Source organism: Microcaecilia unicolor, chromosome 11 (assembly GCF_901765095.1).
Source record: "Microcaecilia unicolor chromosome 11, aMicUni1.1, whole genome shotgun sequence".
NCBI classification, from domain to species: Eukaryota; Metazoa; Chordata; class Amphibia; order Gymnophiona; family Siphonopidae; genus Microcaecilia; species Microcaecilia unicolor.
In genome coordinates this window covers 190,000,206-190,112,997 of record NC_044041.1, presented here as the reverse complement: position 1 = coordinate 190,112,997, position 112,792 = coordinate 190,000,206, and the positions used below count along the sequence as shown (strand labels likewise).

Sequence of the window (112,792 nt, the reverse complement as noted above, 5' to 3'; positions counted from 1 at the left end):
TGGTAGACAAGGTGTGAAAACCATTCAACAAGATGTCTTAATTGGTTTATTTATTTACAGATCTATGGCTCACCTCATCACCATGATTACTTTCTCTTCTTTCTGTGTACAATATCTTTCTGTCTTTTGCAAAAATTAAAATGATCAAACATAGGGGCATGTTATCTAAGCCATGGTATGCAATTAGCATGGGCTTTAAGTAGGTGGAGGAGTGGCCTAGTGGTTAGGGTGGTGGACTTTGGTCCTGGGGAACTGAGGAACTGAGTAGGATTCCCACTTCAGGCACAGGCAGCTCCTTCTGTCTCTGGGCAAGTCACTTAACCCTCCATTGCCCCATGTAAGCCGCATTGAGCCTGCCATGAGTGGGAAAGCGCAGGGTACAAATGTAACAAAAATAAAATAGATACTATTGGAGATTCTACATGGAATGTTGCTACTATTGGAGATTCTACTATTCCAATAGCAACATTCCATGTAGAAGGCTGCACAAGCTTCTGTTTCTGTGAGTCTGACGTCCTGCACGTCACTTAACCCTCCATTGCCCTATGTAAGCCGCATTGAGCCTGCCATGAGTGGGAAAGCGCGGGGCGCGGGGTACAAATGTAACAAAAAAAAAAACAAAAAAAACATTCACACTAGCCCGCACACGTGTTAAAAGAGCCTGTGTAGGTGGTAAATGTCCAGGGCTAACTGCTTAGATGGGGTGGGGTAGGAACGGGGCAGGGTATGGGCAGAGATTGAGTGAGGACTGCACATTGCAGATATTTTACACTGTCAAATGAGCAGTTAATGTGGGTTCATCTAGAGCCATCTCAGTAGGTGATGTGAGTTTATCTAGTAGTGCCATTCCAATAGGTGGTGTTAAGTGAATCTGTACTCATAGCACCTGAGAGTACAACGCGCTAGGAAATACATCTGTTCCGAAACTGCAAGGGAAATTCTGGATACACCCACAACAGTTACTGCAGGGCCTCTGTACTTAAGGCGCATTGCATTTGGCTGTTAACACCATTAGGTGCATAAACCTAATGCGCTTTAGTGAACATGCTCCATAGTACATAATACGTATTCGTGAACATGCTCCATAGTACATAATACGTATTCACTAGGCATATATATATACTTATACTGATGAAGAGAGTAGATAGATCAATTATCTCATGATACTCATCTTCACAATCACCTTCATAATATCATATTCAATGGTCTAGTTAGACAGTACCCTTTAATTGGATCATCAGATCCGCGCAGCTACCTCGATAATGGCTAGAATGAGCCAAGCATATTTTGGAGGTAGTGACGTAATCCTTATCGATCCTATTAGTAGGTTATATTTTACAAAACTTTTTCTCTTATCTTTTCATTAATTGTCATAAGACTTATTAACAAAATACTTAGCTTTTTTAAACTTTTATTTTTTTTTGGTTACATTTGTACCCCGCGCTTTCCCACTCATGGCAGGCTCAATGCGGCTTACATGGGGCAATGGAGGGTTAAGTGACTTGCCCAGAGTCACAAGGAGCTGCCTGTGCCTGAAGTGGGAATCGAACTCAGTTCCTCAGGACCAAAGTTTTAATCTTCAGCGTGCATAGTGGAGACTCGGTTAAACCAACATACATCCATGTTTCGCAAAAAGCGCTGTATCAAGGCAGTCTCCTATATTCTAATGGCGGTTCTTAAAAAAAAAAAAAATCTTTTAAGAAGAACCGCCGTTTGAATATTTACCAGGGCTGAGTGCATAAACTTGTACTCAGAATTTCACTAAGAACTTTTTGCTCCCTCTTTACTAAGCCGCACGCTAATGCCGACATAGCCCATTCACTTTGAAAAGGCTGTGTTGGCACTGCCGCGCAGCTCAGTAAACAGGGTGGGGGAGGGGTTAAATTTAGGAGCATAAAGAGTGGGTGGTAACAGGGGTGGATTTAGAGCAGTGACAAAGAAGTTAATAGCTTAGCCCTGATTTTCAGTTCTAGCCTCATAAGTTAAGCTCCTAAATCTAGGTAAACAAAAGATAGGCCTAAACGTATGAGAATAATTTTTAAACTCCTAAATTAAGATGAATTTTCAGGTGAAACGTTATGCTCCTAAGCTTGGATAAAAATAGGGCACAAATTTATGAGGCTAATTTAGGAGCATAAATTTAGAAGCTCAGCGATTTCTGAATATTGAACCATTTGTGGCCTGAAAAGATGCGAGAATCGCAAAACTAAACTCTTCTTGTGGGTTAAATGAGATCACTGGTGCCAGGATGAAATCATCTCATAAAATTCAAATAATTATATTGACTGTGCAGATGAGAAAAAACAGGCCAACTCTTCCAGAACTAAGACAGGCCATCATCTGATCAATTTTAGACAGAAAGGGGGAAATTCTATATAAGGCACGGAACATTAGCTGCTACTTCCATGCTAAATTTTTGGCACAAAAAAAAAAAGCGCAGAAATGGCAGTTCTGTATGAAAACACTTATACGTCCATTTATAGAACAGCGCCTAAGTGATTCCACGGAGATCTGCAAAGAGGGCATGGCCAGGCCAGGGCTGTGCCTTTAAAATGCATGCAGTGTTATAGAATTCAGGGGATCCACACCCAACATGCGCAGTGTCCTCTCTGATGTAAAAAAAAAAAAAAAAAAAAAGAATTAAATCATGAGGAATTTTTGATCGACATTTGGAAGGAGGGTTTTTTTTTTGTCTGTGATTATTATCGACTGTATCTAAGATCATGTAATGACTGCATCATAACAACACTGTGTAAGCCACATTGAGCCTGCAAAAAGGTGGGATAATGTGGGATACAAATGCAATAAATAAATAAATAAATAAATAAAAATTATATGAATCACAAGTGGGCCACCCTAATGTTGGGTTGATGAAGAAGTCCAAATGAAAGCCCCTGTGATATTATGAGCCTTTTTCTCCCCCTCGGACCAAATCGAGATCGAGACTCACACATGAGAAAATTTTGGTGAGCTATCTATTTCTATGTAGTCTAGCATTCTTCTGGCAACAGACACTGCTTTGTCATGTTGCTTCACCACCTTGAGATCCTCAGACACTATCGACCCAAGGTCTCTCTCCTGAACGGTACGTGTCAGTCTCTCACCCTTAACACTTCCAGCTCTTTTATATTTCTACATCCCAAGTGCATCACTTTGCACTTAAATTTTAACTGTCAAACATTAGCCCTGTCTTCTAATGTTTGTAGCTCTCTTCTTCAAACTTGTAGTAATTCAATCCCATTTTGTTTGCTACCGTATCTCCCTACAGATAAACAGACATTCCAGAACCTGAGTCATACAGGCATCAGAAAGGGCATTACTGTATGTACTGAGCACTTTCCCCACAGACACAAAATGTGAGAAAGCCTTTATTGGCTAGGCTCCAGGATGGGAGAAACTCTCCACACACCAATCCCCAAATTCAATCCTAACACCGTTAAAGCACTAACAATTTAAACAAAAGAAATGTGCTGCATAACTTGCTACAAAACTTGCAAGTCTAATAATGTGCAGCTGGAAAGATCATTTGTGGGATAATCAGCGGAATCAGCTGGGGACCGACCAAATTGGAATTAAGTTGAGGCATGCTTTTGTTTATTTGTTTCCCCAGCATAGTAGTTGCACAAACATAATACTCGCTGAATGATGGCATTGAAACGATAGAGGTTTGGGACTTCTCTCTGTTCCTCCTTGAACTACTCTTAAAAGAAAATAATGAATCATGCTTTAGAAAAAGAGAGTGTTGAGAGCAGAAGAGAGAGGTAAAGCCATGATGTTTGTGCCTAGAGCAGCGGTTCTCAACCCAGTCCTCAGGACATAACTAGCCAGTTGAGTTTTCAGGATAACCATAGTGAATATGTATTAGATACATTTGCATACATTGGAATGTAAATTTATCTCATGCATATTCATTGTTGAATAGCCTGTTTGTGGGGTTGTCAGAACTTGTTTTGCTTTGACTACTGCTGCCACCCTAAGCGACTGCCTAGTGGTAGAGTTTATCCTGGACAGGAAGCAAAGCTTAATTTAATCTAATTTCCCTATAGCCTACAGGGCCAAAACCATTCAAAACTAACCATAACAATATTATATTAGACTAGGTGCTATATCCAAAGCTAAAGAGGCAAGTGGGATGATTTAGTTAATATCGCCGTGTGTAAATTGTGGTGAAAGTGTTTGGAGGAGGAGTCAAGATGGTGGCACAAGCTGGGCATTCTGAGATCAGTCATTAGATTGTAAGCTCTTTTGAGCAGGGACTGTCCTTTTTGTTAAAGTGTACAGCGCTGCGTAACCCTAGTAGTGCTCTAGAAATGTTAAGTAGTAGTAGTAGTAGAGTTGATCCCGAGTTAAGCATCATGGAACTAAGTGCTAAAATATAGATACATAGTCATGTCCCAAGGGTGATGTACATATTTTGATTAGCTGGCAGAGTCTGCTCACTCAGAGTAGTGCATCCAAATTAGTGTTGGTTAACGTCAGTAATTGCTAATGTTTCGTTAACTAGTTTGATCTTTATTGGGGGGGGGGGGTCTGGAGGTCCAGCAGACCTCCAACTCTTTATGGGGGGGTTAGGGAGCCGTGTGTGTGTGTGTGGGTCTGGAAGTGCACCAGACATCCTGCTCCGTGACTGGGGGTGGGTAGGGGGTTCTGGTGGTTTGTTTCAAAAATGCATGGGATAAACAAAGGAATCCTGTTCAGAAGGAATGGATCCTCAGAAGCTTAGCTGAGATTGGGTGGCAGAGAGCCGGTGGTGGGAGGCGGGGCTAGTGGTTGGGAGGAGGGGCTAGTGCTGGGCAGACTTCTACAGTCTGTGCCCTGAAAATGGCAGAAACAAATCAAGGTCATGTATACACATAAAGTAGCACATATGACTTTATCTTGTTGGGCAGACTGGATGGACCGTGCAGGTCTTTTTCTGCCGTCATCTACTATGTTACTATGTCTAAAGTTCTTCCGCTGCTCACACATTTATTTGAAGAGGAGATTTTTGTGATCATTTGCAGAGACATAATAATGGCTGATTATTTGGTTTCCTTTTGCCAGCAGGGGGAGAAAACACAGAGCAGTCAACTGGATTCTTCCTCTTGAGAACATCTGCTCCAGTTATACCCCACAAAGTGCAAAAACAACAACACAGTCACAGAAGGAGCATTTTCTTTCATAGAAAGATGAGAACTCTCCTCCGCTGCAAAGGAAAAAAACAAAAACTATGGCCTGATGGTCAGTTAGCGGCACTCAGCAATTTTTAAGGCGCTGATTGCTGCAGGTTGAATTTGACCTAGATATAGATTTAATTAAATGGCACTAAAAAATCGGTGTTCAATGTTATAGATTAGGCTCCTCCTGAGGATACACAAGTGCAATAGCTCTATTTGCAGCTTATTTTTACTTTTAACTTATGTTATCTACAGCTTAGTCCATTCAGAGGTTATCACCTACAGATCCTTTCCTTATGTCATTAACATGTCTGCCAGACACAGAGGCAGGGACCCTTCCTACCATAACAATATAACTTACTAGTAAAAAAGGCCCGTTTCTGAGAAATGAAACGGGCGCTAGCAAGGTTTTCCTCGGAGTGTGTATGTTTGAAAGAATGTGTGTGAGATTGACTGTGTGAGAGAGAGGGAATGTGCGAGAGTGTGTGTGTGTGTGTGACAGAGAGAGTGTGACTGGGTGTGAGTGTGTCTGTGACAGTGATAGTGTATGTATGAGAATCAGAGTGTGTTCCAGGGGCCCATCACTCCCTCCTCCCTCCCAGTTCCAGGGTCTCCCTCCCCCCTCCCTGTGCACCCCAGCTGACCTTGTTAATCACCCAGGGCAAGACTGTTGGAGGAGTTAATTGCTTTACTCCAGCTGACCTTGTTAATCACCCAGGGCAACCACTCCAGGTGCCTGAGTAAACAACTGTGGCAGAAGTTAATTGCTTTACTTGCAACTCTCTTTTCCTTTGTGTACTTGCTAAACCGGATATCTATGCCACCTCAAGTTTCCGGCTGGAGGCTTCAATTAGAATGTTGGAGGTGTCTTTTATATATAGAGATATTTTGCTTGTACCTCAGGGTTCAAGGCGGATCAAAATAAAAGAAGCTAGTCATGTCCAGGAATCTACATAAGAATGACTCTTACCTAAGTATTAGACTGAGTGACAAATTTCTTTGAAACAAATTTAAGTTTTTATAGTTTTTCAGAATTGTATATAGCTTGTGGTAGGGAGCAGTAGGGGTTATAACTTCTTTTTCAAAACGAGCTGCTCAAAATGCAAAGTTTCAAGCAATCTAAATCTTTTTTTTTTTTTTGTACTTAAAAAAAAAAGGAAAAGTAAGGTTAATGATCTCATAGTTCTGATTTTCCTAATAAAAATAAAATGATCTAGTGAATAAAATAGTGCTAATCCATGTAGAATTTGATAAGTAAACCAATAAAATTTAAATTGTACTCTTGCAAAGACCAGTAACCAGTGACTCTTAATAGAAGTACCTATCTAAGAAGGTGTGAGAAGAAATTAAGAAGTTCATTTTTGGCTTCATTAAATTACAGATCAATTATTGCTCACCTAATGCCCAGTAGCAGACTAGTCTTGATTTATTACCTTAAAGTGGTGAGTTAGCAGTTTCTGCTGTAAGTACCTGCCCTAGTCTCATCTGACTATGTACTTAATGAAGTGACTGTATTGCTTAATGAAGTGTACACTTAGGAAAGAGTAATAAATTATACTGCTCTCAGCCCTCCTCTGCATCCAAAAGTAAATGGATATACAGTGGGGGAAATAAGTATTTGATCCCTTGCTGATTTTGTAAGTTTGCCCACTGACAAAGACATGAGCAGCCCATAATTGAAGGGTAGGTTATTGGTAACAGTGAGAGATAGCACATCACAAATTAAATCCGGAAAATCACATTGTGGAAAGTATATGAATTTATTTGCATTCTGCAGAGGGAAATAAGTATTTAATCCCTCTGGCAAACAAGACCTAATACTTGGTGGCAAAACCCTTGTTGGCAAGCCCAGCGGTCAGACGTCTTCTGTAGTTGATGATGAGGTTTGCACACATGTCAGGAGGAATTTTGGTCCACTCCTCTTTGCAGATCATCTCTAAATCATTAAGAGTTCTGGGCTGTCGCTTGGCAACTCGCAGCTTCAGCTCCCTCCATAAGTTTTCAATGGGATTAAGGTCTGGTGACTGGCTAGGCCACTCCATGACCCTAATGTGCTTCTTCCTGAGCCACTCCTTTGTTGCCTTGGCTGTATGTTTTGGGTCATTGTCGTGCTGGAAGACCCAGCCACGACCCATTTTTAAGGCCCTGGTGGAGGGAAGGAGGTTGTCACTCAGAATTGTACGGTACATGGCCCCATCCATTCTCCCATTGATGCGGTGAAGTAGTCCTGTGCCCTTAGCAGAGAAACACCCCCAAAACATAACATTTCCACCTCCATGCTTGACAGTGGGGACGGTGTTCTTTGGGTCATAGGCAGCATTTCTCTTCCTCCAAACACGGCGAGTTGAGTTCATGCCAAAGAGTTCAATTTTTGTCTCATCTGACCACAGCACCTTCTCCCAATCACTCTCGGCATCATCCAGGTGTTCACTGGCAAACTTCAGACGGGCCGTCACATGTGCCTTCCGGAGCAGGGGGACCTTGCGGGCACTGCAGGATTGCAATCCGTTATGTCGTAATGTGTTACCAATGGTTTTCGTGGTGACAGTGGTCCCAGCTGCCTTGAGATCATTGACAAGTTCCCCCCTTGTAGTTGTAGGCTGATTTCTAACCTTCCTCATGATCAAGGATACCCCACGAGGTGAGATTTTGCGTGGAGCCCCAGATCTTTGTCGATTGACAGTCATTTTGTACTTCTTCCATTTTCTTACTATGGCACCAACAGTTGTCTCCTTCTCGCCCAGCGTCTTACTGATGGTTTTGTAGCCCATTCCAGCCTTGTGCAGGTGTATGATCTTGTCCCTGACATCCTTAGACAGCTCCTTGCTCTTGGCCATTTTGTAGAGGTTAGAGTCTGACTGATTCACTGAGTCTGTGGACAGGTGTCTTTCATACAGGTGACCATTGCCGACAGCTGTCTGTCATGCAGGTAACGAGTTGATTTGGAGCATCTACCTGGTCTGTAGGGGCCAGATCTCTTACTGGTTGGTGGGGGATCAAATACTTATTTCCCTCTGCAGAATGCAAATAAATTCATATACTTTCCACAATGTGATTTTCCGGATTTAATTTGTGATGTGCTATCTCTCACTGTTACCAATAACCTACCCTTCAATTATGGGCTGCTCATGTCTTTGTCAGTGGGCAAACTTACAAAATCAGCAAGGGATCAAATACTTATTTCCCCCACTGTATCTGCAACACTTTTTCCTCTCATTCAGTAGGTTATGGACTTCTGGCAGACAGGTGGCCTGCAGGCAGACTTGCATCAATAAGCTTAGATTCCATAGTTAGACAACTTCTTTCCATAGTGTATAGGATCTGGAGATATCTTGTTTATGTAAAACATGGCAAACTTTTTTTTTTTTCTCCAAACGAGGCCTTTGCCCATCAACCACTCCCTGAATATCTCAAAGCAGGTGGACTATGAGCTCCAGGAAGGTTATGTGAAGATGCCTTGAGTACACCAGTGAAGGAAATGAGTGCCTCCCCCCCTCCCACATCTCTGGTAAGAACCAGATGGCACTGGGGGCTGACAAAATCCCAAGCCTTGCACGAGGCTGAAGGGATCTGCCCACTAGACCAGTGACTGCCGGTGTTGGTTCCACCACTACTTGAGGCCTCATGACAGTGGTCTCCTGAGCAGTTGCAGCAGGAGGGAGACTGTGGCCGCAGCTGACAGTAACCTAACACTTGGAGGATGGTTTCTGGTCAATGGGGATCAAGGGAGGATATCCAGTTGTTCAGCACCAATCATTTGAAGGCAGAAAAAGTCCACGAACCACTACTAACCAGGTAGTCTTGAGAAAACCACCACTTATTCCTGGGCGCTACGAGATATGGATCTACTCTCTACTTCTAACACAGAATAGACACAGTTGGAGATAGGATGCTGGACTCATGGACCTTTATCTGACCCAGTATAAGTGGTGTGCTGGTAAATGTTTAACAAAGGGCTCTTTCTTATTTAAAAAAAAAAAAAAAAAAGGAGCCACCTGAGAAGTGGTATTTTGTTTATAACCATCTTAAAAATTTATCTTAAGATCCTACATAAAAAAGGTTGCAATTTGCAAATAATAGTCAAAGTATGAAAGTAATGCTGTCCTCAGAGAATACCTGCTACAGGGTAAGTAACTTCTCTTTCTCAGAGGACAAACAGGGCATTAATTTTCACAAGTGGGGAATCCCTAGCATCCAGGCTCACCAAAAACAACAAACATTGGTCAATTGGGTAGACACCTGTAAAGAGCTGGTACGATTGTATATGGTAGCGCTATTTTTTCAGCTCTAAAAAAACTGATACAAAGTATTATAATATTTTACCTCTCAGCTGACTTGAACTACTGAGAAATTAAGAATATAAATTATATATTTTTTGATTATGGATCAGGGGCGTAGCCAGACAATAGATTTTGGGTGGGCCTAGACAAGAAGTGGGTGGGCCCCACCACCACCACCAAAAAAATATGTCAGCTGGCAGGAAAATGCTTCTTTCCACTTTGGGAGTCTGAAGCAGGCATGCAGTGAAAACTGAGCATGCACAGGGGGAATTCTTCAGCTGGCAGAGCTTGGGATCCCCACCCGCTACCATTAAATGTGTGCTACTGTTGGATGGGCCTGAGCCCTAAGTGGGTGGGCCTGAGCCCTAGCCCACCCAGGCCCACCTGTGGCTACGCCACTGTTATGGATATAGAGGCTTTCTGCCCAATTGCTAAAGACTCAGATGAAAAGAAAAAAAAAAAAGGATATGTACCTAGAAACCACACATAAAACAGTGTGATGGTGATTAATGAATCTTTGGGTCTACTTTTGAAAATCTGAAGCGATAACATTCAGTAATAATCAATTGAACTGTGTGTTTTCCACGATTGTATATGGGACATGAGTATTGAGGCCTGGGACATCTTTCACCCAAAAGAGTCCAGGGTCCTAGCCTCTCTGCCCGGGGCGCCGAGGTATAGACTCTAGAACTCCTGGCTCTTTTGAGAGCAGACTCCACCACCATGGAATTATTAGGCCTATCAAAACCAGGAGTACTGTGGATCTGGTATTGGGTGTCAATCTTCTTGGGCAAGACAGAGACCAACAGATGGGACTCCCAGTTCCTATTGAGGGCTTCCATGAGTACGTCGTGGAGAGGGTCAGTCACAGCCTCCCTAGGAGACGACGTGTAGTGCAAGACCTCAAGCACGAGCTCGTCCTCCACTTCCAAATGAAATGGAATTGCCTCAGTCATTTCCTTTACAAAAGAAGGAAACAAAAAGCTCTCCGGAAGAGACTTTCTCCTTTCAAGTGGAGGGGAGAGTTCAGAGGGGATGCCGTAAGACTCATCCTCTGAAAAGTAATGTGGATCCTCCTCTGACTCCCAGTAGCATTTCTCATCGGTGTCAGTCAAAAAGTCCTCGTGGCAGGGCTGAGACCAAGCCATGCCTCTGTCATGTCCCCAAGAGCGGCGTCAAGGAGAAGGATCCTATCTCAACTCCAGCAAAGCTTCCTCTACAAACGTCAAAGGGGTACCAGCTTGGATGGCAGTCAACACTGGGGATGCATGAGGGCCAGGCAAGGCCACAGCAGGCTGGACAGGAGATGCCAAGCACCCCCAACACCGATGCATATCGCTGCAAGATGCCATCAAGCATCTCAGAGAGCAAGGCCTGGATACGCTTATCGAGGGTTGGTTCCAGGAAAGACTGAGGCATCAGCTCCATGACAGGCTGCAGAATTGATGGGACCGAGACAGATGCATCTGGACGCTGAAGAGAGGAAGAAGTTGGGTAAGGAAGAGCAGCTTTCACCACCTCCTGAATGTTGAACAACCAGCTTGCAAAACTCCTGAAAAGTTAACAACCTATTCTCATGAGCCGGTGCAAGTCAGCTCCAGCACACCACTGCCCAATATGGTATATCTTATGTTCCTAATTAACTCAAGTCCCAATTATGTATTAAGCCGTGATATAGTTTGCAGTCACCACATAGTAAAAACTAAAATTAATGCATGGGAACTGCAAAACCTTGGCAGTAACTTGCATTTTTAGGAAGGCTACCACAGATTAACTGCATGACAGAGACCTACATCTCAGTTGTAATCAGCTGAATTGTGTCGACTGCACTACATTATCTGCTGTTAAGAGGTTAATGTGCAGTAATGATCTCTGCATTCATCACCAGGTGTAATCCCCATTCCTTCAATGCTCCAAATAGCGTTTTCTGATTAGATGCTTTAAGACGACAATTAGTGAACAATAACAGTTAATGCACTGTATTATTTGTTAACATGGTGTCACGCTGCTCCAATGCAGCTTAGAAATTAGGGACCTTAATACATTTCTTTATTAGCTTTTGGACTGTATCACTCCCTTTCCAGAATGGTGGATTAACATGGAACCAGCATTATTATAAGCATAACGGTTTCAGTTAAATTATTCACCACCATTGTCCGTTTGTACTGCTGTTGCTTTTCCTCAGAACATGACTAGCCTTGCAATTCTTATTTTATTCGCAACAAAATGCGAAGAGCAAAATAGCTTTCGATCAACCAGAGAGACTGAAGTCACTGAAATAAAAGATTTTATAATCACGAAGGCCATTAATCATGTGACTCTTGATTTTAGGTACTCAACCCTGGCAGTTGTGCTGTGGAAACCATGGTGATACAATAACTAGTTGCATAACAGTACTTACATTGTTGTGTTTACATCTTTGTTGAAAATCTTGGTATTGACTTTTTTCCCCCCTCTTAGCAGACTGCAATTTGTTGCAAGATTGCAGTTGTAAATAAAGAACTCGCAGGGTTTTTTCATGCTGAGGCAGTTTATTTCAAACTCAATTTCCTTTTTTTCAGTTAGCCAAACAGTCCCTAGTTTTCTGTGGGTGAAGAACTCACTTACTGGAATAAAAACAGAATGGAGTAGAAGCCTTGTGGTTAGCTTAGTGAGACTCGGATCAGGGAATCTAAGGTTCAAATCCTATTCCTGGTTATCTTGGTGAATCACTTCACCCTCCCTTTCCTCAGACAGAAATATTAATGTATTTTATTTAGTACATGCCCCATTGTTATCCATTGGACTTTATTTATTCATAGCACACGTTAATCACATTAACCCTTGCGATACGAAAACTTACCTAAGTTAATGCATTTAGCTTGCAAATCCTCAAGCAGAGACTTTCCAATACCTGGATTTGTAACTCACTTTAAGCTCAGATTTGGAAATCCAAGTTGTCCTTGCTAACACTATTGCATTAAGAATCCACTGGTTCTATTAAAGCAATTGAGGAAAAATAAAGTGTGTGAATGAACACTGCTAAACATTCTTTGCTTTAGATGGCAAATACCACCTGGTTTCATGGGCTATCAATTCAAATCAGATATTGCCTTTGTTGACCTACTGTGTCACGTGTAATGTACCCAGTTTATCCCTCATCCCATCACATTAACAATGTACATTTAACAAACCAATAAACACTGAAGAAACAATCACCATCTGCTTCCTATCTTGCCCAGCAAGACTCTTCAGGAGAGGCCCGCAGATCTCAAGGCTCTTTTAGAAACATGTTACACAAGTAATTCCCAAGTCTGATCGTTACAGGGCTAATTTTATAAAACTTTTCCCACGAGTAAAGCCTAAGGGCAAAATTTGGGCAGAGCAGAGATGGAGTTTCAATATACACGCATGTTTTATCAAATACGCAAGTACAAATGTAGAGTACATGCAGTAAACTTACGTCTTTTTGGAGCACGTATATATTTTGTGTGTCGACCATTATTGCATTATTGGGGCTAGATTTGGGTGCCTATGTTGCGTTTATAAAATAGATTTAAAATAAGTGCCTCCTTGGATTTCTCACATGGAAGGACATTTTATATATGACATTCAAGTCCAATTGTAGAAGCTTTGCTGAAAATGACTAAAATTCTCATCCTAAACATAAGGTTTTTGAATGAGAAAAATGTCTATTTTTTTTGTTTTGAAAATATTTTATTTCCAGATGTTTTTGTGCTTGGTACATATTTCTTTAGGTAACAAAAAAAAAAAAAGGTCCTACAGAAAAACGCACAAAAAGAAGCCATAGAGATGGCTGTGGCACCATTCCTAGTAAACTGGCCACAAACATCAGAGCAGAGGGGCAGCCTAGTGGTCAGTGCAGTGGACATCAAATAGAGGGACCCAGGTACAAATCCCACCTTAACATCGTATTGCGAGTCCTCAAGGAACACCTAAAAACCTACTGTATCTAACTGGACTCCACTACAAAAGCCCTCAGGTCTGCAGCTGTCTCCTATCTATAGGTACAATTGGTATTTTGTGGATTTTGGAAGGCTCACAATTTCCACAGGTGTACTAGTTTAGAGTGGGACAGGGATCTGGGTCCCTTTCTATACAGTCCACTGCACTGACCAACAGCCTACTCCTGGGACCAGCTTGCTGCTCTAGTAGGAATGGATAAAATATCTGAAGCGGTCACACAGTCTGGAATGTACGGTCATTTCTTTGAAGGGTGGGAGGGGGTGTCATGCCTTAATCTCTCCAGTGGTCAGCAGGTCAGGGCACTTTTTGTGACTTAATTGTGATTAAACAGGTTCAGATAAAAACATCCCAATTTTTGCTCCAGACATTTTTATCTTGTTCCATTATTCCAGGAAAACATCCAAATTCTGGGCCCACCCAAAACAACATGACCCTTGCGATTTAGACGAAATGCAGAGAAAACTGTCTCAAATCTGAGTTTTGAAAATCACAACTTGGACGTTTTCCTGTGAAAAACGCTCATCTGGTGCTTTGATGCTTTATTTTCAAAAGAGAAAAAACATCTTAAAAGCGGCACATAGACATCCTATTATAAAATCAAGTCCTACATGGGCAATGCATAACTGCCACAGAATTCAGGAGCCTTAGCTTAAAATCTACCCTCTTGCACTTTGCTTGAGGCAGGCTGAGAAAGTAACTACAGATCGGAAGACTTGTATACTAATTTCCTTCAGTTTCTAGACTCATCTCATAACCACCATCAGGGAATGTGAAACTCCTCCTAAAACGTAAGCCTGCAAAGCTTCTGCTTTTTGTGCATATGGATTCTGCCTAGCAGAATTTGCGCCAATACCAATTCAGCCTCCTAAACCCAAATTCCAGGGTTTCTGCATACAGATCTTGTGACCTGTTGCATATGGCATCACCAAGGATGGTGTAAATGCTGTAGATCCACAACATTCCAGTCAGCTTGAGAAAGGAAACACACACTTCATTCTGAGATCCATATTCAAGAACCTGAAGAATATTCAGCTGTACCGGATAAAGATGCTCCTGAATGTGTTAGCTTCAGGACACCTATTTGGCTGACCTGACTTATCTGGATAAAGTTACCAGATCAGCATTGCCACCTAAAAGTTTAACCATGTTCCCAATATCACCAATAATTTTTAGTATCTACATAAACTTGCTAGGAGTGGTTCTTAAGAGATCTCAGTGTAGATTTTTATATTTATGCTGATATGTTTGGTTCATAAGTACATAAGTAATGCCACACTGGGAAAAGACCAAGGGTCCATCGAGCCCTGCATCCTGTCCACGACAGCGGCCAATCCAGGTCAAGGGCACCTGGCAAGCTTCTCAAACGTACAAACATTCTATACATGTTATTCCTGGAATTGTGGATTTTTCCCAAGTCCATTTAGTAGTGGTTTATGGACTTATCTGCACTTGCTGGTACAGATGAACAAGTTAATCTTTGTTTTAGAAGGATGAAGGAATAGATGAATATACATTGATTGAAATTAAATATTGATAACGAATTATTCAAGTTCTGTGGCTGGGGAGAAGAGACTGTGTAAAACCAGACATAGAGCCCTTAATTGATGGAATGATGCTTCCATTACACTCTTCAATTCAGAGTCTGGTGTGACCATTGACTTGCTGTTTATATGATTCCAATTTGTAAACTGTTATCCCGTTTAGGTTTGAATTACAAACTTTATCCTGATGATCTACAATTTTTCTTTCCGGTAGAAACTTTAGCAAATTCAGCGCTTGAGCATTTGAACCTTTGTATTATAATCATAACACAATGGATGACAGCAAATTGTTTTCAGTTAGATGTTAGGTATGATGCAGGTATTTAGATCAAAAACAGGAACCTGCCTACAAACGTCCTGTTAATAGGTGTTCTGTACCAATACTTAAGGAGGTTCACTATGTAGGCGTGTTGCTAGATTCTTCATTAACTTTATATTCACACTTGCCATTTTTAAAACTGACTTGGGGAGACTACGGGAATATTTTTTATCCCCTGAAAATTTTATACTAGTGATCCAAAGGGTAATTATGCCACATTTTGGTTATTCTAACTCTTTGTGTCTACGGTTATCACTTTATGTTCCATGTGAATTACAGGTTGGTAAGAATGTCGCAGTGAGACTGGCTACATGATGCCCAAAATATGATGCCTTTCTTATTTGCTCTTCACTCGCTCCCTGTGATATGGAAAATTCAGTGAATTACAGGTTGGTAAGAATGTCGCAGTGAGACTGGCGACATGATGCCCAAAATATGATGCCTGTCTTATTTGCTCTTCACTCGCTCCCTGTGATATGGAAAATTCAGTTCAGAGTTTTTTTTTTTTTAATTGATTCACAAGGTCTTGAATATCGAAACACCATTTATCATAGCAGCCACCCTGAAAACTTATCACACCCTGCAAATTTGCACTTAGCAAGGAACAGCTTACTGGACGTGCCTTCTTTTACGTTTACATGAATTACACACAATTTTTTTTTTCAGGTGGCAGGTTCATAGTTATGACATCCACAATTCAACAGGGGAAAGGGAATGGGACGATATATCGCCTTTCTGTGGTTACATTCAAAGCGGTTTACATATTATATACAGGCACTTATTTTGTACCTGGAGCAATGGAGGGTTAAGTGACTTGCCCAGTCACAAGGAGCTACAGTGGGAATCGAACCCAGTTCACCAGGATCAAAGCCCATTGTACTAACCAGTAGGCTACTCATAGAGAGTTTCAAGTAGAATTGGCCTCATCTAGTAAACAACTAAAGACATAGGGCTCCTTTTACTGCGCTAAATAAGATGCCCATAGGAATATAATGGGTGTCTTATCATTTAGTGCATACTAATTATTAGCATGTGCTAAATCCATTAGCGCACCTTAGTACAAGGAACCCATACTTATTTTAAAAAGCTTTCCCTGAGTAATGACCAGATAATTTTGCTTTAAATTAATATCTGGCTAATTTGCAGGTTATGATAATGATATCCGAGTTACTGCTCTCATTGTCCTGCATTCTTAAATCGTTTTTCGTCTTGGTTACGTGTTCTAATGTATAAATATGTAGATTGAGCCAAATCTAAGTTTTTAAATGAATAAATAAATTGAATTTATTGATGTGACATTAATGGGATTTTGGGTCGGTACTCGTATGGGTGCTGTGATGCAATAGTACACCATAGTGTGTGCTGTTATTTGAATATTTTTGCTGCTGTAATTGTTTATTGCCTATGTCTGAGTTATAAACCACCTTGGGTGAATTTCTTCAGAAAAGTGGTAAATAATTTCAAATAACTAAGCAAGCGAGCTTTGTATTATTTTTGTGCAATTATAATGTTTAGCTCTTTTTTTTTTTTTTTTTTTACGATGGCTGTATTTTATCTCTACAAGCTTTCAGTTTTAGGTGGAATATAAATAAATATGGTATGGTATGGATGTCCTGAGAACACCCTCAGCACTGCCTTTGTCCAGGAAAATATTTATAACGCCCATAACTATAAGCCTGATAAATACAAGTTAAATAACGAATGACCATTTCTGAAACCATTATTAAATTAACTTTATTCATATTTGCAAGGAAATGTGTAATTTATTAACAGTACATAGCTGTCTGTAAAAGTTCAAGTATAAGTTTTTTTTAAAGTAATAAAGTAAAAATAGTAAAAATAAAAAATAAAAAACCCCGTAAAAACCACTGTAAGAAACCCTCCACCCACTTGTACTGCTTTGTACAGAGCTCCAGTTCAAGGCATTTTAATTCGCAGAAAAAAGACATTTCTGCAGGTTAGATAAAGTCACTTTCAAGAGTGTTGTGGCCCACACTGTTAACATATGTTCATGACGTATAGAATTGAGAGAAACAGAAAAATTGGTGACAATTAAAATTCATCTTGTCACTTAAACTTATTTCCAGATGTACCACTTCAGCTTGGCAAGGCTGCTGAAAGGCTGTATCGCCCTTACACCCACACTCTCAGTGCAATTTTGTTCCCTGGAGTGGAAGCACATTATCATATGATAGATTGTAGCATCAGAGAGGGGACTGTTCTATTCCCAGCAGCACTGTACACATAAAGTTGTATAAGCAGAAGAGAGCTGCAGCTTTCGCCTAGTAAGATGACTGGAAACGATGTGTCAGTACTCTGTGTTCATGGACACGAGAGATCCTCTTGTCAAGTCAAGTACATTCTTCCAGCCCGAGTTAATGCAGTACTTCAGAGATCCTCCCTCTCCTCAAAACAGTTCTGGGTTTCAGGATACCCAGATTTAAGGGTTATAAATACACTACAAATAGGTTAATTTGCAATCTGACCAGTATTGATGTTTCAGACCTTCAAAACTGATGCAATTTAATACTTCTCCAATCAAGTGCTAGTCTGCAATTTTATGCTGATTTCCATGTCTGAGGGATGAGCAGGAATCTCAAAAATGGGCTACAGCTGCAATGTTTTTCCCAGCTTCTCCTGGATTACCTGTAGAGACACCAGTTAGGCAATAAAGGAAAAGTTGGCCTCAATGAAACACTAGGCCTTCTTGCAACCAAACCAGCCATGTCGCTATTAAATTATTATAAAAGAAAAAAAATTGCCAGATAAAACTGGATGTGCGACACAATCTAGACAAGTCAGTGCTTTGGTCACTTAAAGATCTATAAAACTCTGCTTTCCTGCTAGGTAGGGTAGACAAGACTGTTCTTTTTGAATTAGGGACACTCCACCACTCCACTTTCTTGCCACACAAAAAAAAAAAAAATATTAAAATTTTTCCTCACTTTTGCATCCTAAAAGTCTATCTTATCCGAGGCACTCGGGTTTAAAATATATCGAGCAAATCAGCTTGGAATGTACACATATAGTGTGTGCCGGCCCAGACAACTATAAGGCACAGATGCCTGTGGAGACCCAAGATGTAGCCTTCTGTGCAGTTTTTACATTGATAGCAGAAGACAGAGGAATTGCTGGCCTCTATAAAAAAAAACAAAAAAAAAAAACACACAGAGCATCCTGAGCAATGATTATAACCAGGCTGGCTGAAGACGAAGGATTTTATTGACCATTTTATTCTGAGGATGTTCAGTTATACTGCTCAACCAAAACTTCCAGACATCTGTCATCCTATATGGGACTGTGGCTTTATCACCGCATATGTAATGGTGTCCTTGTGCCTCACTGGAGCAGTCTGAGAATCACTAGGAATCTGTTTCTGCCATATGCCATTCAACACACTAGGTCATGACTGCTTTTCTTCTTTTGTTTCATTTTTTATTTGTTTTCACCATGCAGCATTGTGTAAACCAATCTGGACGCAGGTCATCAGGCCTTTCCAAGTCATAGAAAGTGCAGCAAGCTGTGTTCAAAACCCTTTTTAATGCTTTTCAGTTTTATACTTTGAAGAGTTGGTGGCATAAAAAAATATCAGCCCTTTACTGATGCTACTACCATGAGGTCAGAAAGAAGTGTTGGACCTTCAGTAAACCCACCTATTTCAAATCTCAGCCTGACTTTCCTTAAGAACTGGAAAATCTTTTAAGTCTCAAAAGAGCAAAATTTCATAAGGTAGACTCCAAATTCATCCTCTGGTCCAAGAAGTTTGATTCCCCCTTTTTAAGGCAGTGGCACGTGTTTTGTTTTCCACCCATCATTCGTTACAGATCAGCTCAGAGTATCCTGTTTCCAATGATGCAATTGTTGAGTCCTTGGAATGGAAGTCTGCTTGGTCCTGGATGTGCTTTTTTTTCCCTGATCCTAGCCCTTCCCTGTGTTCAGCAATTATTTTTCTCTCTCTCAGTCCTCTTCTGCATTTCTGAACATTAGAATAGCATTATAAATCTTCAGTGCGGGACCCAGCTTGATACTCAGGATTTTGACAATATCTGTCTGTGTCAACAAGAGGAAGGCTTCGCCATCTATCTGCTGTGAGTTCAAAGGAAAATGAGGTTACTGAAAGTACAGTAGCACCTGCCTTTCAGGATGAAACACAGCCAGCATTATCTACTATCATCACTGCTCAGGACTCTCCTCTAGAATGCTCTCTCTGTGGCTTAAGAATGCTGAGCCTTATGCTCCTTGAACCTAGACTGTCTTTCCTATTTCACCTTCATGATCCTCTTAGCCAATCAGCACGATAAGTGATATCAACTGCATCAACTTAGAAAATAAAACAATGAGGAAGTCTTTATTAGTAGACTAGTAAAACAGGCCCGTTTCAGGAGCAAATGAAACGGGCGCTAGCAAGGTTTTCCTCCCCAACCCCCCCTTCTCCCTCCCTCCCTCCCTACCTATCAACCCCTTCGTCGCCCCCTTCTCCCTCCCTACCTACCTACGGACCCCTTCGTTGTTCTGACGGCACTGCTCCGCATTCCGCACCTCTTGGACGCACCGAACGCCATTGCTCCACCCTTGACGTCATGACGTTTGACACGAGGGCAGGGCCCCTAGCCTGGGCGATTTCGGTGGCTTCACCACCATGGTCTTACGAACCGTTCTGGAAGGAAGTGACAGTGACGTCACTGTCCTCAGAACGTTGAGGGTGAGTTTTATTATATAGGATTAAAAGCTCCAGGTATTCAACATAAAATGCCCAACGTGGCCATGTTTTGCCAGCACAAGAATGGCTGCGTCAGGGGCAATAGGTCACCAGCTGATAAAAACTTCAAAATAAACCAGGCTGGTGTGGCTATAAGAACATAGAAAGCTAAATTCTGGGAACAAACTCAAAAAAATTAAAAAACCCTGTGCAACCATTCTTGTACTGGCGAAACATGGCCAGGTCTGCCTCACTGTTTTATTTTCCACATTGGATTTGGCGAACCAATTGCCTTGCTGTTTTCTGACTCTAATTGCATCAGGTTATACATTGTGTTAAACCACAATAATGCCTAGATAGGGACCACTGGTGAAATATTCTAATTCTTGTATTACCACGTGGTATTCAAAATATTCTGCTTCAAACAACTGCTGCTGTTGTAAATCACACTTGTTTATTCTTAATTTTATTAAGAGGACCTCAAATCTTCCCGGCTTGGCTGTTCTATTCAGAACTCATTTGCATGATATTTTCTTACATGCGCTCAAGCTGTTTTCTGAAAGTATTTATTATCACCGGTCCTGTATTTGCTATCAAAATCTTTCAGAGGTCAGGATTCTAAATCACTGAAAAAAACTCCCACTCGGGAGAAAAACCGATTCCTGAGTGGGAGTTTTTTTCAGTGATTTAGAATCCTGACCTCTGAAAGATTTTGATAGCAAATACAGGACCAGTGATAATAAATACTTTCAGAAAACAGCTTGAGCGCATGTAAGAAAATATCATGCAAATGAGTTCTGAATAGAACAGCCAAGCCGGGAAGATTTGAGGTCCTCTTAATAAAATTAAGAATAAACAAGTGTGATTTACAACAGCAGCAGTTGTTTGAAGCAGAATATTTTGAATACCACGTGGTAATACAACATTAGTATCAGGTTATATATGTCATCCATCACGACTGTAATGGAAATTACAAGACATCTTACCTGGCTCCCACAGGTTCTTACCTTCTGTTAATTATGCCAAATAGTGTTGCTTACCTCGTCTTTGAAGATGGCTGCTTGTTCTTTGCAGCCGGGTAAACGCTGAACAAAGTTAGCCACCTACAATGTGCAGTAGGAAAAGTGAACCAAAGTCAATATAGAGAGCGACAATAAGGAATGCTAAGGTGTGGTTTTGCTGTCTACACTAGCAAGAATAAAAGAGCACAACACTTATACAGCAGCCAGGTCACAGATACTATGTGTACAGCTACAGTGTCGTCATACGAATCAGAAAACAGATCCAACAACTTGCTCATAAACTGAAGGAAGGGGGGATGGTGCTCAAATACTGCTTAGATATGAGCCAGCAAAGCTGTGCATTATTGGATTTTCCCTATGTGATATCTAGCCCAGGGATCAAGTGGCTGTTTTTCCCTCCCAGTAACTAATGCTTTAGAACTTTAGCAAAATTAAAAGTAGGGTTGGAATCTGGGTCTTCTGGCTCTAGAGATTTAGGTCTCTATATTAACAGGCTGCACTGTGAAGCCTTACTGGTGTTAGCCTAACTTTTCAACAAGATTGCAAAAATGAAAAAAAAAAAAAAAAAACCCCCATAAAAACAATAGTCTTATTTACACAAACTAATGAGACAAGTAGACAGAGCAGAAGACCCTACCTCTTCCACCGTCCACTTTGCCACATTCCTGGCAGTGAAGCCGGAGACTTCGGGCAGCAGTCTACAGTGCTGCTCCCAGCAAAGGTGCACCCTATGAGTTGGATTTGGTGACAGAGAAGACATAAAAACAGACTGATGGAGGGCCTGCTGCAAACTGAACTCTGAATCTGGAAGATAAGAGAGTGAAAGAGAGATCATCATCATTCAGTCACCAAAAAAGAAAAAGCATCATCCCCTCACACCCCTTTATATTCCACAACCAGTGTGAATGGCAATAATAATCTTGAAGAAGAAAAACCTGAGATTGGAAGCTTCAATCAATAGCTGCCCATGAGATCCTTTGTTGTTAGCAATACTGTTTGTAACAACATATCCACAAGTACAGAGTTGGCAATGTTCCATGTAATAGCTGGCCACCTGTCTGCTAATGGTGCTCTTGCAAGCTCAGGTCCAGACAGGCAAAATGTAAGCAAGAACCTCTTGCCTTGCCATCTTTCCAGGGCTCTCTCAAAACAGTACACATCGTTCGCAAATCAGGTCTAATCTTTCAGCAAGACAGTACACTGGCCCACTAAACTTAAAAGTGCAGCAATCCAATCCAGAGTTCACATAATACCCTTCTAGTCCATTAAAAGGACCATCTAATGTGGTTCGTAACAAGTAAAATACATTTAAAAAAAAACCAACAAAAAATTATATATTGTGTAATCAAAATATATAGATATAAATTATTGGGATTTTGTTCACACCTTTCAGTAGCAATTAAAATCAGTAAGGGAGGAAGTTAACAATGTGGGCGATCATTAAGATGTTTTATTTCACTGTTAACCCCAGACACTAGTAACTAGGTCTCATTGCATAAAATGGGACATGTGGTAAAATAATATGTTTTAATGGTAGCCCACATTGATAACGACACCCCTAAATGAAATCCAAATAGGCCTGGTCAACTCGACGAACAAATACAAATGTATCAAAGACGACAGAAAATATACAATATAGCGCAATACTAACACAGTATAAAATATAATCACATCTAAATATTTTCTCAATGTTTAAACTCTGTTCCTCTCTCTGACAGAGACCAGATGAAACCAAGAAAATTTCTGTGCGTGTCAAACATTAACTGAACAAATCCACACCAATCTCTAATCAACTTCACATTAAACCAGCTATGAATTTCCATTGTTCCTGAAACCTGCTTTAGAGGTGTGTGTGTTTGCGAACGTGTATATATATATTATTATTTTTTTTTTTATTTACAAGAATCAAAATCAAAGACATTTTTGTAACCATTGTTTTAATTTACACTATGGGAGGGTATTGTATTTACTTTTTATACATTCTTTCTGTTGACCTGTAATTGTACCATGCCATGAACAACAATAGAATGTTGATAAGCTGTTGCATGAATGCAGTAAATAGATTTCTAGTAGGAAAAAACTCAAAAGGCTGGTCTGGTGACTGGACAAGCAATGTGCCTTGAAAGCCATGTCCTAATTACCATAATGTGTTGAAGCCATGTTGTGGTTTCAATTGTATGATGCTGGCTGGTCCTTTATGGAGTCCAATGCAGCTTCCAGAAAACAGAGTCAGCACGTGCACTTCCATGTGGAGACCTTGGGAACCAGGGGTGAGGATGTCCTGAAGGCAGCACGCTTAGTCCCTGGGTGGAGACATCTAGTGACCAGCCTTAGGGTCCAAATTAGCTGGGAGGCACAGGTTGAGGACCACAGTGAAGGACTAACATTGTAACACATGAGTAGAGTTGGGAACAGGCATATGATGGTGACCAGGAACCATAAGTAGCTGCATATCAAGGCTTCTGGCACCACAGCCCAATGAAGTTTGGTTCCAATTGTGGAGGAAGAGAAGGAAACTATCCATAAAAATTTAAAACAAAGTGTTCAAGCAACTGGCTATAAATGAATACATCAGTGGCCACCTTGTGGAACTAACAAGTTATTGTACTATACTGCCTGAAAACATACAGCAAATCAATTAGACATCAGCTTGTGGGCTGGAAGAATAGCATCTTGGCCCTTGGTGTCATCAGTTGGATTGCCAGCTCATATCGCCCAATAACGCACTGTGATTATGTAAGTATTTTTAATTAAAAGATAAAAAGAAATGGGAATGGGACAGAGTGTAAATCCAGCACTGGAAATCGAAATCTATTTATTTAGTTAGTTCATTTTGACTACAGAGATTTAAGGATATCTTGAGTAGAAGTGGACAGACAGTTCGATATCTCAGCAGCCTCGATGCAGTAGATCATTCTTTCATGCTTTACAAGCTCAGTGAATTAAGTATTAAGAGTATAGTGATAAAGTGGTTTGAGGAATTTTTGAAGATCATATAAAATTCAGAAGAATAGGGCAGTTCTGGTTGACGGGTCCCGCAGGGGTCACTACTTTTCTGCTTGTTATTCAATGTCTATTTGAGACCATTGGGAGAGGTTCTGACCTCTTTAGGCATATCAGTAATGTCTTTTGCTCATATCTTTCTTCTATGTTCTGCCTTGGATACTTTTGAGAATACCAGTGAAATGTTGATAAAGAATATTTCTTTGGTTGATTCATGGCCCCAAAAGAACGTTTTGAAGATTAATAGACAAAACGTAAGATGATATGGTTTGGGGACTTTGATTCTCTTTCTCAGAAATCTTTACAGCTTGCTACTGGGGAGTTTCTAAAAATTGAAAATAAATCCAATCTTAGGTGTGATATTAAACTCAAGTCTCACTTTGGAAGATCAGATAAATGTTCTTGCTAAAACGTTTAATTTTCAGCTGCTTCAATTGAGGGCTATTCGTTCATCCTTTAGTGTTCGTAGTTTCAGAAGTATTGCTCAAGTAATACTGAACCTTATTTGGACTATTGTAACTTTATATGGAGGTACTGCTGTGAAGTTACTGAAAAGATTACAACTATTCCAGAATACGTCAGCCAGGTTGATTTTTAAGATGAGTAAATTTTTGCGTACATGTTTTTAAAATCCTTTGCAGGACAAAATTCAGTGCGTGTAATGAGGTATTGTTCTCTGCTGAATGCTGTAAGGCTGTTCAGAATGTTCAATTTTTAACAATGGCATTTTCAAGTTATAGAGGAATTTAGTTGAAAAAAAATATTCTGAGTCCTCTTTTAAATAACATGGTTGTTAAAATCTGTAATTGATTACCAAATTTTATCAGATGCTCTCATTCTTGTTTTTTATTTAGAAAGTGTTCGAAGACTTATATGTTTACCGATTTGGATTGAGGACGTAATTCTATTATCTTTTTTTGAATTTTGTCTATGCCATGTAATTCCACCTCATTGAGGTTGTCTCTTTCTACGTAACCCGCAACAAATCATTTTAGAGATACTGCAGAATATAAGACACTTACTTCTAGTATAGTATAGTACCCCTACAGCTACTTGAAAAGCTCATTGTGCAGGCAGTATGGACTCTCTGGTTCTTCTCTCCCTTTGCTCTTTCCCCCACAGAAGAAGCTGGGCCTAGGTCCCACCGAGGTAGCAGCAGTACTGATTGAGTCAATAGTGTTCCCCATCCAGCCTTGATAATCCACTCTCAGTGCAAGACGTGGCTAACAGTTTGTGCTACAGAGTGGCTGAAGGACAGAATGCATTCACTGCTCCTCCAGCAATCCTCGTGCCTCAACTCACAGCACTGCCACATACGTACTACAAAATAAAGGAGCTGCACACACTTCAACATTCCCACAGTGCACATTGTCAACAATGTCCTGCCAAAGAGGAGAGAGGGGAGTAGTAGTAAGGTTGGGAGGGTGGCACTGGTGTCCCAATACATACAGGTCCCAGGTTCTTAGCTGAATAAGGTGAAATGTAAACTTAACTATTAATTTTCTTTATTTTACTCTTGCCAGACCAGTTCAGACAAGCGAGTTATGTCATGGCTTTCTATTCTTTCTTAACTGCAGTGTGGCTGGAGATTTGTTTACCCAATAGAGGAGTTAAATTCTGTCTCTGAGACGAGAGACAGAGTTAAAAATTCAAAATTGACTTTATTGTCCTTATGGCTGGTGCACCCTATCAAAGCTAAGACAACTGAAGGCAATTGTTTTAACAACCCTGATGCAGTCAAAAACATCAATCCTTGTTCAATGACTCAAAGACGAGATAATATCCTATAAAAAAAAGGTACAAGCAGTCTAATTAACATAAAAATTAACAATCCACTGGATGACAGAAAAGATAACAGAAGGAAAGCCAAAATGATAAAGGTGATGGGACAACTCCCCTATGAGGAAAGGTTAAAGGGATTAGGCTCTTCAACTTGGAGAAAAGCAGGCTGAGTGGAGATATGATAGAGATCTATAAAAATGAGTTAAGTGGAAAGAATAAACACAAATCGATTCTTTACGCTTTCAAAAAGTATAAAGACTAGGGGATACACCATGACGCTCCTAAGCAGCACATTTTTAAAACAAATCGGAGAAACATTTCACTCCGTGCATAATTAAGCCACTGAAATTTGTTGCCTGACGATGTGGTAAAAACAGTTAGTATATCTGGGTTTAAAAAAAAAAGGTTTGGACAAGATGTGGAGAATGCCACTGCTTATCTCTTGGGCTCAGCAGCATGGATCAACTTTTTGGGATTCTGTCAGGTATTTGTGGTCTGGATTGGCCACTAGTGGAAACAAGATATTGGGCTTTCTGGACCTTTGGTTTGACCCAGTATGGTAGTTCTTATGTTCTGAATCTGACCATGTGAGAACCCTCAATCACTGTGGCTGCTCTGGATGGGTTATAGACTAGTCTGGCAGGCCTAAAAGAAACAAAATGCACAGGTAAGTTTAAATTTCACCCCCCCCCCCACCCTTATCATCCAAGCCAGACCAATCCAGATTGGGAGAGAAGCAAGCTCCACCCAAACTCCTGCTCCCAACCCTGGTCTCTCTCTCTCGCTCAGCTTGCACATCCACACTGATGTGGTCAGAGCAGAAAGAACTGAATGAAGGCCAGGACGACATTCTGCTATTCTCCTCCAGACAGACTAACTCTGCCTAAGTGGACTCACCAGACCCTAACACCTGCACTCTTCCTGAAGGAGACAAAAGCAATCATCTCTTTAATTACTCTGGAATTGATGCCTTATTGGGACATATCAACATACCAAATGATCCAAATCAGTCAGCCCTCAATTAAACTTAAAAACGGATGGTCCTGCCATGACCTATATTGACAGCTGTCCTCACGGATGAAACGGGAAAGGACAGACTGGCAGAAATGGGACAATGACCCTCAGAAGATGGAGCCATTATATCTTGACTCAATTTCCTGGAGATAAGCACAGTAGCTAATTGGTGCAGGGAGGCATAGGAGGACTACCTAAGCCTGCAACTGCTATGGCATGCTGATCAGACTAAAATGGTTAGCATGTGAACCAAAAATAAAATCTGCTGGTCCTAGTACTCTCCTCTGCTAGTGTGGCCCCAGATTCCTGACCTCTATTGGGGAAACAAATCTCTAGCCAACTGCAGTTAAGAAAGAATGGAAATGACAACCTGGTGCTGGCTCCCTTGTATTACAGCTGCTCCATAACCATACTTGGGAGGAAGATACCTTGCCACTGCTCATGAGTGAAGGACCAAGGCTACAGCAGATCACTATAAAGGGAGTGAAGTCAGTTCTGAGCATTTTTCTCAGTCTCCATCTGCTGGCAGGAGGACATAATCCACTAGTTTGGACTAATCTGGCATATACGATAAGGAAAGGAATATTCTCCTCCAAGACCTTAACAGGTTAACTTCTTGTTCCAGATGAGAATAGATTTTCACAAATATAACCAATATCCCTTTTTCTAACAACCAACCTTTCCCATCATCTTCCTGCTTCACAAGTTGGAGCCGTATGTAGGTATGCGAGTGGCCAACCCTGCAAACATAAATCCAGAGTGAATATGCATTAACACTGGGTATATTACAAAGGAGTAGCCAATGTCTATGATTTAAAATCCATGGTGGAAATAGACATGCAGATGAACCATTCTGTGTGTATATATGCAAGTATCTGTGCCCTAAAATTTATGAAACACTAAACTATAAATAAAATATTCCTCATGAGATTAGCCCACCTCTTTAACATTGCTTTTGACTCGTAACCACTTGTATCCACTCGCCTCCACCTACCCTCTTCTCCTCTTTCCTCTACACATTAATTGATTTGTTTGCTTTATTTTTTTGTCTACTAGATTGTAAGCTCTTTGAGCAGGGACTGTCTTTCTATGTTTGTGCAGCGCTGCGTACGCTTTGTAGCGCTATAGAAATGCTAAATAGTAGTAGTAGTAAGATTAGCAGGGATGCTTGTGAATGTTGCCATACAGACAAGAAGCAAAGTTTCCCCCTGAAAGAGGGTTACACTTACTTCCTAGACTTCAGCTTGCTGTCGAGCAAGGGCTCCTCATCGGGCCAGTCCTTGTCCTGACTGTTTTCAGACTGCTCTGACAGGCTGTGGATGCTACTGCCACCTGACCCCTCACCGTCCGCCACAGTAGATTTTCTAACCAAATCACAACAAACAAATTGTGTCCCAATCAGTGCACAGGTTGACAAGTTACTCCACTGATGGGCCTCTCCAAAGAAAGATTATAAAAGCAGCATATGAAAGGAAGCAACTATATTGGTACTGGAGAGGTCAGTTGGGTTGGGGAGCTGAGAAAATAGTAACCTAAATGCTGGGGAAACATTCCATGATTCAATATTCAAAAACCACTTATATGTTCAGCATCATGCCAAATATGCATTTATATTGGCAGAAGCGAGTAGGTATCAATCCTGCCCCAACTCATCACTAGACCATCAGGGTGGTAGAGTAAGGTCTTTGGGGGGGGAGAGAAGGAAGCGGAAGCCTTGTCTTTTCAAGGGGAGGGAGGGAAGGGGAAGTGGGAGCTTTTCTGGTTGGGGGGGGTGGGGAAGCAGTGGCAGTAGAAGAGGAGACACAGCATGAGGGAGGAAGGGGAAGAATACTGGAATATAAACCCCATGGTTTATATTAGAGTTAATATTTCCCCCTCTCATTTCTTTAGGGGCAAAATTTTATCTTGGTTTATATTCAAATGGGTTTATATTTGAGTATATATGTTATGTATTTATAAACTACATTAAAACTAAGTGCTTATGTAGCCTTCACACCCTGTAATAAAATTACCCTCCACAAGAGGTATTTTATTTAGCTGCATTTAACAAAAATAGATTTTCAGTGTTGACACTGTTGACAATGTTAATAAAACTATGTAAGCCACATTGAGCCTGCAAATAGGTGGGAAAATGTGGCATACAAATGCAATAAATAGACACAATTAAAGAAAGATCCAAGAACAGAGACAAGATGTAGGCTTACTTGGACTGTGGAGAGTCTGGCTGTGGGTCTATGGGAGGTGCTGGCATCTCTAGCCTTTTGGGCTTCTGCATGTTACTGCTGGATAATGGTTTTTCACCACTGAGCCGGTCCGGTAAGGCGTTCTCTCTACTCAGATTGATATCAGAGTACGGACAGCCCACAGACCTACAGCGACAAAAGAAACAAACCAAATTACAAGGACTTATGTGCAGTATATTTAACCATAGAAAGCTCTACATGCCTTACCTTGACACGGTTTCAGGTTAAAATAAACCAACCAATACAATAACTAAACCTGTCTAATTAGGACAATTACAGGATAATTCTATAGAACTGCACCTACATGGTGCTTATTTTCCCTTATAGAGTACTGATGTTCGTGGTGAAATACATGCCTATAATTTGGGCGTGGGCACATGTCGGCCATACAACTGGTAAGTGCTCGCGCCACGTGCCAGTGATACATGCATAATTTATAGCATTCTACAAGTTATGTGTATAAATGTGCACTTTAGAATGGTTATATAACATGTAACAAAGTGCAATTAAATAACAGATGGCCCAACATTCAGCACTACTTAACTGGGTAGGAGAGGGTCATACCCAGATTTTTGGTAGGACATAACCGAATAGTGCCGCTGAAAATTCAGGCAAATTGCTGCAGCACTATTTGGCTATTTGCCGGGGCAGTTCAGGGGTGGAGTCAAGAGTTACACGGGCACTGCCAGTATTCGGCAGCATTGCCTGGATAACTATCCAGTTAACTTAGGACAGTAAAAAGGCTATCTATTACTATTTGGGCACCACCAGTGAATATCGGCAGTACCTGGATAACTCCTGTTGTGCCCAGATATTCAGTGCTGGTACCCAGATAGGCTTGGGTCAGTGTTTTGTTAAATGCTGGCCACTGCTGGCTAAATTATACCTGGAAATTTAGTACCAGGCTCTATTATCTAAAAAAGGTCCTGCAGTCTGCATCCGGTAAGCATTTCATCAACAAAGCAAAATGGGAACCATCCCTCAAGACCAAGGGACAAGAAACAACAACACTTAACACCAGAATTTGAACTTTTAAGAAGTTGGCAACACTACAATAATGAAAAGTACTCTTGCTCTCAGCTCTTTCAACTGCCCTCAGGTGAGTAATGAACTGGTCTGGAGGAACTCGAGGAAAGAAAATGGGCAAGTAAGATCTAATCTTGCCTTCCTCTTCATCTCTCCAGATGCACAGAAGTACCAAAAGCATGACTCATTATGGGAGGGTCTCTGATAACCCTGACATCAGGATGCCGGCTCCAAAGCCTGCATCTTGGCAAACCTGGATGCCACCTGCCCTGCTCCCCCCCCCCCCCCCCCCGCAGCATGCATGCTCAATTTCACTAAAACTGAGCATGCAGATGGGGAAAGGGTGGGGGGAAGAAGAGCAGGTAGCGCACAGGCGAACAGCGCTGGAGGAAAGCTTCTGTTGGCTGGGATTGGGGACCCTCACCAGCCAAACCAGCAGATCGGGTTGGGGGGGGGTGAATCCAATTGAGAGGGGGCCCCCCCATGGCTACGCCACTGGTGTGGTGCAACGTTCTACAAAGTTGTGGTAAACAAGCTGGCAACTGCTCCCATGTATTCCATGTGTAAGTCCAATGTATCCTGCTTGTCCTCATAGGATGGTACATATGCATGCATTTTAGATACAAACGTACGTCCTGGTCCCACCTACAGGTGTATCACATAAAAACTGTCACTCTGTGTTCCCAATGCCTGCTTTTATATGAATACATGCCAAGCTCAATTTTATAAATGCCTATTTGAATGCACAAAACACTATTTCACATACAGTACTCCAAAAGAGTGTAATTTTAAAAGCTTCTTATGGGTAAACAATGTTATACATTCTCTCTTTGGCCTGTAGTCTCAACAGGTCATCCAAAAACTCCAGACATTACAAAAAAAAAAAATTTTTTTTCCAAAGGCCATTTTCAAACAGTTTATTTCCTATGGTAGACTTAAAAGGATATCCTACCCCTTTCCCAACTCTACACAGAACATTAACACGTACGTGTAATGTGTTCCATATCGGGGTCCTCGGACATGACCTATTCCCTGACAACCAGGGGTGGGGCACACTTGTCCTGCTGTCCCTACTGGAATCTCGGCAACACCTGGATAAAGCAAGCAATGTAATAAAAACATTTTACATCAAATGTAGTCATATAAAAACATAATGCATATGCAAAATATCTGAAGGGACAGTAATCCCAGCCTGGCATCATTATAATTCTGTAATCATGACAGTACGGTCCATGCCCTGTTCATCTGCACTGCTCGTTATAATTTCATTGCTTTACTTAAATGTTTAGATGCAATTTTACATGCACTGAAACTAATCCAATTTACTCCCTAATGCTGAAATCTAACCTTAACATGACCCTCTGATGACAAAGGTCACTATGAGATTTTGCCCGAGTGCAAATCCTCTGTGCCTTTCAGCTCATATTTGCAGGTTAAAACCCCCCTTCCTGTGTTCATTTACTATACAGAGAAACTGGAATCCAAAGCTCAAGGATTTCTCTATAGCTGTATTTGTCAGAACTTTTACTGACATCACTGGAGAATAACAGTCCATTTGAGGCTCTTCTATCCTCACCCACTGGGAGCTGCAGTGTGTGTCCAGTTTTTGCACACCAGCCAACAGGATGGATGTCTGGACTGTCCGCATCTATCCAGTAGTCGTACATTGAGCTCCAGCCATCAAAGTGCACCTAAGGAACAGTTTGAAACAAAAGAGATGAATATATCCTGATTCACTAGGAACACAATGAATTAGCAAAATAGACACAATGTAAAATAAATTAAAAAACCATAGGTGATCTTTCTTATGAACCGTGGAAGATGAAGCTGGAGAGATTTGACACAGACAACATAGACAAATGTCTCTTTTGCCAAATTTTCATGGGCAGAGTGCCACAACTGTGGTCATACCTATGTCTGTGATTGATGCCACTTGTCTTGTAGAGCAGCAACAGCAGCCGCCACTCCAGGTAGAAATTCAGTACAGGGCCTGCAAGCCTCAGCCCGCTTCTCCACACATGCTTCCAATTATCATGGATATCCAGGTGAGGGGCAGTGCAACACAGGTTAGTCAGCGGCAGAGCACAAGGCTTTGCAGGCCTCATGTTGAATTATTTGGCTGGAGCGGGAGTGGCTGCTGGGACAGCACTGTTCTACAAGACAAACGGCGTATGAGGTAAGGGAAAGAATTCCAGAATGAAGAGGATCTCAGGAGAGACAGTCTGTCCCCACCTCCAATAACCTATGATTGTTTCAGCAAGGCGGAGCTACCCATGAGCACCTCATTTTTAAATGCAGCCCTGGAGTTGGAAGGACACCAGGTGATCAGATATATCCATTTCTTGAATGCATCAATTTAATTTCAAACTGACTAGAAACTCGGCCGTTATCCTCCTCAGATACCTGTCAGTGTTTCAGATTATAACAATGTGTGATGGAGAGCCTGGGGATTTACATTGGCAAAAAGATGTGTAAGTAATCCAGAATTACATATTGTTTTCACTAAGGGTGTAAATACATTTTAAACATAGTTTAAATCATAAAATGAACCAAGAGCCACCTGAAACAGAAGAGGCCAACATGCCCACACATTTCCTTTCTTCCACCCCCCCCCCCCCCCCCCACGACTTGCCTGTGGCTTTTCGGGTTAGCCAATAGAAGCCCAACCTACCCTAACATAAGGGGCTGCATGATCAGAAAAAAAAATCTGGTCAGCTATGGGTTGATTTGTTCACATCTCCAGCTCAATGCAGTAGGCCAGATAATTTTAAATGCTTAAATAACTGAATAAGGTTTTAAGCATCAGTTAGAATCATAATACCATTACAATATCTGGTCGATCTCTATACATTTTTGTGTTTATTGTTTGTGATATTACCTCTCACTATCAGGATCTGTACATTTTCAATAGATGATTTGAAATTTTTAAAAATCTCATTCTTTTAATAAAACACTTGGAATATTTTTGATATGTTAATGGGGGACACATGATGCCGAGCTGAGGAGCGGGTGTTGGTGAGGCAGGCTCCCAGACCCTTTGGATTCCCCCCCACCCAAGGCTTTCAAATCACTACATTTTGGCATTGGAGAGTAGGGGAACCCTTACTGATTTCTTGTCTACCTTCAAGCTTTGATACTGAGCTCCAGACTCCCACACAGCAACAGGGACCGCACGTGATAACTGAAATTCAAGATGTCAGAGGATAACTCGGCAGGACCCTCCTCAGTCAGTTCGGTCTGGACATCTGAAGTGGCTTTGGAAATAAGATCTCAATTGGAGATCTCCTTTGATAAAAAATTTCAAAAAAACAGTAGACAAAAGAGTCAGTAGACTCCAAACTCGAATCCCTTCAGAGAGACCTACATGCTTTCCAGCAATGTCAGACGTTGAAGACAAGCTGCAAAGCCAGGAAATCCGTCAGCGAGAGATGCAGGCCTAGTTGGACAAGCTGGAGGGTAAGATTGATGACCTAGAAAATATGTCCCGTAGGAGCAACCTCCACTTGGTCGGGTTTCCCAAATCCATCAGGGAGGTGGACCTGTGGAACTTCTTGGAGACTTGCTTATCGAAAATCTTGAAATTGTCAACTACCATGGGCCTGACGTGTATTGAGAGGGCACACTACTTAAGGCAGTTGAAGCAGCATGACTTGAGGCCAAAAACGGGCATCTTCAAAGTCTTCAACTTTGCCCACAAGCAGGACATTTTACAACAAGAAAATAAAATCCTATGCTTTCAGGATTTCCCCACATTGGTTTCAGTGAAACGGAAGACATTCTCCACTGTATGCTTCTTGTTCCATGTGAAGCATATCCCTTTTATGCTGCAATACTCTGTCATGCTATGGATAACCCAAGAGGACAGACACCAATTATGACAAAACAGTGCATTTCTCTGATTTGCTCAGCAGATGGTGACTGTCTTTTTTTTTTTTTTTGTAAAGCTGTTACAGAAGTGATCGTTTTTTTCCCACCTGAGCTGAGGTAATCTTTAGTCTCAGTATGGGAACACAGGTAAACACCTCTGTCCTGAGACCCTATTCAAGTCTTGTGAGCAGTTAATTTCCTGAAGCTTCCCAGGCACTACCCAGGTAGTGACAAAATGTTTAGTCAGTTTTAATACTTAACCTTATTCAGGTACCTGTTATTGCCTGTTACTTTTCCATCTGTTATAATATTTTTCTCTTGCTGTTTAATGTAATCTTCTTCTATATCCTTGTTCTCATTTTCAACCCACAATTAAATAACAACACTGATACACTCCTTCCATAGTTATTTTAATTATCTAATGTAAGCCACATTGAAACCAAGACTCCCTTGGGATAATGTGGGATATAAGTGTCATAAATAAATAAACTTTCAGAAGGTGTGAAGACTTGCATCAGTCACCAGTTACAGTGAGATTATTTCCATTACTTACTAGTATCCCCACTATTACTATAAATGCAGACTATAGGGAGTGTCAATTTCATCATACATAGAGCTTACCGAACTCAGAAACAACTCTTTAAAATGGGGAGGATGGAGTCTCCTATATATGAGAAATGTAACACTGAAGTTCATTCCTTTTATCATACTTTTTGGTCTTGCTCGCAGATATAAGTAATTTTGGAGGGATATTATTTCATACTTGGAAGAGGTTTTGCATTCACCTATACCGGTCTCCCCAATGGGCTCCCTAAGAGGCTTTTGTGCTGCAGGGCAAGAGAGCCCGTCAATTTCTCCGGAAAGCTAACATTGCAAGCAAAAAGATTATTCTGGGGGTGTGGATATTGACTGACTCCCCTTCCTATTGGACCTGGTGCAATAAATGTAAAATCTGATGACTGTTTCTGTTTTCTATTTGTACTGTGATTTCTTGCTTTTAATAAACAGATTTAAACATAAATATTATTTTAAATAAATAACAGTATGCATGCCAAACAAGCAACCTACAAACTGTCAGTAGTAAGTGTCCAGAACTGGTTATTAGGTTTATTTAGGTAACCCTCAATTTATCTCCTTGCACTCAAACTTAAATTTTAAGGGCTCATTATTCATAAGGATTTAACCAGGCAGCAGAAGTTCATGTTTGGTTAAACCCCGCTAAATTGGCCATCTGTTAACACTGACAAGTGGGTAGAGCTGCTGAATATTGCCTCTGTCTGGTTATTATCAAGTGGTCTGGGAGTGGAGCTTGGGGATAGCCGACACTTACCTGGTTAGCACAAAGTTAGGACAACAATAAAACTGTCCTAACTTTATCCGCTAATGGGAACCGGCTGAATATTGGCTGGGGCTTGGTTAACATCCAGGTGACCGCACTTACCCAGATAATTAATGCTGGAACTTGGACATGGCCTGGCACTGATATTCAGGCTTAATTCACCCTATGGCTGTCAGCAGCTTTAAAACTGAGCCCAATGAACTTTTTGGGCAGAGATACTGCCTTATACATAAGATGTGTACAGAGATAGTACTCTCTCTGACTCCTGCAACATTTTCTTACTTTCTTATTTAGGGTCTTCTTAGCAAACTTCACTATGGCTGCTTCTTTAGACCTCTTCTCTGCTTTCACTTTAGTCAATCATTCCCTATTTCTAAGTCATCTCTCACAGTTTGGTGTTTCTGGAACAGATTTAAAATGGTTTTCTTCATTTCTCCACAATCATTATTTTGCAGTCCACACCTCTTCCTAGCACTCATCGCCTCTCCCACTGCTCTGTGGTGTTCCCCAGGGCTCCGTATTATCTCCCCTTCTCTTCAATATTTGTCTCAATATATTAGCATCACTAATTCAATTGCATGGCATATCAGCCTACTACTATGCAGATGACATTCTTCTTGTTGCCCCTGTCACCCTATATCGCCTGCTCATCTCTCATTACAATCCTGCCTCAATTACATTTTTTCCTGGTTGCGGTACTTACATAAGTAATGCCACACTGGGAAAAGACCAAGGGTCCATCCACGACAGCGGCCAATCCAGGCCAAGAGCACCTGGCAAGCTTCCCAAAACGTACAAACATTCTATACATGTTATTCCTGGAATTGTGGATTTTTCCCCAAGTCCATTTAGTAGTGGTTTATGGACTTGTCCTTTAGGAAACCGTCTAACCCCTTTTTAAATTCTGCCAAGCTAACCGCCTTCAAAGTCTACTGATTGCTGGATCACGGGCCTCTCTTCAAGACCTGTATCTGCTCCCTCACTAGCTGGCACAGATATCCCACTAGTAGAATCTAGTAAATACATAGGCATTATCATTGACCAAGGTTTCTCTCTTTCAATCCTCACGTAAGTGCTGTGGATCAACATTGCTTCTGCGCTCAAAGTCAATTTTGCGCTATTTGCAATGTCTAGGACTCTTCAGTTTAGGTTGCCTCTCTTTAAGTAACTGTCCTATCACACCTACATTATGCCAATGTGGTCTATGCAGGTCTTCCATCCTACCTCCTGAAACACCTTCAGACAGTTCAAAATATGGCAGTTCGTATTCTTTCACATACAAGGCAATCTGATTATGTAAATCCTCTGCTAAACCATTATTATTAGCTTAAATTTTCTCATCATGTCCAGCTCAAGATCTGTTCCTTAGGTGCATAAGGCATTATACTGAGACTGTGCCCCTTAATTTGTCCCTTTTATGACCCCCTCACTTCCTATGCTCTTCTACCAGGTGACAATTAGGTCTCCTTACAGGGCATCTGCCCACCTTCAATCCACCAGGAATTGAGCCTTCTTTTTTCCAGGTCCTCTCCTCTGGAACCTTCTACCACCAGGATTACAACTGGAGTCTTCGGGCCCCTTTTACCAAGCTGTGACAAAAGAAACGTGCTTTTCATGCGCACTGAGGCCCTCTTTTACCGCAGTGGGTAAAAGGGAAGTCTCCTTTTCCTGGCGGTAAGGGCTCCGTGCTAACCAGGCAGTGTGCAGCACTGCCCCATTACCGCCGAGTACACTCTGCACACTAGGGGTAGGAAGTACCGCTGTGGCAAGTTAGATGTAGAACAGTAATAAGGTAAACCAAGAGAAACTTTGAGAAGAAGCTTGCCATGAATGCAAAAGCTAATAATAAAAATATTTGAAGCCAGTAAGGGAGTCAACTGGACCAACAGACTACTAGTAAAAGGAGTGTTCAGAGAGGATAAGGTAACAGATGAAAAACTAATTAATGGGTCAACATTCAGTCAGAATAAAGACTGTAGTAAGTTAGGCAACAGCGCTGACCAATACACACAGTGAGTGACTGCAGCCAGCCCTGTTGATTCCAAACCACACTACATACTGAACCTTACCACAAGAGTGAAGTAATCACCACAAAGTTTCCACATGAACACTGTGCCACAATCAAAGGGAATTCCAGAAGAGATAAGGAAATAGGATTTTGAAATATATCAGTCTGGAAAGGGTTTCAAAGCCACTTCTAAGCTCTGGAACTCCACCAAACCACGAGAGCTATTATCTCCAAATTAAGACGACTCAAACAGTGGAAAATCTTCCCAGGAGTGGCCGGTCTGCCAAAATTACTCCAAAGGGCGCAGCAACAACTCATTTAGGACATCATAAAATATCCCAGAACATCCAAAAAACTGCAGGCCTCTTTAGTCTTTTTTAGTGTTCATGACTTCACAATAAAAAAAAAAAAAAGAGACTGGGAGAAAATGGGATATATGGGAGACTAACAAGGGTGCAACTACTGCTATCCAAGAGTAACATCAATGCTCACCTTACATTTGCAGAAACACATCTAGATGATCCTCAGGCCTTTTGAGATAATGTTCTATGGACAGATGAGTCAAAAGTGGAACTCTTTGGACAACACAGGTCTTATATTACACTTGACAAAGCACATACAGCATTCCACAGTAAGAACATCATAACAGCAGCCAAAACGTGGTGGTGCTACTGTGATGCTATAGGGATGCTTTGTAAGAGCCCCTAGTACCCAAAGAATAGGGTCAACGCAATGCCACTTTTATAAAGGATTCCAGGGTGATCCAGGAAACTATAAACTATTAAGACCGACACTGGTGCCAGGCAAATCAGTAGAAGCTACTCTAAAAAGTACAATTACTGACCATACAGATATATACAGTTTAATAGATATTAATTAGCATGGATTTAGAAAAAGAAACTTTTGCCTTATCAATTTATTAGGATTTTGTTTTTGACGGTGTAAACATATGGATAAAGGTGAGCTGGTTGATATAAAGTCCCATTTTGCATAGGACATCTTGGATGTTCAGAAATCCCCAAGCATGGGATAAACACGCATGGGATAAACATAAAGGAATCCTGTTCAGAAGGAATGGATCCTAAGGAGCTTAGCCGAGATTGGGTGGCAGAGCCGGTGGCGGGAGGCGGGGATAGTGCTGGGCAGACTTACACGGTCTGTGCCCTGAAAAGGACAGGTACAAATCAAGGTAAGGTATACACAAAAAGTAGCACATATGAGTTTATCTTGTTGGGCAGACTGGATGGACCATGCAGGTCTTTTTCTGCCGTCATTTACTATGTTACTATGTTTTACAAAAGGCTCTTCTGAAAATGTAACATTTTATAAAATATGTATAAAGATGCCAGCAAATATGTATATGTTGCAAATACACAAAGAGTAAGCATCAATATCACAAACCTATATATTCTAGGGGGAAAAAAAGCAGCCACAACTTGGGGCTCTGCACATGCAAGTGCTGATCTTCCAACATACATATATAAGTACCTGATTTCACAAAACTACATGTATAAGGGAAGCCAATTAAGAAGTAGAATGAAGCAATTCTTTTTTGAATTTCTGTGGTGTTATTAGGTACCACAGAAGTAAGCACAACTGTCCCCACAATCACTGTTGGAAATTGCAGGTCCAAACAAGCAGGTAGTTCATACTTACATTTGCCTCAGAGCAGGCATAAATGCAGGTGGTACAATTTTTAAAAATGTGTGTGTAAAACAGAATAGTTTTATATTTCTTTGGATCAGCCAGAACACAATGAATCTCTTGTAATCTATGCATTCCACGGCAATTCTAAATGTAGCATTGCCATGCAGGCCTTCTAAAATGAACTTAATGGTGTTATTTGGATTTTCAGAAGGAATTTGATAAAGGCCCTCTTGAGATTCTCCTCAGGACATTGAAGTCAGTGGATAGCAGATAAGCTGAAATTTGGTCGTCTGCTAATTTCCTTTCCTTGAGACCTACCAGGTCAGTCCAGAACCAATGAGTTATCTCCATCAACCAGTATGGGTCTGTGGCCAAGAAACCAATTCTATGGTTGCTGCCATGGATCCCAACCGTTGCATGTAGTCCCACACACGAGGAGCCCTCTCTGGATCTGCAAAGCTCAGACCTGCTGCTGAAGCTTCTGAAATCTTTGAAATCAGTAGGAAGACATTCATACTCCAGACTTGACAAGGGAGAAAGCTTGCTTTTCCGGAAATTTAACACCCAAATGAGAGACTGCAACACCTGGACCTCAAAGTCAGCATTCCACTTGTACTTGACTACCAAACTGGCTCATATGAGTCAATTATCTAGATATGGATGCACTAATACCCCCCGTTCATGATGAAGTTTTGCAGCCACCATCACTATGACTTTGGAAAATGTTCTTGAGCCGTTGCCAAAGGAAGAGCTTGAAATTGATAATGGTGACCAAAAGCGCAAAGCAAAGAAACGTTTGGTGTTGCCTACCTAGAGAATTTGAAGGTATATATCCTCAAGATCCAAGGAGGTGGGAAACTTGCTGAAGCTAGCTGCCACTATGACAGACCGCAGTTTTTTCTATCCAAACATGTGGAAATCTTTAGTGCTCAATTCACATTGGGTGAAAGACCCCTTCTTTCTTTGGTACCACAAAGTAAATTGAATAATCAGCCTGTCCCCCACTTAAACAGGTGCCACTGCCACAAGTTCCAGCACTCAGAAAAAGTTGCTTCAATCCACAAGAACTGACTTCATGGTACCTCAACACAGCTGCAGTTGCTGCACTGTTTACATGCGAGTCACACACCCACCAAAGGTGGCCTTCACATCGAGCCGATGCTGTACAACATCAGCAAACCACTACTAGAGAAACTGCTCCCTGCCCTAATCAGTAGCCTAATAAAATGGCACTTACCATACCCCCCCCCCCCCAAAGTGAAGACTGCTCCTATTCAGAATCCCCTCTGTGTGCTGCTACATCTGCTCTCAGAAGAAAATTTATTTATTTTTAATAGGGACTCAGAAGAAAAGGTGATGAGGAGGAAAGGAACCCAAGAAGAGATGAAGCCCTGAGGCTCAAATGGAAGGGAGAAACCCCATTCCTCCCAGAATCTTCTGGGTATCCTCACCCGTGGCTTCCAAGGAAGAACCCTGAAATCCTCTAACAGCTTCCCCCACTCAAATGGCAATCCAATTCTCCAACTACGCCAGGAGTAAAAACAGTCCAGAAAAGTACGGAAATCCTATATGGAATGTCCATCAACCATCTGCTGGAGACACAGAAATAATGATGGGCTAAGCCTGCATAGTGCCCTATGTAGGGCAGAGCTCAAATTTGAATGGATCCATCTCCTGGTTAGTAGACATAGCCCATCGGTTCTGGATTGGTCCGATAGAAATGATAAGAAAAGCCATATTGTACAATAAGAACTGGTTAAAGAAAACAAACAGAATTGGACTAAACGGCCAGTTTTCCAAAGTCATAAATGTTCTACAGAAAGGAGCAACAAGGAAGGTGATCAAATCTGCAGATGAAACAAAATTATTCAAAGTTGTTACAGCAGAGGATTATGAAAAACTGTAGGAGGATACTGTGAGACGAGGAGACTGGGTATCTAAATGGCAGAAGACATTTAATGTAAGTATAAACTGATGCAGTTAGAGAAAAATAATCCCAAATAAAAGTACAAAATGCTGGAGTTAGGAATTACTAACCAAGAAAAAGATCATGGCGTCATTATGGAAAATGTGTTGAAATTTTCAACCCAATGTGTTACGGCTGGCAAAAAAGCAAAGATGAAATTAGACTTAACTGCTAAGTTTCTTTCCTTGAGTCCAGCCAGACCAGTCCAGACACTAGGACAAAGAGGAATAGAGCGTTAGGGATTATTCAGAAAGGAATAGAGAACAAAACTGAGACTATCATTATGCCTCTATACAGGTCAACGGCGTGACCACACCTCGAGTACTGTGTGCATTTCTGATTGTTCCATCTCAGAAAGGATATACTGGAACTTCAAAAGGGTCACAGCAGGGCAATAAAAATAATAAAGTGGATTGAATACCTTCCATATAAAGAGACGATAAATAGGTTAGTGCTCTTCAGCTTGGAAAAGAAATGACAGAGGAGAAATGATATAGTTTATAAAAATCACGAGTGAGGTAGAAGACAGTTGTTTATACTTTTCGAACACTAAACCAACACCAGCAGATAAACAAATCATAGAAAGTATTTTTTTTAAGGAGCGCTTAGAAATCTACTGATGGAGGACATAGTCAAAGTGACTAACACACCAGATTTGGATAAGTTTGTGATGGAAAAGTCTATAAAAATGATTAGCCAGGTAGGACTGGGGAATCTATTGCCTGTCCTTGAAATGAGCTATGAAAAACGGGATCTACATTTTGGGGACTGCCAGGAATAGGTTGCTGAACACGACGGACCTTTGTCTATCATTATGTTTTCATAACATTTTATATGTGGTCATTCTGCACATCATGCTCCAAAAAAACATATTTGTGCTGACTTTTCAGGAGGTTTACTGATTGATATTGTTTTTTTCAGGTTCTACATCCCAACAAAAAATGTCTCTTAAACTTAACTGAACACAGGACATGCCAATAATACATTTCCCACAGTTAAATATGTATGTATGTGCAAATACAAGCTTAACAGGCTTTTTGCATATTGCCCAGCTTTTGTGTAGGTAAAAATACATGAACAGCATAATTGTTACAAAGACTACAAGCACTGTCTTTTAATGACGGAGAAAAGAGGATTTCCCAGGGGAGGAGGTAGGTGCATTTTTTCTTTTGATTTTGACAGTACAACATGGTCATTAATGACCACCAAGATTAGATACTTTCCTAGCAGTTAATGCTCTGATGGAGACAGTCATGGACAGAAATCTCCCTATTAATCCAAACCCATCTTAACTGAGTGGAGGGAACAACTGAATTCAATTCCCGATATTATACAGAAGGACTTAACAGAATGTGAACTTCATACTAGCTGAGTAAATAATTTTGCATTTCCTGAGTCAAAAAATGTATCACTTTGCCTACAAACACAAAGCATAATACCTCTTCTTACAGATAGAAAAAGGAATTCCCAAAACACATGGGGGATGTCACAAGCACACATACACACACTTCACTTTTCACCACTTTTATAAATGAAGAGGTCAGAAGTACACAAAATCAGTGCCTGTAGAGTCACGTTCTGAGCAAGGTTCTAATGTAGTTCTAATCCCCAGCACCCCAGTTACAGTCAGCTTTACCTTTATTCGATGATCTTCCTTGTCTACAATGGTTGATACACGTATTAACATAGGGTTCCTCTTGTCTACCACCTCCAGCTTCCTGTTAATTTGAAAGCCATGAGCAGGTCGCTGCAAGGACAAAAAAATTGAAAAAAAAAAAATGGAATGCTACAAATATATAAGGGAAAAATATGGAGTAAACAAGCATAGTGAATGATCTGCCAAGATCACACAGTCAGTGATACAGATAAAACTATAATCCACCATGCCTTATAGGTAGGCACCTTCCAGTTCTAACCTTCATACCCAAAGGCTAAGTTAAACTACACTTTCAGGTTTCCAGTTAGTAATTATTTAACTTACAGCTATCATTATAAAAATCCTGCAGCATCTCTAGTCATCCCCAGCAACATGAATATCAACATCACATTGTGCTGCCATACAGAGATCAGGTCCATGCAGACAGTACCGTACCAATGCCTGCACTACTCAAAGAACAGTCCTCTGTTCTTGGCTATGAAAGCAGACAAGGGGAAGGCCGGGCCAGGCTGAAGACAAGGCAGGGCTCGGCTAAGCTAGAGACAAGGCAGGACTCAGAGGTGGAACTAGAGGCAAACAGGCAAGGCAGGAACTGGAGACAAGACGGACTAGACAAGGCAGGGCTCGGCTAGGCTAGGCTAAAGACAAAGCAGGGCTCAGAGATGGAACAAGAGGCAGGCAGGAACAGCAGATAAGATGGACTAGGCTGGAACAATACAACCTCATTGAGAAGGTGCTGGAGGAGGACATGGGCCTTCCTTAATGAGCACAGGCCTGTGAGGTTTAACCTGGCACACCTGCTTGGTCTTCCACTGTTAGCCCTATAAACTATGGGCTGTGGCGCGCATTTGCGTCCTAGGAGGCCAACACACCACTGGAGAAGGGAGGGAAGACACCGTCCCTTGTAGCACCACCGAAGCGGTGGGTGGGTGGGTGGGTGGGGTGGGGCAGGGCAGGAGTCACGGCAGGCCGTGACAATAAGCAAAAAAAAAAAAGAAAAGCATGGATCCAAACACCTCTTGTAGATCTGACCACATCTGAAAATGAAGAGCTAAGAAAACACTTAATTTGAACTACGCCACTGTCTCTTTCAAATCTGCAACCAAGGCCTTTATAAACAGGCATAGTCATTGTCAATGCATCTTTCCTCTGATCCTCAATAAACGATCACCACATTTCATCCCCTACCTCCACATCAAAATTCCTGTTCCTTCCTCTTCACTCACCACAAATAGTGATAGACCCAGTCCAACCGTTAAGAGGGCATGTGATGTTCTGATCAAGTCATTCCAACATTTTTTTTACTGCTGAAGACTATTCTTACCAAAGTGTATACTCTCAATGGGGTGGCCTTGGAACTCATCTTTTTCATCAGTTTAAAAGTTCTAACGACATCTGACAGTTTCACTTCTTACCAGTTTAAAAGCTCTTGCTGGAGCAGCCTGTGAACCAGTTTCTTCCAAGTATTTTTCCCAAGTAAAACTCTTAGGATCTTTATAATCTGCAAAAGGCAAAAAGACCAACTGAAGTGACTGAGACTGTTTTACATGCAGGAAAGGGCTTTTTTTTTTTTTTTTAAATAAAAATGTATGACTGCAAATGCACATAAAAAGTACAGGCATTCCCTGGGGTACAGCTTGGGTGAAACTAAGGCAGATTGTGATGTATGAACAGGCAACTCCTACCACTATAGTGAAGTGGGGTGCTGGTTTCATGGTGGGGAGATGCTGGCACGAGCAAGTCCTCTAGATTTGGGCCTGGAGGGTAAAGAGATTGCTTCACAGGTACCTGCGAGAGGCAAATTGCAATGTGGGCACAGTGGCCATTTTGGGGCCTGGTTTTCGGGTTGCGCTAACCTCCCTCAAATACCCAATCCAGCTCCAGATGGAGTGGGTGGGGGTGGGGGGTTGGATTCAGCCAGTGTTCACAAGGGACCCTTGGAGGAGTAGCAAACGAGCAGGGTCCCCTGGACCAGGTGTGAAGAAAACAGTGTGTTTTAAGCCTGTAAAATATATATATTCCTGCCTTATGTCCTGAAGTGTATTTCTCCTATTTGGCCAGCAGGTTCTGTTTCTTTGCTGTAAAGCTGTAACAGGGAACTGAATGTTCTTTTTCTTTAACACAAGCAGGAAGCAAGCAACAGTATACTTGTTGACTGGGCTCTGATTGGCCCAGGAGCTCATTTCCTTTCCTTTACTGATTTTGCCTCCAGTTTCAGCCAGGGAGAAGAGAGAGAGAGAGAGAGAGAAAGCTCTTTGCTGAAACCCTGTAAAAAAATAGTTATATTTGATAACTGGTGAACAGCTATATGCCCTGATCTCCCCAGGTACTTTCTAAGAAGTAAGCAAATGTTTAGTGTTACAATTGATACATATTTCAGCTATTGTTTGCTGATTGCACTAGCTTGTTCCACTGTTCGATTTTTAAAAGACAATAAACAATATTTAGTTTATTGCCCGTCAGGACTGATAAAGAATCCTGGTGGTTGTTGAGTCTGCGAGTGCTTTCTGGGAACTGTGGAACCACTGGGAGTGTGACCCCAGTAACCTAGAAATCACTGGGAATAATTTGAGAGCAGGAGACTCGCCCAGAGGCGGTTGTGACCCAGTCGGTGGGAGGAAGGTGGTAGTGTACAAGCGGCAGGTGCAGGTGGACCTGAGCTGTGCTGGGGATAGACCCTCTAAGTGGCCGCAGGGTAACCTCAGGCGGGTGGCTAAGATTTTCCTGACACAAAGGGATTGCTTTTTACTTTGAGTTTGTATTGTTGTTATACAAAGCCTTTTTGTTAAGGCAAAGTCAAGGGTCTTCTCCTACACTGGATCTGAAGTTCCTGTCTCAGTTCTTGGAAGTGCTAAAACCCAGTATATAGTATATCTGTATCCCCAGCATGAATGAGATTATTCAGTTGTTTCAGAAGTGAAATCCAGCTGTTGAAGCTCTTCCAGCCTGACAGACCAGGAGGGTCATCTTGGGAAACTTCAGAAGAGGACAGCTTCCTGTTGGTGAAGGTGGTGATCCTTCTGTGGTCTACTCTTCAGCGGGGAAGAGTTGCTGTCCACAATTAACCAACTTTCAGAAGCTCTAACCATTTTAAAGGCTCCAGTGAAGGAGGCAGAGGCCTTGGAGGATCCCGTTTTGAAAGGGTTACAGAAGCCCACTACATTCTTTATAGTTCATCAAGCAATTAGAGACCTGATCTTACTTGACTGACACACTTCAGAAGTCAGCCTTAGAGTAGGCAGAATCATGAGTACGGTACATCCCTGGAAGAGGAAGACAAGCTGAAGGTGCCCATGATGAATGCCTTGGTGACAAAGTACCTTCAGAATTGGAAGACTGAGGCTTTATTGAAGTAAGAATTTAAAGCAGCAGCCTAGGGCATACAAGCAGCTATACGCAGCAGTTACATGCCCAGGGCCTGTTTGCTTAGGGTCCAGCAATTATCCTTGGATCCTTGAGGGATGGGGGATGGATCCAAAGGAAGCTGCATTTTAGAGGCTGATCTGGTGTATGTGGTGGATGCCCTGTATGACTTGATTAGGGCTGCCACCAGAAGTATGAAGGTAACAGAAGACTCGGAAAAGCTAGTCAAGGACCCAGGAGAGACTAAGCCTCAGAGATCACAGCCCAGAGAAAGAATTTGAGATGCATGATGGTATCATCTGGGAAGGGGAGTATCATCTCAGTGATTCTGGCATACAAGCAGGGTGTGGTCCTTTCAAACCAACAGGAAAAGGGACACTGCAGGATCTAAGACAGCTGGGACCCCAAGATGTGCCCAATGATGGGGAGGGTGGTCCCCTCCTCAGACGAGTGGCTAGGAGTTTGGCTGTCCAACTTTTTTGAGGCGTGGACTTGGGTTACATCACACCAATGGATACTCAATGTTGTGAGGTAGGGTTATGTCTTAGAATTTTCCTGCCTTATTGTAGATGCTTTCATTGGGGGAATGGCTGAAGTTATTGGTGGCCCACCCTCCTGAAGAAGCCATATGAGGTATTCTGTTGTTCAGAGTCTGCCAAATCCTCAAATTAACCAATAGTGCTGTGCCCAGGCCCTGCATAATATAAAAACATAAGACATAGGGACTAGCTTATGAACCTCAACATGTATACACTGGGGGTGAGGGGATATGATAGAGACATTTAAATACATCAGTGGCACTGATGTACAGAGGGTGAGCCTTTTTCAAATGAAGGAAAACTCTAGAATGAGAAGGCATAGGATGAAGTTAAGAGGAAACAGACTTAGGAGGAATCTAAGAAAATACTCTTTCACAGAAAGGGTGGTGGATGCACGGAATGGCCTCCCAGTGGAGGTCTTGGAGACGAGGACTGTATCAGAATTTAAGAAAGCATGGGACAGGCACATGGGATCCCTTAGGAAAAAGAGGAGTTAGTGGTTACTGAGGATGGACCATTTGGCCTTTATCTGCTATCATGTTTCTATTAGAACATCAGTGCTGTATTCTGTTGCTTAAGAGCTACGGATGAGATAAAAAGTGTGCTTCTAAAAAGATTCCAGCTAGGAATACTATTATCCTCTGGGTCAGAGACCCTTTCCCCCTGGAATGGTGGCATCTATGGAAACCACTGGAACTTAAGTATCTCCCTCAGGCAGATTAGCTGTTTCCCACATACTGAGGTATCAAAAATAGAGTGCAAGCTTACTTGTGGAGAAGCTCACTGCACTTGAATCAGGCTCTCAAGACCATCTCCATATTGGGTTTCCTCACCAAAAGTAAAGTTCAGAGAGGAGGAAAAAAAAAATCACCATGCTCAGGGACCCCAGAGCAGGAATCAGCCAAAGGAAGCTCTACTCTCCATAAGAATGAGACTAGTGACAGACCAATCCTTATTGACACCGGAATCAAACACTCATCTGGAAGGGGGTCTAACTCTAGGCACTACTGTGCAGACTGAAAATCTTGACTGAGAAACACCCAGTGGCGCTCAGGACCTCCACTTGCAATGCCAGAATGTTAAAATAAAATGAACTTGAGAAAGTCCTCCCAGATAATAAGGAAAAAGTAATCTCTACTCTCAGGTACTCCCATTGCTATATGTCCCCTTTTTTTTTTTGGGGGGGGGGGGGGGGGGGAGGGGGGAAGTAAGCTTAACACCTCATGCGAGATACCCATCTGTTCAACTGATGTCCAGTTTTCCAACTGGGTTAGGAACTGTTTCAGTAAACAGCCAAGAGCTGCATGGTCCACCCATTGACATTCTCTGTAGACAGAGAAATACTGAATATCTAAGGTGCATGGTGACTTTTATTGGGCAAGCATGCATAAATACTTTTTTTTTTCCTTTCTGTCTCCATCTGCTATTCAACAGTCACAATTCACAGGTTCTGAACTGGTCTGGTGAGGATACTCAGGAAAGACTGTTTGTTCTCTTCAAGAGCCCAAAGAAAGTGGAAGTTGCAATAAACTCTATGATAGCACAGTGGCTCAAGGAGACAGTCTCAGTAGTTTATATTTTGTGGTATGTGTGGTGCCTAACGGATTGAGAGACCATTTGATCAGACTTGATTTGATTTAATTTGATACCACTTAATACAGTTGCGTTTTAAAGTGGTTTACAATAAAACAGGCACATACAATGAATGTTCTAACAAGTAAAACCAAACAATAAAATTGCTTAACCAAAATCAAAGAAAAAATCATCGGCTGAAGTTCATGCAGTGTTCTCTCTCAGAAATCTGTAAGGCAGCTCTAAATGGTCATTGCTGCATTCTTTTGATAAACACTACCAGCTATATGTTTTTGTTAGAAAACATAGCCTTTGGGGCAAGGGTGCTTACAGCATGCATTTTGCAATCCCGCTCAGTGTAAAGGGGGGGGGGGGTTATTACATCTCACACATTTGGATTTGTGGACAATAAGGAGGGGAAAATTTGGTCTTACCTGACTATTTTCTTTCCTTAAGTTCTACCAGATTAGTCCAGAGTCCCACCCTGGGTTTCAGTGGTTTGGAGTACAGAGTGTTTTGGCATAGTGTACATACAGTGGTGGAAATAAGTATTTGATCCCTTGCTGATTTTGTAAGTTTGCCCACTGACAAAGACATGAGCAGCCCATAATTGAAGGGTAGGTTATTGGTAACAGTGAGAGATAGCACATCACAAATTAAATCCGGAAAATCACATTGTGGAAAGTATATGAATTTATTTGCATTCTGCAGAGGGAAATAAGTATTTGATCCCCCACCAACCAGTAAGAGATCTGGCCCCTACAGACCAGGTAGATGCTCCAAATCAACTCGTTACCTGCATGACAGACAGCTGTCGGCAATGGTCACCTGTATGAAAGACACCTGTCCACAGACTCAGTGAATCAGTCAGACTCTAACCTCTACAAAATGGCCAAGAGCAAGGAGCTGTCTAAGGATGTCAGGGACAAGATCATACACCTGCACAAGGCTGGAATGGGCTACAAAACCATCAGTAAGACGCTGGGCGAGAAGGAGACAACTGTTGGTGCCATAGTAAGAAAATGGAAGAAGTACAAAATGACTGTCAATCGACAAAGATCTGGGGCTCCACGCAAAATCTCACCTCGTGGGGTATCCTTGATCATGAGGAAGGTTAGAAATCAGCCTACAACTACAAGGGGGGAACTTGTCAATGATCTCAAGGCAGCTGGGACCACTGTCACCACGAAAACCATTGGTAACACATTACGACATAACGGATTGCAATCCTGCAGTGCCCGCAAGGTCCCCCTGCTCCGGAAGGCACATGTGACGGCCCGTCTGAAGTTTGCCAGTGAACACCTGGATGATGCCGAGAGTGATTGGGAGAAGGTGCTGTGGTCAGATGAGACAAAAATTGAGCTCTTTGGCATGAACTCAACTCGCCGTGTTTGGAGGAAGAGAAATGCTGCCTATGACCCAAAGAACACCGTCCCCACTGTCAAGCATGGAGGTGGAAATGTTATGTTTTGGGGGTGTTTCTCTGCTAAGGGCACAGGACTACTTCACCGCATCAATGGGAGAATGGATGGGGCCATGTACCGTACAATTCTGAGTGACAACCTCCTTCCCTCCGCCAGGGCCTTAAAAATGGGTCGTGGCTGGGTCTTCCAGCACGACAATGACCCAAAACATACAGCCAAGGCAACAAAGGAGTGGCTCAGGAAGAAGCACATTAGGGTCATGGAGTGGCCTAGCCAGTCACCAGACCTTAATCCCATTGAAAACTTATGGAGGGAGCTGAAGCTGCGAGTTGCCAAGCGACAGCCCAGAACTCTTAATGATTTAGAGATGATCTGCAAAGAGGAGTGGACCAAAATTCCTCCTGACATGTGTGCAAACCTCATCATCAACTACAGAAGACGTCTGACCGCTGTGCTTGCCAACAAGGGTTTTGCCACCAAGTATTAGGTCTTGTTTGCCAGAGGGATTAAATACTTATTTCCCTCTGCAGAATGCAAATAAATTCATATACTTTCCACAATGTGATTTTCCGGATTTAATTTGTGATGTGCTATCTCTCACTGTTACCAATAACCTACCCTTCAATTATGGGCTGCTCATGTCTTTGTCAGTGGGCAAACTTACAAAATCAGCAAGGGATCAAATACTTATTTCCACCACTGTAGGTCTATTGCAGTTCTTTGCAGCCAAATCTCTTTTGGGACACCCTGGTTTTGTGGATGGGTTTCCAGTGTAGGATGGGAATCCTCCAAGGTCTATATTTGTTTTGTTATAATAATATTTTGAGGAGCAATTGGTTGCATGGTGCTCTATATAGGGCAGGGCTCACAAAACTTTGTTCTCTGCCTCCACCTGCCAGTACAGGGGCATAACTCACATATCTAGACTGATCTGGTAGAAGTTAAGGAAAGAAAAATCAGGAGGCAAGACCATTTTTCCCTTTCATAGGTGGCAGTTTGTAGGTCAAATTTATAAAAGTTAAATAGTCAACCCAAACATTTCCACAGAAAGTCCAATCTAAACAGACAGGAATAATTTTGTGTGTGCATGTTCTAGAAGAAATCAGTCCATATACACATATTTTCTATTATAAGCATGTAAGTGCCTATTCCATCCCTGCCCCACCTATTGCCCAGGCCTGGGAATGTCTACACACATTTTCCATAAAAGTAGGAGCTATCTACCTAATATTTAACTGCAGTGGTCAGCAATTCGGCAAAGCACCAACCACAGTGGTTAAAAAGGATATTCAGTGCTGGTACCCAGATACCAGTCAGAACTGAATATTCGATTTCTGCACTGACAACGAACTGCTACCCAGTCAGCAGCCATATTTCAGACCACTAACCAGATAAAGTTAGGATAGCCTTGTTGCTGCCCTAAATTTTAGCCAGTTAGCTAGCCAGCTACTGGTCTGAATATGGGCACTGACCAGATAACCTCTGATTCTGCCCAAGCTCCACCCACAGAACCTCTCCACTGTTCCGATAATGCCAAGATGGCGAGAGGAAATACTGAGTGGCACCGCCACAGAATATCCCTCTCAGCAGCACTAATCCAGTTAGCAGCTGCTAACCGCTAAGTGCATTTGAAAATCTACCTCTATGTTTTGAGAGATTACTTTTATACACATACTAGTAAAGAAGGCCCGTTTCTCAGAGCAATGAAACGGGCGCTAGCAAGGTTTTTTTCCTGTGTGTGAGAGTGAGACAGAGAGACAGAGTAAAAGTGTGAGTAACAGAGTGAGGCTGTCTGTGTGAGAGTGTGTGTGTGAGAAAGAATGAGAGTGTGCGGCAACCACCTCCCCCCCCCCTAGTTAAAGAGGCCTTTAGATATAACAGTAGTCCCTGGGCAACTGCTCCTTTCAGCCATTGGATTAAATATTCCTTTCTAGTGTATTAGAACAAGAAGTAGATCATGGCTGGAGGCTCCTTACAGCCTTGATCTGTCATCATAGTGTTCCCATTATGTGTAAAACAGTGAAAGAAAGAAAATGGAAGTTAACCTTTGTGGAAAGCATAATGAAATTACTCATGCATGTGTCACTTTGAGTGTAGCTGTTTGTGTGTGCTATGCGGTGCTTCCATGGTAAAGTAAAACTGCCAGAGGGGTTACATACCATTGTCCTTGCCATGGCAAGAACTGAAATCCAATGGTAATGTTGTTAGGGTGTTGCTAACAGTAAGAACCTTCTCCTCCACAATGATATGGTTCCTAAAGTTGCTTGTTAGAAATCATTAACAGGTTTTTACCAGCTGCACAGGCTGTTAAATGAACCTTAAGCAATAGCTGTATGACAACAGTATGGGCATACCAATTCAAATTAAAAAGTTTGGTTGGTGCCAATTTCATCATGTAGTATGCCCTAGTTTAAGAAGCTGATATGTTACTGTGGTGTTTTGTTTAATTTACAGAAGGTGTAATAAGAGCACCCGGCCGTAAAAAAATAATCCGGTTGTCCTTATTAAAGTTTGCTATCAAGTTTTTTGGAAGTCGTTGACCCTCCCCCCCCCCCCCCCCCGAGGTCACCGCACCTCCTCCCCCGAGGTGGAGGCAGGCATCGTTTTCAACTAATTCACCTGACTGAAGTCCTGCTGAGTGTAAAAGAAGCACAGAAGAGCAGAGGGCAGGCTCGCCTTCAGCGTTCCCCTGCTCTGTCAGCGTCCCGGCCAACAGTAAACAAGAAATGAGGGCGGGCCGCTGAGAAAGCAGGGGAAGGCTGAAGGCGAGCCTGCCCTCTGCTCTTCTGTGCTTCTTTTACAATCAGGAGGACTTCAGTCAGGTGAATTAGTTGAAAGCGATGCCTGCCTCCACCTCGGGGGGGGGGGGGGGGGGGGGGGGTGCGGCGGTAAGTCCAGGCGGTTGGGCAGCCCGCTGAGAGAGAAGGGGAATGACTGCAGTCAGCTTAAATGAGTTGAAAGCGTTGTGTGTGTGTGTGACATGAGACCCCCGGTGTGCCAATCAGATTGGAGACACGGGACCAGGCAGCCTCACATTGCAGCTCGTGTATCGGTGCTTGGTGCATCCGTGCCGGTCCTCCGTGGCTCCGCCCTCGACGTCATGACGTTTGACGCGAGGGCGGGGCAGACAGTCATGGTGCCACTGCGATCTACACCATGACGGAAGCTGGAGAGGAAAAATGTGGCTTCATTAGAACGTTGGGGTTGTGAATTATGTCCGGAAGGGGCGTGGCTGAGGGCGGGTCTTTGAGTGAGGGTGAGTGGTGGGACAGCTTAGGAGGGTGAGTGGTCCTGACAGCCTACCCTAGGAACAGTAGATTCAGTGCTTCACTGAACGTTGGAGGTGAGAATTATTTATATAGATATCCTGAGAAAATTTTATAAGCATTTACTTGAGCATATTTAAAAATAGTGTTTCACATGCTCATCATTTAGTAAAGGCTGAGGAATGATTCAAATAATCAATTTAGAAAACAGATCTTTTCCTTTCTAGGCCACCAATTTTAATCATGCTCACCTCCAATTGTAAGTGGGAATGACTACCACCTGAAAAACTATGGGAAATTACATAGTAGTGTCTCAGTCCAGGTCTCAAAAGACTGCTGTTGACATCATCAAATGCAATCATGGCATCCCTCACTGTTCACTGGCAATCACAGCAGGAAACACTTTCAGGAACAATAGAATAATAATACTGAAATGTACCGAGTCAACAGTAGAGGGAAGTCTTGAATTCACTTTCTATGATTGATTCTAACCTATAAACATCTCTTTCTGTTTCATAAACAGCTTCTACAGAAATAAACTACCCAGGTATTATAATTCAGAAATGACCAGAGGTGAAGGTCCTGCATCAAGCATACCTGGTGGTGTTGTCAGTGTGGTACCTGTCTCCAAGCAGTATCCAACTGGACGAATATATGGACTACTAGCATCACACCTGTAGCCAAAGGATAAAACCAGTACCTGTTAAAGCCTTAAAATAGCAGAGATACTCAATTTCCCACTCTTCATTCTATAAGCATACACAAAGTGACACCCGTGTCTAACAGTATCAGCTATAAATACAGAACCTGATAAACCCACAACTGACTTATCTGAGCATGTGTGAGTGATTAAAGGGGATCTAGACCATCACAAAATCCTTTAGTCAATTTTTTTAAATACTAATCCTCCGGGAAATTTCTTTCACTGAAAATAGTGGGAACACACATTTTGAAATCTTGCAGTCTGTTGGGAACATATCAGCGAGAGTCCACCACAAGGAACAGTGTGTTTAAAACTCCAACGCCCATGCTTTACACCACCACCAAAATATGTATATTTTAAAAAGATGTTAATTCACACCAAGACACTATATTCTAAAAGAGTTTTCAAGCTATTAATATGGACTATCATATGTAGCTCCACACACTGAAATGCCACTCTATGTAGGCTTCAAGTATAATCATCAGTCAAAGGTTGGTCTATTTAAAATTCTATTTATTTTTTTCAGAAGCCAGAAGCTATTATGGACAATATTGTCAGAATTATTTTCTATAAAAGAAATGGGTGATCAAAGCTATCCTGGAATAGTTGTACTTGAAACATATGCCTGCAGAGTGACTTTATATGAAGATAAGTAAAAACTTTTAAATAATTTTATGGTATTCCTGAGTATAAGAGATATAATTTTTATGATTTTTGAGGAGTGGGGGAGGGAAGACAGCCAAGATTGGCATGGAAGCAGAAATGAGGTAAACTGACCTCACTCAACACCAGCAGGCTCTCTTGAAGTGGGAACTCACTCCTGCGCATGCCTACATCTGAAAAATTTGAATTTGCTAGGGGATAGCTCTGGCATATTGGTTCCGTTGGATAATATCACCAACTACTATGCCTGCATATCCCGTGTTTGTCTGCGGAGACTGTATTTATTTTTGAGCACGGAGGTAGAAACACACTGAAGTTATACATAAAGATATTTTCTAGGACAAATGATTATATTTGAAGGCTACACAGAGTGGCATTTTAATATACAATGGTCAATATTAATTACATAAGTATTGCCACACTGGGACAGACCAAAGGTCCATCAAGCCCAGCATCCTGTTTCCAACAGTGGCCAATCCAGGTCACAAATACCTGGCAAGATCCCCCAAAAAAGTATAATTTGAAAATTATTTTGGAATATAGCATTCTTGGCTTGAACTAAAAAATACATATATTTTTTGATGGAGTTCATTGGGTGAATTTACTTTTTACTCCATACTGGGTTTGACATCTTTTCTTTTCATACTGAAAGCAAGCAACAGACTAGAAAGTAGAGCAATAAATGTAAAAACAACTGAAGAGAAAGAACATGTAATTTATTAAATCTTATTATAAAACTACAAGACAAATGTATTATCTGACATTATTAGTGGCTACAGCACCGGTCTTGACATCCAGAGGTGGCCGGTTCAAATCTAGCAGCTGCTCCTTGTGATCTTGGGCAAGTCACTTAACCTCCATTGCCTCAGGTACAAAATTAGATTGTGAGCTATGTGCACCTATATTTAGTTATTTCATCTGAAAGTTTTATTGAAGACTTTTTGACAATGGTGCAGAAGAGAGAGATAGACCATCTTGTTCAAATGTATCATTTGGTTTACATATCATGAAGCAAAAAAAAAAAAAAAAAAAAACAACTCAAAAAGTCATAAAAGGGGTCCGAGGGTAGGTGCATAACATGTAACCAGAATATATGGGCTTGACATTATCAGAATTTACACATGAGCCCCCAGTTCTCTCTTTTTTTTTTGGGGGGGGGGGCAATCTCCATCAAACATGCTATTAAAAAAAAAACCAAAACTTATCCTTGGGCATGCTGCGGTCAGTAGTTTTCATGAGTTCACTAATACACACGAGATACATTTGCAAAGAATGAAGACGGTGCATAAAAACATCTTCCAAATATCTTGAAAATCAGACTGGCTACAGGGTAAGAAGATCCGAGGTTAGGCTTGAGAATCACAGAAATAAGAATGCTGCCAACTAAGCCTCTTGAGTGAAAAGTCATTACATAAGTACATAAGTAATGCCACACTGGGAAAAGACCAAGGGTCCATCGAGCCCAGCATCCTGTCCACGACAGTGGCCAATCCAGGCCAAGGGCACCTGGCAAGCTTCCCAAACGTACAAACATTCTATACAATCAAGCCATTGTGACATCACTAATGAGGTTGGCTCTTATTGGTGGAATGAGCCACTATGACATCACAATAGGTTAAATCACTGCTCTATGTAATAAAAGTGAACCAAGTAGAGGACATAAGTACATAAGTAATGCCATATTGGGAAAAGACCAAGGGTCCATCGAGCCCAGCATCCTGTCCACGACAGCGGCCAATCCAGGCCAAGGGCACCTGGCGAGCTTCCCAAACGTACAAACATTCTATACATGTTATTCCCGGAATTGTGGATTTTCCATCACAAAATAAGTTAGCATTAAAATGCTGCATATCACCTCCTATAAAATGGTATGCTTTATGATCCCAGCAGAAAATTACATGTAGAAATGCCTCGCTTATATGAGTAGTGGTACTGGGTGCTTTACAAACGCAATACTTGATTGCCTAGTAGTAAACCGGATAAGGATTCTTCAAGGATGTGAAACACAATATAAAGTCATCCAATTATTTCTGGTGTTCCTGCAAGCACCAGGCAATCTCCATTACTTGTGCCCTCACCAATAATCGTAGCTCTCATCCCAGTTGTCAAAATGGATAAGCAGTCTATTTTCCACCATCTCTGCAATGGTTGCCACACACATAAGTGAGGGGTTCTTTTTGTCCACTGCCTCCAGTTTCATCCCCACCCGGAAACCTGAAGGTGTAACAGGCTGGAAACAGAGATAAACAGCAACACAATGGTAAACTGAGGTCTTACCTGCTAATTTTCTTTCCTTTAGTCACAATAGATCAGTCCAGGACTTGTGGGTTGTGTCTGTCAACCAGCAGATGGAGATAGAGGAGTTCTTTGTGATCTGTCCCTCAAGGGTATTGTACAGCCATGGAAGTCTCAGTATTTTGACTGACAAAGCAATAGAGCTCACATAGAAAAAAATATATCAGTACAATATGAACTATATTAGCATCAATAGGCGTCCAAACATCTTCCCAAGACTGCAGAAGCGGAGATGATCTAGCGAGCCAACCACATAAAAGTGTAAGTAACAAATCCAGTAATATAGCACCCAATCCGTGACACAGAGATAGAAAGCAAATGACAGCTAAATAAAACTATTGAAAAAGCATATAGGAAATGCCATCAAGTAGAGTCCCTACTGAAGAGGGATCCAACGCTTAAATAGTGACTTAATGTTCCACCAGAAAAATGGATTTGATTGAGACGAGAAGTCTGCAATGAGATGAGCATCAGAGCTAGACAAATATGAGGGTGGGTTTCCGGACTGATCTGTTGTGACTGAAGGAAAGAAAATTAGCAGGTAAACATAATTTTACTTTCCTTAGCTTCAACAACAGATCAGTCCAGCACTTGTGGGATGTAGAAAAGCAGTTCACAACTAGGGTGGGAATCCATGCCTGTCACCTGAAACAGATAGGAAATCGGAAGACAAAAGCAACAGAATATCAACATGAAAACATGACATTGAGAGGACTAGAAAAATTAAGCCGTGAAGGGCTCAGGCACAACATACATTGAAAGTCCTAAGAATAAAAGATACTAAAAGGTAGGACTCTGAGGTCACCAAAAACAATGAATAAGACCATAGCAAGAAACTAAAAAACTGCAAGAAGTAGGGAGAGCCAAACTGAACAACAAATGACACTGTACAGATGCATACTGCAAGGACTAGAATGATGAACAGAGCCAAATGTGTCAGCTGCAGGGAGAAAAGGGAACTATCTAGCAGCATGAGGCCAAAGCTCTGAATACAGAGCTGAACTGCAGCTGAACTGGGACTGGGGAGGGGTGTAAAGAGAAGACCGGACCACAGGAGAGAGGGGGACAAGATGATGGACCAAATAAGGGAAGGAGGGGTCAGGGGCGGGGTGCAGGAGCAACGGAAGAGAGAAGCTGGACACAAAGGGAGGGAAAGGGGCACAAAGGGCAGATGCTGGATAGAACAGTTGGGACACACAGAAAAGATGAATGCTGCACACAGAAAGAGAAGAAACTTCAGGACAGGAGACATTGAAAAGAGTTTAAAAAACAAAACAAGAGAAAAGCAGGAGACACACACCAGGACCAATGCAATGCTCAGACTACAAAGCTAAAAATATAAATTACAAAAGTTAAAATAAATAAATAAACAAATAAATAAAGCTTGCTGTTGGTAGTCACCTGCTACAGGGGTCACAAAAGAACCCAGTGTTGGGTCATATCATGGTGCTCTAATAAAGAATTCTTCTACTTCTTGTTTCAAAGTCGTTGTGTCATCCTCTACTCGTCTGGTTCCTTTGGATTCTCATAGAGGTTGTTTCATATTTTTGCTTTGGACTTTGAGACTGCAGACTGGTACTACCAACAGCACAGGTAGGGGTGTTGGTGGGGGAGGAGGGAAGGACTCAGCACTACTGAGTATTGCCCTTTATCAACTACCCATACTCATCTGGTGCACAGCAAATACTGGACCAGGAGTTATGCCTCTTGGGGGCACCTCAACTGTAAATCCCTGCTAAGGAAAGGGGAGGAAGGGAAAGGAACTTGGAAACTTAAGTATTTCCAGACAAGCTCCTTATTTTATCATTCGTTGTCCACTGAAAAGAAAAATTAGTTCAACAAAACTATAATAAAATAGTTTAGGAGCAGATGGGGCTAAGCAGCCAAGGAGTTACATGGGAAACCATCACCATCCTCTGAAAAAGAAAAGAATACTAAGAGTTCCATGGCTGCATGATACCCTTGAGGGATGGATTACAAAGAACTACTTTCTTCTGTCTTCAGCCCCTGGATGATGGGCACAACCCACAAGTCCTGGACTGATCTGTTGTTGATGTTAAGCAAGCAATGAGTTGTAAATCTACCATCTAACTGTAGCTACTTGTTGGCAGATGTGTGCTTCTCCCAGTTTATGATTTCATATGAAACCTGGCCCATATTAGATAGTAGTATTTATCAAAACTATCTAGTTCCTAGTGAAGCATTTAACCCGCTGCTTATTATCAGGTAGAGGCTGCAGATCTCAAAAGGGTGTGTGGCCATGGATGGGTCAGGGGCGTTCTAGAAAGCTAAGGTACTTACCTGTAGTAGATATTCTCAGAGGACAGCAGGCCTATAATTCTCACAGACGGGTAACACGGGTCCATGCAGCTGGTCCAGAGCTTGTAACAAGCTTAAAAAAATGTCTTTGATTGTGAGACGCGATCCATTGTGCATGCATGAGTGTCTTCCCACCCACCTAGAAAGCGTGGGACCAACAGTACAATATAAAGCATAATAAAAAGGAGACAACTCCAAGGGGAGGTGGGAGGGTATGTGAGAACATAAGATCTGCTGTCCTTGGAGAATACCTGTTACAGTCAAGTACCTTCGCTTTCCGAGGACAAGCAGGCCTATAATTCTCAAAAATGGGAATCCCTAGCTACCAGACTCACCAAAAACCAGCACCAGTGGTCAACAGGATCTCACAACAGCGAAGGTAAAAAAGCAATTAAACTATATACAACTGGGTGAGAGTGCAGCCTGGAACAGAACAAAATGGGCTAGGAGGGTGGAGTTGAACTCTAAACCACAAACAAATTCTGCAGCACTAGCTGTCCAAACCGATTGTCACGTTGGGTATCCTGCTCAAGGCAGTACTGAGATATGAATGTGTGGACTGAAGACCACATCGCAGCCTTGCAAATTTCGTCAACGGAGGCTGACCCGAAGTGGCTACCAATGCAGCCATGGCTCTGACACTGTGAGCCCTGACGTGACTCTCAAGGGTCAGTTAGCCTGGGTATAAGTGAATGACATGCAATCTGTCAGCCAACTGGAAATGGTATGTTTCCCAATGGCGACCCCCATCCTATTGGAATCATTTATGGAAGCCATCAAGACCCTGGAGACATCCTCAGGAAGATGCAAGAAAGCAAATTCTAAGCTCTCAACATGCAGACTGTGAGGGCCAGAGACCAGAGGTTGGGAAGCAGAAGAAATCCTTTGTTCTGCGTGATGAGAGTCGAAAAACACTCCAGTCTCCATGGTTCTTTGGATGATTGCTCCCTAATGGCCCTGGCAAATCTGGTTCCCTCTTCTTCTGGAGTTATCAAGATCATGGTTCCACAGTCTTGCTTGAGTTTCAGCAAAGTCTTCTCCACAAGAGGAATGGGCAGATATGCATACAGAAGTCCTGTCCCTCAATGAAGGAGGAAGGCATCCAATGCTGGTCGGTCATGGGCCTGGGGCCTGAAACAGAACTGAGGGACTTTGTGATTGGACCGAGTGGCAAAAAGATCCATCAAAGGGGTGCCCCAAGATCTTGCAGGCAATGCCCATGTTCAGGGACCACTCATATGGTTGCATGACCCTGGCTCAGTCTTGTCGGCCAAGCTATTGAATTTTCCCGCCAGGTAAGTGGCCTTGAGGAGCATCCTGTGCTGGTGTGCACATTATACCTGGACGATCTTTTGGAACAGAGGGGTGGGGGGTGATCCAGTGCCCCCTTGCTTGTTCATGTAGTACATGGCAACCTGATTGTCTGTTTGAATGAGTGCAATTTGGTTGTTTAGGCGATCTCTGAAAACCTTTAAAGCGTTCCCGATTGCCCAGAGTTCCAGAAGATTGATTTAGAGATCTGTTTCCTGGGCTGACCAAGCACCTTGAGTGTGAAGCCAATCTAAACAAGCACCCTACCCTAGGCGGGATGCATCCGTCATCAGCACTTTCGTGGGCTGTGGAATTTGGAATGGGAGTCCCAGAGTCAAACTGGATCAAATTGTCCACCAGAGTAAAGACTGAATCAGCTTTGGTGGAACTCAGATGGCATCCACTAGGTTCCCTGTGGCCTGACACCATTGGGAAGTTCTCATGTGAAGACGTGCCATGGGTGTCATATGAACAGTAGAGGCCATATGGCCCAACAAACTCAACATCTGCCGAGCTACTCAGATGCAAATGACTAGGATGAAAACAGCATCTGCCTGCACCACAGGGAGAAAAGTCCAAGCCAGCTCCAATGAACTCTAATCGCTGGACAGGGAGCAGATGGGACTTGGGATAGTTTAAAACGAACCCTAGTAGCTCTAACACCAGAATAGTCCTCCGCATGGGATCCTGTCCCACGACGTGCTTTTCACAGAGATGGGGTACACAACTTCCAGTCTGTTCAGTGACACAGCGATTACTGCAAGACACCTGGTGGAAAACCTGGGAGCTGACGTGAGGCCAAAAGGCAACACGCAATACTGGAGGTGATGTGTCCCCAGCTGAAATACTTCCTGTGAGCTGGAATTATCGGGATATAAGTATAAGCATCCTTTAAGTCCCGAGAGCATTGCCAATTGTTTTCCTGAAACATGGGAAAGCAGGGTACCTAGGGAAACCATACTGAATGTCTTTGACCAGGAATTTGTTCAGGTCCCTCAGGTATAGGATGGAATGCATCGCTCCTGTTTTCTCTTGCACAAGAAAGTACCTGGAATAGAATCCCTTCCTTTTTTCCCCTGGTGGAATGGGTTCGACCACATGGGCCTAAGGGCAGAGAGTTCCTCTGCAAGTACCTACTTGTGCCGAGAGCTGATGTGCTCTCAGTGGGCAATTTGGTGGTCCCTGAAGCCAATGAAGGCTGTAACCGAGATGGACTATTTGAAGAACCCCCAAGTCAGAGGTTACAAGGGACCACCTTTTTTGGTAAAACGTAGCCTCCCCCCGACCAGCAAGTCATCCAGGATGGTCAGTTTTACAGCAGCTATGCTCTGCTGGAGCCAGTCAAAAACTCACCCCCTGCTTTGTCTGGGAAGCCGTCTGGGCCTTCGGCTCATGCTATTGACAAGAACGAAAGCACTGGGGCTGAGCCTGGCGAGAAGGGCTGTACCTATGCCTCTGGAAGTAATAAGTACTCCTCCTCGACTTGACAGAAAACCTCCTAGAGGAGGAGGTAGGTGCAGAAGACACCTGGCGGGAGAGAGAATTGATGGTATCAGTGTGCTTCTTGGTCAGCGACCTACTCCACATTCTCTCCAAAAGTTTATCCCCCTGGCAGGTGGCATCCGCCAATCTCTACTAGACCATCAGGTCCAAGTCAGAGACATGCAGCCATGAATGTCTGCACATCGCTATACTCTGGGCAAAGATTCAAGGGGCTACATAAAAAATGTCATAGATGCCCTGGCCAAGAACTTACAACACGCCTTCTGTTGCTTGGCCAGCTCATGAACAGATTCAGCCTGCTACAGTGGGAGACAGTCTGCTAAATCAGACATACTGCTCTCCAAGGACCACAAGTACAGGCTCATATAGAGCTGGTACGATTGGATACGGGAGATGAGAATGGAAGGCCTGATACATCTTCCGTCCAAAAGAATCCAGGGTTTTAGCTTCTCTGCCAGGATGCACCAAAGCTACTCCCTAGAACTCCTGGCCCTTTTGAGCATGGATTCCACCACCAGGGAATGATGAGACAACTGGGGCTTATCAAATCCAGCAGAAGACTGAATCTGGTACATGGTATCAATCTTCTTGGGGAGCAGAGGGACCGACAGAGGGCACTCCCAGTTCCTCACTTGAACGTCCCGTAAGATCTTGCGGAGTGGCACCGTCACAGCCTCTCTAGGAGAAGAGTTGTAGTGCAGGGCCTCGATCATCTTAGCCCTGGGCTCGTCCTCCATGTCCAAAGGAATTGGTATGGCAGCCGCCATCTCCTTTACAAAAGGGAGGAAGGAAATGCTCTCAGGTGGAGACTTCCTCCTTTCCTGTGGAGGGGAGAGATCATATGGGATGCCATAGGACTCCTCCTCCGAGTCCCATGAGCGCTCTTCATCAGTGTCAGCCAAGATTTCCTTGTGGGAGAGCTAACCTCGACACAGAGGTACTATGACCCCGAGAAGGACATCAAGGTGTTGGCTCCAGCCTCAACTCCAGAAAAGCTTCCTCCGCCAACATCAAGGGTGTGCCAACATGGTGGCAGTTGACACCGAGACTACAAGCAGCATTGGCATCGGAGACCTCACCACAACCTGATGGCCATGTGGGACTGTAGCAAGAGGCATGGCTGGCACAAGCATCCCAGACACTGATGCAGTCTTCAAGAACCCTGCCAAAATCTCAAGGGGCAAGGCCCAGAGGCATTCATCAAGGGGCAACATCAGGAAAGACTGTAGTGAGGGTGTAGAAGCAGGCTGCTGAATCTGCGGGGTCAAAATGTGTGCCTGGTCCTGGCTCTGTGGAGACCCACGCACTGGCGCATTCTATAGAGAGGGAGAGCAGTCCTCCTGGCACTGACGCTTTCCAGGGACTGGTGAAATCCTCGGTGCCCAGGAGCTCCTGGCACCATATGTCAAAGGTATCGATGACTGGCATCAATGCTCCCAAGTGCCTGGTCCAGGCTATGTGGCGATCCAAGCATCAGCATCTCCTGTATAGAGGGGGAGCAGTCCTCCTGGTGCCGACGTTTCTTGGGAACCAATGAAATCCTCTGTGCTGCAGAGCTCCCAGCACCATGCATCGAGGGGATTGATGCCAACGCTCCCTGGTGCCAAATAGGATAATGTTGAGTACTCTCATTGCCTCAGGGTTGGGTTCAACTTCAATCAGTCCCAGAGGGCCTGCATAGCAGCCAGCGTCAAGGCAGGTGGAGACCCACTCGAAGCACGGTCACTCGCAGTGTGTAAGGATCTCGCAGCCATATGGACCAATGCCGATGTCAATGCTGAAGACACAGATGTCGAGGCTTCAGACCCACTCAAAAAATCTTCTCTGAGCCTCTCTGGTCTCTTTTTCATATGAAGACAGAATACAGTTTGCACAGGTATGATCAAGCCCCAAATACTGCAGACACCAAGAATGGGTGCCCTTGCCAGAGGTGGTCCTGTTGCACCAAGTGCAGTGCTTAAAGCCACTGGGAACCTTCAATGACATGAAAAAAACAAAAAACAGCCATGACCAAATCAAATGACTCAATGGTGCTAAATAAAGGAAAGAGCACCAAAAAAGAGAAAACGGACAAACCCTGACCAGAGCAGGCCTAAACACTGCCTAGCGAGTACTGTAAAAACAAAGAAAACTCAGAAAAGAAGGTAAAAATAATCTAAAATAATATACAGGGAAGGATAAAATAAGGTAAACCCCAAAGGAGGTATTAAGGGAAAAAAAGAAAGGCACAAAAGACCAACAGAAACAGCTGTGAGGAATGGATAACAATGCGTCCTCTCTGTACTGCGGAAAGAGAACTGCTGATCCCGTGCTCTCGTGGCGGGCGGGAAGGCATTCGCACATGCACAACGGAGCGTGTCTTGCACTCAAAGACCTATTTTTTTTTTTTTTTTTAAAGATTGTTAGAAGGTCCGGAACGGCAACGCAGACCCACGTTTCCCATCTGTGAGAATTAAAGGCCTGCTTGTCCTCAGAGAAAGTTGTGCACAGTGTTATAGAATAATAGGTCTCCATGCCCCAACTTAGGAGCCAAGATTTACACCAGGTTTGAGTAGACTTAATTAAGTTCAACACCCAGAGTTGGGTGTGGGAATTGGTGCTAAGCACTACTCTATAAAGGGCACTTGCTCTTTATAAAATATCACTCAGTGCCGATCTTTTCCAGCACCCATTTTTGAGCACCATTTATAGAATTCCCCCCCATTACATAAGTCTAAAAAAACAATTGTGATATATTTCAAACGTGTATATATTGAACACTAATACCCACCTTAGGACTCAAGTCAATATTGTTTAGTCATTATCTATGGAAGTCTATAAGCAGCTCTTCGTTACCATTAATTACCGTGCATACAAGTCTTTATCTGTCGTCATTTACTATGTTACTATGATATCTCTTGGATTCATCTTAACTATCGTATCAGAAATAACACAACATATACAGCATAGATCATATACCAGTGAGCTGAAATAACATGAAAAAAAGTCAAATACATTTCCAAATACTGTGATAACAAATCTTACATCTGCTTTCTGTAAGAGGAATCTGGAGGCTTTAAATCTGTTACATCACTTACTGTGTTGAGGCTCTTGAAAAGGTTCTTAGGCACTGCCTGAGCTTTGCAATTCTTCAGATAGGAAACCCAATTAAATTCCCCATCTTTGTAACCTAGAAAGGAGAGAGAAAATTCTTAATAGTAAGGGACGTGGAATTATCCCAAGGTAATTTTTTTTCATATTATAAGGAAGGGGGGGGGGGGGGGGGGACAGGTCAAATTATTTATTTACTGCCTCCCCAACAAAGCTATCCAAAGTAGATAACAGCATAAAGAAAAATGTATTGTGACTTGTTTATTTTTTTTCTCTTGAATTCTGCTAGACCAATCCAGATATGTGGGTTTATGCTACTCTTCCAGTGGATGGGGACAGAGCATCATAACATCTGCAATGAGATCATTACTATGATATAGGAATGGAGCAGACTAGGCAAATGCCAGTATCAGAATATCAAACCAATGAAATGGAAAAATTAAAATAAAACCATAAACGTCCTCCCTCCAATAACTCTACCAAACAAAAAACCATACTTTTAACAGGTTACTGTAGTCCAGGGTCCTATGGTTGCCTCTACAGAGAGAATGTAAATCTCTAAAACAACCTGATGAAGCCCTAGATAAGAGGCAAGAATACCAAAGCCACAGATTTCCTTGTAGTAATCTGGACTTGTCTAGCAGGATTCAAAGAAGAAAATTAACAGTCAACGTGAAAGTTGGTCTTACCTGTTAATTTCCTTTCCTTTATTTTTTTTAAGTTGTTTATTTTACATTTATTCACAAAAAACAAGCAGCAAAACATCAAAATGTTATCCACTTCAAAAACCCTTCCCAACCCCAACCCCCCTTATATTCCTGGTATGTAGTGGAGTCCAAATATCAAGATACCAACACCATGTACAGCCAAAAGAGAAGATGCTTGAACACAGTTTCCCAGTGACAGAGGTTTTCTCATCATGGCCCCTATCCCGGTTAGGCTGTCCAAGTCTCAAATACTTTAGACTTTATAAAATTTAGATAGATGGCCATGTCTCAATGTCATCAATTCTGCCATTTATTTATTCATTCATTCTTAGATCCCACAACTATCCAAAAACAGGTTTCGGTTCAATGTGGCTTACAACTGACAGGAAAAGGTACAGTATTGTATTACAGTTACAGACAGTATAGAACATGAGGAACCTTAGTAGCACATGTGATTATAATCATAAAATTTAGTGAAAAGATAAGTTTTTAATTCTTTTCTGAAGATAATTTGTTGTGCTTCTTATGACCTTGGTTATTGAATTCCACCCCTTGGAACTCAGGTAGCTAAATCCAGCCATGCAGATGAATTTGTATATTGTGTTTCTGCAGTTGGGTAAGTGTAGTAATAGGTAGCCTCTTGACTCTAGGCTTGCATTTCTTGGTGACAGTTCAAATCAGGTCTAATATGTAGTCAGGAGCCATTCTAAACAGTATTTTGAATATTGGAGTGCTAGTTTTGAAAAATAGTCTAGCCTTAATCGGCAGCCAGTGTAGCATTGCAAGCAGCGGGGTTACTCTTTTGTATTTCAACTTTTTGAAAATTAGTCTTGCTGCTGTGTGTTGAACGGTCTGCAGTGATTTGAGCATGTTTTCTTTGCATCCTACATATGCTGTACCATGGAGCGATAGTCATTATAGTATTCTTGGTCTTATTTACCATTCCTTTCCTAATAATTCCTAGCATCCTGTTTGCTTTATTAGCCACTGCCGCACACTGGGTGGAAGATTTCAGTGTATTGTCTACAAAGACAACTAGATCTTTTTCTTGGGTGCTGACCCCCAAGGTGGACCCTAGCATCAGGTAACTATGATTCGGATTACTCTTCTAATGTGCATCACTTTGCATTTGTCCATATTAAATTTAATCTGCCATTTGAGTGCCCAGTCTTCCAATTTCCTAAGGTCTTCCTGCAATTTTCACAGTCCGCAGGTGTTTTAACAAGCTTGAATAGTTTTGTGTCACCTGCAAATTTAATCCCCCTCACTCGTTGTTCCGTTTTCTAGATCATAGCATCGGTCCCAGTACCAATCCCTGCGGCACTCCACTATTCACCCTCCTCCATTGAAAGAAATGGCCGTTTAATCCTACCCTCTGTTTTCTGTCGAATAACCAATTCCTAATCCACAACAGAACACTGCCACCTGTTCCATGACTCTAATTTTCTCAGGAGTCTCTCATGAGGAACTTTGTCAAATGCGCTTTCTGAAAATCTAGACACACTACATCCACCGGCTTACCTTTATTGACATGTTTATTCACTCCTGTACCTTTAAAGAACTGACAACCAAGCCTTTTTGATGACATTCTTACAAGCAAGAATCTGCAAGATGGCCGTCTGAAAAGGAGATGCCCCAGTTTGACAATACCAAGATACTCCAAACCCCAGAATAGGCTACCAAGGTAGATCTTTTATGGGTCTGCAGAGAAGTGGAAATTACAGAGCTGTAATGTCAGTGCTGCGTCCCACTGGTACTCTTACTGAGCCTTTAGGAACAGAAACATGTTTAGGCATGTAGATGGTGAGCCAGCCAGTACCTGAAAAAGGTCCTCTGTTGTTCATAACAACATAACGTACAGCATTCAGAAGTTGATTTATTTCCCCCAAAGTTTTCACAAGAGGGCTGGCACGTCCATTATGCAGCATGGAAAAAACAAAATCTGCCTGAGAAAACTCCAGATGGGAAGGGTTCAGCGCACGTTATTTGTCAAAATAATAATCAAGCTAAGGGCGTTGAAGGCGGGAAGCCATAGAGGGTGTGTATCTCGCCTCTATGAGGCATTACTTAATGATAAGGGGCCAATATCACACTCTACACAGCGCTGGGAACGGGACCTACAAGTAAATATAGAATATACACAGCGGGGAAAAAGCTCTAGAACAAATGCTACGGGTCTCTATCTCCAGTTCTATGATTGAAAACAGTTATAAAACATTATATCAATGGTATTATACGCCTAAGAGATTGGTAAAAATGTATGAACGAGGGTCTGATCGCTATTGGAGGGGATGTGCAGCAGTGGGGGACATGCTTCATATTTGGTGGACATGCCCAAAGATTCAGCTTTATTGGTCGGAACTGCTTGATCTGTTTGCTCAAGTGACAGGGGTGCGGTATCCCGCAAGACCGGAGGTCCGTTTGTTACACATCCGTCCACCGGGAGTCCGGCTACTGGAGCACCGGATAACATCGATCTGGCTAGTGGCCGGAAAAATTGCATTGGTGTCGGCGTGGAAAAGTCCAGTGGCGCCACCAGTGCTAAAAGTGGTTCCTAAAATGGATTATCTCTATCAAATGTCCAAAATGACAGCCATTTGATCGGGACATATAACAAAGTTTAATACTCAATGGGACAGATACAGAGTCTGGAGATCTCAGGGAGGAATAGATCTAGACGCCCCCAAGTTGATTGTTCCACGACTGTGAATGATAGGCCCAAAGACTCAAACGCCGACATTTAGTTGAACTCTGGGATTGGTTATCAGGGTAGGGAGGGGTGGGGGGGAGGGATGGAAAACTCTGTTCAATCCTTAAATATGTGATAATTGTATAATGCACATTTACTATTTGGGAAACATATGTTAAAAATTTAATAAAAATATTTGGAAAAAAAAATAATCAAGCTAGAGAGGGCAGCTGTGCATAACCTGCTGACAGAGGAATAACCAAGAGTTGCTGCATTATCCTGGTTGTTCACAGAGAAAGATGCTTCCTCCTAGAGGTTAGAATGCTAAGGCGAGTCTTTAAAGCAGTAACTGCAGACCAGTTGTGGGGCCAAAGTAAGCATCACACCGAGACTGAACATGCTACAGATAGAGCCAAAATTGTACAGGACCTAAGGCTGATATCTCAAAAGCTGGTTATAGGAATGATCGAATCTCCTATCTTGAATATTATTAAAGGGCATTCCTCCCTTGATCAAAACAGTCATCTTTTTAAAAACTGCAGTGTCTAAGACATCTACCTTAGGCTTAACCTAGATCTATGAACTTATAAAGCTTACTCAAAGCTCTACCAACCCTGAGTCCTACCTTTGGAGTTTCTTATTTTGCTGAAACTATGGCTTGCAGAGCATGATGGTTAGGAAAGACTTGGCCTCTGTATCCCATCCCAGAATTACTCACTGTGGAGCCAGAGAATGTGAAATTCTAAAAGCTTCCAATTTAATTGCACAGTTTCTGGAGAGTTCTTCATGTTGAAAGAGTCTAACAAAAGGATTTCTGCTTCTTTAAAGAGGACTGTAATGCGTAGCAAAAGAAACAACCTGTAAGTGACGTCCTTCTTCTTTGAAAGAAAAAAAAAAAAAAAACAACTGAAAAAAAGTTTGAACTGTAAAGCTCAGAAGGAAGAAAGAACCCCAAGACTCTTCTGGGGCCTCTCAATCATGTTCCTAAAAAAAGGGGCTCCGAATGCCATTGAAACCCCTTTCCCCATACTGGCAGCCAGTTCTCCAATTACCTCAAGAGCAGAACAGTCCAAAAAGCACTATATGGTATATCCATCAAACAATCATCTAACGGAGACAGAACAATCCTGGGCAGCTGTGCACAGCTTACTTTTGATTGACTCTGTCTCCTATCTGCTTGTTGGCTCTGGCCTAGTCTGGTACAGACAATAATCACCAATCTAGTTGTTCTTGGTCTTTATCTGCCGAGAAGGGAGCAAAACTTATGTGCCTGGAGTGGTCTGGAGGGATGATATGAAAAACTAGCTTATTTGTAGGTCTTCAACTATATATTTACAGAAACACAGTAAAATTGTGAAACAAAGAAAACAAAGTGAATATAAAACACAAAAGTTCTTTAAACGCCAGAGCACAGCCCTGTAAAGCTCAGATTATCATCTTCATTTCACACCTAAAACTTGTATCAATTCTGATTGACTCGCATGTTCTTTAAGAACTTCCAAAGGCTGAACCCCGACTAACCACATGTTTAAAAAGAGAGAAGGATACATGGTAATATATGTACCTTTTGGAGGCATTAGCTTGTGTCCTGTTTTTTCACACCATCCGACTGGGTGAATGTCTGGTGAATCAGCATTTACCCAGAAATCATAGCAATCTGCATACCCATCAAAATGGAGTCTCAATCTGTAGCCTTGTACCTACCAACAGAAGTTAAGCACATTCTCACTTTCTTCCATCCTTACCATTACATTGGAATATCACACTTACTGCTATAGTTTTGGATACTTCATATAAGAGCTGTTTGCACAGTGGATTGAATAAAGCAGACTAAGTATTTATAATTGTGATAGCATTGTCAATGCACTCACAAATATATAGCAAATCTATATGCTTTCAATGACCCCATTGTAAACATTTGTAATGCAGGTTTGAACAAATGGAAGTTAACTAAGGTAACATACTGATCAACTAAATAGGAATAAAACTGGAAGGATCAGACCTCCAAGGAATCTGTGGCTTTGGTACTCTTGTCTCTGCTCTAACCATGGTCAAACATATCTCTCCTAGACTCTTGCCCTACAATATATACAAAAATGTGACCCGGTGAGCAAAAAGATACCAAAAGTGGAGTATGAGACTTATTTATACCACAAGATAGAGGGATATGAACTGCAAAATCTCAGCCTCAGGCATGGACTAATTATGTCTTTAAAAAATAAGAAACGTTAATTGTTTGACGAGGATGAATTGATTTCGTTTTCTGCTCTTACTGAGGCCTACCTGGTTCTTCCAAGCGAAGTTTATGCATATATTCAGTTAAGGCATTTTTTTTCCTCTGCTGAGGTAAAGGCAAAGGTCTTATGGGAGGACTCCCTCCTGGAGGATTTTTGTGAAGACTCCAAAGGTACGAAGGGTCTTATGCCTGCATAAATATTTGCAGAAGAATGTGCACCATTCTCTACTTCATCGCCAATGCTGGCATCGAGAGCTGGGGGTGACACTGGATGATGTTGACTGGAACTTTATGGAGAGGGCCTTATCGAAAATATCTATCTCTGTTCCCTTTAAAGAGAACACTGTCAAAGTTTTGTACTGATGGTACCTCACTCCTGATAGATTACACCACATGTTTCCTGCAGCCTCTCTCCTGTGTTGGAGAGGTTGTGGGCAAAGAGGTACTATGGGGCACATTTGGTGGTCCCGTGTGAAGGTGCGGGCATACTGGAAGGCCATCCAGTGTAGGCTTCAGTGATGGCTGGAGAGGCCTGTTAAATGGTATCCAGAATTTTTTCTATTTCCTAAGAAACCCCCTGGCCGTGCTAAATCCCAGGCATTGTTGGTGAGACATGCAATGATTGCAGCGAGGCTGTCCTTGGCTGCTCAGTGGAAATCTTCATCAGTCCCTTCCCTGGTTCGCTGGTTGAATAAACTATGGCACATATGTGAAATGGAGAGATTGTGGGCTGTTCGATGTAATACTCTTCCTAAGTGGAAAGCTATTTGGGAAACCTTTTTGAATAATTGTGCTGTTTAAGTCTTTCTGGGTATTGGGTGGGTTGGGGGGGGGGGGAGTTACTACCTAAACTTGTCTTTTAAAAAATTTGGAAGTTTGTGGTTGTTACAGAAATTATTCTTCTGAGTTTCTTATTAGCTGTTACTCAGCTTCTTGTTCGGGGGTACCTTAGCTTTGTCTTGCTAGATAATTGATGCCTCGTTCTGTAAGCTTACTTTATGATGTAATTTTGTCTGTAATTTTCAATAAAGACTTCTATAAATTAAAAAAAAAAGAACCGTTTATCAATAAAAAAGTAATTAACCCCAGAAATCACATACCCCACTTTAGGTACCTGCAGGTTTTAGGCTGTAAAACATGAAAAATATCAAAGTTGTGAAAAAATTGCATCGTCCCATTCTACTGACTCTAAAGTACTCAAAACATTCAAAAACGAAAGTTGCCCTTCCAAACTTTTATAGCCTTTATCTTTGTTATTTGTAACCCCACTTTTGGTACCCTTTTGCTCAGGCGGTCACAGATAAAGTGACAGCTCCAGGGTCAGAAGCTTGACTGGATGAACTGGCGAAGAGGGTACCAAACAGAAAACCTAGAAAAGAATATACAGCGGGGGAAATAAGTATTTGATCCCTTGCTGATTTTGTAAGTTTGCCCACTGACAAAGACATGAGCAGCCCATAATTGAAGGGTAGGTTATTGGTAACAGTGAGAGATAGCACATCACAAATTAAATCCGGAAAATCACATTGTGGAATGTATATGAATTTATTTGCATTCTGCAGAGGGAAATAAGTATTTGATCCCTCTGGCAAACAAGACCTAATACTTGGTGGCAAAACCCTTGTTGGCAAGCACAGCGGTCAGACGTCTTCTGTAGTTGATGATGAGGTTTGCACACATGTCAGGAGGAATTTTGGTCCACTCCTCTTTGCAGATCATCTCTAAATCATTAAGAGTTCTGGGCTGTCGCTTGGCAACTCGCAGCTTCAGCTCCCTCCATAAGTTTTCAATGGGATTAAGGTCTGGTGACTGGCTAGGCCACTCCATGACCCTAATGTGCTTCTTCCTGAGCCACTCCTTTGTTGCCTTGGCTGTATGTTTTGGGTCATTGTCGTGCTGGAAGACCCAGCCACGACCCATTTTTAAGGCCCTGGCGGAGGGAAGGAGGTTGTCACTCAGAATTGTACGGTACATGGCCCCATCCATTCTCCCATTGATGCGGTGAAGTAGTCCTGTGCCCTTAGCAGAGAAACACCCCCAAAACATAACATTTCCACCTCCATGCTTGACAGTGGGGACGGTGTTCTTTGGGTCATAGGCAGCATTTCTCTTCCTCCAAACACGGCGAGTTGAGTTCATGCCAAAGAGCTCAATTTTTGTCTCATCTGACCACAGCACCTTCTCCCAATCACTCTCGGCATCATCCAGGTGTTCACTGGCAAACTTCAGACGGGCCGTCACATGTGCCTTCCGGAGCAGGGGGACCTTGCGGGCACTGCAGGATTGCAATCCGTTATGTCGTAATGTGTTACCAATGGTTTTCGTGGTGACAGTGGTCCCAGCTGCCTTGAGATCATTGACAAGTTCCCCCCTTGTAGTTGTAGGCTGATTTCTAACCTTCCTCATGATCAAGGATACCCCACGAGGTGAGATTTTGCGTGGAGCCCCAGATCTTTGTCGATTGACAGTCATTTTGTACTTCTTCCATTTTCTTACTATGGCACCAACAGTTGTCTCCTTCTCGCCCAGCGTCTTACTGATGGTTTTGTAGCCCATTCCAGCCTTGTGCAGGTGTATGATCTTGTCCCTGACATCCTTAGACAGCTCCTTGCTCTTGGCCATTTTGTAGAGGTTAGAGTCTGACTGATTCACTGAGTCTGTGGACAGGTGTCTTTCATACAGGTGACCATTGCCGACAGCTGTCTGTCATGCAGGTAACGAGTTGATTTGGAGCATCTACCTGGTCTGTAGGGGCCAGATCTCTTACTGGTTGGTGGGGGATCAAATACTTATTTCCCTCTGCAGAATGCAAATAAATTCATATACTTTCCACAATGTGATTTTCCGGATTTAATTTGTGATGTGCTATCTCTCACTGTTACCAATAACCTACCCTTCAATTATGGGCTGCTCATGTCTTTGTCAGTGGGCAAACTTACAAAATCAGCAAGGGATCAAATACTTATTTCCCCCACTGTATGTGCTAGAAAAGAATATATGTGGATTGTGAAATGAGGTATCACATATAAATCTGTAAAAATGCAAGGATATTTTTCTTCCCTTCATTCTCTAGTACATTTATCCAGGCTCAGCTTTTGCCTATGTTTCCTATTTTGTCCTATCACATATATATTTGAAGGATCCTCTGAATTACCTGCCCAAATGTCCCCCATTTGTAAACCTCAGTCACTTGGATGATAGAACAGCAGGAACCCAGAGTTCATGTGAACAAGCAAAGAAACAGAAAACGAGACCAAACCTCTCAACAAACTTAACAAGAAATGTGACACATAAGAATTACCTCCGCTACAGTGAGGACACAAAACAGTGATGGGTGTTCAGGATCTATCCCCTCCAGTTTCATGCCCGTTTTAAATCCGTTCTTGCCCTGTGGGAACAACTGATACTAAGAAGACAACAAAGAAGAAAAATGTGTTATCATAAGGAATAACATGGATTGAAATAACCATTGCTCATTCATAAGTTTAACCGATTAAAAAAAAAAAAAATTACCTAAACATCATTCACAAAGTTGTTTCCTAATTTTATCATTAACCAATACAATTTAAAATACAGACATAATATGTATTTTAAACAAGTAGTTCAAAGAGAAATTAGATCTTACCTGCTAATTTTCTTTCTTTGAGTCTGACCAGACCACAAAGGGAAGGAAGAAGACAGGAGGGACCTGTAACAATGGACTGTACCCCCCTCCCCCGGGGCTAAGGACCAAAACTGGCCTGGCCCCGAGAAGGCAAGCTGCCCTTTTTTTTTTGTCCCAAGACCTACTGTGAAATGAACAATAATAATTCTTTCGTGGGGCCAAATAGTGCCATTTGACCTATCATCAGAAAAACCATGGATGAGTTCTGAATTGGTCTAAAGGAACTCAAGAACAGCAAATTAGCAGGTAAGACCTAATTTTTTTGTTCCTTATCCTTCCTGACCAGTCCAGACACATGAGAAGTACTGAAGCAGTATTTACCATGGGTGGGATCCAGGCAAACCTGACACATGCTCCAAATGTGCATCCTGAAAAGCGCCTGCATGTCTAAGCAGTAATAATGCACAAAGGAATGAAATGATAACCAGGTAGCCACCCTGCAAATTTCCTGCAGTGGAATAAGACCATATTCAGTCCACAATGACACTTAGCCCTTGATACAGTGGGCCTGAAGCACTGATGGCTTATATTGTTAAGGGATGTCCGGTGTCAATGCAATAGCTTCTTTAATCCAGTGTGACACTGTTGCTGTAGAGGCTGCTTCACCTTTTTTAGCCCCTGCAAACAGCATAAAGAACTGATTGGCAGACTGAACTCCTCCATTCTCTTCAGGTAACAGTGTAATGTCAGCCTGATGTCCGCCGATGTAATCGAAGCCCATCCATTCCGCCTTCCCCAGCGGCGTACCAAGGGCGGGATGGTGGGGGCGATCCACCTCGGGTGTACGCTGCTGGAGGGGCGCACAGAGCAGCAGCGCGTCTGTCGGCTCCGCTGGTTCCCTGCTCCCTCTGCCCCAGAACAGGTTACTTCCTGTTCCGGGGCAGAGGGAGCAGGGAGCCAGCGGAGCCGAGAGCCACGCAGCTGCTCCCAGCAGCTAAGAATGCACCCGGGGGGGGGGGGGGGGGGGGGGGGGGGGGGGTGCGCATCGGCGATCCATCCCAGGTGGCAGCCGACCTAGGATCGTCACTGCCCTTCCCTATTCCAAAATATTAGAAGAGAATCAACTGATTTATGTGAGGAGGACACCGCCTTGGGAAGAAAGGAAGGAACCAGACAGAAAACTACCTGCTCCCTAGACATCCCCAGGATCAGTTTTTGACACAAGAAAATCTGCAATTCCAAAAGCCCCCTTTGCTGAACAAATAGCCACCAAAAACACCACATTTTAAAAAAATGCCCAATAGGAATGAACCTAACTGTCCCAGCACCAAGGTCCTAACCCCAGCCTACCAGTCCAGTAACAGACTACATTGGATGCCTCCTCTACAATTTGCTGAAGAAATACTAACTAGACAGAGACTGCACGAGACACTTACAGTTAAAGTCACTGGTTTAGTGGTTCTCAATCTCCAGCAAATGGTAGGAGAATGTATATCCATGCCTCTGAATTGGTCTGGAGGAACAATAAGGAACAGAGGGACCTTTTTACAGAGCAGCGGTAAGCCAAACACGGGCTTACCGCTTGCTCTTCCAGGACTATTGCACAGCCCAATGGTTTGTGCAGTGGTATCCCGGTGGCAATCAGGCATTGCCGTGTGCTGCCCAGTTACCACCAGGTTGGCGTTGGAGCCCTTACCACCTCCTCAATGGGTGGTAGTAAGGGCTCCCCATCGCATGGTCATGCGGTAAGAGTTCTCTTACCGCATGGCCATGTGTGCCTGGGGTCTTTTTACCTGCTGCAGTAAAAAGGGCCCTGGCATATGGGAAAAACGGCCCCCGCCGTTGGTGCAGAGCCCTTCTTTCCTGCAGCTTGGTAAAAGGACCCCAGACTGTTTTGGTGCAAGGAGTAGTTTACTCCTAACTGGGCTCTGCTTGGCACTTCTAAAACTTTATAAGGAGAAGATACAAAGACTTGGTGGAGTAGTGACTTACTAAATTCTCAGCTAGTTATACTGAGAAATTAGAAACTAAACCATATTAACTTATAGAAGGAATAGGTGGAAATAATAACTAAGATGATTGCATATGAAAAAACTATGGCTATTTTTTTTTTTTTGCAAGCCGCTTTGGGGCTGTAACACTATGGCAAAAGTCGGGGTATAAATGTACTGAAATAAATAAATAATAACTAAGATGATTGCATATGAAAAAACTATGGCTATTATTTTTTAGTTTGAAACTTTTTATTATTTTCAACATAAGCAACAGTAACAAAACAGAAATGAGAAAAGAAACCAAACAACCCAGAACACCTAATAAGCTTATTCCCCCCCCTCTCCCTCCACCCATTTACAAAGCTGTGATAGCAGCTGCTGTGTCGGCTTACTGCACTGGCCACTGCTAGCAAGGCTTTGTAAAAAAAAAAAAAAAAGTGTGTGTGGGGGGGGGGGGGGGGGGAAGGCATTTAATGAAACATTGGCATCTCTCTCACCAACTCTCAAGAATAGACATTGTTGCAGATTTTCTTTTTTTTTTTTTTTTTTTTTTTTTTAAGGAGAATTAAACTTTAACCAAAACATAGTGCATTAACATCATGCTTGGAGTCCTAGGAGTACCTTCTCTGTTTATTTTTATAGCAAATTTAAGATTTGGCTAATCACCAGAGCCAATATGAGGTACAAACACATAATTATCTTAGAGTTATAATTGATCCATAATTCAGTTACCTGTTATTGTTTGCTGATTACACTTTTTTTTGTTCACTGTTTCAGTGACAATAAACCTGTTTAGTTTGTTGACTCTGCCTGTCTGGACTGATAAAGAATCCTGGTGGTTTGTGTGTTGGGTCTGCGAGTGCTTTCTGGGAACTGTGGGACCACTGGGAGTGTGGTCCCTGTAACCTAGAAATCGCTGGGGATAATTTGAAAGTTGGAGACTCGCCCAGCGGTGGTTGTGACCCAGTTGGTGGGAGGAGGGTGCTAGTGTACAGCACAAGTGGCAGGTGCAGGTGGTCCTGAGCTGTGCTAGGGATAGACCCTCTAAGTGGCCACGGGGTAACCCCCAGGCACGCATTTCATGACAGATACCAACTACACACTTCAGACTTGGGCAGATTTCACCATTCATGCACTAAATTAATCATCATCAGCTGCTGTACCTCAGGGATCTGTGGTGGGACCTCTTCTTTTCTCCATTTATAATTCTTCCCTTGGTACTCTGATCTCATCCCATGGTTTTCAGTATCATCTTTACGCTGATGACTCCCAGATCTACCTCTCCGCACCAGAAATCTCAGCTGAAATCCAGGCCAAAGTATCAGCCTGCCAGGCTGACATTGCTGCCTGGATGTCTCAGCGCCATCTGAAACTAAACATGACCAAGACTGAGCTTCTTATCTTTCCCCCTAAACCAACCTCTCCTCCTCCCCCATTCTCTATTTCTGTGGATAACACTCTCATCCTTCCTGTCTCATCAGCTCGTGACCTTGGGGTCATCTTCGACTCCTCCTTCTCGCTCTCTGCACATATTCAGAAGACTGCTAAAACCGGTCGCTTCTTTCTCTATAATATCACCAAAATTCGCCCTTTCCTTTCTGAGCACACTACCAGAACTCTCATCCCCTCTCGCTTACGACTATTGCAACTTGCTTCTCACAGGTCTCCCACTTAGCCATCTCTCTCCTCTTCAATCTGTTCAAAATTCTGCTGCACGACTAATATTCCGCCAGTGTTGTTATGCTTATAGTAGCCCTCTCCTCATGTCACTTCACTGGCTTCCTATCCATTTCCGCATACAGTTCAAACTCCTCTTACTGACCTATGTGCATTCACTCTGCAGCTCCTCACTACCTCTCCACTCTCATCTTTCCCTACATTCCTCCCCGGGAACTCCGTTCAGTGGGTAAATCTCTCTTATCTGCACCCTTCTTCTCCACCGCTAACTCCAGACTCCATTCCTTTTATCTTGCTGCACCATATGCCTGGAATAGACTTCCTGAGCTGGTACGTCAAGCTCCATCTCTGGCCGTCTTCAAATCTAAGCTAAAAGCTCACCTTTTTGATGCTGCTTTTAACTCCTAACCCTTATTCATTTGTTCAGAACCCTTATTTTATCATCCTCACTTTAATATTCCCTTATCTCGTTTGTCCTGTTTGTCTGTCCTAATTAGATTGTAAGCTCTGTCGAGCAGGAATTGTCTCTTCATGTTCAAAGTGTACAGCACTATAGAAATGATAAGAAGTAGTAGTAAGTAGTGGTAAGAAGAGAGTTCTGCAGCCAATCAGGTTACTGTACATATGCATATGAAGGAATGCTCAAGATTGGGAGCACATGCTCAGTCAAGTCTCCACATTTCAGCAAACAGTTATTGCTTTGGGAAGAAGGAATGCTGAAGGTTAAAAAGATCACTAACCTCTCGGAATAATCTCAGGGGCACAGACAACATTTTCTCTTCTTCTAGATATGTAATCCAATTCCACACCTTCTTCTTTGCAGGTGCAACTGAGCAAATAAGACAGAACACACAAAACAAATGACATTTAACAAGTACAGAACGGAGTTTTGCATTATACGCCCACCTAGTACACCATCAAGACTACATCTGGTTTCTAGGATATGTGTGTCAGTACGGCCAGAACTACCGGCTTTTAAAATATTCCGTTTACACACATTCCATCTTCTTGAGTCTCAACTTTTTTCTATTCCATTTCAGCATTATTCTGGACACAGGAACATGTGTTAATTTTAAGCAAAAATCTGAAGCACCTAATGCTTTTAAATTTTGGATTGTCACATCAGCAGGTCTCAGTACCGCAAAAGCAAGAGGTCCCATAGGTTAGTGCAGAGATGTTTTCACAAAGCTGTTAGCGTGTGTATATCATGAACAGGGTATTATAAACTTTTTATATGCCATTTTGAGCAATATAACTAGGCTGAAAAGGCAGTTTATACGAATAATAATAACAACATATAAATAAAGCACACTGCCAGAGCTGTGTGTGGAGGTCTCTGTACTGGAATAGAAGGAAGTGTTGCAGAGCAGTTCTAATGTGCATTTGGCAATGTTAATTCTGCACAAAGAAAATCTGACTTACTTGGTTTAAGCTGTTTTGTGTTTCTGCGCCCTTTGAAATTGCTAATTTTATTCTTCTCCTATAGAAGAAAATAGCAGTTTGAGGGAATGTTGCTACTGTTTTATACATAAACTTAGCATGCACAGCAGCGTGAAGAAGGCAGCACAAGGAACTTTTTCACTAAAATCTAAGTCCACAAATATTACATCCAATTCTCACATTGTTGGACAAACCTTACTATTCACTTTTCTGGTTTCTCTTCGTACAATGAAGCTATTGTTCCCCGTCCCCCCCCATCCAATCATCATGGAGTGGGGTTATAGGGAACACAGAGGAGGGTTGCTGTATCTTGCCTCAAACTTTGTATTTTGAGAAGACATATAATCAAGTGAACATATAAATGATGATGTCATTCAAGAATTTCTCAAAATGTCTATGACAACTCTTTAGAAGCATAAAGCTAAAATAATTTACTTTTTAAAGTTCTAAAGCACTCTATGAACTGAAAAAATACATTTTAAAGAGATGCAACAATATCTAAGTCCAGATTACTTTTATTTTGGATAATTTTGTGAGGTATGCATTAATCATGAAAAGTATGTTTTTCCATACATAATGGTCTTATCCTAAGATACTGATTTCACTGGACATAATAAAATAGATTTTTCGAACTAGAAGTCCAGTTAAAAAAAAAAAAAAAAAAAGGCTACAACACCCAGGTTAGGCTGATTTGCAATTTCAATCTAGCTGGCTACATGTTCAGCTGAAAAATCAACTTAACTTAGCCGGCTAGCACTGAAAATCAACACTAGCAAGCTAAGACCACGCCCTCTGGCCGCAATTAGTGTGAAGCCATAGGCTTCCCTCTGTCCGCAATTAGTGTGAAGCCATAGGCTTCCCACTTCTTGTAGCCACTCCTCCTTTTTGCTATATTTTAATTTGAACCAAGGGCCCAACAGAACTCTTGGCGATCTCTCACTCTCTGAATGATTTGTTAAAAGTGAAGCTGTGGGGAGGAATGACTTCCCTTTGCTTAAAAACAACAAATAAAACCTATTTTTTTTTTTTAAATAAGGGCCAATAATACAACGAACCTTGAGCTATTACTGAAAAGATGCTAGCTAAATCCTAATAAATAAATACATTTAGCAAAACAGGACAGCTGTGTGATTTTCTGAACTTGAGGAAAGGTGAGGACAGAGGGGAAGACCGTCTGTGCTCTTCCTGTCCTCTAAACACAAGATAAATAAAATAGACCATGGCACAAACCCAGCTACTATACCTCATCCTCCTCTAGTAATTCTTCTTCAGCATCAGAGTCCAGCAGTAGCTTCCTTTTTCTCCTTAGACGTTGCGGTCGATCAGTGTCCAAGACTTGACCAATGCCAACACCAGAGCTCCGGCTGCCCAGACGACTTCGTACTTCTGTGGTGCTCTCTTTGGATTCTCTACAAGTTGTTGGCCCCAAAAGACAAGCATAGAAATAAGAGATGCTAAAAACATGCTCAGTCCTACAGCTGGTGTCAAATCTATACATACAGAGTGGCGTTTTAGGAAGGATATACAAATTGGAATCGAGATGTTCAGGACAGGACGTCTCAAGCTCTGCTAGTATTTTAGAACAGGATTTGCTAACTAAAGCCTGTTCTAAATTACATGAAGAAATGGACGTTTATATACAGCCAGAATATCATTTTTATATGTAGACAAAACTTGGAGCTTTGCTTTTTCTGTTCCTGTGAGTTTGGCTTAGAAGATGTATAAATGACGGACATTCTAGTAAGGCACTAAAAAGCTTGCATATGGCAAGGGTTGTGTTTTGGATTGGACTCTAAAAATAATCAAATAAATGTATTCCCTGTTTCAGAAGGGGAATACATCTCTATGTCCAAAAAGATCGACGTCGGGTAAGGGATAAGCAGAATCAGAGAGAACTTCAGGAAAAATAAATGTTTATGTTTCTAAAAGGAATCCTGTGCCGAAGGAATGGATCCTCAGGAGCTTAGTCAGGATCGGGAGGCGAGGCTGGTGGTTGGGAGGCGGGGATAGTGCTGGACAGACTTGTACGGTCTGTGCCAGGGCCGGTGGTGGGCAGCGGGACTGGTGGTTGGGAGGCGGGGATGGTGCTGGGCAGACTTGTGCGGTCTGTGCCGGAGCCGGTGGTTGGGAGGAGGGGATAGTGCTGGGCAGACTTATACGGTCTGTGCCCTGAAGAGCACAGGTACAAATCAAAGTAGGGTATACACAAAAAGCAGCAAATATGAGTTATCTTGTTAGGCAGACTGGATGGACCGTGCAGGTCTTTTTCTGCCGTCATCTACTATGTTACTATGTAAAATGGCTAACATAAAATGTTTTTGTTCTAGCACATAAAATGTTCCTATGCAAAGGTCAGGTCTACATCTCAGAATTCTACAACCATGTTGATATTCACGATATGGTCGGGATAAGATTGCAATTAATTTTTTTTTTTTTTTTTTTTGGGGGGGGGGGGGGGAGAAGCGAACAGGGAGAAAGCTAGATGATGAGGAAGTATTAATGGACTTTCACTGGTGAAAGTTTGATGTTATCACGTTGGATTTGCTGAAATTGCGTAAGAATGTATTGTCGGATTTTGGTCAATAAAAAAATTGTTAAGTTAAAAAGCATGTTATTGAAATATTCATCTTCTTCCATTCCACCTTTGAATAAGGTTTACTATATTGCTGTTTGTTTAAGACAAATGAGGGACGTTCCTGTGACTGTAGATCAATCTCAACAAGAAGGTGTGGATTTAAACAATTTGTCAGCTATTCTGGAGTCTTCCCTTTTGGAGGTGACTGATCGAGGGACACTGTTGGCATCTTTTGTTTTTGAACAAAGATCTAAATGCTGTATTATGGTTATATTTTTGCAACTCACAGGCTTTGTTCTGTGGACAGAAAGTTTGGGTCTACCCTGATGTGGTAAAGTCTACTCAAGATAGGAGAAAGTTATTTCTGGTAATGAGAACAGAGACCTGACCGTTAGGAACCTCATTTCTTTTAGCGTACCCTTGTAAATGTTTCGCTATTTGGGAGTGAAGTATGTTTTTTGGGAACCTCAACACCTGAGCGCCTTTCTAGATGTTAAAAAAGATCACCAGTGGTAATGTACAGTCTGGTGGCATTTAGACAGGTGTGTATGTAGCTCAATTTAGGGCCTTTGCTTAGTCGCCTCACCTTATGCGTGGAATCAACTCCCTGAGCCCCTATGCCAAGCCCCCTCCCTACCCATCTTCAAATCCTTGCTCAAAGCCCACCTCTTCAATGTTGCCTTCGGCACCTAACCTTTATACCTTTCAGGAAATCTAGACTGCCCCAATTTGACTGCCCCTTCTTGATTGACTGTACACTTGTCCTTTAGATTGTAAGCTCTTTGAGCAGGGACTGTCCTTCTATGTTAAAATGTACAGCGCTGCGTAACCCTAGTAGCGCTTTAGAAATGTTAAATAGTAGTAGTCTTGATTCCTATATATATCTCCTAAGTATTTCAGTTACACTCCTCCTCTACTACTGTGGTCTAAGAAGGGGTTTGGATTGTTCTTCTCTTTGTTGACTTTATTTCCACACGTTTTGTATAACTCTGTGTTTCTTAAGCAAATGTGATACTTGTGAATTATTGTTATAACTCAATAGATAAATTAAAAAACAAAATGTTCCTATTTCATAACATAAACGTTTATGTGCCAGTGCATTAATGTTATAACTTATATGCTCGTTTTAACCTGTTGATATTTTAGGCATTTATATTTCTAAAATACATGTGTTTAACCATTCAAAGCATTTACAGAGAATATTTAATCCACAACATTAAAAGAAGAACCAGAAATAACAGAATAAGGATATGCACCTATCTCTGTGCTGTTGTGAGCAGGTCCTGCTGCAGAACCTGCCATTCTCCAAGCTGTTCATCTTCCCAGTGTGTCCACAGTTTGCACAAGCTTTGTCCCCTGAATTAGAATCAGACATGCTGCCCCTGGGCACTGCAGAAGAAATGGGAGGAATTATTCAAGGAAAGACATTTACTTGGTGGGGATCGAACAGGCAGCCCTGCTGGTTTAATACAGTCCTATCAGAACCCTAGCTATATATAGGAAAAGAACAGCGAGACCAAACCGTGTGATTACTACATAAAGTTAATAAAATCAGTAAATACATTCCTAAAATACTCAAAACCAATCAAGTACAATTTTCAATTAAAAATTTAAAAAATATTTACATAAATGTTTTTATAAGATTAAGTTCTCCTAAAACAAAATTACTACCACATTGCTTGCTTTTTTATTTTTAACTGATAATATAGGCACCACAAGGATGAGTAGACGTGTAAACTATCCGATGAGAAATTCCTTCTTTTGAGACTTTACCAGAGCAATTCTATAAAGTATGTGCTCACCGCATTACGCACGAATTACACATGTACTGGTATGTCATTAGAATAATATACACACACAAGCCAAAATTCCACCTAAGTACTATTCTGTAAATATGTATATATCTTACATAACACATATTTTACAGGTGAGGTGTACACATAGGTGGAGTCTGGGTGAAGCATGAACAGGACTCATACTTACGCACATAATTTACAGAAAACTGTAAGTTACACAAGTATCTCCAGCACTTAGGTGAACAGACGCTCTATCACAGGCATAAGTGCTCACACCTAACTTAAAAGGCACACATGTTCAGTTGCACTAGTATTCTATAAAGAAAAGTTAATGTCTACAATCCTTTATAGAACAGGCTTTCTACCAGGCATCCTGTGGGTGCTTACTTATGGGCACCCAGCTATAGAATTGCCCTTACAGGACTGGATTGATATCCAAAAAAATTGTTTTGATACTTGCTTTATATATTTTTTATTATATATAACTCAAGGAGAAATTAGATCTTACCTGCTAAATTTTCCTTCCTTTAATCCAACCAGATCAATCCAGAACCCACTGGTTATGTTGACAGAGAAGAGCAGCACCGTGCAGCCTTTGCTCTTCAGTATTTTGAATGACAAAGCAGTGGAGTCCATGTTTTCAACTTTTTACTTGTCAAAATAAGTCATTTTATTTTTAAAAAATTTGAAAAATGAAGCAACTGAAAATACTGAACAGGAGAATAAAGTTCTCTCTTGGAAACAGAAATAAAAGAAGAAATAGAACAATTATGCTAGAGCGGATGTATCATCATATCTTAGGGTGGGATTCTGGACTGGTTTGGTTGGATTAAAGGAAAAGAAATTAACAGGTAAAACTTAATTTCTACTTCCATAGCATCCATAAAAGACCAGTCTAGAACCTGTGGGATGTAGCAAAGTAGTTCTTTGAGTGGAACCTTGAAATCCATGCCTCTATCACTTCAGCTCTAAAAGCTACTTCTATTCAAGCTCCTACATCGTTGATAATGCCTTGCTAAAGTATGAAGCAAAGACCATGTTGCTGCTTTGCAGATGTCTACTGGAGATGCTGCTCTCAATTCCTCCCACAGGTCACTACACATCTGGCAGAATGTGCCCTCAAAGCATTAGGGGGCTGCTTCTTCACTAAGATATAGTTGGATGAAATAATTTCTACTAGACGATGCACAATAGTAGTTTTAGAACAGGGGTTCTTAACCAGTAGTGCCCACTGGAGGTCAAACAGGGTGCAGAGAAGGGTTTTGAAATCCGAGGCAATTTATTGAAAACTTTCTACATAGCGTGAAGACAATTATTAGGATAGTTATTGATAGTACAACTGAACTACTGTAATTTTAGTGACATGTTAACAGTTAGAACTAACTAGTCAGTAGTGGACACATGGTTTAGGAAGGGGTGCAAGGGTTTCACTGATCAGTTCAAGGGGTGTGGGAACAAAAAAAGGTAAAGAACCCCTGTTTTAGAAGCTGCTTGACCGTTCCTTTGTCCCCCAAAAAGAATGAACCACCTATCTGATTTTAAAAATTCATTTGTCACATCTGTCTCAAACGTACTCTTTGAACATCTAATAAATGTAAAGATTTAAATTTCTCTCCATGTTCTTCTCTGCAGAAGAAGGTAAGAATGTGCGTCCGATTTACACAAAATTCAGAAATCACCTTTTTGGAAGAAAAGAAGGAACTGTTCTGATAGATACCCTCACCTCTGTAAATTGGAGGAAGGGATGTCAACAAGATAAAGCCTGCAGTTCAGAAATAGCCAAGAGGAACACTTTCTTCAGAGTGAGATCTTTTTAAAGTTGCTCTCTACAGAGGTTCAAAAGGTGGACCTACCAATGCCTTTAGCACCAAACTCAGACTCCATTTTGGAAAAGAAGCACAAATCAGAGAACAAATAAGACTTAACCCCTAGAGAAAACAAAAAGTGTTTAGTGAGCTGCTATAGAACACCTCTCCAGACATCCTCAAAACCAAGACAAAGATAAACCTTTTTGTAGACCTTCTTGAAGAAATACTAAAATGTGAGCGATAGATGAAGCAAAGAGAGAACATACTCTCTAAGCATACCATAATTCAAAGACTCTAGCATACATGTAGAAGTGGAACAGTTCTGCACCTGAAGCAGAGTGGATATCTTTTCCTCTGAATATTCATGGCGTTTCAAGCATAACTGCTTACGAGCCAAGCCATAAGAAAGCTGGATCCTCCATGATTATAAGCCCCCCCCCTCCTCTCCCCAGCAGATAGGCCTTCTTTATCGGGAAGGTGGAATGGTTGATCAACCTTGTTACAAACCAAGCCCGCAAACTAAGGTTTTTGTACTAATCTGAAGTTATCAGACTCTCATGGCATGGGTGAGATGCTATTTTCTAAATTACGTGACATTGGGGGCGTATTTTCAAAGCACTTAGACTTCTTGCACAGTAACCTAGAGAACTTTGTGCTTTGAAAATGAGCCCCCAAGTATCAGAAGTGGTAGGAACACAATGTAGCTCTTCCTGAGGCCAAGGCCAGACTCTTTCTACTGACTGAAGCAGCGGAGGGAGTATTGACCTTTATCCTTTCAGCTTCAATAAAGATTAAATGATTACCCCCCTCCAAAAAAATATTATTTATATATCTATATCTATCTATATATATATATTTTACACACATACATACACAACAACAAAAAAGCACTGGACTTTGGCATTGAGCTTTGTTGCCATGAGATCTAAAAATGATTGCCCCCAGTAGGATCCTATCAGAACAAGACAGGAGGAGATAGCTCCTACTCTGCTGAATTCAGAATGTGGCTGCCAATATAATCCTGAATTGAGAATGTGGCTGCTGACATAATCCACCCAGACATTCTGAGTTCCTGCAATCTGTGCTGCCAAGAGAGCTAATAAGTGCCTCTCCATCCAATGAAGGCATCTAGCTTGCTTCCTTGGCACTTTTGATTCTTCCCCATTTGTTGATGTAAGCATTGATGGAAAGTTCTCTTACCAATGTTCCTTGCAGGTGAGAACTGAAGGCCTGAAGGGCTAGACAAAGTGCTCTGATCTCCAAACAGCTGATGGACCAAGATTCCGTTCACTGAGACCAAGCCCTTTGTGCCACCTGATTTTGGCAGTGGGCTCCCTAACCAAATTAGACTGGCATTCGTTGTCATCATTATCTAATTGAGAGAGTATAGGCACATTCCCAAAAGAAGATTGCTAGACCAAAGCTACCATTTCATGCTCTGGGAGTGTGCTGACTACTATGAGAGAAGATAGATCTTAATGGCCTCATATGGGTTGAGGCCATGGGACTAAGTCTATGGATGCTACTATCAACCCCAGCACCTGCATGTAGTCCCACACTTAAGGCACTTTCTGTTGCAGAAGTAATTGAATCTGAGACTGAAGTATGCACATCTGCTTGGGAAGGAAAACACTCCATAACTTAGTATCAAACCTCATTCCCAAATATTCAGAGGGAAGAACTTGCTCTTTGTAACATTCACTACCCAGCCTAGAAACTGTAAAAGCGTGAGCACATGAACTGTCTGAGCATCCGAACTGTTACCTTTTTGCTCTCCTGAAAAGTACTAGCACAAATTAACCAGCTGTCCAGACATGGATGAATCCTGGTTCTCTGTTTGCAAAGGAAGGCTGCTACTACTACTACCACCAGCACCACCACCATTACTTTGGAGGAAGTTCTGGGTGCTTGGAAATGCTGCTCTAGAATTGCAAAACCTCAAGAATCTCTGATGTGGCAGTCAAATTGGAATATAAAAGATAAACCTCCTTGAGAATTAGAAAGTTTCCCACAGCAATGACTGATCTTAAAGCTTCCATTTTGAGATGTGGAACCCGCAAGGTGCAATTTACATTTTTGATCTAGAGTGGGATGAAATGCATTTTCTTTCTTTGGTATTGTGAAGTAAAAAGAATATCTTACAATGACCCATTCAAGACTTGAGCACCAGAATAACTGCCCTAAGGTCCATGAGATTTTGACTTGAACTGCCACCATCTTGGCAGGAGTGCAACACAGGAAACCATACGCTTTTCTACAAGCAGACAGGAGAACTCGAAACTTGTGACCTTGCTTTATCTCTTCCAACACCCACTGGTCAGAGGTGATTCAGACCCATTCCTCAAGAAACCGAGTTGGCTGGCCACCGATGAATATGTGAGGAATGGGCTCACAGGACATCGGGAGGGGGAGGGAGGCACCTGCATCTCAAGAGCCCTGGTTGCCTTCTCTCTCATTCCAAAAGGAAGTTTAGCAAGACTGAAAACAAAAGACGTTGAAATGTCCAAGTGCAGCCTGGTCTGTATCTCTTCAGGTCCTGAAATCTAGGCCTGTTAGATGAAGATTGTGCCAGAGCCGGTGGTAGGAGGCAGGACTGGTGGTTGGGAGGCAGGGATAGTGCTGGGCAGACTTATACGGTCTGTGCCCTGAAGAGCACAGGTACAAATCAAAGTAGGGTATACACAAAAAGTAGCACATATGAGTTGTCTTGTTGGGCAAACTGGATTGACCATGCAGGTCTTTTTCTGCCGTCATCTACTATGTTACTATGAGAAAGTGGCTCGCGTCTCAGGTAAATCTCTGAGGTTTGGACTCTCCCATGTCCTTGACTAGTTTTTGTAGATCTTCTCCAAAAAGCAATTTGCCTCTGAAAGGAAGTCTACTGAGGCGAGTCTTTGAAACAGAATCCGCAGACCAAATCCTCAGCCACAAAAGCCTTCCAGCAATACTATATTGCTATGCCTCTTGCTGACGTACGAATAAGATTATAAAGAGCATTAGCCACATAAGCCAAGCTCGTTTTCACATGAGCAGGATTCAATGAATCCTCCAATACTTCCAGTTTGACCAATAGTTGGTATGCTCTAAAGATATACGCGCTAAAAACTGCTGCATGAAAAGGACAACACTGAGACTTCAAACAACTGTTTAAGCAAGGACTCAAGATTACAGGTCTTGCACATCTTTAAACGCAGTTCCCCCTTCCACAAGAATTGTAGTCTTCTTTGTAATTGCTGTTTGTGGGAAAATGTATATGGTGTTTTTCACAGTGAAAACTCACTAAACAGTTCTCTAAGGACAGAGAATCTAATGGACCAGGTGGATTCCATTTAGATTTGAAATGGCTTGCGCAGCGGTAACCCAGCAGCCCTTATTACCCACCTCAATGGGTGGCAATAAGGGCTCCCCATCGCATGGCCGTACACAGCATGGCCATGTGTGCGTGGGGTCTTTTACCCACTGCGGTAAAAAGGGCCCTGGCGCACGGGAAGAAAGGCCCCTGCAGCTAGCGCAGGGCCCTTTTCCCCCCGCAGCTTGGTAAAAGGACCCCATAGTGATTTAAGCCATGAGGGTGCATCAGCACAATGGCTAAGCAGCACAGAGAAGAAGCAGACATCACTTTTAAGGGTGGCAGTTTACCTTCAGGCTCGGTGGTGTTGGGGATGATGGTGGCGGGACTGGCAGCAGCAGGAGTGGATGCACGAGAATTAAGGCCAGCAGTGCTAATGCTTGTGGTAGTAGCTACAGTTGGTAAGGCAACAGATTTTATGGCTTCTGCTTCTACTTCCGTGATAATTTCCAGCGTCCCAAATTCACTGAGGCGAAACTGTATGAAAGAGAGATAAAGAATGTTAACTAACAACAAGGCATAACAACCAGTAGTGACGCTAAACGAGAGACACCATTCAATAAATCTGTCCTGCAGACCACTGGTCCTAAGGTAGTACTACTGTCACAATGAATCATTCTCTCAGGGCTTGCAAAGCATGAAGGACAGGGCTGTTGATAATTTCATACAACTAAAGCACCATCCACTGGTAATGGAACAGCATGGGTAAATTCAGCCGTGATAAAATCACTCTCAAAGGCCTGGCCTGGTGATTTAGCGGTAGTGTTGCATGTTACAAATTTGGGAGACCTGAGCTTAATTCAGGTCAGGCTTCTTCTCTCCAGGTCAGCTGGGATGCTGCAGTAGTGCTCATAGCTTCTGGGTCAAGAAGGCAGTGGTGAGCTTCAACCATAACTCAATTGTGACATCTAGAGGCCAGACTTAAGGTCTATGTTAGCCGAGTTCTGGAAGGAGCTGCAGTTTCTCCTGGCTAAGGGAGTGTAAAATACGTGAAAATAAACCCTGTGTAGTTTGGAATGAAGCTCATGATGCCACAGGTGAACAGAGGCCAGTTCTAATACAGCAGGAAGCCAAATGAAGCAGAAGGAAACCTAACAGGCCAGTATAAAAATCCATACCCATTATTCCCACACAAAGGACAAAAGCACAGAAATGCGACTACTAACAGAAATGTCCGTACCAAGTGATTATTCTGTTTTATGTGTGGAGAAAGCGAACATCCTCAACAGCAAATGCAACTGGCAACTAGGAAAATGTGGCAGAAAAATATACACACTGATCCAGTTGTATACAGACAGCGTCACTGGTCTCATTAAGAATAATTTCCAAGGAGGCCCTCTTACACAATGCAAGTGTTCAAATGAGCGTTAGGACAAATTTGAGAAACTGAGATTATCTCCAACATACCCTAGCACAAGAATAAGATTAATTCCTGTCACGATATATGCAAAATGAACCCATCTGAAGACATTACCCCAATGGAAATGTCTTAAGTCTAAAGAAGTTTGTTCTGTGTTGAGCTGATATGAGAATTGCTGGCGTTACCTGATGCTACTAATTTACAAAATTCATCCAGAGCCTCCTAAGACATTTTCACAGTCTAAAATAAGGATCCTCAAATCCAGTCCATGAGATTCACAATCCAGCCTGGTTTTCAGGATTTCCACAATGAATATATATATATACACAAACACACACATACATATATGTTGATGCGCTCTTCCCTGGCGTCTATGTGGCCCGATTCTTCACCAGCATTTCCATTGGGCCACTGGTGTCTCCCACGCTATGGGTCCTCTTTTGGTGTGCTCCGCCAGCACCGTTTCCACTCTGCTTTGCCTCCAGGCTGTGGTCATCACTTACGCTGCTTGTTCCCGGCATCTGTCACTACGAGTCAAAACCTTCTCGGCTTTGCTGCTGGACCGAGGTGGTCATCCTCGGCGCTGCCGGCTGTTGGACATCTGCGGCTGCTTTGTGTTTGGAGAGTGCTGCACGTTGAAGGGGCCCTGTTTCCTCCTAGATCGCCGATTCCAGCCGTTGGCCACCGCCTGCATTCCTGTCCTGTTTGCAGGATCTGTTTGCCTGCCTTAATGTGTCTCAGCGAGTGAAGACCTGATTTTGGACTCCTTAATTTCTCTTCTTTTTGCTTTGTTCTCTCTGCCTACTTATTTGTTTAAATATTGTATTTGTATTGCCACTGTTCTGGCGATCGCCTTTCCAGTCTTTATTGTAAGCCACTTTGAGCCCGAATCCTGGGGAAAAGGTAGGGTAAAAATGCACTTATATATATATATACACACATACACTTCCATTCACTGCTTCCACTGCATTCATACATATTCATTGAGGAAATCCTGAAAACTAGGATGGATTGTGGATCCCTGATCTAAGGTGTCTAAAAATAGCAACTTATCTGAAAACCACAAATGTACAAAACTTTCACCTTACTTAATAAATTTCTCCTAACCCAAGTAATGGCAGGACAGTTTTAACAGCAACTGTTAAAACTACAATGTGCTTGACTGTCAAGTTCGACAATCCAACACCAAAACAAAAGATCAAAGGATTAAAAAACTGACTTTTTAATTTTAAAAGAAACTACGTAGCTACTTTAGCCTCAAGTGTGCAAATAAATAAATAAAACCATCATACACAGTAACATAGTAGATGATGGCAGATAAAGACCTGTATGGTCCATCCAGTCTGCCCAACAAGATAAATTCACAGCATAAGATATATTATACTTCATATATTTACCTGATCTCGATTTGTCATTGCCATTTTCAGGGAATAGACTGAAGTCTGCCCAGCAATGTCCTTGTTCTAAAACTTCTGAAGTTGTTATTGAAGCCCCTAAAACCCCACTACAACCCTCCAAATCCGTTCAGCCACAATCTGGGCACAGACCATAGAAGTCTGCCCAGCGCTGGCCTTGTTCTCCAACTTCTGAAGCTGAATCTGCCCAACTATGATCAAAACACAGACTGTAAAAGTCTGCCCAGTACTGGCTTTGCTTCCCAAAGTACAGGTGTTGCCATCTAAATCACTGCTAAGCTCCTTAGGATCCATTCCTTCTAAATAGGATTCCTTTGTGTTTATCCCACGCATATTTGAATTCCGTTACCGTTTTCATCTCCACCACCTCCTGCGGGAGGGCACTCCAGGTATTTACAACCCTCTCAGTGAAAAAGTACTTCCTGACATTATTCCTGAATAATGATAAAGAGGAAGTGGAAGTTGGCAGATGACCTGCCAACCAACAATCCTGATTTAACACAAGTTGATGATCAGAAAGCCATTGTGCTATAGAATCAAGACAACACTGAAGAGATGTAAGATCAGGGTGGTGAAGCTTAGTATGGTAATGCAACAGACTGTCATCTGAGTAAAAATGGAAAGAAATTGAGAACCCTTCTATTACAGTGGCTAAAAGGATTTTTAAAAAAAGTTAAAGGGGAAAGAATTGACCCCCGTGGAACCCCAAACCTAAGGTTTATTAGTAGAAGTAGCAGAGAGTGTGACAAATTGAAACACTCTATCAGTTAGGAAAGAGTGAAACCAGGCCAGTATAGTGCTCGTCAATCCCAAGAACTGGAGATGATCCAGTAGGAGTGAATGATTGATGAAGTTGAATGCAGCTAAAAGATAGAGAGAAACAGCAAGAATGATCAGAGCTTTATCTAGAAATGAATGCGCTTCACTCAAAACAGCAGTTAATATGTTCTCTGTGCTACAGCCAGTTCTGAAGCCTGCCTTGGATGGAGAGCAACATTTTGCTCCACATATTAATTTAATTGAAGGAATATACTTTTTCTACAATCCTTGACAGAAAACATAGATTAGAAATTAATGGATTGACAAGGATGGGTTTAAGGAAGGCTTTTTTAAAGATAGGTTGGAGAATGGCAAATGGCAACTTTCCACTAGCTGGGGACAGGGACAGAAATAAGGCTAGTATTAACTAAGGAAAGTAAAAAGGTTAACAACCCGGGGTGTAGAAGCCTTAACCACGCAGATGCGAGAAGGTCTACAAAGCAAGTTGTTGACCTCGTACATACAATCTTATTATTACGAGAAGTCATAGTCTGCTCCTGCAAAGATGACCAACATAAACTGCAAGGGGGAGCATCCTTGCTTGGTTCAGGAGGTCAAATGGGATCAATTTTCTGGGCTTTCAGCGAAACAAAAGATGCCCTCAACGTTAAGATTTTAGAATTTAAAAAACAAAACAACAACAACAACAACAACAACAAGAGAAAGACATTCTGCCAAAGGAATAGATTTTTGGTCTTCTGGATGTCCACTTCCTGAGAGAAAATGAAAGACTGAATAAAGCTCCATAGTGGGCTTGATAGATTTCAATATCCTGGATGAAAAATATTGTTCCTTAGTTTTAGTAAGATGATTAATTTAACGCCTTTTTGAGGGAATTCACTCAAGGCGGTGTACAGCAAGAATAAGTCAAACATAAGCAAAAGACAACTACAGCAGTAAAAATATTCGAACAATACAAAGTATGGCATAGTATGCTATATTACAATGTCAACACAATACATAATAAAACATTTTCACAGACAGCTTAGGGTATAAGCTGTCTGTGAAAATGGGTCAAATAGATAAAGAGTAAAACAGGAGTAAGAAAATAAGGGGAGTAATTTAAAGATAGTTGCAAATTTGAAATCTACAATAAGTAAATAGTCCGTTGTATTGACGATGGTGGATTTTACAGTGCAGAAACTGATCGACTCCATCTCCATTGACATTCAGGTTGTCTGATTTGTCTTTTATACAGTCAATTTTTAAATTGTATTATATATTTGAATTTGGAGGAGAAAGATAATGTGTATACATAAGACACATTAAGGAATGCATTAAAATGGGGGTCTAATACCCTGAGCAATATCAGCTAAGGGAGAGACTTTCCTGTTGGATGCACTATAGACATGAAACATATTATAGTTATTGTTAACATTGTTTCTCTTTTCCTTACTCTGATATTACTTCCCGGAAGTGTAGCGATTCCGTCTTTCCAGTCTAAGGCACTCATTACATCAAAGTCCTGAGTCGCTGTCGTGTCTTGTTTTCCTTCTGAGACATTGTGTTCCATCTTCCAGATTAAACTATATGTTGGAGAAACAACTGTGGGAGTTATTTAAAAGAAAGAAAAAAAAAAAAAAAAACATATAAAAATGACAGCATGAGTGCGCCAGGATGTGCCACACTAGTTATCTGCATTTCCCTTTTGGTCAATTTAATTTTACTTTGGCATGTACTATTTCATTTCGCACAACAAAGCATCCCATTTTGTGTTAGTGCAAGCTAAAACAAAATGAAACAAATAAAAATGAAAATGCACAAAACTGTGGCTTTGCCTAACATTTTACCCACCAACTGTTCTCCAAGACATTAACACGAAACATGACAGGATATACAAAACTCTATACATACACTTCTCTGAAAAACTCCCCAGCAGTTTCAACTTGATCACTGACTTTTTCGTCCCTAAAGAGGTCCTTCTATCAAGCAGCGCCAGAAAGTGGCCAGCGCTGCGATTAGCGCGTGGGTTTGCCACACGCTCTGTCCACTTTCTAGCATGGCGGAAAAATGTTTCAGTAATGGCCGTGCAACAATTTCACAATGGGCACACAGCCATTCCCGCCCAAGCCCTTACAGCCACCGATTCAGTTGGCGGCAAGGGTTCTCATGCTAATCCTGCGGTAATCGGACAGCACGATTACTGCAAGGCACACCTACTCCCTGCCCCCTACGCTGATCACAGTAATACTGCGGGATGCCCCAAGGCTGTTTTGTCAAGCGGTAACATATCACCTTTTAGTAAAAGGGCCCCATAGTTTACTGTGCATACCATTTTTCCAAAGAAATAGAAGTAGGATTTGTGCCATATTAGCTCACTTGAAAGCTTGAAAATTAGGATTAAAAAAAACAATACAAGGTGATAATTATTTATTAGAAGCCTACCTTAATACATTTTGTAAGTAATTTTAAAAGGTGTTTCTGGCATGAACAACATTTTACAGATGGAAATGACCTTTTTCTAAAACTCCTAGGGGTACACGTGCTCCTCAGGAAGGGACTGGGAAGGCTTCAAATTTCAGATTTGATGTAGGTGAAACATCAAGGTGTGTTTGGACTTTAATATTTTGACATATATGCAATATGCACACAAAATAAATAAGCAAATTTGTGCCCATCAGAGCAAGATGTAAAGGTGTGCATGTACTTTCCATGGAGTAATTGTTAAAGGGAATATATGCAAATGGTTTACCTTTTGAAAAGTATCACCAAATACTCACAAGTTAGGCAAGCTCTTTAAAAAATTATACTTTTTGAGCCTGATCTCATAGGATGCCTAAGGAAAAGTTCAAAAAGATGCCTGTTTCATAAAGGTAACATATAGGTACCTATGCGAGTATTAAATAAGCTCCCAGAATTAGCCTCTGTAACACACAAATGCTGATGCACACACCTGCTCAAACCAGGTGTAAATGTGTGCAAGTATTCTACATGTCTACTTGTGTATTTTATAAAATACTAGTAAGAAATGCCCGTTTCGGGGAAAAATGAAATGGGCGCTAGCAGGGTAATCTCCCTCCCTCCGTGGCTCCCTTCCGAGTTCCAGACCTCTCCTCTCCCTCCCTCTGAGGCTCATTTTCAAAGCACATAGACTTACAAAGTTCCATAGGTTTCTATGCAACTTTGTAAGTCTAAATGCTTTGAAAATGAGCACCTCTGTCCGTCAGTGAGGCGGTTGCGAGTTTGTGTAAGTAAAGTTCAGAGCGCTCTCCCAGCAGCTGTCACTGTGGAAGTCGTGCGCTGTGTGTTCCCCGGCCCGCTCTCTGCGTCATCGCGTGTTGACGCGAGGTCGGCGGTACACTGACTGGAGGCCCGCCCCCGCCCTCTACGTCATCGTGTTTTGATGTGAGGGCGGAGCTACAGTGACTGCAACCTGCAGGCCAAACCGGATATCTGAGGCGCCTTAAGTTTCCGGATTGAGGCTTCAATGGAACGTTGGAGGTGCCTTTTATATATATAGAATATGCACATGCTTTACAACTCTACCTGCCCCAGACGTTTTTGCTTTGCTCCATTGTGGCAGAAAAATGTCCACGTTTTGGGAACACCCAAATTTATTTATTCAAAAGATTTTTATTCCACTTGATCCGTAGTTCTCAGTGGATTACATATACAATCTAAAAACAAATAAAACATCAACACAAACACTACAAAATCCTACCCCCAACACGTCCCCTTCTGATTTGGATGCACTGCATACGAACTATATAGAAAACTGTATTAAAAATGGGTTTTGACAATAGTGATTCAGATATTTTGGCAAAAAAAAAAAAGTCTGTTGCTTTGTGCTGCCTTTTGGACATTTTTCTGTTTTGAAAATGAGCCCCATAGTCTTGCCAGTGCATACATGTGCATATATACGCAACAGTAATTTTAGAAAATGCCGTTTTTGCGTGTAAAGCAGCTTTAGATGTAGCAAATACATTATGAATATAACGCCCCTTTGTGATTAGCTTTCAGGTATTACACTCCCATCATCAGCTAAAAACCTAGGAGTCAATGTACTAAATTTGTTAATGGTAACACAAGCATTAATGAATGTTAAACACCATCATTGAATGCATTACATACATTTAAACTAGCTTGAAATTAGTGTTTATGTAGAAATCTATGCTAATTGGATGCAACAGTACATGCTAAACAGTTCGTTATCTATTAACAGTGTGAAAAATAACATGCACTGAAATGCACATAAAGTAATAAAGATGCATTAAAGCAAAAAATCGTAACTATACATAATAAAGTTGTAGTTAAGTTTTAGCATTACTATCTGCATTAACACATACCACATTTGCTTCTCATTAACATCAGCTGTTAAAACATAGGCTAAATGGTCAACATTAAAAAAGTTTAATACATCAGCACGAAAATGAGTCTGAGGAAAACAAGTCAAATAGTCACACACATTACAGAAAGAGCCAGGAAATCTACTGTAGCAGCATTTAATTTATGAAAGGGCGACTATGATAAAATGAGGAAAATAGTTAAGCTAAAAGGATTGCTGCAAAGGTTAGGACATTAAATCCGGCATGGACGTTGTTTAAAAATACCATCTTGGAAGCCCAGATCAGATGCAATCCATGCATTTACAAAGGTGGAAAGAAGAGAAAACAGCCAGCCAGCAAGCATGGTTAAAAGGTGACGTGAAAGAAGCTAATTAGAGCCAAAAGAACAACCTTCAAAGAACGAAAAAAGGACCCAAATGAAGAAAATAAGAAGCAACATAAGCAATGACAAGTTAGATGCTAAAAGAAAATATGAAGAGAAAATTGCTGCAGAGACAAAAACTCACAGTAACAACTTTTCCAGGTACATCAGAAGGAGAAAGCCTGTGAGGGAACCTGTGGGAACATTAGAACATGAAGGAGTAAAAAGGGGTACTCAGGGAGGGCAAGGCCATAGCACAGAGACTCAATGAAGCAAAGAATTCTATCTTTATGGAAGAAGATATAAGAGATATCCTGTACCAGAAATGGTTTTCAAGGGTGATGATGTGGAAGAACTGAAAGAAATCTCAGTGAACCTAAAAGATGTACTGAGCCAAATTAAAGCGTAGTAAATCACCTGGAGCAGGTGGCATGCATCTAAAGGTACTGAAAGTACTTAACCATGAAGGTGAAATTAGGCCTTACCTGCTAATTTTCTTTCCTCTAGACCCTCCAGACCGGTCAAGACGCTTGGTTATGCACGCCTACCAGCAGGGGGAGACTGAGAACACTCACTTTGAACTCTGTACATACAACCTGTGCCTAGCCACATATATCCAGTATATGCCTAGCAAAGCAGAGAAAATTCAACACCTAACTGAAACCAAAACAAACCCCTGTACCTGGAAACCCAAGAGACAAACCAAAGTGTGCTGAAGCAGACTGAACGCAAGGAGCGCCCCATTCTGCAACATATTAAAGTCAAGGAAACATCTCCGGCATTAACCAAACATTAAAGAAATAGCCATAGCAGAACACGGGCTCAAAAACAAAAAAAAAGGTATCTGACAAGACGGGCGGGCTCTTGACCGGTCTGGAGGGTCTAAAGAAAATTAGCAAGTAAGGCCTAATTTCACCTTCCTTAGCAACCCTCCAGACCGGTCAAGACGCTTGGGAAGTACCAAAGCAGTATAAGATTAAGGACGGGACCTCCAAAACCCAGAGGACAACACAGCAGCTCCAAAACCAGCATCCTCCCTTGCCTGAACGTCAATTCTATAATGCCGCACAAAGAAATGAATGGAAGACCAAGCCGCTGCCTTACAAATGTCCTGCAGAGGAATAAAACTACTCTCCGCCCAGGAAGCAGCTACCCCCCCGGGTAGAATGTGCCTTAAGCACCGATGGCACCGCACGCCTCTTCAACAAATAAGCCGAAGCAATAGCCTCTTTCAGCCACCGAGCAAGCGTTGTCTTGGAGGCCGCCTCACCTTTCTTAGGACCTCCAAACAAAACAAACAACCTATCAGAGGCCCAAAAATCCTGTTTCCTGCTCAAGTAAGAAAACAAAATGCATCTAACATCCAATTTGGCCAAGCGACATTGAGAATGATCACCCAAACGATTACCCAATACTGGCAACGAAATCACCTGATTCACATGAAAAGAGGACACCACCTTGGGCACGAAGGAAGGCACCATCCGCAAAGTAACTTTCTCGCTAGAGAAAGACAAGAAGGGCTCCCTACAAGACAAAGCCTGAAGCTCCGAAATTCTACGCGCCGAAGAAATGGCTACCAAGAAAACTGTCTTCAGAGTAAGATCCTTACAGGTGCTAGAAGCCAAAGGCTCAAACGGAGGACCTACCAGTGCCTCTAAAACCAGGTTCAAATCCCAAGGAGGAACCACCGGACGATGTGGCGGACGGATCAACTTCACTCCCTTTAAGAAACGTACCACGTCCGGAGAGGCCGCCAAGGATATCCCCTGAATCTTGCCTCTGAAACAGGACAAGGCTTCCACCTGCACTTTCAGGGAAGACAGCGAAAGACCCCTGTCTAATCCATCCTGAAGAAACTCCAAAACTTCTGGTATTGAAACACACAAGGGAATATAAGTCCGCTCTTGGCACCAATTCTCGAAAATCCGCCACACATGCACATAATCCAAAGAAGTAGACCTCTTATGAGAACGCAACATAGTGTCAATTACCCTGAGAGAAAAACCTTTCTTCAATTTGTGCTGCTCAAGAGCCAAGCTGTAAATGAGAATGGAGAGGGGTCGGCCATCTCGATCGGTCCCTGTATCAATCTCACCTCAGGCCCCAATGGGATCAGCTCCTGAACTGCCAAGCGTACTAGATCTCTGTACCACGGATGGCGTGGCCAATTGGGAGCCACCAGTATCACTACACCCGAATATCGCTCGATTCTTTGCACTACTCGCCCCACCAATGGCCACGGAGGGAACACGTAGAGCAACTCTTGAACCGGCCACGGAAGAACCAATGCGTCGATCCCTTCGGCCCGCGGATCCCATCGCCGACTGAAAAAGCGCAGAACCTGGGCATTGTCGGCCAACGCCATGAGATCCAACACCGCCAACCCCATTCCAACACTATGCGATCGAAGACTGATTGATGGAGAGACCACTCTCCTGGATCCAACGTGTGCCTGCTCAGAAAGTCTGTGCTTACGTTGTCTACTCCTGCCACGTGTACCGCTGAGAGAGTCTGAAGATGCCTTTCCGCCCAATTCAGTAACTCTGCCACCTCTACAGCCAGCGCTTGGCTCCTCGTTCCCTCCTGCCGATTTACATAGGTGACAGCCGTGGCGTTGTCGGAAAGAATCCTGACTTCCCCTGCCTTTGAGAAGGAACTGAAAAGACTGAAGAGCCAACCGAATTGCTCGCGTCTCCAGGCGGTTGATGGACCAGTGAGCTTCCTCCACCTGGCCCAGACAATGACCTCCCCAGCCTCTCAGACTCGCATCCGTGGTGAGCACTACCCAGTCTGGAGTGTCCAGTGGCATGCCTTTCACTAGATTCAGAGTGTGAAGCCACCAGCGCAGGCTGTGTCAAGTGACCTCCAACAGAAGAAGCCTCTCCTCCAACTGTTGAGACTGAGGAGGCTATTGGCCCAACAGAGCTCCCTGCAACTGACGCATATGGGCCCTGGCCCAAGGAACCACCTCTATTGCTGTCACCATCAGACCCCAAACCTGAAGGTAAGCATGGGCAGAGGGAGCCCTCTTGTGCACAGAGCTGCCGAATCTGACCCTGCAACTTGGAAATGCGAGTGGCCGTCAGACACATCCGGCCTTTCTCCATGTCGAAACGCACCCCCAGATACTCCAGGGTCTGAGAAGGAACTAGCTGACTCATGGCCAGATTCACCACCCAGCCCAGCGACTGTAAAAAAGGAAAACACTCGTATGGTTACCTCCTCGCTTTCCGACCTTGATTTGGCTCGGATCAACCAATCCTTGAGGTAAGGATGAACCAAAATGCCCTGCTTCCGCAGAGCTGCCACCACAACCACCATGACCTTGGAAAAAGTGCGAGGAGCTGTCGCCAGACCAAAGGGAAGCGAACAAAACTGGAAATGCTTTCCTAAGATCGCAAAGCGAAGAAAACGCTGATGCACTGCCTGAATGGGAATGTGCAAGTAAGCCTCTGTCAGGTATAACGAAGTAAGAAACTCTCCTTTCCGCGCCACCACAATTACCGATCGTAAAGTTTCCATCTGAAAAGAGGAGACCTTCAGGGCTCCATTGACTCTCTTGAGGTCTACAATGGAACAAAATGAGCCCTCCTTTTTGTGTACAACAAAATAAATGGAATAACAACCCGCTCCCCTTTCCCTTGGAGGGACGGGAACCACTGCTCCTAAGTTGATCAGACGCAACTGAGTATCTCGCACAGCACGCGCCTTGTGCCTCGAGTGACAAGGAGACACGAGGAAGAAATCTGAAAGAGAACCTTCGAACTCAAGCGCATAACCGTCGCGAACTACCTGCAGCACCCACTGATCTGACGTAATCTGGACCCACCTCTGGTAAAACAAGCATAACTGAGCGCCGACGCGCACCAGAGGCTGGGCCCCCACACCATCATTGAGAAGAACGGACCGTATTAGAAGCTCCCGAGGAGGAATCCTGGCCTCCATGGCATCCACCCCGAAAGGGCTGGGTCCTCTGGAAAAACCGACCCCTAACCGCACCAGAAGTCCTACCCCGGCCTATACCACCTTGCTTCTTGAAAACGTCTGCGCACCAAAGCCCCCTGGAACCTGACTTAGGACGAAGCTCCGGAAGCCGTGGAACCTTTGCCTCACCAAGTCCTCGCACCACCTTATCTAACTCCTCCCCAAAAAGCATAGAACCTCTAAAGGGGAGTGAACAAAGCTTTGACTTAGAAGCCGCATCCGCAACCCAGCCCCGCAACCACAGGGCCCAACAAGCTGCAACTGCTTGGGTCATGTTCTTTGCAGACACCCGCAACAAGTCATATAGTGCATTCGCCAAAAAAGATGACCCCATCTCCAACTTCACCAAATCCTGAACCCAGGAAGCCCTATCAGACTCCAGGCCATCCAGTAGCCTCTCAGCCCAGCGAAAACACACACGCGCTACCAGACCTCCACAAACCGAAGCTTGTAACGCCAAAGCAGACAAATCGAAACTCCGTTCAGAAAGGATTCCAACTTCCTATCCTGAGGATCCCGTAACGCAGTCCCACCATCCACCGGGTTAGCAGTAGCCTTAGTCACTGCCGTCACCACGTCATCCATGGCAGGCGCCTTGAAAGAAACTCTATCCTCCTGGGGAAGAGGAAAACCCATGCCTCCGGAGGCTTCGACCCCCGCAGACTGACCCGAAACCAGGATTCCCTGTGGAGACAGCAGTGGCTCCACTCCCGCATGGGCCGAATCCAAAATGGTCAAAATCGGGATCGCTGTTGACACTCCCCGCCGGCAGTTCCTCAGCCCCACCTAACCCAGCGGCGGGAACCTCTGCCGTTAACGGAGGCGCGGAAGGGGGCTTAGGTTCTCCACAAAACCAGCACTGACCTCCCAATATGTCTAAACCCCAACGCGCACAAAAGCGGCAGCGGAGGAACTTCCCCGACATTACCAACAGCGGGGAATAACACAGCCCAACAAGTCAAATTGCAGTAAACCCACTACACAGACTCACTGCAAGCCTCAGCTCTCCCGGCAGACAGATCAACACTGGCTCGAAACCGGAGTGCAACTCCTGCAGCTCCTTTTTTTTTTTAAAAACTTTATTTGAGCCCCACTGCTTCAGACTACTAGGCACTCAAGGCTGCCGCTCTACCACGGCAGCTGCGGCACAAGGCTGCTCAAGAGGGGGAGCCAGCTAGGGGGAGAGACCCGGCCACCCGGGTGTGACATCTCACAGGGGACGACGGAAGGCCCCACCAGCCCCAAGCATACCAAGGGACCAGGCACAGGGATTTCCTTTGTCGTTTACACTTGGGAAGAAAAAAATAAACCAACTTCCCTTAGAAAAAAAATCTAAATCCTACCAGCCCGGACAAGCCGCACAGGCTGCATGTCTACCCTCTGCTAGAGACATACTGGATATATGTGGCTAGGCACAGGTTATATGTTCAGAGTTCAAAGTGCGTGTTCTCAGTCTCCCTCTGCTGGTAGGCGTGCATAACCAAGCGTCTTGACCGGCCTGGAGGGTTGCTGAGGAAATTGCTGATCTGCTGTTAGTAATCTGTAACTTGTTGTTAAAATCATCCATAGTACCTGAAGATCGGAGGGAATGTAATGCTGATTTTTTAAACGGGTTCCTGGGGTGATCCGGGAAATTACAGACCAGTAAGCCTGACATCAGTGCCGGGTAAAATAGTGGAAACTATTATGTTAAATTTTTGTTTTATAGAACAGATAATAAAGAGCATACAACAGCATAGAAAGTTACTGTTCTACTTTTACATTGTCTTCTTCCCAATCCCCCCCATTCCTCCCTCCCCAATTATACACTGCCCTTATACACGTGTGAATAAGTTGTAAAACAAGAATTACCAATAACAAGCAATGGAGCTTCAATATAACTGCTTCTAATAGGTTTAATAGGAGTTTCATCACTACAGCTGACGACAGCACTGATGTCCAGATATGTGCCTACACGCAGGCAACGGCTGATGATGAAATGAGCAGCGGAGGCACATGCTAACGAAATTCAACAACCTCCTGTCACTTTTGCAAGATCACTGGAGAGTCTCAACACCGTGCAGGCCTATCTGGAGGCCACTGGATGTCAGTGCTATGACAGTTTTTACCGTCTATGGAACTCACAGACACAAGAGTGCACAATGACTGATTACTTCAAGTAAGCCTAACGTCAGTTAACGGAGAATGTATACTGTATGTATAATAAACCGTACTGTACATATGTTTATCAGATGTCAAGCTTCTTTGTGTCACAATGGTTAAGTGCACGCTCTGGTTAACTGCATGTATTTCTTTGGTCCCAGACCCTTGCACTTAAGCGGATTGCACTGTGTGTGTATATATATATACACATACATACACACACACACATACATACATACATAAAAACAAACATAAAAGCAGCATCTCCATTTCAGCCAAGTTTTCCGAGGATTTCCTTGGAACTAACGTCACTATTAGGCCAGTGGCACTCTAATTCTTTTTTTTTTCTTTTGATCAAGACAAGAAATCTGAACTTGACAAAAAGAAACAAAAGATTTGAGCCCTTTCCAAACTCATCCTCCTAGATCACCAAACTTTTTCCTTCCCGGGTCGGTCCGCTCGGTGTCGCTCTTGCCCCGACCCGTGCGCGAGGGGTCCCGTATAATGAAACCGAAAATCAAAACCTATTCACCGGTTAAACGCACAGCTCCTCCCCCCCTCCCTTAATACTTAGCTCGGGAAGGAATATTCCTCTTCCTCCCCTCAAAAAAAAAAAAAACCGCTCCTCCCTAGTACCAGTTTTCCTTTTCCCCCAAGAAACCTGCCTTAAACCGAATTAAAAAGTTAACTGCTCCTCTCAGAAATGGAGCAAAGGCGGCCCCGAGATCCCCCCCCCCAACCGCTCGCACCCCTCCCAAATAAAACAACTAAACTCTGCAAAAAAAAAATAATAATAATAATAACTTAAAAAGTGCTGGAAGATCCTCCCAAGAGTCGGTGGAGCGGCGGGGAAGGAGGAGGGAAGGGACTTAGGAACCCACCTACCTTCCTCCTTTAAAGGGCCACCTGAGGAGGGGGAAAGAAGAGACAGCGGTGGCGGCGCTTTTCTTTCTCTACTCGCTTTCCCGCGCCTTCATTTTCCGCTTTAACACTCGTCTCTTTCGCGCCCCCCCGTTTCCACACGGTCCCCGCTGCCGCTACCAGAGAGCAAATTTCAAAGCGAGCCGACAATTTTCCACGGAGAGAGGCTGACGGTAACAAAATGGCGGCGGGAGGCGAGGCCTAAAAGGCGGCAGCGGGGGCCCGAGCGGGGGGAGGAGGGGGCACGCTGCACCAGTGCCCACCCTGGGGGGGGGGGAAGAAGAGGAGCAGACCCCCCCCAATACCCACCAGAAAGTTAAACAACCCCTCATCTTAGGACTGAGAGAAATCGGCCTACCCCCTCCCCCCCACCACAGAAAAATAATTCCAACGTCTTATCGTTACTTAATATGTTCATGGGGGCTGGAGCACCCCCCCCCCCCCCGGCATATTGAACGGACGCTTTTCACTTCCTCCAAGAAGGTGTCATTTGTGATGGGGTTAAGTGGTAGCCCCAAATCCTTCTGAAAAGTTGGCTCCTATGATACATCTTAGCATTGGCATTTCAGCTTTTCATTTTTACTTCTTCTTTTCTTGGGGGGGTGGGAGGCAAAGGAAATGACATTTTCACCCCTACAACACCATTGCCTTGGTTTTGTAACTTTTTTTAAAATTATTATTTAAATAAAAGTGTGAAAACAAGATTTGAAAATAGAAGCCGCGGGGGGAATTATGTACCTCACACCCATACAAAAAAAGGCCAGCAACAGCTTTGCTACCACTCTCACTATAGATAAGTTACAGCAGGACAGGCTCTGCTGTCTTCCTCTTTTTTTTTTTTTTTTTTTGCAAGAGAAAGGGGGCATTATGGTCTGTGATAATATGGAGGTGCGCAACCACTTAACCCCTATTAAAAGTAATACCCTTCTAGGAAGGAAGGGGGTAAACATCCAAATGAAATGTGCACAATGGTGGTCCTAGGAAAATTAATCCAAACTATAGATGTACAACAATAAGAAATACCCAAGGAGCTTGTTGACACTCAGTCCCCACTGGCCATCAAATTTATTTATTTGTTACATTTGTATCCCACATTTTCCCACCTATTTGCAGGCTTAATGTGGCTTACATAGTACCGTAAAAGCGTTTGCCAGTTCCAGTATGAACAAATACAAGGTGTAATTGTGGTAGAATAAGGTTCATGTATGGTAGATACATTGGGGGAACATTAGAGAGGAAGAGGGAGAGTTGGGTGTGTCCATTACTATCTTTGGTTTTGTTGTGTTGCAGGTACTCAGGCTCTTATGTTGGGTCGGTGGGATATGCTTTTCTGCTCTTACGTTGGGTCAGTGGGCTATGCCTTTCTGCACAAGTTTGTTAGGAATTATTGGTGCCAACTTTTCAAACGGTCTGGGGATGCTAAAAATCATACAAATTACCCATCCTTGGGCAAAATTAATGAGGTTGCTTAATATTGGCCATGCTTAGCACCCCCTGAAGTCACAGAACTGGCACCTATGATTCAGAAAGGAATGGAGAAGAAAAGAGACTATAATGCTTCTGTATAGGAAAAGAGAGGTGGGGGGGGGGGGGGGGGGGGGGGAGACAGATTTAAGACAACAGCACCTATCCAGTTCACCCAAATAGATGTATGGTATAACTGTATCTGGAGCACTGGGTACAGTTCTGGTTATCCTCCCTTAAAATTACATACTGGAGCTAGGAAAGGTGACAGGGTAGAACCACTTTTTTTTGTGGGGGAACTAAGCAGATTAGGGCTCTTCAGCTTGAAGAACAGATGACAAAGAAGCCTTCCCCTTAAATGCGATGGTGGTCTAGTGGCTTCTGGGCAGGAATAATCCCCAATCATTCCTGCACCCACCAGTTTCTCAGTCAAAATGACTGCCGAGACTGCCACAGGAGGTCCCGGCTGCCATTTTGATATTAGAACCAGCGTGGGCAGGAGCAACTGGGGATTGCTCCTCTCCATGCTGGTTCCAATGGCCTCTGAAACTGCCTGTGGTAATCATGGCAGCCATTTTGACTGAGGAACCAGCAGGGGCAGAAGCAAGTGACTGGGGATCTTACTGCAGTACCCAGAAGAGGCTACTAGACCAAGTCATTTAAAGGTAGGCGTGGGAAGGGCCTTCAGGTGGTGAGAGGACAGAGGGGGTGTAGGCAGGCTGGTACAACACTCTCTGGGGGTGAGGGGTATTCATTTTCTGACAAAACCACAGAATGACCGAACCCTGATTACAGGCCAGTTTCAGTCAGCCTCTGTTCTTCCCTCCCTCACAGCACCCCTGATTGCACACTGATCTCCACAATAGGACAAAGATGAGAATAACTGGATGTCAAGCCACATCCTCCTCCTCTGCTGCATGGTTCAAATTCAGCACCAGATGAGGGCATGACCAGGGCACAACTCCCTCTTACACTTGTGATGATCAGCACGGGGGGGGGGGGGGGGGGGGGGGGGGGGGGGGGGGGGGGGGAGGGTGCCCATATGGAGGTGCTCCAGGGGAAAAGGGGAGAGTGAGCTGTTTAGGTATGGGGAGGGGGAACGTAGCAGGAGAGGAAAGAGCTAGCTGTCTATGCTGGGGGTGGGGGTGGTGGTGTGCAGGTGAGGAGGAAAAATGCTGGAGAAATGTATGAGAGAGACCTTGGGGTGTTGGTGTCCAAGGATATGAAGGTGAAGAAACAATGCGACAAGGCAACAGCCGTGGCCAGAAGGATGCTAGGCTGCGTAGAGAGGGACATAACCAGCAAGTGATAGGAGGTGTTGATGCCCCGCTACAAGTCGGTGAGGCCCCGAGGCCATATCTTGCTAAAGATGTAAAAAGACTGGAAGCGGTGCAAAGAAAAGCTACAAAAATGGTATGAGATTTGCATTGCAAACCGTACGAGAGACTTGCCAACCTGAACATGTATACCTTGGAGGAAAGGAGAAACAGGGGTGACATGATACAGCCGTTCAAATATTTGAAAGGTATTAATCCGCAAACGAACCTTTTCCAGAGACGGGAAGGCGGTAGAACTAGAGGACATGAGTTGAGGTTGAAGGGGGGCATACTCAGGACTAATGTCAGCAAGTATTTTTTCACAGAGAGAGTAACATAATAGATGACGGCAGAAAAAGACCTGCATGGTCCATCCAGTCTGCCCAACAAGATAAACTCATATGTGCTACTTTTTGTGTATACCTTACCTTGATTTGTATCTGTCATTTTCAGGGCACAGACCATATAAGTCTGCCCAGCACTATCCCTGCCTCCCAACCACCGGCTCTGGCACAGACCGTATAAGTCTGCCCAGCAATATCCTCGCCTCCCAACCACCAGCCCCGCCTCCCACTTGTGGAATGCCCTCCTGCGGGAGGTGGTGGACATAAAAACGGTAATGGAATTCAAACGTGTGGGATAAACACAAAGGAATCCTGTTTAGAAGGAATGGTTCTGTGGAATCTTAGCGGAGTTTGGGTGGCGACGCCGGTAATTGGAAACAAAACGGGAGTTGGGCAGACTTCTACGGTCTACGCCCTGATTGTGACTGAATAGATAGGGATGGGTTGGAGTGTAAATTTTAAGGGGCTTCGATGTTAGCTTCAGAACTTAGTACAAGAACAGTACTGGGCAGACTTCTACGGTTTGTGCCCTGAGAAAGGCAAGGACAAATCAAACTCGGGTATACATATAAAGTATCACATACCATGTAAAATGAGTTTATCTTGTTGGGCAGACTGGATGGGCCGTACAGGTCTTTATCTGCCGTCATTTACTATGTTACTATGTATGGAGGGATTCAGTTATGTATGGGTGGGGGGATGGTCCTTGAGAGCTTTGGGGGCTGTATGCCACAGGAGTGTGTATGGGGGAAAGTGATTGAGAAAGAGGTGGGGGTGTGTGTGAGGGAACTATAGGTGTGTGTATGTGTGCAGGGTGGAGGCCAAGAGAGCTATGGAATGGGTGGTGTCAGGGATAGGATTTATGACAAGTGGACGAGTGACAGAGAACCAAGGGCGTGCTGTGGGGTAAGGGAGAGGGGGGAAAAAAGCTGGTGGTGGCCACCCTGGAAAGGGGGCAGAGAATACTGAAGGGGAGGGAGATCAAGTCTAGGGAAGGAGTTCAAGCTATGTAGGGTGTAAGACTGGTGAGGAAAGGGGAAGAGTTGAATCTGAGCAAGAAGAAAGCTGGGGTTCAGGTCTGGTGAATAGAGGTGCATAGAGAAGCATACAATGGGAGAATTCTACACAAAAAATTACAAATACAGAATCTTTAATCATTGCCTAGAAATCCCCTAGGAGTAATATGTCCTCTAGTCATTGTGTATCCTCTCATTTGAAAAAGGCTCATTTGTTAGTACATAAGTACCGCCATACTAGGAAAAGACCAAGGGTCCATCAAGCCCAGCATCCTGTCTCCGACAGCAGCCAATCCAGGCTTCAAGAACCCAGCAACCCCCCCCCCCCCCCCCAAAAAAAAAAAAAAAAAAATTAATAATGTTCAATGGACTTTCCCCTCAGGAATCTGTCCAAACCCCCTTTAAATTCCATAAGGCCAACTGGTCACTATATTCTCCGGCAACGAGTTCCAGAGTCTAACTACACGCTGAGTAAAGAAAAACTTTCTCCTATTTGTTTTAAATCTACCATATTCTACCTTCATCTTGTGTCCCCTGGTTTTGTTGTTGTTTGAAAGTGTAAACAAACGCTTCACATCTGTCCGCTCTACTCCGCTCATTATCTTGTAGACTTCTATCATATCACCCCTCAGCCGCCTTTTCTCCAAGCTGAAGAGCCCTAACCTTCTCAGCCTTTCCTCATAGGGAAGTCGTTCCATTCCCTTTATCATTTTCGTCGCCCTTCTCTGCACCTTTTCTAATTCCTTTATATCTTTTTTGAGATGCGGCGACCAGAATTGGACACAATACTTGAGATGCGGTCGCACCATGGAGCGATAAAACGGCATTATAACATCCTCATGTTTGTTTTCCATCCTTTTCCTAATACTCAACATTCTGTGCGTTTTCTTAGCCGCGGCAGCACACTGGCAGACGTTTTTAACGTCTTATCAACGATGACTCCCAGATCCCTTTCTAGGTCCGTAACTCCTAACGCAGAACCTTGCATGACATAGCTATAATTCGGGTTCCTCTTACCCACATGCATCACTTTGCACTTGTCAACATTGAACTTCATGTGCCACTTGGACGCCCAATCCCCCAGTCTCGCAAGGTCCTCCTGTAATCTTTCACACTCCTCCTGTGACTTGACTACCCTGAATAATTTTGTGTCAGCTGCGAATTTAATTACCTCACTAGTTACTCCCATCTCTAGGTCATTTATAAATATGCTAAAAAGCAGCGGTCCCAACACAGACCCCTGCGGGACCCCACTAATTGCCCTTCTCCACTGAGAATACTGACCATTCAACCCTACTCTTTGCTTCCTATCTTTCAACCAGCTCTTAATCCATAGTAATACCCTACCTCCGATCCCATGACTCTCCAGTTTCCACAGGAGTCTCTCATGAGGCACTTTATTTATTTAATTTATTGCATTTGTATCCCACATTTTCCCACCTATTTGCAGGCTCAATGTGGCTTACATAGTTTTGTTAACATTGTCATTTCATGATATCAGGTACAATTAATAATGTATGCCTTTTGAAAATCCAGATACACAATATCCACCGGCTCCCCATTGTCCACGTTTGTTCACCCCCTCAAAAAAATGCAGTAGATTGGTGAGGCAAGACTTCCCTTCACTAAATCCGTGCTTTGTCTCATCAGCCCACGTTTTTGTACGTGCTCTGTAATTTTATTCTTGATAATAGCCTCTACCATTTTGCCCGGTACCGACGTCAGACTCACCGGTCTATAATTTCCTGGATCTCCTCTGGAACCCTTTTTAAAAATCGGCTTAACATTGGCTACCCTCCAGTCTTCCGGTTCCATAATTCCTTTCAAGCAGTTAAAGATCTCCATCATATCCACCCCCTCTTCGTCTCTAGAGTATATAAATATGACCTCCTATGTCTTCTGGAGACCTCTTATTATTTTGGTCATTTTCCGGTATAATAACTCCAGCCTCGTTACATCCTTCACAAGATATGGTCTCCAACACTGAATACATTTACATACCCTTTCAACTTACCAGAAGGAAATCAACAGAAGTAAAATAGAAAATAAGATAATACCTTTTTTAATTGGACTAAATACATTTTTTGATTAGCTTTCAAAGGTAACCCTTCTTCATCAGATCTGATGGTCACCTTCAAAAGCTAATCAAAAATGTATTGTTAGTCCAATAAAAAAGGTATCTTATTTTCAATAAAAAAGGTATCTTATTTTCTTTTGTTTTATTTTTGATTACCTTTAAAAGTGGACTAACACGGCTACCATATCTCTCTACTCAAATTACCAGAAGTAAGCGACACTCCATGAAACTAATTAAAACAAATAGAAAATATTTTTCCATTTGGTGCATCAGCAGTGGAATTTGTTGCGAGGCTGTGATCAAGACTTTAACATAGCAGGATTTAAAAAGAATTTGGATAAGTTTGTGGCATAAAAGGCTAAAAACAAATATTAGGTAAATTTAGGGAAAGCAACTAAAAAGAAAGGATAAAACCTCTGTCCATGTGGGTGTTGTCTACAGACCTCCGACACATTTGGAGGACCTAGATAAAGATCTGATCGCTGATATTCAAAAGTTGGGGAAGAAAAGAGAGGTGCTGTTGTTGGGAGATTTCAATCTGCCGGATGTAGATTGGACGGTTCCGTCTGCGAAATCGGAAAGAAGTAGAGAGATCGTGGATGCTTTTCAAAGTGCTTTGCTCAGACAAATGGTGTCAGAACCCACGAGGGAGGGAGCGACGCTAGATCTGGTACTCACAAATGGGGATAATGTGTCAAATGTCCGAGTGGGTGCCCACCTGGGCAGCAGTGACCATCAAACGGTTTGGTTTCATATGACGGCTGAAGAGGAGGGTGGCCACTCAAAACTCAAAGTCCTGGATTTCAAACATGCTGACTTTAGTAAAATGGGGGAATACCTGAGGAAGGAGCTGATGGGATGGGAGGAAATACAAGAAGTGGAAGGACAGTGGTCCAGACTGAAAGAAGCTATAAATAGGGCCACGAACCTTTATGTAAGGAAAGTAAATAAAAGCAAGAGAAAAAGGAAACCGATATGGTTCTCCAAGCAAGTGGCTGAGAAAATAAAGGCTAAAGATTTGGCGTTCCAGAAATACAAAAACACTCATGAAAAGGGACACGAGGAGGAATACCGGATGAAACTGAAAGAAGCCAAGAGAGAGATACGACTGGCGAAAGTGCAAACGGAAGAACAAATGGCTAGAAATGTAAGGAGGGGTGGCAAAATTTTCTTCAGGTATATTAGTGAAAGGAGAATGACTAAAAAGGGAATTGTAAGACTAAAAGATACTGCGAACCGCTATGTGGATAATGATGAAGAAAAAGCAAATTTGCTAAATAGATACTTCTGTTCTGTTTTCACAGAAGAAAATCCTGGAGAAGGACCGCGATGGACTGCAAAAAGTACAAATGAGATTGAAGTGGATAGAGCACCGTTCAAGGAAGAGAGTGTGTATGAACAACTTGAAAAGCTAAAGGTGGACAAAGCCATGGGGCCGGATGGGATCCACCCTAGGATATTGAGGGAGCTCAGAGAGGTTCTGGCGGGTCCTCTTAAAGATTTGTTTAATAAATCCTTGGAGACGGGAGAGGTTCCGAGGGATTGGAGATCGGCGGATGTGGTCCCACTTCACAAAAGTGGTGATAGGGAAGAAGCTGGAAACTACAGGCCGGTAAGCCTCACTTCGGTTATTGGAAAAGTAATGGAAGCGATGCTGAAGGAAAGGATAGTGAATTTCCTGGAAGCCGATAAGTTGCAAGATCCGAGACAGCATGGATTTACCAAAGGGAAATCGTGCCAAACGAGCCTCATTGAGTTCTTTGATTGGGTGACAGGAGAATTGAATCAGGGATGAGCTATGGACGTAATCTACTTAGATTTCAGCAAAGCTTTTGACACGGTTCCCCACAGGAGGCTCTTAAATAAACTGGATGGGCTGAAGATAGGACCCGAAGTGGTGAACTGGATTAGGAACTGGTTGACGGACAGACGCCAGAGGGTGGTGGTGAATGGAATTCGCTCGGAGCGAAAGGTAAGTAATGGAGTGCCTCAAGGATCGGTGCTGGGGCCGATTCTGTTCAATATATTTGTGAGTGACATTGCCGAAGGGTTAGAAGGTAAAGTTTGCCTATTTGCGGATGATACTAAGATCTGTAACAGAGTGGACACCCCGGAGGGAGCGGAAAACATGAAAAAGGACATACGGAAGCTAGAAGAATGGTCTAAGGTTTGGCAATTAAAATTCAATGCGAAGAAATGCAAAGTGATGCACTTAGGAAGTAGAAATCCACGGGAGACGTATGTGTTAGGCGGGGAGAGTCTGATAGGTACGCGCGGAGAGAGGGATCTTGGGGTGATAGTATCTGAGGATTTGAAGGCGACGAAACAGTGTGACAAGGCGGTGGCCGTAGCTAGAAGGTTGTTAGGCTATATAAAGAGAGGTGTGACCAGCAGAAGAAAGGGGGTGTTGATGCCCCTGTATAAGTCGTTGGTGAGGCCCCACCTGGAGTATTGTGTTCAGTTTTGGAGGCCGTATCTTGTTAAGGATGTAAAAAGAATTGAAGCGGTGCAAAGAAAAGCTACGAGAATGGTATGGGATTTGCGTTATAAGACGTATGAGGAGAGACTTGCTGAACTAAACATGTATACTCTGGAGGAAAGGAGAAACAGGGGTGATATGATACAGACGTTCAAATATTTGAAAAGTATTAATCCGCAAACGAATCTTTTCCGGAGATGGGAAGGTGGTAGAACGAGAGGACATGAAATGAGATTGAAGGGGGGCAGACTCAAGAAAAATGTCAGGAAGTATTTTTTCACGGAGAGAGTAGTGGATGCTTGGAATGCCCTCCCGCGGGAGGTGGTAGAAATGAAAACGGTAACGGAATT

General features: G+C 42.7%; 1 protein-coding gene across 4 annotated transcripts; it reads right to left on the bottom strand.

Annotated features, from left to right (window-relative positions):
* Positions 1–11,999: 11,999 nt before the first annotated feature.
* On the bottom strand, positions 12,000–103,908 carry L3MBTL3 (L3MBTL histone methyl-lysine binding protein 3). Of its 4 annotated transcripts, XM_030217869.1 has the most exons (24): positions 103,711–103,908; positions 96,845–96,893; positions 93,449–93,578; positions 88,749–88,935; positions 82,762–82,894; positions 80,174–80,339; positions 78,913–78,970; positions 78,231–78,319; positions 73,517–73,621; positions 69,544–69,679; positions 64,571–64,662; positions 56,144–56,295; positions 53,297–53,373; positions 43,951–44,036; positions 42,515–42,625; positions 31,628–31,742; positions 31,040–31,142; positions 28,987–29,151; positions 28,012–28,146; positions 27,461–27,522; positions 21,621–21,787; positions 21,002–21,064; positions 12,347–12,412; positions 12,000–12,042 (listed from the first exon to the last, which is right to left on the bottom strand). In XM_030217869.1, exons 2-24 carry the CDS (start codon positions 96,865–96,867, stop codon positions 12,040–12,042), a joined length of 2,424 nt encoding a protein of 807 aa, XP_030073729.1. In that variant the 5' UTR covers positions 96,868–96,893; positions 103,711–103,908; the 3' UTR covers positions 12,000–12,039. The 4 variants fall into 4 exon arrangements, with proteins under 4 accessions (XP_030073729.1, XP_030073725.1, XP_030073728.1 ...); XM_030217865.1 differs by lacking the exons at positions 12,000–12,042; positions 12,347–12,412 and adding an exon at positions 19,218–19,348; XM_030217868.1 differs by lacking the exons at positions 12,000–12,042; positions 12,347–12,412; positions 96,845–96,893 and adding an exon at positions 19,218–19,348 and having other exon boundaries at positions 93,449–93,597.
* Between the last annotated feature and the right edge of the window lie 8,884 nt (positions 103,909–112,792).

What these genes read in the sequence shown, in the direction of transcription:
- L3MBTL3 (XM_030217865.1), bottom strand. Translation starts at nt 96,867, where the DNA reads ATGTACCTGGAAAAGTTGTTACT. An exon ending in CAACACCACCGAGCCTGAAG is followed by an intron (nt 82,895 to 88,748) that starts GTAAACTGCCAC and finishes TTTCTTCTGCAG; the next exon opens with TGCCCAGGGGCAGCATGTCT. An exon ending in GCAGGAAGATGATGGGAAAG is followed by an intron (nt 21,788 to 27,460) that starts GTTGGTTGTTAG and finishes CTTATCTTCCAG; the next exon opens with ATTCAGAGTTCAGTTTGCAG.